The sequence below is a fragment of the Acartia tonsa genome, chromosome 10 (assembly GCF_053477335.1).
Source record: "Acartia tonsa isolate MP-2025a chromosome 10, ASM5347733v1, whole genome shotgun sequence".
Classification (NCBI taxonomy): Eukaryota; Metazoa; Arthropoda; class Copepoda; order Calanoida; family Acartiidae; genus Acartia; species Acartia tonsa.
In genome coordinates, this window is record NC_137269.1 from 46,753,936 (window position 1) to 46,898,114 (window position 144,179).

Below are 144,179 nucleotides of genomic sequence, written 5' to 3' on the forward strand. Positions count from 1 at the left end.
GAAGCTTAAGATCTCAGTAACCGCTGAACCGATTGGGCTCTACTTTTCAGGGATTATACCTACTGGTCCTGTGATGGTTTTAAGCAATTTTCCTGGGGGGGTGGGACACCCCCAACCCCCCCAAAAACTAAAAAAACAACCTCCCCCCCCCCCAAAAAAAAAGTTCTTTCTAAACCTAAAATTAAAATAGTGGGGTGACTACCCCCCCCCCCCCAAAAAAAAAAAAATTTCCCCCCCCAAATTTTTTTTTTAAATTTTTCTTTTAATTCTAAAATACGAAAAATTGGTTTGATTAAACCTCTTGGGGAAAAGCCCCTAGAGGCTAGGGGCGAAGCCGCTAGTATATTTATATTTAGCAAGTAACTCTACATTTTGTATTCGACTAAGCATATGCTTTACAAACTAAAGTAAATTGGCTTAAAAATGTGGTTTCTCGAAAATTTACAAGGAAAATAAGAAATTATATTGATTTAGGTAACTTTAAAAAAAAATTTAATAACAATTCTTTGTCTAAAGGTTTATTCATTCATTTATTAAAAAAATTAAAGAAAATTTTAAGTCCAACTATTTTATTTAAAAAATCATCAATTTTATATCCTTAAGTGACGTCATATTGGAATTGAATTTGATAATCAATATTGTAGGAATCTATTCAGAGATTAAGTATCAACGCATGTGTTGGTGTATTCCAGGAATAAAGTAATAAGTGATTCTGTACTAGTTAGCCAAAGTTTGATCCCCATAAATCTTCGAAAAAAGTTATCTGATGAAAAATGTCTCCCTAGGTGTTAAATTAAAAAAAAACATATCAATCAATCAAAAGATTCCTAATTTTAGGAGAAACTTTATTTTAATTCTTCTGGCCCTTATATACTAGAGCCGCAGCAAATCTATGTTATATTCTTTAAAAATATTTAGATAAAATTAATTCTAATTATTAATTTTTATATCCTATATACTCTGATGGAAACTTATAATCAATATATATCTATTTAAATCTTCAATAGAAGAGAAAATAGGTTTCCAAAGAATGTATCAAGAGAAAATTTTAATAAAGAGGGAATACTTAAATCTTTTTAATGAAGTATTATAAGAAAAAAATTGCTTATGACAGAAGCTATTTTTCTATTACCCAATCTTAATTTTAGTAAAGAACAATAAGAAAAAGTTACTAAATTACAGTTCTCTAAACTCTTTTTTTTAATGCCTAAAAATGCCCAAATTTTTTATTAAACAAATGTGTAGGTAGATAGATAAATATACTCCCTAGATCTTAAATTTAACTAATAAACAGAATTCCAAACTTTCAACTTACATATATGAGATGTAAAGAGCTAGGAAAGAGGAATTTGTGTTTAAATTCCATTACATTTGAGAAGTGAGTATGGTTTAAGCATCAATACTATGTTCTATGTATACTCTGAAAATTCAATTAGAATCTCTCAATTTATAGATGTGAGTGAACATGTTATCCAGCTAGTTTAATGTACTTTAAATGCCAGTAGAGATACAAAAAGAATAAAATTGCTAAATTCTAGATTCATTGATCTTAATTAAACTTAAATTTTGTTTAATTTCAAAGTCCTATCCACATAATATTTAACATACTAGAAATCAATATGTTTAATTAAAATTTTATTTTAATGCTAAATAAATAAATTTTCAAATAGCCGTCTCATTAAAAAGATATATATCCTGATTCAATCTACCATAAACATAATTTTGCATTTATCAATTTCACTGCCAAATGATTTGTAAGTTTAAAAATCTATGAACTATTTTAACATGCTATTTACTTTGATGTCTTTAAAGAAAATCTATGCGACAGACTTTAGAGTAATCAATGAGCAGAGCATTCAACATTAATCACAACACATATTAATATTTGTCCGCTGACCGCGGCATTATTTTGAATAATGTCGTCTTTAACTTTGTATTGGTGAAGTTTATAACTAATAACTGATTAATACTTTACAGTTCATCTTTCGTCCTGGAAATCTTCATTGCTGCCCTTAGCAAGTAGATAGTATAGCCAGTAGGCCAGGTTGAAGATAGCAAATAACAAGGGGAATATAAACCGGGAGATGACGTCAATTCGCTTGGCGCGACTGGCGAACTTTGACAGAATTGATTTGGACCTGAAAAAATTAAATAATAGTTATTTATCGCATCATATAAAAAACAGCTTTCCACAGATATAAAAAACTGATTTAAATCTTATGGTTGTACATTTTCATATTTGTAGAAAACTGGATATGATATGATGCTATACATAATTTTTCAGAATGGTTGAGAACTGGTTTCAAAGCGATACTGGAATAAATATTTATAAACATTTTTTTTTGTATTTTTGCTAGTCAGTTTATTTTTTTGATAAACTCTGCAAATTTAGCTTTACCTTGTGCATCCAAAGCCACCCCTGTTGTTTGTGAGATGAACCTCACATGGTCTCTCCATAAGGTATCCCCCCTGGCTGCTGGGTCCATGCGGGTACCCGGAGGGGTAGCTGCTACGTAGTGATACCCGCGGTGTAGACTCACCATTCTGAATAAAAAAAATCAATTATTTAATGGGTTTAGAATTGGTATATGGATAGTTTTGATCACAAATTATTATGTTCCATTATCTGTACGGTGCTTTCGCTGAATTCTAATTTTAAACTACTCAAAACCACATTACCATTATTTGCAATTATAAAAAAAAAACATATTAATAGCCATCGCGGCGACCACAACCCAACAGGACTTTTTAAATCTAACCAACATGAAATAAACAACAAGGTATTTATCAATAAATAATTTGAATAACTTTTTATTAATTTCATTAGTACTCAAAATTGAGAATAATATTTAAAATTTAGTCAGTTTGAACTTAGAAAAGTGTTTAATAGAAATATTATTAGTCATTCTGAACTAGGTTATAGTTAAAGGTAATATAAAACAAAGACCAAATTGTGTAAAAATGATCCATGTGACGTCATAAAAGTGAGGGAGGTGAGAGGAGAAGTGGCATAGAAAACCCCTAAAAAAGAGGTGGATAATCCCTCATTTTTATGACGTCACATAGATCATTTTTGACACAATTTGGTCTTTGTCGTAATATTGTTAAAATTATTTCACAGTACTTTATAACAGGGTTTTAAAGAGGGATCAGTAATATTTGACATAATATCACTTCACATAAATTCATTTCACATAAAACATTTCACATAAAGTATCATTTGACATAAACTCATTTGACATAAAGGTACATTTGACATAAAAACGTTTCACATAAACTCATTTGGCATAAAAGTACATTTGGCATAAAGGTACATTTCACATAAAGGTACACTTGACATAAAAGTACATTTCACATAAAGGTACATTTGGCATAAAGGTACATTTGGCATAAAGGTACATTTCACATAAAGGTACACTTGACATAAAGGTACATTTCACATAAAGGTACCCCGAGCATGGCAACCGGTGAACAGAATCTCAGTTCTGCACCACAAGCCTCGCACGACTGAAGTTCCCATGTCTATACAGTCATATTTATATGAAAATATTTTTAGAAGATTTTTGATTTTTTTTTGAAGATTTTCTTTTAATAATAAATAAAAATTTCTAAAATCTTTTTAAAAAAATGGAAAATCTTCAAAAAAAAATTCAAAAATCTTCTAAAAATATTTTCATATAAATATGACTGTATAGACATGGGAACTTCAGTCGTGCGAGGCTTGTGGTGCAGAACTGAGATTCTGTTCACCGGTTGCCATGCTCGGGGAAAAAAATGACAACCTCGGGTAGACTTTAAAATGTATCTTTATGTGAAACGTTTTATGCCAAGTGTACCTTTATGTCAAATGTACCTTTATGCCAAGTGTACCTTTATGTCAAATGTACCTTTATGTCAAATGTACCTTTATGTTAAATGTACCTTTATGTCAAATGTATCTTTATGTGAAACGTTTTTATGTGAAGTGTACCTTTATAGCAAATGTACCTTTATGGCAAATGTTTTTATGTCAAATGTACCTTTATGTGAAGTGATTTTATGCCAAATGTTTTATGTGAAATGAATTTATGTCAAATGATATTATGTCAAATATTACTGATCCTTTAAAGAGATATGACAACGGTCGATAAATTGATGTACATCTCAAATGATGATACACAAAATTACCCGTTATGTAAATTACAATTATTTGTTAAAAATTTGGACACCCAAATTAATGAACCAACCAATCAAAATACATTACATTCTATTTCCAATAAATTAAGGGAACATATGACTTGAAAAGATGCCTAAAATTGCAAGAAACTAGTGAAAATGAAAAGGGATAAAATTGATGCAAATTTTCTCAACTTTTCTCTATTATCATCATACTTAAATCAAAGCATATTCAAAATTCAAAAATAAATTTCTATTCAAATTTTTATGGACATAGTGTGTGTGTGGGGATATTTGAAGAAACTTAAATCATAAGTATCAGAAAACAAATAGTATTTTTAAAATCAAATACTACCACGTTAAAACTGTTTTTTTTTAAACAATAAAACAGTTTTACTTTCCCACTTCATAGAATTTTATAGAATGAACAATAATGCTAGCAAACTAATATACAAGTTAATTTTTCTGAAATCTATATTAAAACATTGTCCTGTCTAATATTAAACCAAACATCTAGAAACCTATAACTACATATAAATACTTTTTCTAAAGATACTATATCAAAAGTCCTATATACTAATTAAATAACAAAAGATCAAAAGGGTTTCGATTTATTTTTCTTGTTAATTAAATTTTTCATTATCTTTTTTTGTTTATTTCCATATAATTTTCTTTTTTACTTATTAATTAAAAGATTTCTCTAATATAATCTTTAGACAATGGATAGACGATTAACATATCGTAATATTTTTATTCTCACATATAAATACCTTTTATAATATTAAGTACTTGATAATATTGATATGAATGGTATTTAGATAATATTAACCTATTCAATACATCAACCAAAAATTAATATATTTCTTATACAGGTTCATACATATGCATTTATACCAAAACAAGGATGACAACATACATAAAAAGGAAGCTATGAAAAAGTAGGACAAACGGAAGTTAACACCTGTATAGGACTGAATAATCAATATATAAATGTATAAAAGTCATAACATTATTTTAGGTAAACTTGTTGAAAAAGTGCGCTATTACAGGATAATGTTCAAGGACATAATGACATTTTTAGGACTCAATTATAGAGATACTTCGCTTAAAATATTGTACTTTGTTGTCCTAGGAATCAGTATTCCATAAATATATTTTAAGTTAACAAAAAAATAAAGAAATTTGTTCAAATTACAATAAAGCCATAAGGCTATGATTATAGATTAGCTGCTGAACTAAAAATATCTGCATAGAGAAAAAAGATAATTCCTTGTGTTATACTTGTAGGGATCTAAAGGGATAAGACAATGGCCGATAAATTAATGTACAACCAAATGATGATACACAAAATTACACCTTATGTAATTACAATTAGTTGTAAAAACTTTTGGACATTTAAAGTATTGAACCAAGCTATCGAAATTCATTAACAGTCCCAAAAGCTGTTAGGGCAACAAATAAGAAAAGGTTATTATAAACTTTGGGGACTAGTGTAATGAATAGCCCAATGTCCACTCCCTGCCTGAATACTTGTTCCCTATAATACAGTTATTTGCCTATTACTCATCCTCTAGACACATATGTATAATATTTACTACACGTTTTTAGCTTTACAGATTGACATTCATAATATATATTATTTTATTGGTAACTTGCGGCTACGCCCCTAGAACCTCTAGAATCACTTAAGGTGGGCAGGGGCAAAGTCTACCCCCCCCCCCTTCCCCTCATTTTTTAAATCAAAATTATTTTTTGGTGAGGAGAGTCATCCTTTATTGTTTATAGAGTGTTGATACCCTCCCAAAAAATAGTTAAAAACCTTCCAGAACCATACCAAGACTTATTCATAAAATATCCTAAAACTATCAAAGGATCTATAAGAAGCTTCATTGTAAAGGATAACCATATATGTTGAGAGGTTAACGAGATCCTTCGCTACAGACATTAAATGCTTACTATTTTATATAATAGGAATAAGAAATAGGATATTTGTAATCAAATTATGTTCTTATGTCCAACAATCATCATTTATATTTAAGTCATAAATCCTCCAAAAATATTAATTTGTATTGATAATTTGAAGATTTGTCTGTAAAGCCCAATCATAAAAGGCCCTGTGCTTTAAAAAAATAATCCATTTCTTTAAAACAGTTTAATTTTATGAAAAATATTAGGAATAAAGGCCTTTAAACGTTTATACGTATTTATTTTTAGATCTAGTATAAATTCCAAGTACTATAAATGTACACACAGGGTAAGGCACGTAAATTGTACAACTGAAAAAAAATTCTATGATTAGCAGCGTCTAAAGCCTGCAGGGGTCTACTTAATCTTCCTAAACTAAATAGCTTGTTTGAAAAATGGCTGCTCAAAGGTATTATGGCCACTGAAAGCTTTTGCTGTAGAAATCTTCTTAAAAATTTGTATAATTAAATACATTTTATCTATGAAAATTATACTTTTAAAAAAACGTAGTAAAAAAATGCCAACTAAGGGGCCACACCTTGTAAATATAATTGTTTCTATAATGTAATTTATTTCTACTTCTCCCTTGAGTCATATAATCATTTTCTTACTCAATACTAGCCAGACAAATTATTGTAAATAAAAATATTCATATCACTATTATTGTATCTTTTGTACTTGTTATTACACTACTGACACCGCCCTTATTGGATGATTTTTTTTAGGGTTGGGGTGGGTGGGGGGTATTTCTTTGCAGGGAGGGAGTGGACAGTGGGCTGTTTATTACACCAGTCTTATAATAACGTTTTCTTATTTGTTGGTTTAACAACCTTTGGGGCTTTTATTAAATTTCGATTGGTTGGTTCATTTAAGTAGAGTGTCCAAACGTTTCATTTTAATCTACAGAAGGGGTAATATTGTTATCATCATTGAGAGTTTACATTAATTTATCGTTCATTGTCTTATCCTTTTAGATCCCTGGGTTCTTTGGGTTTCCCAAATTTATTCTTTATGAGATGGGGGATGATTACACTTACCCATCAACCCCCCTAAATTACACAATTTTTAAAAAAATGACAGTAAATTTTTGATTTGTTTTGATAAAGCAATTTTACTTCTTTTTGGAAATTTTTCAAAATAATTAACAAAATAAATACATTTGAAATATCTTACCATAGTGAGTAAGGTTGTGTCTTGAGCATTGATTGTATTATTTGAGGTATGGTTGGTTGTCGGCTTCATCTAAACATAATTGTATTATTTGAGGTATGGTTAGCTGTCGGCTTCATCTAAACATGATTATATTATTTGAGGTATGGTTTGCTGTCGGCTTCATCTAAACATGATTGTATTATTTGAGGTATGGTTGGCTGTCGGCTTCATCTAAACATGATTGTATTATTTGAGGTATGGTTGGCTGTCGGCTTCATCTAAACATGATTATATTATTTGAGGTATGGTTGGCTGTCGGTTTCATCTAAACATGATTATATTATTTGAGGTATGGTTGGCTGTCGGCTTCATCTAAACATGATTATATTATTTGAGGTATGGTTGGCTGTCGGCTTCATCTAAACATGATTGTATTATTTGAGGTATGGTTGGCTGTCGGCTTCATCTAAACATGATTATATTATTTGAGGTATGGTTGGATGTCGGCTTCATCTAAACATGATTGTATTATTTGAGGTATGGTTGGCTGTCGGCTTCATCAAAACATGATTATATTATTTGAGGTATGGTTGGTTGTCGGCTTCATCTAAACATGATTATATTATTTGAGGTATGGTTGGCTGTCGGCTTCATCTAAACATGATTGTATTATTTGAGGTATGGTTGGCTGTCGGCTTCATCTAAACATGATTATATTATTTGAGGTATGGTTGGATGTCGGCTTCATCTAAACATGATTGTATTATTTGAGGTATGGTTGGCTGTCGGCTTCATCAAAACATGATTATATTATTTGAGGTATGGTTGGTTGTCGGCTTCATCTAAACATGATTATATTATTTGAGGTATGGTTGGCTGTCGGCTTCATCTAAACATGATTATATTATTTGAGGTATGGTTGGCTGTCGGCTTCATCTAAACATGATTATATTATTTGAGGTATGGTTGGCTGTCGGCTTCATCTAAATAAGATTGTATTATTTGAGGTATGGTTGGCTGTCGGCTTTATCTAAACATAATTGTATTATTTGAGGTATGACTGGCTGTCGGCTTTATCTAAACATAATTGTATTATTTGAGGTATGGTTGGCTGTCGGCTTCATCTAAACATGATTATATTATTTGAGGTATGGTTGGCTGTCGGCTTCATCTAAACATGATTATATTATTTGAGGTATGGTTGGCTGTCGGCTTCATCTAAACATGATTATATTATTTGAGGTATGGTTGGATGTCGGCTTCATCTAAACATGATTGTATTATTTGAGGTATGGTTGGCTGTCGGCTTCATCAAAACATGATTATATTATTTGAGGTATGGTTGGTTGTCGGCTTCATCTAAACATGATTATATTATTTGAGGTATGGTTGGCTGTCGGCTTCATCTAAACATGATTGTATTATTTGAGGTATGGTTGGCTGTCGGCTTCATCTAAACATGATTATATTATTTGAGGTATGGTTGGATGTCGGCTTCATCTAAACATGATTGTATTATTTGAGGTATGGTTGGCTGTCGGCTTCATCAAAACATGATTATATTATTTGAGGTATGGTTGGTTGTCGGCTTCATCTAAACATGATTATATTATTTGAGGTATGGTTGGCTGTCGGCTTCATCTAAACATGATTATATTATTTGAGGTATGGTTGGCTGTCGGCTTCATCTAAACATGATTATATTATTTGAGGTATGGTTGGCTGTCGGCTACATCTAAACATGATTGTACTATTTGAGGTATGACTGGCTGTCGGCTTCATCTAAACATGATTGTATTATTTGAGGTATGACTGGCTGTCGGCTTCATCTAAATAAGATTGTATTATTTGAGGTATGGTTAGCTGTCGGCTTTATCTAAACATAATTGTATTATTTGAGGTATGACTGGCTGTCGGCTTTATCTAAACATAATTGTATTATTTGAGGTATGGTTGGCTGTCGGCTTCATCTAAACATGATTGTATTATTTGAGGTATGGTTAGCTGTCGGCTTCATCTAAACATGATTGTATTATTTGAGGTATGACTGGCTGTCGGCTTTATCTAAATAAGATTGTATTATTTGAGGTATGGTTGGCTGTCGGCTTCATCTAAACATAATTATATTATTTGAGGTATGACTGGCTGTCGGCTTCATCTAAATAAGATTGTATTATTTGAGGTATGGTTGGCTGTCGGCTTCATCTAAACATAATTATATTATTTGAGGTATGACTGGCTGTCGGCTTCATCTAAATAAGATTGTATTATTTGAGGTATGGTTAGCTGTCGGCTTCATCTAAACATAATTATATGCAAATGAATATAATAAAATGTTAGATATAAAATATTTTATAAATATATTTAAAAAATAACATAATATAAGTTTTAAGTTTTTTGTTTGAGTGTTTTAATCATTTTATTAAATTTTTCCCCCCTCCCCACATACAAGATGCTAGGGGTGCAACCGTTAGTATAAATTGTAGAGTTACTGCAACTTTTGAACGAAAATTTTAATCTATAATATAAGATAAATATAATTTTTTCTTTTAAAAGAAGTTATTTTCCAGGAAATTTTTGACCTGGCAAAACAGCTGTTATTGAGATATGTATATACGAACACATATGCTTGGACAAATTTTAAGTTTTCTTGAAACTACATGTTTATTAAATATCTTTGTATGAAAGGAGAGATTTCAAGCTACAGTCAAAATCCTATTTTATCTGGTCTTGGTATAAGGTCATAGGCCAGTTCTCATTAGATATTCTGGTACTGCAAGACCCCTGAGGGTTACCGAAGGCTAACACGTAAAACAAGCTACGAAAATTAGTTCCAACATTTGTACATCATTATCATACAAAGTAGAATGATGTCTGTCCGTTTATCTATCTGAAGGTTAAGATCTTGGTAACCGCTGAACCGATTGGATTCTACTCTTCACTACAGTGGTCCTGTGGTTTAAGGTTATTTTCTAGAGGAATGAGACACCCTAAAACCCCACCAAAAATAAAAAAATCCCTCCCGCCCCCAATTTTTTTTTTATTTTCAAAAATTTCTTTTAAGTTATGTCATTTTTTTGGGATAGATAATTCTTTTTAGGTAGGTAATTTTTTTAGTAATCAATGTATTTACAAAAACTTCTTTAAAATGTAACTTAATTTCTTACAAAGAAACTTATCAAACCCGGTTTATTACCCCCTGGAAGCCCCTAAGGCTAGGGGCAAAGCATCTAATATAACATAAAGCAGTAAGTTTTTTTTTATGTGTGTGGAGCTTACAATAGCTTCTGAACCGATTGAGTTATCTTATTTAGGTTAGCTTCATATTGCTCTGTGATGTTTTTCAGTGACATACTATTTTCAGTTTTAAGTTATTTTTTTAGTCTCTCTTTGCCTTTATATACAGGGCCTTGGATGCCGTTTAGTAATGAATATTTAGTTGTAAAATTAAAATAAATGTTCACCGATGATGTACAAAATAAGTAAACAATTCTTTTTGTTCCAGTAAAGTATGTAATGCAAGTAAGAAAACATATATATGTATTACTGATACTTTAACATTATTTATCCCAAAAATAGATAGCTTGTATTAGAACTAATCAAGTACCTGTTTATTTTACACATCTATATCTATAATACAAAGTACATATGTCAGAAGCTTAAGATCTCGGTAACCGATGAACCGACTGGGCTCTATTCTGCAGTGAATATAGATACTTGTCTTGTGGTGGGTTTAGGCTATTTTTTTTGAGGATGTGTCACTCTCAACTCTAAGTATAAGAAAAAAAGGACCCATCCAAAGTTTTAAAAAAAGTTCTTTTTGCTTTCATAGTGCGAAGCCAAAAGGAACCAGTGGCGAAACCACTAGAATCACTGAAAACAAATCTTTCCTACTTTATGGTCGTCAAAACACCCGTTTAGTTTTATTAATTACATTCTCCTATATTTAATGCATTTGTATAGGTAGTTCGCTTGTCTCACTGTCTAATTTATTGAGCTGTTATTTATCTTACTTTTTATAAAGTTAAACTATGAACATGTTTAGTCTAAATTAACTCTATTATCCATTCTTATTTTCCAGATACAAGGTGTGAGAAACAAATAAGCTTATGGTTCAGTATTCATACCACAGAATCAATTATTACCTATCTCAAAGTTTTGTCTACATTCAATGGTTCTTAGAAAACAAGAGATGATGTGAGAGGTAGCATTTGTTCATTGATACCCAATTTCAAATTTAGTTTGAAAAAAGAAATTAACAAAAAACTATTGAGGGGGAGGTTCCTTTTTTTTCTAGGGACAATTTCTCTTGGAAGGTAGGTGTTACCATTCCCGTATAAACCTTCCCAGGACCTAAAAGAAGCTATACCATGAAGGAGAACCATAACGATTCGGCGGTTAGCACACAGACATACACAGATCTTGTTAAGTAGTGTAAACAAATATGATTATATTTTATACACGCGTTTTAATATTCAATTCAATACTAAACAACATTCTTTATTTTTCCAAATAAGCTAATACAAAACCAGTTTGATAGCAGGGATCTAAAGGGACAATGAATGATAAATTTGATGTACATCTCCATTGATGATTAAAAAAATTAACCCTTCTGTAGATTAAAATTACTGGTTATATCGTTTAAACACTCAACTGTTTGAATCTAAATATCAAAAGTCCACAAAGTTGTTAAGTCAACTTATAAGAAACATTAATATAAAACATTGGGGACTAGTGTAATAAACAGACCATTGTCCCCTATCTCTCTGGATTGCTAGACTGTCTCTCTTAAAGTTTTACTTGGCTTGAAGACTTTAGTATAGAGTAGCTGCACTACAAAAAAGGTAAAAGGTTTGATGACATATAATGTTTATAAATGATTGAGGCCCACAAGATGTAGGTCAATTGAATTTGAATTGCCGAATGTGTACACAGGTTTCTCGGTGTTTCCTTATTCTATCTCAATATTTACTACTAGCTAAAAAAAGCTTCAAACTTCCAAAAAACTTTTGATTTGAAAAATTTAAATTTTAAATGTATAATGTATACATCGTTGATTCATTCAAATTTTGATTTTTTTGAAGTTTGAAGTTTTTTAGCTAGTATTAAATATTGAGATAGGATGAGGAAACACCGAGGTGTACACATTCGGCAATTCAAATTCAACTGACCAAGATGTAAATATACTAGCGGTGAACGATCACTTTCACTATAATTCAATTGAATATAATTAGACTTAGATAAAATGAATATAAACAAGGATAACAACATCTATAAGTAGCGAAGCTCAAAAGTTATGGATAAACATCTGGAAAAAAGTTAACTGTAAGGCAGTGTATAAAAAATAAACATTAAACTTATCACAAAAAATCACGAAACCTTTTAAAACTATATAGAAATGTGAAAATCTTGCACCCCAACCAATAAGCAAGTTTCAAAGAAACTTGGTGGAAATATGTAGATTGTGAACTTATTCAAATCCTGAAAATTTCATCTGTTTATCTTGAATAGAAGCCGAGAAAATTATGTTTCTCCCACAGCGTTATATGCGGACAAAAAGACAACGTGAATTATAGAGTAACTTCACTATTAAAAAGATTATTGAAAATTGCAAACTTTAAAAATCAAATGATTAATAATAGGAAAAATATAATTAAAAAGCTTTGATATAATATAAGCCAAAAACAAACCATATAACCACAAAAATAAGCATATATCATTATATCTTTTTTTATGATTGCCCTTTTTAATGATTTGAAGTTTAAAACGTGTCGAATCTAAAACTTAATATTAAGATAATTGGGAAAAATAGATCATGTGGCTCTCTGATTTAAAAACACAAGAAAATAAACATACAAGAATAGTGACACATTACAAACTTTCCCGATTTTGTATTATTTTTGAGGAACATGATTCCAGTTACGTCATATTTTTCTTTCCCGAAAAAGGGAAGGGGGGAAGAAAATCTCTTCAAAAGAGATGGGGAAAACCCCCTTTTCTCCCATCTCTTTTTTCTTCCCCCTTCCCTTTTTTTCTTTCCCCTTCCCTTTTTCGGGAAAGAAAAATATGACGTAACTGGAATCATGTTCCTCAAAAGTAATACAAAATCGGGAAAGTTTGTAATTTGTCAAGAATAGTTCTCATCAAATTGAGAATTTTAAATTTATGTTTTGCTTAATGTAAGTTACTTGACCCTCAATCTTTAGTTATTCAAATACTTTTTATAAAAATTATTCCTTTTCGTGATCAATAATGTTTTATGTATAATGATAATACATATTGCAGTTCTTCTTATTCCAGAAGTGATAATTTCTTAATCGTCTCTTACAAGTATTGTATTGAATCCATACATCCTTTGCAGCATATTTCCTCGTTTATAAGGGTACTCCCGCTTGTTTGTATGTAAGTAATTAACTAGCGATCTTGTAAAATGACAATTTCAGAGATTTTTACTCTTCTCGTTCAAAAACAAACACACGCCTTTACAGATTACTACAACTTTAGACACTTAAATTAATTGTACTAGTTTTAGAAAACATTTTCATTACCTATACATTTCAGTTTATTTTTATCTGTAGATAGCTAATTTTGATGGATACCGTTTTTCTTGTTGTCATTAATTTTAGTATTAATGTCACGTAGCATTGTGACTGTCCGTCTGTCTTATATTAAATGGTCTGAGGCGTAAAAACGCGCAATTAGACAAGAGTTCTAAAATATGTTTTTTATATAATTTTATCTAATCGTTTAAAGAAGTATTTAATCTGTACGTCCTTGCACCCTAAACGAACATCGCTCGATACATAAAGCATACTAGAATTGTCAGATTTTTCATGCAGCATGAGGATTCCTGCAATAAAAAGGTTTAAGCGTAGCTACTTTGTAATTTATCACAAAGCCTGTATGTCAATTTTAAATTTATGATTAGATTAGTAGATGATAAAATAATCACCGTGTACTTTAAAATGATGATTCCTAGGACGAAAAAACGCCATAATAACTTCCACATATTATTTAAGTTGACTTACTTCAAATTAAACCAATTATGTTTCATGTTCTCTTTTTTATTTTTTCTGTTGTCATCCTTGTTTAATAAATGTTTTCTCCTGTTTATGTGAAATAAGGAAATATAAATGTTAATATGTTAAATTTCTTTTATTGATATACTTATCCCTACTTTTTAGGCGGAAAATGAAAGTCGAGTAACTTCTGACAATGATTATGCTCTTTAGCTATCTGCTGTTTATGCTATACACGAATTACATAATAAATAAATTGATAATGTGTCTGACAAATTGATAATTCTTCTTTCTTTTATCTAAATATAATTGCAATATAACAGCGCATTTAGACCACAAAAAATATTAATTAAAAGCCATTGCTTTTGACAACTATATCATACCAATAAAATTGCGAGAAAAGGCCTTAAAAATTAAAGACCAACACGTAAAATTTGTTAAGAAGCTTGTAAAATAACATATTGGTGCTGTCATACAGAGTACCTTTATAAGCACTGATACCCCCCACCTACACGAAGCTTTAAAATAAAGGGAGGTGGGGCAGTTTTATTTATTTATTTTTTGTTTGTTTACTACAGTAGGTTATGCTAGGTTATACTGATACTGAGAAGTCCCTTAGGGTTATAACACCGCAGGCATAAGAAAACCTAACCCCAATCCTTACTTTAAATCAATCTAAAAAATAAGGGGGGTCATCAGTGCTCAATCATCCACTTGTGGGAAAGCATCAAATAATTTACCTGCGAGTCATTATTTTCTAACTCCCATTGTCTGAAAAACAAAAAAATCATTAATAACATTCATGATTAAAAAGATAAAAAAAATCCAAAAGTATTTTTTAAAAATAGAAATAACAAAGTATTAAATCATTGACGAAGTTATGATTTGGTTGTTGGGCAGGTTTTTGACTGTTTTGGAGGCTTATTAATGTGTTTTAACCCTAAATATAAAGGAGAATGGTTTACGGTTTATGTAATTATTTAAGAAAATATTTAATTTTGAAATTTAAGAGGTAGCTACGACACTTTTAAATTATGTCAGAGCTTCTTCATTTACTGTAGACAAAATTTTATATTAGGATGGAAATTAAAGTCTTTACACTTTATTGTTGAACATAAAACAGGCAAAATATTCATCATTAAAGTTAATTTACTCTCTTAGTTTTTGGGTTACAGGGATAGATCCATGTAATATAAAAATATTTTTATTCTTGTATAATTTGTAAATGTAAAAGATTTAGTCATAGGGAGAGTGGAGTTCCAAGACAAACGCAGGAGTCCCAAACGTCGGAGTGGACAAACGCAGGAGTGTTAATATATTAATTTGATTAAGTATTTCTTTACAGTTTAGGTAAGGTTAAGATATAAATATACAAATAAGCCCCCCGCAGGGGTTAGGCATTTAAAAAACCTATACTATGGTCTAAAATAGGTTAGATTAGGTTAAGTGTCCACTCCGACGTTTAAGACTCTTGTGTTTGTACTAGCTTGCTTAATATGATATAGTTGGATGTAAATTTAAATTTATATCAACTTTATTTCTTAATCTTTGATTCATTACTAGTTTAAATAAACATGTCAATAACACGAAAGGAATTATATTTCATTAAAATTCAAATCTGGAATAATTTTAATGAAATAAATGTACTTCCATTGCTTTGAATTTCTTCTTTAGATTTAGTCATCAGGGGCATTTTTTTCGTAGCAAAAATGAAATGTGATGCTGTCTAAAATGGTGCAAAAATTGGGGACAAATTTCAAATTGTTTTGGCGTGCGACGTCATACCCCCATCTCTTTTCTAGGGGATTTCTTTCCTCCTTCCCTTTTCTTTCCCCTCACTTGTGACGTAAATAAACAGCCCCGTCAAATCAATTTGAAATTTGTCCCCATTTTTTGCACCATTTTAGACAGCATCATGAAATGTACGTCCGTCTGTCAGAAACGGAATTGAAGAAAAATGAGTTACCTTCTAGCTCGTTCTATCCTCTCCCTCGCTCTTTCTCTCTGCATGTCTGATCTAAATATTAAATAATTGTTTATCAAAGTATAAAAGTCAAGGAGATAAAGGGACAATACATACATACCAAATGTAGATGCAAAAAATCACCCCTTATGTACATTACAATTAGTTTGGATAATCAACTTAATAAACGGCCAATTAAAATTAAATTAAAGTCCCCAAAGTTGTTAAGCCAACGAACAAGAATAGTTATTTCTTACATCGTATTATAAACCGCTTTCCGCGGATATAGAATGTACAATTATTAGATTAAAACCAGTTTAGCCCCGAGGTGCCGAAGGAACGGGCTAAAAAAATGGTTTTAATCTTATGATTGTACATTTCTATATTCGTAGAAAGCGGTTTACAATACGATGCTAGACATAGTTTTTTCGTATTGATGAGAACCGGTTCCTGTCCACCAGATTCGAATGAATACAAGAAAACGTTATTATTACACTTTGGGAACTAGTGTCTTTACCAGCCCAATGTTCCCTCCCTCCCTGGTCCCTGGGTGCACCCATAGGATATATATAATATACATATATGTTATGTTGTAGTGGGTTATCCGCAGGGTTACGGAACTGCAGGTATAGGCCTCGCAAGATCAGTGCCTCCCAAGGGGTTAGGTATAGGGAAAAAACTTCTTCCCGTTATTTTCAATCTTTTTTTTTAAATAAGGGGAGATGGTCATTATGCTGAACCAAAAGCTATTTACGTTGTTAATGCTAAACAAATTCAATTCAAGTGGAAACGTATTAGATATATATTTTTATTCTAAATTTTTAATTAAATGAAGCAGCCTAATAAAATGCCGTCTTACAATACAAATGTATAATGGTCTATCATTGGTCATTATTTATTGTATGACGTCATTTTTTAGGCAATATAAGCTGCTTCAATTAAATCAATTTAGCAGAGGTACTCCATAGAACAATCAGATACTAACCTGTAGAATACACATGTATTAGTTATTACTGAACATTAATCATACAATATAAATATAATGAAGGGGGATTAGACCAGCTAATCGTATGCTAATCCCGGGGGATAATTTAGTTTTATACATTTCACTTTTGCAACTTAATTTATTTCAACTTGCGTTTTATTGGCAGCTGTATAACAAGGACAATTTTGATTGGTTTCAGACCTAGCTTTAGTAGCATTAAAGGTATCGTTATCCTATATGAAAATAAGGGACATCAACTTAATTTAGAAATAAAATAACCTAAAACCAGCCTACGTGAAGATTCCTTTTAATGGAAAATGGAGAACTTAATCGGCTCAATGGATAGTTGACTAATAACAATAGCTTGTTTTATCGACTGTTTTCTGCAGATAGTAAAATAAAAAAATAAAGTTTTGTTATTACCGAGGTGCAAATGCCTGGGGTAATAAAACTGGAATTATTCTTTTTTCGTAAAAAAATGTCTAATATACAATACAACACATGATTTTTCAGTATGTATAACACTGGTTCTAATCCAGCGGATATTAAAAGGTTTCTAAGCCATACTGGAAAATATATTAGAATAATTATAAATTTGTCGTTATTTTTATATTGTAACGAATCTGCTCTTAAATAATAGTTTCTTTCTTTCTAAAAGGCAAAACTAGCTTCTTCTTGGTTATTATGATTTCTAAAAAATCTACTATAAATTGAAATGACAGAATTGTTGGTACTTTAAGTAAATTATTGAAAAACTTGTACATGTGACTAAACCTGTCAATAGTTGCAATTCCAATTTAGATAAGATAAGATAAGATTTATTTTCCTCATAAAGGTACAACATATTTTCATTTTAAATAATTTATAATAGTTACTATGTAGTTTGATGCATTGGTGTCTTGATATGCTTTGGTTTGTGTGTTTTTACATAGTAGCAGGTTGATATAGTACCTTGCACGGGATTGAACACATCTCCACCTAGTTCATTTAATAGCAATACAAATATATATTTTATTTTATTATTGAATCCCATGCGACATTGCACCAGTTGGATGGCGTAACCCTCTCAGGGTTGTTGAGCCTCTGGTAAACTTTGGCGCTTGCCAAGCCAGTGCAATGTCCGATAGACATAATGACATAATAAGGAATATAAATGATAAAAATGACAAATTATATTCTACTGTGTGCAGCTATCCTCCTACCATTGGTCGCGACTTCTCCAAGTGTAAGTTTGGAACAATTAAGGGAACCAAAGCCTTCCTAAGAAGTCACTATTCCCGTCGTGATCCTTGGCAACCCTACTAGACACATTTCCTTTTAAACATCTATTTTAAAATCTAGTGTGAAAAACTCCCATTGTAAATGGGGTGTATTCACACCTGACCCCAAGATAACGGCGCGTATTTCGGATAAAACCGGCCAAAAGCTCAGGAGCCATAGTATAAAACAAAGTATATTGCTGAAAAAAAACGCAAAAAATTTGGGGAGATTTTTGGAAATATCAGTATAAATGGTATGTATGATGTGAGCGATATATAAAATAGGGGGTATGAACAAGGAGTTGGTGTGTAGGTTCGATTCCTACGGAATCTGATTTTGGTTTTTTGAGTAAGGGTATAATTCCCAGTATATATGGGTTCGATTCCTCCGGAATCTGATTTTGTTTTTTGAGGCTGGGATATAGGTCCCAGTATATATATATATATGGGTTCGATTCCTCCGGAATCTGATTTTAATGTTTTGAGTACTTTTCGTTGCAATCGTATTGCATACGTAATTACAGACATACAGTTTTTTGCAATGTGCAGAGGAGAGACAATCATAGATAGCGTACGAGAATAAATAGAATATTAGGTAATTATTAAGTGAGAAAATTTAAAGTAGGAGACTGCATTGACAAGGTTAGGTTTGAGAGACGTTTTCAAAAATAGAAGGTAAAAAGAGAGGGAAAAAGAGAGGGAAAGAAGAGGAGGGAAAAGAGAGAGGGAGGAAATTGGGTTAAGAGGATTTGACTTCATTGATGCGATTGGATAATATATGATTTTTAATTATTGTAAAAATTTTTGTAATATTTAAATAAGTAAGTTTTAATATAAGCTAAATTTATAAAGTAGACAACCGCTTAAATGAAGAATAAATATTGGCAGAGTAAATTGATTATTTGTAATAAACGGTAAGAGGTTAAAATACTAATTTAGTTTCTTACGTAATTCTTTAATTCTTTAATTAGGCGCTAATTTCTGGTTGCTTATGGAGAGAAGGAGAGCGGGGGAGAGGGGGGAAACGGGGGAGCTGGGGGAGATAGGGGAAATCGTCTGTTGATGCTTAGGAATTTCGCGCGTTTCCGTTGCGGAAGGATTTAACAAGTGATGAATAAAAAAGGGGGGGGTGGTTGTTTTGATGCACAGTTAAGGGGGATGGTTTGATTTCTTAGGACATATGAGAGATATGATTGGGGGATTAATTATTAATCTTAAAATGGTTTATAAAACACTTGAATATGACACAATCGGGGTATAAATAGGGGGTTGTTTGACTTGAAATTCAATTGTTTTAAAAATGTCCGACCAAGAAGAAGTTCAAGTTATACCAGTTGAAGCGCCGGCAGTTCCAGCAGAAGAGGTGGAGGAAGTCCAAGGCGGCGGAGGTGCTGGTGCCCCAGAACCTCCTGTTATAGATTTACTGTCCAGCAGCGACGAGAACGAGAGCGACGAGAACGACGACGAGAACGACGAGAACGACGACCCCGTCATGCCCGCCGTCCAGGCCGCTTTAAATCGTGCCGCCATTCCTGACTTGGTCCCTCACCCCAGCGTTGATTTACGCGTTGTGGACCTCTGGTTCGCCCAGAGGCGCCGGGTGTTGGACCTGCTTCACGATGGGGACCTCATTATGTTCCGGAGGATCCGCCACGCTGTGTGCGACGAGGAAGTTCTCAGAAACGTTCGTCGCAACTATGAGATTGTTGCTGCCTTGATTAGAGCGCTTCCCGTCATTACTAGGTCGTTTCAACGGAACATGGACATCCTGGCGCGGGTCAACCAACAGGTTATTGCCCAGAGGGAGATAATCGACGAGCTCCAGGCACGAGAACCGATCTATGGACAATATGGGGTCTGGAGCGCTGATGAAATGGATTAAAGAGATTGAAATTTTGAAAATTATAGAGCTGTCCAGTTGTCACAATAGTCATTTTTATTATTTTGATGTAAATAAATAATAATAAATGTTGTCCTAAGAAATAAGAAGTTTTTTATTATATTAGATAGTTCTTTAAAAATTATATAAAAAATTTATGATCAAATATGAAAATTATGTCGAGTAAAAGGAAAGATTAAATTCTAAGTTATTCGTGCGTTAAAAATATTTTAAAAAAAATTAAAAAAACATGAAGGGGAAAAAATTTGATTTTTAAACTGTTCGTGCGTTAAGACAATTATGGGCGGGGGGGGGGGGGGGGTGTAAACATTGTATGATTAGTTATAAGTGCAGGTCCTACTTAAATTATCATTGAGACAGAGTTCACAAAGGTTAAAGGTTAATGTTAAGGCTAAGGCTACTCTACACTTTGGTTTGTGAATGCGGTTCCTACGGGACCTATGCCTGTTAATATCAAATTTAAATTGCCCAAAAGAATATTGCAATAGTTTTTAAAAAATACAAGAAACTTAATATAAGTATAAGTATCCTTTGATTTTTCATAGTTGCATAATATCTTAACCAAATTAGTTTTTTTATGAAAACTTACGCATTTTTGAGATGAAAAAAAGACATAAAGTCCCATAGAAAGTCTACAAATTATTTACTGTGCTTTTGTTAAAATCTAAATACATTATATTTTTACTAGCGGCTAGCCCCCTCCTCATTTTTAATTTCAGTTTTTTAAAAAAATATAAACTTTTTCTAGGGGTTATTTAGGTGGTGATAACCTCCCACAAAATTTTATAAAGCTTTCTAAGACCTATTAGAAGCTACCCTGTAAAGGGAAACCATATCGATTCAGCAGTTGGACGGTACAAACAGACAAACAGAAATACGTTACTTTATGAGAATATTTGTATAATTGACAGACTTACCAACATTGTATTTGTAGGGTAGTGTTGACGTTTGTAATTAATTTGAAGTTAAATTTTATTTTGCAGTCAGACTTGCTATCATGCAAATTCAAAACAATTCAATGGTAAAATAAAAGAGATAAGGGTATTGGGAAAAATATTTATGTTCAAGAATATTTCAGTTTTGCATTAATATATGATTGCATGGATTATTAAAAAAATATTACCTACTGATTAATAGTAATAAGAATTGATAATACGATGATTATTTCAAATTTATTTATCAAAAAAGAATAAAAGCAATTTTTGACATTTTACTTTTCATTTTATCTTGAAAAAAAAACAGGATAATAAAATGTAAATTACAATGTTATTCTTTTAAACTTTTCTTTATTACCGAAGTGAAGATTTATATCCGCATTAAAGGATTAGACTTTTGCAAACTAGTGAGTTTAAGGATCAATCTTCTAAATTTAGGTTAAGTGTCAAAGAGTTATAAAAGTAACAGGATTCCTGTGAGTATGTCTGTACCAAAGGATCTCACTAGAAGTTGAACCTATACGCTTCTCCTTTACAATGTAGCATCTCAAAAGTAAAAAATATTTATACGTCACAAATTTTTGGCCTCAAATCAAAGATATTGATCTATTTTCTCTAAACCTATTTTTAAAAGACTTTATCTATAATACAAAGTAGCTTGATGTCTGTCCGGCCGTCCGTCTGTCTGTCCGTCCCTTAAGATCTTGGAAACCACTGAACCGATTGGATGCTGCTTTTCAGGGAATATACCAAATGGTCCTGTGGTGGTTTAGGCTGTTTTCTTGGGGGAGAGGGGACGGCACCCACAACACCCAAAAACAAGGGGCGAAGCCGCTAGTACAATATGTAGGTTTACATTGTTTATTGAAATGAATTGCACTTTATTTGTATTATAAGGATGCCTGATCAATTATTGCTTAATCTTCAAGGTAGTATTATAGAGTATGTATAAATAGATAGTATGCTGCCTTTATCAGGAATAACGGGAATGTAGGCATGTGATTATAAAAATGATTTTTTTAAAAAGTAAGGACAAACTATTTATATCTCATGTACTAAAGCAGCTGTATGTATGTGTGTGTGTTCAGTAAGATCTTCGCAACGGCTAAAATCGATTTAACTACAATTTGAAATTTTTTTGTATTAATCAAAGCCAGGTTTTATGTTATTTAGTGAGGGAGATTGGTCAACTACCATGTAAATACGATCCACCAACTATATAAAAAAACCTCCCAAACAATTTAAGTGGGAACGACTCTCCACCCTTAGTGGATAACTATTTAGTTCCATAGGACTATCCCTAAATTGTTGAGGAAAAAGGGAATACACCTTCCTCTCTCTCTCACACTGTGTCTTACAAATTATATTAAGTAGGAAGTACATTTAATCTACATACAAGAACATGTACCTAACCTAAACTACATACACATTAGAAAGATGATAATAGAGGATTTTAATAAAAAAGTATTAGAAATGTTCTATACAATTGTAACACTAGACATTTTGATTGTCAGTATTTATTTCTTGTTTGTCCGTAATATCTATAATACAAAGTAGCTTGATGTCTGTCTGTCCGTCAATCCGTCTCTCTGTCCCTTAAGATCTCGGTAACCACTGAACCGATCGGATTCTACTCTTCAGGCTATTTTTATTGGGTTGTGGGACAACCCCAACCCCCCCCCCCCCAAAAAAAAAAAACAAAAAATCCCCATCAATTAAAAAAAAAATATGTTCGAAATTAGTGGTTGCATCTCCATTTGTTTGGCAAAGCCCCTAGAGTCTTGGGGCGAAGCCGCTAGTCTTATATATGCAATTTGTATTTATAAAGTATAGGCTTTTATAAAACAAAATTTTTTACAAACAATAAAATATTTAATAATATCTTTATTTAATCAATATTACACCTTACTTTTACTATTATTTTTCATATAATTTAATAGAGTTTTAAAGTTTAATAATATTTAAATTTTATATATAAAAATTGCAAAGTTCCTCTATAAACAATAACTCTAATAGCGGAAAAGTAACTCGTAAATAAATCACTTACATTCATTTACATAAAAGTTTTCCTTTACAACAAAATATAAAAATGTACATAAAGTACATAAATATAATATTTATATCAAATAAGCAAAGGAATAATTCAAACACAAAGAAAAAGACAAAAACAAATATTAAGTTAAAAAAAGATATTATATGCCTTAGTCTAAAGATAGACACAACATATTCTGATGCACAGATAGGCCATCTAGAATAGGTTGTACAATCAAATGGTTGATTGTATAGTCGGAATTAATACAGTCTTTGTAACTACTAAAAAGATCTTGTTAATCCAATCATACCTCGAGTTATTATCTATGTGTTGTATATTATTTTATTGTTTTAAATGCTATTTTGAAGTCAAACTGCTCTTAATTAATTATTTGAATTCTTATACAGAATCCCACATATATACAGAGTTGAAATACTGACTAAAAATACTTTTAGGAAAAGTAGACAGGTTCGTAGTGATCCATTTATGGTTACTCATGCAGGCAGAACTGATTAGGATTTATGTTGGTTATTGTTAAAGTAATTCAAATTTAAATGCTATCTTTATCTACTATTTTTGATTTGATGACTTTTTATGAATTATAATGCACAAATGAATATATTTATATATGGTTCATTAAGAAAAATTCGCAATTTTCGTTGAATTAATCTTGTTTGATTAAATTTGCCTACAATTTGTTTTATCTGGAAGCTCTCCCCTGTGTCATCCAAGCCCTAACCCAATCATGAAGATCAAGGGAATGTCCCATGAATTAATAATAATTTTTGATTACAAAAACCTTACCTGCTGGCATAGTTGACGAGAGCAAATTCTAGCAGAGCACAGAAAACGAAGCCCTGACAAGCCCCAGTCCATACATCAATGGCCTGAAAAAACAGTAGAAAAGTTTACAAGTCTACCATATACAAAATATGTTTGTGTATGTCTAGAGTATATCGAGTAAATCTGTAGAACGGTTAATAATAGAACAAGCACAATGTTTGAAAAGCAGTGCCACTTACATAGATTTTAAAGAAAAAACGGTATGGGGGTTGGGGGGGGGGGGGGTATTTTAGAGACTTGAATTTATATGATTTCATTGCTTCAAATAAATTAGGTAATTAAGGGAATAAATCTTCCTTTTAATGTCTTTGTGTTGAAACTATGAATTTGTAGTTGCTTGCATATTTTTGGACGATAAAAGGGTTGTAAATTAATTGAACCTGCATTATTCCCTTATACTTCTATTATCAAAATCTTTAGATAACAAATAAAATCTTCCCTATTTATACTACATTTTTTAAGAAACTCAAGTGGCTCTAATTCTGCGGTGTCATATAACCTCTGCGGGGCTTACCAAATACTTGCCCTAAACAACCTAATCTAACATAAGCTTCAAAGTTATTTTTATAACAATAAGTTATAGCAATATTGTTATTGCGTATTATGTTTGGTTGGAATAAAAATATATTATAAATTCTTTCTATAAAAATAATATTTTCTTTTAGAATCCAGAGCTATCCATCTTCATTTCAACAAAACTTCTGGCCCAAAAGAAACTTGAAGAAAAAGTAAAATAAAGAAATCCTTTTGTGTAATAGATTCCAATATTTACCAGAATGTTCTACTTCCCCCTCATAACTGGAAAAGATTTTTAGGAATTAGCTGAATTTGTTTTTAAATAAAAAAAAAACATGTATATATTGACTTAAAGAGTAACAATTTGAATCATAATAAATGAAATTTTAGAATATAATTTTAACAACTGGCTATATGAAAAAAAGCACAAATTTTGATAAATAGAGTGATTTTAATTTAATTTAATTTAATAATAACTAAGTAGGGAGAGTAAATTGTGCTGTAAATTACCCTGGCATCCTACTTTTATCAACACTTTCTCTCATTCGCTTTAAGCTCCTTGTAAAATATAACGAAATTACAGAGAGCAAGAGGACAATGGGCTGTTTATTATACTAGTCCCCAAAGTTTTTCAATAACGTTTTCTTATTCGTTAGCTTTACACCTTTGGGGACTTTAGTGAATTTTGATTTTTTGATCATAAAGTTGGGTGTTCAACCACAGGAGAAATTTTGTGTAACATCATTAGGGATGTACATCAATTTATCGTCCATTGTCTTATCCCTTTAGATCCCTGAGAAATTCTGAAATTGTTGAGATTTAAAGGTATTTTTAAGAGTGTTTGAAATTGTAACATTTAGAGAAACATTTCCGTGGTAATTTGTAACGACACGTTTATCTTGGTCAGGCGGGGAAATATTTTCTGAAATCAAAATCTCCATATTTTTGCTTATGTTAGGATTAAATAAGAGTTAGGTTGAGTTAAGTAGGAGTTAGAAGAGCATATGACAGAATAACATAAGCTTGTTTTACAATTGTAAGAAAAAGACTTTGGAAGCAGATTTAACAAAAAATATTTCTGTCCTACATCCTAGAACCTGGATGTGGATATTTCCAGTAAGATTTGGTAAACAGCTCAAACGATAAATCAATAACCATATCAAAAAATTAATTTAGTGCTAATTTGTTCAGTCTAGAGGCTGTGTCCCTAGCATCTAAGGGCTCTCTCTACAAAGGGGTAAGTAAGAAGTGGGGAAAATAGTCTAAAACTATCCTCAGGCTCGAATCTAAAAATTATATATAGTCTAAAACTATCCCGAGATCTAGGTGAAACTTCCCAGAAAAATAAGAACTTGATCAGTCCATTAGTTATCGAAATTTAAGCTACAAAAAAACCTTACTACTTTATATAATAGAATATGCCTGTCGATGGGTATGTCCTTGCAGGGGGCGATTTAATGATTAATGAATCATTCTAATTCTTATTCTTACTAGGTTATATTAATTGTTTTCATAAAAATTAGTCCTTATTTTATTTGTGTATAAGAATAGTAAACAATAGTATACATAGGTTAAACATAATATCAAGTCCCTAAGGAATTATTTGTTCTAGAATTGGAGGTTGCCCTTCATACTTATTTAATTTTGTATGGGATAAAATAAAGGTGTTTACAGAAATTTGTTAGAGGGTAACATTATATTCAGATTTAGATTTAGATGGAATTGACTTTCAGGTTTATACAGCACACTAAGAAAAAGTTATTTGCCTCCAATTGAAAATTTAACATGATGATTTGCAAAACATTATTGGATTTCTGTTATTCCATAATATATTGTTTTTAAAGGTTATTTTTTATTGCTGTTTTAAAATCACTTTTAGCAATTTCATGAGTGTAAATTCAGTTTCCTCAGTTTTTAAAAGCTTTTTCTTTAATTTTTATAGTTATTCTTATCTTAACATAAAATCACATACAATAGTAAAGTTCTTGGGCTGTAGCGTATAAATTGTATATTTAATTTTCCAAAAGTTTTTAATCTCATTTTTCTTTTCCTCAAATTTGTTTTGAAATTTTACCCTTGTTACAAAAATTCTTAGAAACAGAGATGAAAGTTTCATTTCATTATGTTTTAGCTTCATTTAGTAATAATATTTTATCATGAAATTTTAGTTTTCAAAATATAAACCTTAGCTAATAAGTTATTTTTGTTGGTGCTTTTTTTTTCAGTTTATTGTAGGTTAGTTAAGGTTATATTGAGTCAAGCAGGGGCGTCTAAGCTTTTTTTTGGGAGGGGGTAAAATTTTTTTAATGGAGGGGGGGGGGGTAATTCTTTTTTTTTACCACGGGTGTAAAATTTGCTTATTACCCCCATGAAATCTGTTGGCAGGGGTAAATTTTTTTTACCCCCCCCAAAAAAAAAATTTACCCCCGAAGTAAAATTTTTTTGGGGGGATGATTCAAATTTTATTAAATATTTGGTATTAAAAATGCGCACGAAGCGCGCAAATTAGGCTTTTCGCCAGAAAAAGGAAAATAACTAGGCCCCTTTATTTTTGAAAAATGTTAGGGGGTAGGTTTCTGTGCTTGCAAGGCACTTTTAGGGAAAGTATCAGTAACTCTTTATTTATCTCAGGAAGGGAGGCGACATTAGGGTGTTTATTAGTCTAGTCACTAAAGTTTTATAAAAAACGTTTTCTTATTCTTTGGCTAAACAACCTTGGGGATTTTCATTGAATATTGATTATTTAGTTAATTAGTTGATTGCCATACATTTCAGCCACTAATAGTAATGTACATGAGAGTTAATTTTATGTATCAACATTTGGAATGTACATCAATATATCAGCCATTTTCTTATACCTTTATTTCCCTGTTAATAAGGTCTACCTTTGTGTATGAAACAGGGGGAAGTTGAGCTGAAATTCCACTGGTTTGTGTCGACATTGTCAACAGGGTAGTTACTCCCAGAGATACTCTAAATATAATAATAATTTAGTTAATAATTTTAACAGGGTAGTTACTCCTAGAGATACTCTATATATAATAATAATATAATTAATAATTTTAACAGGGTATTTATTTACAGAGATATATACTCTAAATATAATACTTTTATGATAAATATTAAATGTTATTTCAATCATAATTGACCTACTTTTTAGTTAAAACTGCATTAAATCAAAAAAATATATATATTGAGGGAATTTCAACAGGTTTTCTATATCTATAATCAACAAAAACATTTCTGCACCAAAAACCAATATTTAACCTCTAACTTCAAGTTGTTCTTTGATTCCCTTGATTATTAGGTAGCACATTAGCCTTTGGACCTTAATATAACCATGAAATATACTGTAATCAAACAGGCAGAGACTGTGGATGGAAGCCTCCCCTAAATGAACCAGATTGATGAAGAATCCAATTAATTTTTTGCCAATTTGGTTGGTGCAAAGTTTTGTGCTAATTATTTGCAAATAAATGTTTGCAATCATCTGAGGGTTCCAGGGATAAGTAGTTGGTAAAAATTTCGATTTATAGCAAAATATTTGAAAAGATAGTAGTAACTTAAGTGTTATGATAAATAACACTAGCGGCTACGCCCTTAGCATCTAAGGGCTCTATATTCGAAGGGCACAAAAATAGCCTAAAACTATACCCAGACTTATTTGAAAAAAATTAAATGGCCTAAAACCCTCTCTGAGCCTCTAAGACTTCACTGTAAAGAAGAACCATGTCGGTTCAGCGGTTAGCGAGATCCTTCGCTACAGACAAAAAAGCTTATTACTTTATATTAGAGGATAAAAAATCGATTTATTTTATATTAAGTTAAAATATAATTTAAATGAGAAATGTTGAATATATAAATAAAATTTTCATTGCGACATTATTTTTTTCTCATGTTATTCATTATTAGATTCTAAGTAGACATTAAATTTAATCTTGATTATATAAAAATATTTGGATACTGGTTAATTAGAACAATCTTTGTTTTTCTTTGTTCTTGTTAAAACAAAAAGTTTTTAATTGTAATTGTTTTTTCTTTCTGTCTTGATTGCATTTTATAATTGTGTTTACGTTAACAAGTCTATTAAGTAAATTGTCTACCATACAAGAATTATAACATCCATAGCTGAAGAATATGAACAACTCTTTCCACAGAGAGAGAGAGGACAATGGGCTGTTTATTACACTAGTTTCCAAAGTTTTTTTATTCGTTGGCTCAACAACTTTGGGGACTTTGGAGTATTTTCAATTTATCATCAATTGTCTTACCCCTTCAGATTACTGGACAAAAGTCATGTCTTAGTTACGTGATGATAAAACGTTTTTTTTTTACCTGGCAGGTATGGCGTTCTGGTCCAACCAGAAGCTGACCCAGGACACAATGACCAGCATACAGCAGGGAACATAGATGGTAATCAGGTAGTAGGAAAATTCTCTCTTGAATATCAACTCTACTTTTAAGCAGCTGTACTCACCTAGCATTAAAACAAAGTTAAATTAAAGCTTAGTTTCGGGATTTTGCGCAATTTTGGAGGCGACTCTTAGTAGTGATGGCGACCTTTTTATCTGCCTCCCAAATAATAGTTTAGCTTTATTTCACTTCTTGGCTATTCCTTATTTCTCAGTTAATTATCATCAAAACATGGACTGTAATGTCCATAAGCCCAGCAACAATAAGCTAACAATGGATTTAAGAAAAGGACAGAATACTGTTATAGAATAAAAATAAAATCACTGTAAGTATACATAGTGTAGGCTTTATTATTCTAAACCAACCAAAACTCAAAGAAACTGTTATTACTCCTATAAGATTTTTATTCATCTTTCTATTTGCGGAAAACTGTCTATAATGCAATATTATATTACAGAGCAATGATAATCAAAAAATTATATTAGTAAACTTTATATGTTTCTGTAACAAACTCAATAATATTTACAGACTTATAGAGTAGATATAGAGTTGAGCCAGCCTTTTTAACCATTTACAACACTTGATTCTTATAGAGCAGTTTCGCAACCAATAATAAACTTACCAGTATTAGTAATTACATTACAGTAGGCACTTTTGTATTGTTCCAGAGTAAATCTTGGCAAATGTAATCCTAAAATATAATAAATTTACAGTATGGCTTCGAAACTGATTAATATCCGGTATATAAGAACCGGTTCTCAGCCACACTGAAAAATCATGTATCGTATCGTATTATACGAATATTAAAATGTACAGTTGTAAAATCAAAACCGGTTTTGTCAGACCATGCCTTAATTTTAATCTTATAATTGTACATTTTAACATCTGCGGAAAGCTGTTTATAATACGCTGCGATAAATAACTATTTTACTAATTTAAGTCTGAATTATCCTAAATACCAAAGTAATAGGTTGCATGCGTGTGTGTGTGACCAGTTAGGACATTTTAGGTTATGATTGGTAATGTTATTTCTTTTAACTAAAAGAACAACAAAAATAATGGCCCCAAGGTACTAGGAATTATTCATCTCAAGATAAACATTCCACCACAACTTTGCGCCATTTTTTCTCCATTCAAAATTTGAAATAATTAAGATATATTTATTGATTTTCAGCATATTATCGTAAAATAGCATGTTTTTATTAGGTACCAATAAAGTAAATTATGAATTAATCAATAGAAACTGTTATATTTGACTGACGATAATTGTAGTACAATATTTTTTTCTTTTGAAAAAACACAACTCATGTCCCTAACCTCTCACCTCTAGCCCCCCCCCCTCTAGATTTCTAAATTTTGATATATTTACCTGGGACAATTTGAACAGGGTCTATTTCTTTCCACTGATATATTAGATCATCTGTAGCCCAACCATCTAAATAGTAGATTAGTAGATCGAAATCATAGTTTGTTTATTAGATCATATATAGCACAGCAATCTAAATAGTAGATTAATACATATAATTAAGATCTATTAGATCAGCCCTAGTCCCACTCTCTAAATAGTAGATTAGTAGATCAATATGTTTAGATAAAGATATATTTATTAGATCATCTGCAGCTCAACCATGTAAATAATAGATTAGTAGATCAATATGTTTAGAATAAGATCTAATTATTACATCATATGTAACCCAACCATCTAAATAGTGGATTAGTAGATCAAAAACATAGTCTATTTATTAGATCATAAATAGCAAAGCAATCTAAATAGTAGATTAATACATAGAAATAAGATCTATTAGATCATTTGTAGCCCATCCATCTAAATAGTAGATTAGTAGATTAATATGTTTAGATTAAGATCTATTTATTAGATCATCTGTAGCACAACCATTTAAATAGCAGATTAGTAGATTAATATGTTTATAATAACATCTATTTATTAGATCATACGTAGACCAAGAATCTAATTATTTGATATTAGAAAGGTCTTTTTTTCTTATATAAATGCAAAAGTATAATTGAAATGTAGTTACACACAAGAAATAAATCAAATATATTTTCTTTCTTAAAAAAAGAAAATAATAGGTAAAGAATTGAAAATCCTGAGAGATTTTCAATGGTTTTATAAACAAATTATCGAATAAAATTACAGTATCTATGATAACTGGAATGTTTTATGTAACTTAAGTGTGATTAGTTTTAAAAATTTGGATTGAAACCCGTCTTTAGTTGCACATCTGGCATTTGCTAGCCCCAGGATAAACAATGCACGGTTAGACCCTCAGATGTCAAAACTTTATTTTAGTGTTTGGCCAAAATGACTTAGCAATTGTATCTGTAAGTACGTCTAATAACACCCTTTGCTATTTTTAAAATCCTAGAAAATTTTTTTTGCAAGAAAATTGCATAAATTCGCAACCTTTTTTAGAGCCACTACATAACTCGAGTTTTAAAACTTTTTATATAAAATCCTTTTTACAAAAAATATCAATAATTACTTAAAATTAAACCTGAAAGAAAAAAAATCTTATTACACGTGTTAATTTGCATGTTTTAGGTCTTTTTTTGAGGAAAGTATAACTTCCACATTTTTGACAATAATATATTTTTTTAACATTTCAAAGTAAAATATAATAAAACTTAAACGATTTTTCTTGAATTATCAGTTGAAAATTTCATCAAACATGCAATTTAAGTGATGAAAATTTAATAAAATCATTTTTTGAATGTTTAGATTTACCAATTTTCTACATTTAAAACAAAATGTTAACAAAATTTAAAAACATTCTAATATATAACTTTAAAAATCAATAACATTTTATAAAATGATGTTTTAAAAAATAAATCATTAAAAGGTATTAAAATGCATTTTAAGTTGCTTAAAATAAAACGAGAATATCTTTTTACACTTTATTCTTTGTAATAGAGATTAATCGTCATTTGCTGAAAATGAAACATTTAATAAACTAATTGAATCTTTTTGTGACCATGTTTAAACTTTTTAATTTTTACACTAAGGTGTTTTTTAATGAAAATCTTTGTTGAATTCTCTTTTGCGACAAAAAAAGAAAGGGATTTTTTACTATTTCTAGGTTATCTTATGTAATTTAAACTATATAATATGAAATAATTTTTAATTGTCTTTCTTTTGAGCAACAAAACACTGTAAAATGTAACATATATGCAAAAATAACAATTTTTTTAATGAATATTATAATATCCTTATATGACATTGCGTCAGAGCTTATTCTTTAGATCATATGTTCATGAAAAGTAGTCATAAACTTGGAGGGTTGCGCTATTTATTAGAATATTAAATAAACTTGAATGGTAAAAATATTAGCATAGCCTTTGTCAATTCAAATGCTTTAGGTATATTATTCGGAAAGTTAGTTAAAAAAGAGAGAATTTGCTGTGTATACTGTTGAAAGACTTTCAAAAATGTAAATTACAAAGCAATCCTAAAAGATCGGGTCGTAGGCGAGTCTTAGTCGGGGGTTTTCTGATAGCAAATATTGCGTTATTGGTATACAATGTAAAAAAAAAACATTTTAAAGAAATTCTTTAAATAAAACCCAACGTGTATTGACAGTACAAACATCTTAATGCTAGCAGACATATGTTTATCAACATTTGCAGAAAACTATTTCCACAAGAAAAATTATTCAGGTTTCTACTTCACAATTTTAAATATTTCTTTCTGATAAAATGTTTGACATATATCGTATAATCATTTACCAAAAAAAATATTTTGATAATTTAGATTTCAGAGAAGATTAATCCTTTCAAAAAACTAAGACGACATTTTGCACCTTCTGTCATGACATTTTAGAAAAAATATAAAAAACCAAAATTTAGTATGAAAACTATTTTCATCGATTTTTCTGAAGGTATTATCGTATTCTGTGGCTTTGTTATTATCATTTACTTTAATCGAAAGTGCCAAACATTGTACCCTAACTTATTCATTTAATAAAAAACCAAGCGTGAATGGAATAATCCATACAAAACAGCATTGAACAATAAAATCTAAAAAGATCGCAATTTTAAAGACTAATTCATTATCATTTACTAACAAATAAAATTAAACATTTTGAGTCTAAAAAAACGCAGCTGCATAGAGCTATACTAAACAAACAAAAACAAAACTCTCTGGTAGATTATATATTTCGCTTTATTCAAGCCTTCTCGATTCTAATCGTTTAAAAGTCTTTGATAATTTTTACTTTATCTTTTTTTTTACTTTTTGAAAAGAGTGAATTGAATGAAGTATAATTAATACACCAAAGAAATGCCTTTAAGAAAAAGTATCATGAATATAAAGGCATAATTTTTATTACAAAATATTTAGCCCTCAGATTCGAAAAATAACAGAATAAAGCAAACGTTTAGCAGTTTTATAGGGAAGTCTTTTATAAATATAGTTTTCACTTCTTTTCCATATTTCGCAAACAATTCCCGACCCCCCCTCCCCCATTCCTCTCACCTTTACCCGTCTATATTGCCTTAAATATATTTTTATTTTATTTTCTACTTTTTGCCCTCTCATACTCTTCCCCTCTCTTATTTGCAACCCTCTCCCGCCAAATTTATTCTATATATAAACAGGGAGGGAAAAGACATTGGGCTGTTTGTTACACTATACCTCCTAAGTTTATAACAACGTTTTCTTATTCGTTGGCTCAACAACAATGGAGACCTTATTACATTTTGATTGGTTGGTCAATTAAGTTGAGTGTACAAACGTTTTAACAACTAATTGTAACATACAGAGAAGGTTAATTTTTAGGTATGTACAATGTACATTAATTTATTTGCCATAATCTTATCCCTTTAGATCCCTGATATTTAAAGGAATCTGTTTACATAAACAAAAAGGGAAATCTTGTTTAGCACAAATGGTGCCCTGTCGTCCAGAGTTGCCAACTTAATTTCATCTAATTCTACAATTTTGCAGAATATTACAATGCATTTGATGACATGTTTTTAAATGCTTGAGATAATCTAAAAAACTATTTTCTCTTCCATTAGAGATAGCTATTCATAGTTAATAGCACCATTAGACATATATAATTACTTAATGATTTCCAGTAATAAAAAAAACAAAATCCATTTAATTAACATGCATAGACACTTCAAACTTTAAGAAATGTTTTCAATTTTTTCATTGGTGTAAAAATAATCTGTAAAATAAATAAAAACCCTTGAACTGCTTTTTAAAGTCCTTCTCTTATCCGAAAAATAAACAATTTGTAGTGTGAAGAAAGTTTGTTTAGTCCCCTGGTTGAGGACTTGTGAAGGATAAATTTGATGGATATGTCTAATCTCACCAACAGAGCCATGCACTGATATGGTACATCTACAAAGCTGCTCATACTTTAAGATGAAGATAGTATCAGACAGGAGGGGACATTGAGCTGTTTATTACACTAGTCCCCAAAGTCCTATAATATTCGTTGGCTTAACAACCTTAAGGACTTTAACCACTAATTTTAATCTACATAATGGGTAATTTTATATATCAAAATTTGGAATGTACATTAATTTATCAGCCATTGTCTTATCCCTTTAGATATTTTATGATTACAGCTGATTTGATTTTTTTGTTGGTTTTAAAACAACCACTAGATAAGAATAGAATTTTGTTTACTCAATCTCGGGTTGCAACGTGTAAAGTCTGTAAAAGAACAGCAAAGAAAGAATTCTCGAAACCAAGTTTATACCCAAATTTATAATTATTACATCCATATAGGCGATGCTCTAAAACGGTTGGACAAACTAACATAAACTCTTGAATAAGTTTAGAAAAAATTGTACATAAATTTGTTGCCAAATTCTTAAAAATACAGAATACTGTTCAAGGACATACTTACATTTTTAGAACTTGATTATAAAGATGCTTCGATTATTATATCGTACCTTGTTGTCATAGGAATCAGTAGAAAAATCGGATCAATAGGATAATAATATCTTTTAAAAATGTTGTCAAAAAGTTAAAAACCAACTGTAATGGGAATCATCATAAAAGTTTAAAATCGATGGGATAATTCAAAAATGTCTAAATTACGGAAAGAGCTAACTTTTAATGACGTACGGACCAACCCTAATTATGGAAAAGCTTCGCTTTAAAAAAGGAACTTGGAACAAAAGGTACAAGAAGAAAAAAAAACAAGTTATGATCAGAGACTCAATTTATAAATATCTAGTTGTAATGTAAGGTCACTCCGTGTCAGACTCACACACTCTTCAACATAAACAAAACAAAAAGTCTATGAGATTTTTTCCCAAATTAACACATACACAAAATAACTTGACTTGAGAAGAGCATTTGACACCAGCCTACAAGAAAATATACTTATCAAATTAGCTCTTGCTCAAGCTATTTATACTTAAAAGTTTGATAATAAAAAAAAATATTCTTATTTCATAAGTTTTGCAACAACAATAAGTTTAAATTATTAAAATATATATCTAAATATTTATTGATTAATTAGCCATAGTTACTTAGGGTCTGGACCTAAGTAGTCATGGAGTAGGCTGAGACACTTTTGTTTAGCCACTGAAGCTATCAAGCTCCACGTTCATGTACATTATGACATAACCTGCTATCTCATGATCTTTCTGCTATAAGCATATTTGTGTATTAAAGAGAATAGAGTAAAGTATAGAGTAACTGCGTAGAAACTATACAATTCAAAAAGATTCGATAGTCAACATCATTTGATTGACTGACCGTCATGGGACGTACACGCATACTCTTTACAGAAGCAGATCATTTAATGCTCTATAGATCATACTAGAAAAACTTAGGGGTGTTTTCTCCTGGTAGGGAGGAGTTACCCTCACCCAAAACCTTCCCATTAACTAAAAAAATACGCACTGTAAAGTATAGTATTAGTCAGTGATGTAGTTTTTGTACAGACAGACGACTATTATATTACTATTAATCATATAAGCAGCTTATGTGCCTAAAAAAGGGCCTCATAAAATACAAATGACCAATAAAAAGTCTGTAAACATTTTAATTCACCAATGGTAAAAAATATACTAGCCTATCATTGATTATTTGCATTGTATGGCGTCATTTTTTTAAAGGCACTATAAGCTGTTTCTTAATCATATTATTTTCTAACCTTATTCTTGGTTATCCTATCTTAGGACAGAGTTATTTAGTGTGATATGTTATATTTTGTAATTATGGTTATCTGTCATCAGCTCCTACGTCATACAATGTTATGATAGCCTAATAGAGTTAATCTAGAGACATTTATTATTTAACTATTCTTATTCGATTTCAAGTGATCATCTAGAGAACCCAATGGCATAATCCGCTTGTAATGGGATGCAATACTTTTACGCCCAATGGTGGATATTAAGTTAAATAACATCCAACAGATAAACAACCCTTTCATTGCACGACCTTTGTCTGAAAAGTCCTAGCTGTTCATGGTAATGAGATGCGCCTGTTTATAGGCCAAGGCATTCCTCGTTCTCTAACTATTTATGTCGCGCACCTGACAAAGCAGCAATAGGAACCATTTTTAACGTCTTTAGTTATGACGCAGTGTCAGTCCGAGATTCAGACCTATCACCTAAATCAGCAAAGAGGATGACTGTGAACATTTTACAGATTTTGGTACGTATTGTCGCATATTTTAGGATAAAGCTTTTCTTGGGTAAATCATTTCGTGTAAAAATGTCTTCCTCCATATAATGTGAAGCATATGAAAAACCACATGATAGGTTTAGTTTTGAATGGTTAAATTTCTTAGGATACAGTCAGCTTTCTCAAAATATTATCATTGAAAATTTTCGTCAATATTTTATCACTCGTATCTCATATATAACAAAAATAAACAAAGGATATTGTCTGCTAAATATTCTTTTTAAGAATGAAGAAAATGGACCATCTAGATATATTATATCTATTGATAGCTTGTTTTTTTTTTACTTTACTCTTAAAAATCTATATTAGGAATATTATATACTGAAAACGAATAGAAAGTAGTGTATATTAGAAAAAATTAAACACAGAAATGTTATTTAAGCTACCGAGATTATTTCCTCACATAAATCAATTCTATCAATGTTAACAATGGTTAAAGATTAAATATTTGATGGCCAGTTTAAGCATCTTATACTTTAAAAGCAGCCTAAAATCACACAAATTATTCCAATACCAACTATAATGTTACCAACTAACTGACAGCCAATAACAGCTTAAGAATTTCAGCAATCTATCATTAATGGTAGCAGATAAGTAAACTTACATAACTTACGGACAGACGACTATGCATTTTGAATTATTATAGAGTAGCTCCGCTGCTACAAAATAAATAACTTACAGCTGGCAATTTGAAGAACACAGACTTGTCTATCAAGCGGATATAGTCTCAGGTCCATTGGACATGCAAGGGTTAACGATATTCTGAAATAAAAAATAAAATGATATTTTTAGTGATACTGATTTTTTAAATTGATTTCCATCAGAGCTCAGATTTGGTTCAACTTCCATGGACAAAGAGAGATGTAGAAAGGTGAATTTGCCCAAGAAAACGTAAATAAAAGTTAGCAAATAATAATAGCTTAATATGATAATTATACCCTAACATTCAACAAATAGGTATTTATCAAATTGTATTATAAATACTAGACAGTAACAATAAAAAATACAATATTAATTCCATTTTTTAGGCCAAGAGGGTTGTTTTTTACACTAATCAAAATCTAAAACTTTTACACAATTAGTTTTGAAATCTTTAGGTAAGCTCTAGCTAGATGATTCATAACAGGTTTTAGTCCATTTTCTAAATATATTTAGGTTTTCTTATCTTTACTGGCTAGCGCGAATCTATATAAGATTATATAGTTTTAAAAGCTATTGATCTATCTCAACCCAAGGCTACTTTATCAAACTAACATCTTCGTACAGGCCAAATATATATTTCAAAAACTAAGTTTTTCAGATAATATATAATATATATATAATTTTTAAAATCTATTTATATTACTTATAAATTATAAAAATTTTCATAATTAAAGTTTCATAAACATTTGTCATTAAAATATTGAAATAAATTTGATATTAAAATTATTTGATGTGACATTTACAATTAGAATTAAAATAGATTTATGTTTAGGACATAAATTTTAATAAATGTCATCATGTAATTATTTAAAGTAATAATATTTGAAATATTGTTTTGTTTTCATTATCATAGTATCGCAACTGCTTTATAAATACAACTAGCAGCGGTTACCGAGATCTTAAGGGACAGACAGACAGAGGGACGGACAAACATCATTCTACTTTGTATTATAGATACTAACGGGTTTGCCCCCTGCGTCAAGGGCAAGAAAAATAGCCTAAAACCATACCAAGTTTTAAATCTAAAAATAAAATAGCATAAAAACTACACAGGATCAATTTAGAGAATCCATTCTGTTCAGTATTCATTGAGATCTTAAGCTTCAGACAATAAAACCTTACTACTTAATAATATACATATAATTCCCATATATTTGGAAGTAAAGCTGATCTATAACTCGTAATTTACTCTGTCTGTCTATCCACAATGCTCAATAATGATATTTAATATCTAAAAAACGTCATTGCTCGACTTCTTATATTCGTTATTTTCTATATTTTGAAAAGTATCATACAGTATAAAATTTATATTTATGATACATCTGAATTCTAGTTCAATAAGGCTTTAATTTCCAGTTTGATTCATATATTAGGAAGTTATATGATTGGTATATTGCAGTAAGGGAGGGAATATTAGTCTGTAAATTACACTGGTACCCAAAGTTTGATCATAAATGTTATCAAATCTTGGTTGGTTTAAACTTACATTGATAATATTAATCTGGAGAAGGGGTTGTGTTGTTTATCATCATGTACATCAATTTATCATCCATTCATTGTCTTATCCCTTTATATCCCTGACTTTTCCACATATCAATACAAGTAGATAATCATTACAAGATGTACTGTACATACCATATGTACTGCCTGCGGGTTGGCAAACAAAAAAATAAGGACGCTTAGGTTTAAAGTTATTTTCTAGTATTTTAATTATAGGTATAATATGTATAATATTATTGTAATTCTTTTGGGCAATCTAGTTACTACTGAAATAAACAGTTAAAAGAATTGAGGGTATTTATGCATTTTCTTAAAAATAGATGCTCTAATAGTTAATTATTGCATCGTTTTATATACGGCTCTTCGCGGATAGTAAAATGAAAATTAATAAGATTAATTCTAGTTAGTTGGCTCGGGCTGAACTGTTTTTTATTTAGGACTTTTATTTCTTATTCGTGGAAAATTGACTATAATACAAAAGGATACATTATATTTCAGCAAGCTCAGAACCGGTTTAATTCCAGCTGATATTAATTTGTTTGGAATCTATACTGAAAATTATATTTCTAAATGATGTTTTTGGAATCTTTGTAAAATATAAATATGATAGTGAAGCCAGAACCCACACACACACATCAATGCATGTTTTTGATTTGTATTTGAATTTATTTGAACATGTTTACTGACATGACTGTTTGTTTGTTACTAATAGATATATCATTACTTGGATGTTGCACCAGATTTTCACGTACTCTGATAAAGCGCGGCTCGCAGCTTGCTACAATGACGAAGCCCCCTATCTACCGCCTTTGCCCTATTCCCTCCCCTACTTCTGAATGAACGAACTGACCAATAAATGAGGTATATATTTGCCAGTTAAATTGACGACAAATTTTCCCCTGTCAATATATCCACGTATATCCTATATCGTATTTGTTACATTATGTTTGTCAAAATACAGTTTAGTGGTTGAAAAATTTATGTTTTCTTAGAAAATCAAAAAAGGTTATTAGTATACCCTAACTATCTTGAATGAAAATCTAAAACTGGTGGATTATGAGATAAAAACGTAGCACATTGACTTGTTTTAAGGTAGTTAGGGGATTCGAATCAAAGTAAAACCTGCGTCAAAATTTAGACTTTTAAATATGAGCAGGGTGAATGCCATGACAAAAATTAAGCACATAGATTACTTTAAGTTTGTATGTCTTTAAGAAAAAAGTAGCACAGCTCTTTTCTTTAGTCAAAAAAATTTAAATGTTATTCTTAGAGAAAAAATAGATGAAAATAATTTTAAACCTAATCTAAATTTAAAATGATTTATTGTAATGTAAATGTTAAATAATTTAAAACTTCCTCTTTATAAAATATCATTTAGAATCATGAAATATCAAAACTAAAATTTCTTTAATTTTGAAAGAGTAATTGTAGGTAATTGCCTTCCCCTAAATTTATCTGTGAAAAGGAGTTTGACTTTTTTTCTCATCCTATTTCTAAGTATCAATTTGCACCAGTTTTTCTTACTGTGTTACATATGAACCAAATTGTTGAGAAAAAGAACTAAAATATAAGGCGAGAGGGAAAAAATTAACCCTCCAATTGGCAAAGCCTCTATAGGCTAGGGTCGAAACCAGCGTTGCAGAGCCGTTTGATTTTGGTGCGGCTCCGGCTCCGCGAAGCCGTCTGTGATGATGGCGGCTCCGGCTCCGACCTAAAATCAAGAAAAAACTCGACATATTTTTTTCCCACGTCTATTTTTGACTTTTGAAGATTTTGAAGGTTAAATTTTTGAAAAAAAATGGACTTGAAAAACTTAATAGGGGCATTTGCACATGACAAAACAGAGTTACCAAATTATAATTTATAATAAATCTCTTTATTTTTCTAGTCCGGAGCCGGAGCCGTTCTTTAACGAAAATTACGGCTCCGGCTCCAGCAAAATATGGCGGCTCAATGGCTCCCGGCTCCGGCTCCGCAACACTGGTCGAAACCATAAGATTATTATACAAAAGTGTCTAACATTTGGTAGAAGTGTAAGCTCTCCTCATTACCTATTCTCTTTCAAGGACAGGTAAGACAATAATCACATAAAGCCAGCTAGTAGTAGCTGGGAAAAAGGAATATCAAAATAATTATTAATTATCCCATAATATAAAGTAGTGAGATTCTTTGTTTTAGGTATGTGAAGCTTTATGAATGTCTTGGGGTGGTTTTATGCTATTTTCCTGACCTTCTTTTCCCTTCGAGCAGCTAGATTTCATATAAATCTGTAACTCATATTTCAGAGATAATTATTGATTGATCTTAATTAAGGCCTTTTTAAGAACTTATCGCCAAAAGGGAAGGCTAATTTTAGACCACCCTCAACCATTGGGTTTTGCATTATCAATACTTTATTATAGGAGTGGAATAAATATCACTATTATTGGATCGAGGATCTAGATTGCTATAGATGTCTTCTACTCAATTTGATTACATATACCTTTATCCCCAAAGCCATGACATGACATAATATATAATGATACTCTTTTACGGATACTAAGGATATTTCATTCCAACTAAAAATTCATTTTTCGCCATTCTAATAATCATGCTCTAGCTGGAACATCTGATTGTATAAAAATACGTGAATGGTTATTTATCGTATTGTTTTATAAACAGCCTTCCGCGGATACAAAAATATACAATTTTAAGATTAAAACTAGTTTTTTTGAACCGAGATGGAAAAGGCACGGGCTATTTTTTTTTATATTCGCAGAAAACTGGATATAATAAAATGCTATATCAGTATGGCTGAGAATCGGTTTTAATCCACTGCACCGGATATTAATCGGTTTCGAAGCAGCAATCTTATTTTAATTGTGATCTTTTCAGATCATAATTTTTTTACATGCAATAAACCCTATATTCCCTCCTTCTTTATGGTTTTTTTAATTATGTATTAATTGTATTATATTCTATAATTGGTAAAGGAAAAGCAATAATTAATGAAGCTTTGTCACAGTTTTTTTTACCTTTTTTCTATAAAAATTAATTATTAAACTTTAAATTATACAATATCTAAAGTAATATCTGCCTAAATATTGTATATAAATATTAAATAATATTCCAATATAAAGATGTTGGAAATAATGTTATAAATATGCTTAAGCTGAAGTAAATAAGTCCTGCACTGTAAAAATAATATAGTAAAAAAATCCAATGTGATGGATTCGAAACCGTGTCTTCTGCCCGTCTGGTTTTATAATTTTTCATTTTAATATTCACGGAGAACTGACTATAATACTATAATTAACTAATAAAAGTAATGTAATAATTTTTCATTCAGGTTTGCTACAAAATGTTTGATATTTAAAAAAAAACATTATACTAAACTCTAAGTGGTATTTTTTTTATATTTTTAAGTATATGATGTTTAACATGTTATAATAATAATATTTATGTATAGGAAAACCTAATTTCCTCTCCTATTTATCCACATATCATCCTATGTATTAGTTTTCAGTAACGTAGCTACTCTACAAGTATTATATATCACACAGGCGAATTGTCGTTCTATTATTTACAAAAACATTTGCATAAAGATGGCCTTAAACCATACCAATACTTAATTTAGAAATACAAATAGCTTAAAACCATCTCGGGAAGTAAGTGAAGCATTCCTAAAATGGACAAACCAATCGGTTCAGTTGTTAGAGAGATCTTAATTGGTCATACTTGAGTAAAAACGAACTTGCTTGGGTTAAAAATAATAGTCTTCTCTAATAAATTCGTAGAACTTTTTCTCCTATGTTGGATACAATTGTCTTTGTTAATTATAATTAATAATAAAAAGAGAGCTTTATGTTATAGAACAATTATGCAACTTTGTACCTCATTCAAAATAATAAAGCACAATTTTTTGTTCTTTGAAGATCAATCATATTTTACAAGATAGATTACTATTTGGTAACTTTAACATTATGACAACAAAAATCTTATAAAATTTGATTTAATCATGTTATTTTAAACTTGATTGTCTGGTCAAATTGCTATACTTTGCTATCGCTATGACTTCAAAAAGATTGAAGAAATAAATAGTAAAAATGAACTAAAGATAAGGCTATATTAAAAAGCTTAAACCATCTACACATGTAAATAATCGTAGAAAACCAACCCTTTTAATGCAAGACTCATTCTAAATCTGCATGTTAATAAGTTGCGCTTTTTTCGCCTTTTCACTAACTCTGACTGGTAATTTAGCCTTCTGACATAGCTTTGGCAATATCCTATCGTGTAAGTAGTATAAATTTCGGGTATAGTCCTTTCCATGACATCGCTCCATATGGGGCGATGATTTTAATTGATCGCCTCTTATGACAAGGGGCGATGTATTGGCTCCTTGAAAGGAGCGATTTAATAGCCCCTTATAACAAGAGGCGATGTTATGACTCCTTGAAAGGAGCGATTTGATAGCCCCTTGCCCTAAGAGGCGATTAAATGATCCTTTATCGCTCCATAATCGCTCCTTCTGAAGAGGAGATGATATGTCCTATTTAATTAAATATCGCCTCTTCATGGCCCCTTCACTATTATATATATCTTAGTCCCTTGATGGCCCCTACATCGCTCCTACATTACCCCTTCATCGCTCCTCCATAGCTCCTTCTCCAAATTTATATTACATTGTACTTTGATGGCCCCTACATCGCCCCTCCATCGCTCCTACATCGCCCCTTCATCGCTCCTTCTCCAAATTTATATTACATTGTACTTTGATGGCCCCTACATCGCTCCTCCATCGCCCCTTCATCGCTCCTACATCGCTCCTTCATCTCTCCTTCTTGAAATTTTTATTACATGGTACTTTGATGGCCCCTACATCGCTCCTCCATCGCTCCTCCATCGCCCCTTCATCGCTCCTACATCGCTCCTTCATCTCTCTTTCTTGAAATTTACATTACATTGTACTTTGATGGCCCCTACATCGCTCCTCCATCGCCCCTTCATCGCTCCTCCATCGCCCCTACATCGCTCCTTCATCTCTCCTTCTTGAAATTTACATTACATTGTACTTTGATGGCCCCTACATCGCTCCTCCATCGCCCCTTCATCGCTCCTCCATCGCCCCTACATCGCTCCTCCATCGCCCCGTACATCGCTCCTTCATCGCCCCTTCATCGCTCCTACATCGCTCCTTCATCTCTCCTTCTTGAAATTTATATTACATTGTACTTTGATGGCCCCTACATCGCTCCTCCATCGCCCCTTCATCGCTCCTACATCGCCCCTACATCGCTCCTTCATCTCTCCTTCTTGAAATTTATATTACATTGTACTTTGATGACCCCTACATCGCTCCTCCATCGCCCCTACATCGCTCCTACATCGCCCCTACATCGCTCCTTCATCTCTCCTTCTTGAAATTTATATTACATTGTACTTTGATGGCCCCTACATCGCTCCTCCATCGCCCCTTCATCGCTCCTACATCGCCCCTACATCGCTCCTTCATCTCTCCTTCTTGAAATTTATATTACATTGTACTTTGATGGCCCCTACATCGCTCCTCCATCGCCCCTTCATCGCTCCTCCATCGCCCCTACATCGCTCCTTCATCTCTCCTTCTTGAAATTTATATTACATTGTACTTTGATGACCCCTACATCGCTCCTCCATCGCCCCTACATCGCTCCTACATCCCCTTAATAGCCCCTTACCTTAATTTATATAACATAGCCCTACATAGCCTCTCCATCGCCCCTTAATAGCCCCTTACCTTAATTTATATAGCATAGCCCCTACATAGCCTCTCCATCGCCCCTTAATAGCCTCTTACCTTAATTTATATAATCCTTACCTTAATATATATAACATAGCCCCTACATAGCCTCTCCATCGCCCCTAAATAGCCCCTTACCATAATTTATATAACATAGCCCCTACATAGCCTCTCCATCGCCCCTTAATAGCTCCTTACCTTAATTTATATAACATAGCCCCTACATAGCCTCTCCATTGCCCCTTAATAGCCCCTTACCTTAATTTATATAACATAGCCTCTACATAGCCTCTCCATCGCCCCTTAATAGCCCCTTACCTTAATTTATATAACATAGCCCTACATAGCCTCTCCATCGCCCCTTAATAGCCCCTTACCTTAATTTATATAGCATAGCCCCTACATAGCCTCTCCATCGCCCCTTAATAGCCTCTTACCTTAATTTATATAATCCTTACCTTAATATATATAACATAGCCCCTACATAGCCTCTCCATCGCCCCTAAATAGCCCCTTACCCTAATTTATATAACATAGCCCCTACATAGCCTCTCCATCGCCCCTTAATAGCCCCTTACCTTAATTTATATAACATAGCCTCTACATAGCCTCTCCATCGCCCCTTAATAGCCCCTTACCTTAATTTATATAACATAGCCCTACATAGCCTCTCCATCGCCCCTTAATAGCCCCTTACCTTAATTTATATAGCATAGCCCCTACATAGCCTCTCCATCGCCCCTTAATAGCCTCTTACCTTAATTTATATAATCCTTACCTTAATATATATAACATAGCCCCTACATAGCCTCTCCATCGCCCCTTAATAGCCCCTTACCTTAATTTATATAACATAGCCTCTACATAGCCTCTCCATCGCCCCTTAATAGTCCTTTACCTTAATTTATATAAAATAGCCCCTATATAGCCTCTCCATCGCCCCTTAATAGCAAATTTATATAACATAGCCCCTACATAGCCTCTCCATCGCCCCTTAATAGCCTCTTACCTTAATTTATATAATCCTTACCTTAATATATATAACATAGCCCCTACATAGCCTCTCCATCGCCCCCAAATAGCCCCTTACCATAATTTATATAACATAGCCCCTACATAGCCTCTCCATCGCCCCTTAATAGCTCCTTACCTTAATTTATATAACATAGCCCCTACATAGCCTCTCCATTGCCCCTTAATAGCCCCTTACCTTAATTTATATAACATAGCCCTACATAGCCTCTCCATCGCCCCTTAATAGCCCCTTACCTTAATTTATATAGCATAGCCCCTACATAGCCTCTCCATCGCCCCTTAATAGCCTCTTACCTTAATTTATATAATCCTTACCTTAATATATATAACATAGCCCCTACATAGCCTCTCCATCGCCCCTAAATAGCCCCTTACCCTAATTTATATAACATAGCCCCTACATAGCCTCTCCATCGCCCCTTAATAGCCCCTTACCTTAATTTATATAACATAGCCTCTACATAGCCTCTCCATCGCCCCTTAATAGCCCCTTACCTTAATTTATATAACATAGCCCTACATAGCCTCTCCATCGCCCCTTAATAGCCCCTTACCTTAATTTATATAGCATAGCCCCTACATAGCCTCTCCATCGCCCCTTAATAGCCTCTTACCTTAATTTATATAATCCTTACCTTAATATATATAACATAGTCCCTACATAGCCTCTCCATCGCCCCTAAATAGCCCCTTACCCTAATTTATATAACATAGCCCCTACATAGCCTCTCCATCGCCCCTTAATAGCTCCTTACCTTAATTTATATAACATAGCCCCTACATAGCCTCTCCATCGCCCCTTAATAGCCCCTTACCTTAATTTATATAACATAGCCTCTACATAGCCTCTCCATCGCCCCTTAATAGCCCCTTACCTTAATTTACATAACATAGCCCTACATAGCCTCTCCATCGCCCCTTAATAGCCCCTTACCTTAATTTATATAGCATAGCCCCTACATAGCCTCTCCATCGCCCCTTAATAGCCTCTTACCTTAATTTATATAATCCTTACCTTAATATATATAACATAGTCCCTACATAGCCTCTCCATCGCCCCTAAATAGCCCCTTACCCTAATTTATATAACATAGCCCCTACATAGCCTCTCCATCGCCCCTTAATAGCTCCTTACCTTAATTTATATAACATAGCCCCTACATAGCCTCTCCATCGCCCCTTAATAGCCCCTTACCTTAATTTATATAACATAGCCTCTACATAGCCTCTCCATCGCCCCTTAATAGCCCCTTACCTTAATTTACATAACATAGCCCTACATAGCCTCTCCATCGCCCCTTAATAGCCCCTTACCTTAATTTATATAGCATAGCCCCTACATAGCCTCTCCATCGCCCCTTAATAGCCTCTTACCTTAATTTATATAATCCTTACCTTAATATATATAACATAGCCCCTACATAGCCTCTCCATCGCCCCTAAATAGCCTCTTACCTTAATTTATATAACATAGCCCCTATATAGCCTCTCCATCGCCCCTTAATAGCCCCTTACCCTAATCTATATAACATAGCCCCTACAAAGCCTCTCCATCGCCCCTTAATAGCCCCTTACCTTAATCTATATAACAAAGCTCCTACATAGCCTCTCCATCGCCCCATAATAGCCTCTTACCTTAATTATGTAACATAGCCTCTACATAGCCTCTCCATCGCCCCTTAATATCCCCTTACCTTAATTATATAACATAGCTCCTACATAGCCTCCCCATCGCCCCTTAATAGCCCCTTACCCGAATTTATATAACATAGCCCCTAAATAGCCTCTCCATCGCCCCTTAATAGCCCCTTACCTTAATTTATATAACATAGCCCCTACATAGCCTCTCCATCGCCCCTTAATAGTCCTTTACCTTAATTTATATAAAATAGCCCCTATATAGCCTCTCCATCGCCCCTTAATAGCAAATTTATATAACATAGCCGCTACATAGCCTCTCCATCGCCCCTTAATAGCTCCTTACCTTAATTTATATAACATAGCCTCTCCATCGCCCCTTAATAGCCCTCCATCGCCACTTAAAAGCCCCTTACCTTAATTTATATAACATAGCCTCTACATAGCCTCTCCATCGCCCCTTAATAGCCCCTTATATCCTCCTTCAAAACAGTTATACACCTTCCCAGGATCTATTGGAAGCTACCCTATAAAGGAGAACCATATCGGTTCTGCAGTTAGCGATCTTCTTTGATACATACAGACAATGATCCTGTTACTTTTTATAAGGATTAAAAATAAAATGGCCTAAAGCCATCTCATTACCCATAGGAAGCTTCACTGTAAAGGAGAACCATGTCGGTTTAGTGGTTAGCAAGGTACAGACAGACATACATACAGACAAAGATCCTGTTACTTTATTATAAGGATTAAAATAAAATAGTTATTAACCTCCCCAGGACCTATGAGAAGCTACCCTATTAAGGAGAACGATCTCAGGACCTATAGGAATCTTCACTGTAAAGGAGAACCATATTGGTTCAGCGGTTAGCAAGATCCTTCGGTACAGATAGACATTCATACATACAGACAAAGATTCTGTTAATTTATTTTAAGAAATACAGATAAAATTGTTATAAACCTTTCCAGGCCTAAAACCATCTCAGGACCTAATTTCTGCCGTTGACAACTCGAGTTAAGTTACTATATTATTTTTACAATGTTTAACTTATCTGTTATTATTGGCTGACGAAAAGTTTGGGCAAAAAAAAAGATTTATTCTTCAATGAAATATCTCTCCAGTATAATTTTGGCAAGTGCTAATTTATTAAGAATAAAGTTTGCCACAAATTTACCAAAAAATCTCATTGTCATTTCGCCAGGGAGGATTAGGATAGTTCCCAAAGTGTTATAAGTTGGCTTATCCAAGAGTGCTGTCTAGTCTCCAAAGTTTTATAATACCGTTTTCTTATTCGTTAGATTAACAACCTTGGGGACTTTTTATTGTTTTGTGATTGTTTAGTTCATTAAGTTGAGTGTCTAAATGTTTTAACCACTAATTCTAAACTAAAGAAGGGGTAATTTTGTGAATCATCAATGGGAATAATTAATATATAAACATACATATATATACAGTGTTTTTTTTTATGAGAGCATTTTTGAAAGCAATTTTACCCTACTTATAGTTATCAGAATTTAATGAGTAATGGCTTATTCTCTTCGTTTTTTATAACCATTAACAGAAAAGCAAAAAAATATTTCAGTTTTTATTTAAAAAGTACAGTAAATTCAAAATTTCAAAACATGGGTGTCAACATCTAAAATAGTTATTTCTCGCATAGTATTATAAACGGCTTTCCGCGGATATAGAAAGTACAATTATGAGATTAAAACTAGTTTTTTTAGCCCCGAGGTGCCGAAGGCACCGGCTAAAAAAACTGGGTTTAATCTTATGATTGTACATATCTATATTCGTAGAAAGCTGGATATAATACGATGCTAGACATAGTTTTTTCGTATGGATGAGAACCGGTTCCTATCCACCGGATTCAAATGAATACGAGAAATGGTTTTAGCGCATTTTTCTTATGCTCAAATCTTCTACCCTTTCCAAGAATGGAGGGAGTACATTGGGGGGCCAGTATTCCCTCCCTGGTTGAGATATGGCCTTCAAATTTCAAAATGTTCTAGTACATGTCACAAATAGTATCTATATAAATTTTTAGCTCTATATCTCAACTTTGAAGCGTTTTGCAGCCATTCTTGCAAAGGTAGATTATAAGAAAGATGCACTAAAACCATTTTTAGATGTTGACACCTAAGTTTTAAATTTTTTAATTTACTGTACTTTTTGAATAAAAACTGAAATATTTTTTGCTTTTCTATTAAAGGTTATAAAAAAGAAGAGAATAAGCCATTAATCATTAAATTCTGATAACTATAAGTAAGGTAAAATTGCTTTCAAAAAAGTTCTCATAAAAAAAACACACTGTATATATGCATATATATCATTTTATCGACAATCGTCTTATCCCTGTAGATCTCTGATTATCAGAGCATTATTGAAATATTTGCTGCTTATTTTTTGGCTGCCTTTGGCAAAATAATTTTTTTTCATAAAAAATGTATACAAAATTATCGTATTAATTTGGTAAATATATCATTGCACTTGAATTATTTTTAAGTCACTAACGGCTAATCCCATAGATGACCCTAGGAGTACTTTAATGAATAGATGTGTTGGAGAGGGGGGGGGAGGGGGAAGGTTAAGAATTTAAGGGAAGTGATACCTTCCGGGGGCTGAAAGTGTTGGTCCCCTCCCCAAAATGAAAACTTTTCCTGCGAGTAAAATAAGCTTCAATGTAAAGGAGAAGCATATCGGTTCAGTTGATACTGATAAACATCCTGTTACGTTAATGTAAATATTAGTTTAAGGATAGTCTGTATAATCTCAGGGATAAAGGAAACATTAGGCAATTTTTACAATAGTCTCCAAAGTTTTATAATGAAGTTTTCTTATTCGTTGGCTCAAAACTTTGGGGACTTTTGTCATATTTTGGTTGTAGTGTTGCAATTTTGTGTATCGTTATTAGGGATGGATAAAAATTTATCGGCCATTGTCTTATTCCTTTAGATCCTTGGTATAATCAACTGAATAACAGTTCCAACAACAAAAATTAAGATATTGCTTCGCTTTTTATGGACAAATATCCTGTTATTTTATTATAAGGAAAAAAAATAAACTATCTTAAAATCATCTCAGGACTCAGCGGTTAGCAAGATCCTACGGTATAGACAGACAGACATACATCATATCGGTTTAGCAGCAAACGAGATCCTTTGCTACAGACAAAAAAAAACTTTGTATATCGACTAGCGGCTACGCCCCCAGCATCTATTGGCTCTGTATTCAAAGGGGAATGAATTAAAGCCTAAAACCTTCCCAGGACTTAAAATAGAATAGCCTAAAACCATCCCTCGACTTAAAATAAAATAGCCTAAAGCCATTACAAGACAAATATTAAGCTTACCTGAAATAGAAAGCCCAATCTGTTTAGTAGTTATTGAGATCTTAAGTTTCAGAACAGAAAGCCTTACTAACGTGGACAAACGCAGGATGTTTCGGACAAATGTCGGAGTGGACATTATATAAGTAAAACGCAGAAGTGTCTATAATATCTTAAAAATTAGGTTTCAACAACATTTGTTTAGTTATTTCTACACAGGTTAGGTTAGGTTAAGATATAAATATACAAATAAGCCCCCTGCAGAGGTTAGGCATATAAAAAAACATATTTGACAGTTGTAAACAATGTGAGAAAAAAATATGTTTTAGTTTAATGAAATGTTCTATCTGTTTCAAACCTTTGCCTTTCGATAGAACTTACCTACTTTGGAAAACTGTTAGACTGATTTTAAAATTTCAGTCTGTGAGAAAAGATATTCAAGATTTTTTTTTTGTTTTGAAAGATTTTTATCTTATAAATAAAATAAAAGACACTCCTGCGTTTTACATAAGCAATGTCCACTCCGACGATTGTCCCATTCCTAGGTTTGTCCACTCCAACGTTTGTTTATGTTTTACTACTTTATATAATAGGATAATATGTATTCTTCTTTTATATTTCTCTTTTCTTATTCACTTGCAGCTGCGCTCTTTTTAATGTAAGGAGGCAGAAAAATAGCCTAAACCAATTAGGGGCTTAAATCTGAAAATGAAAAAGCAAAAAACCATCCCATGACCTATGTGAAGCTTCCCTTAAATGGAGAATTTAGTCAGTTTATGAAATTTTTAAGCTTCAGACCAAAAAAAATACTTTTTTTGTTAAAAGAGAGACTTTTCTACAATTAGGGTTAGTCCTTTCGTCATTGCTCTTCTCATTAAGTTAAGCATGTGGTTTTCTCTGCTATTGTTAAAGATAGACTGTTGAGATTTTTAGTGAATATTCCCATGACATATGTATATCCAGTCTATAAATTATTTTGTCTGTCTCTCAATTATGCTTCAAAAGACTTAGGTTTCGTGATAATCTTTGAGTAATAGCATATTCTCTTAAAGTCTGCTCTATAACTTACTTTGTCTGTTTGTCCATTATATGATCCTTATTCAATATTCTATTTAACTAAAAAATTTCATTCTCTTAGTTTATTCTTTTTTCTTTATTTCATTATGTTATTATATTATTTATATTTATTTTATTAATTCATTATATTTTCATTATAATTTTCCTTTTTAAATGCGAAACTTTTCTATAGTAAGGATTGGTTTGTCCGTACGTCCAAACGGTTAGACGACATTTTCTTTAATTTAGACATGTTATAAATATCCTATCGATTTCAAACTTTGCAGAATGATTTCTATAACAGTTGGGTACAATACTATATTCATTACTAGAAAGTATGTACGTCCATTTTTTTGTATAATATCATTGTCCCATTCATCTGGGTTTTGGAGTAATGTTTCTTAGGACAACAAGGTTTAGTATTATAATCAAATACTAAAAATAAAATTATGCCCTTTTACTATATTCTATACTAGCAGATTCGCCCCTAGCCTCTAGGGGCTTTGCCCCAAGAGGTGATAAAAAATTTTTTTGGCGAAATTCGTAATAGGACCAAGAAAATCTTCAGCAAAAAAAAAATGGGGGAGGATTTTTTTGTTTTTGGGGGGGTTGGGGGTATCCCACCCCCCAAGAAAATAGCCTAAAACCACCACAGGACCAGTAGGTATATTCCCTGAATAGTAGAATATAATCGGTCCAGTGGTTACCGAGATCTTAAGGACTGACAGACGGACAGACAGACGGACAGACAGACAGATTGATGGACAGACATCATTCTACTTTGTATTATAGATTTACGCTAATTTTAACAAAATTTATGTTTGACCTCCTGATTTTAGAGCTTTGCTTTTGTGAATGTTGTTATCCTTGTTATCTTGCTTTTTTTTCCTTTTTCATAACCTATTATATAAAGTAGTAATCTTTTTTTTGTCTGTAGAAAAGCTAACCGCTGAACCTATATGGTTCTCCTTTACAGTGAAGCTTCTTTTAAGTTCATAGAGGGTTTATAATTATTTCGAGGGAGGGTATCTCCACCCTCCCAGAAAATTCACCCCAAGAAAAATATTACCCCATCCCCTCAAAAAATCTTTTTAACTTTTTAAAAGCAAAGCTTTTCTATATTAAGGATCAGTCCGTACGTCTGTAACGGTTAGCTATTTTCGTTAATTTAGGCATGTGATTCCTGTAGTAGAAAGGTACGATTTAGAAAGTCTATAATCATTATCAGAATATCCGTACGTCCATTTTAAGCATACTAATTATTAACTTACAACAAATTTTTATGTATCAAAATTATCCGATTAATCTGATTTCTGGGATACTGATTCCTAGGACAACAAAATAGAATGTTATAAGCGAATCATATCTATAATCAAGTCCAAAAAATGTGAGTACGTCCTTAAGCATTTTCCTGCATGTAAGCAATTTCTCAATAAATTTACTTACAATTTTGTTTCGAATTTTAAATTTATGTTCTGACTATTCAGTTCTGACACTCTACATTATTAATGTTCATTAAACTTTTTTCTACCGTTTCAGAGCTTTGCTTTTATAAATGTTGTCATCCTTGTCATCCTTTTAAAACTTAAATTTAAAACTGTAGAGGGTCACATTCCTTCCTTACCTTAATGCCCTACCTTCTATAATGAAGGGGCAATACAATTACAGAGGCTGTACAGGAGCCATAAAGGGCCTATGTTATATAAATTAAGGTAAGGGGCGATGAAGAGGCTATGAAGGGGCTATGTTATATAAATTAAGGTAAGAGGCTATTAAGGGGCGATGGAGAGGCTATGTAGGGGCTATGTTATATAATTAAGGTAAGGGGCTATTAAGGGGCGATTGAGATGCTTTGTAGGGCCTATGTTATATAAATTAAGGTAAGAGGCTATTAAGGGGCGATGGAGAGGCTATGTAGGGGCTATGTTATATAAATTAGGGTAAGGGGCTATTTAGGGGCGATGGAGAGGCTATGTAGGGGCTATGTTATATATATTAAGGTAAGGATTACATAAATTAAGGTAAGAGGCTATTAAGGGGCGATGGAGAGGCTATGTAGGGGCTATGCTATATAAATTAAGGTAAGGGGCTATTAAGGGGCGATGGAGAGGCTATGTAGGGCTATGTTATGTAAATTAAGGTAAGGGGCTATTAAGGGGCGATGGAGAGGCTATGTAGAGGCTATGTTATATAAATTAAGGTAAGGGGCTATTAAGGGGCGATGGAGAGGCTATGTAGGGGCTATGTTATATAAATTAAGGTAAGGAGCTATTAAGGGGCGATGGAGAGGCTATGTAGGGGCTATGTTATATAAATTAGGGTAAGGGGCTATTTAGGGGCGATGGAGAGGCTATGTAGGGACTATGTTATATATATTAAGGTAAGGATTATATAAATTAAGGTAAGAGGCTATTAAGGGGCGATGGAGAAGCTATGTAGGGGCTATGCTATATAAATTAAGGTAAGGGGCTATTAAGGGGCGATGGAGAGGCTATGTAGGGCTATGTTATATAAATTAAGGTAAGGGGCTATTAAGGGGCGATGGAGAGGCTATGTAGAGGCTATGTTATATAAATTAAGGTAAGGGGCTATTAAGGGGCGATGGAGAGGCTATGTAGGGGCTATGTTATATAAATTAAGGTAAAGGACTATTAAGGGGCGATGGAGAGGCTATGTAGGGGCTATGTTATATAAATTAAGGTAAGGGGCTATTAAGGGGCGATGGAGAGGCTATTTAGGGGCTATGTTATATAAATTCGGGTAAGGGGCTATTAAGGGGCGATGGGGAGGCTATGTAGGAGCTATGTTATATAATTAAGGTAAGGGGATATTAAGGGGCGATGGAGAGGCTATGTAGGGGCTATGTTATATAAATTAGGGTAAGGGGCTATTTAGGGGCGATGGAGAGGCTATGTAGGGGCTATGTTATATATATTAAGGTAAGGATTATATAAATTAAGGTAAGAGGCTATTAAGGGGCGATGGAGAGGCTATGTAGGGGCTATGCTATATAAATTAAGGTAAGGGGCTATTAAGGGGCGATGGAGAGGCTATGTAGGGCTATGTTATGTAAATTAAGGTAAGGGGCTATTAAGGGGCGATGGAGAGGCTATGTAGAGGCTATGTTATATAAATTAAGGTAAGGGGCTATTAAGGGGCGATGGAGAGGCTATGTAGGGGCTATGTTATATAAATTAAGGTAAGGAGCTATTAAGGGGCGATGGAGAGGCTATGTAGGGGCTATGTTATATAAATTAGGGTAAGGGGCTATTTAGGGGCGATGGAGAGGCTATGTAGGGACTATGTTATATATATTAAGGTAAGGATTATATAAATTAAGGTAAGAGGCTATTAAGGGGCGATGGAGAGGCTATGTAGGGGCTATGCTATATAAATTAAGGTAAGGGGCTATTAAGGGGCGATGGAGAGGCTATGTAGGGCTATGTTATATAAATTAAGGTAAGGGGCTATTAAGGGGCGATGGAGAGGCTATGTAGAGGCTATGTTATATAAATTAAGGTAAGGGGCTATTAAGGGGCGATGGAGAGGCTATGTAGGGGCTATGTTATATAAATTAGGGTAAGGGGCTATTTAGGGGCGATGGAGAGGCTATGTAGGGGCTATGTTATATATATTAAGGTAAGGATTATATAAATTAAGGTAAGAGGCTATTAAGGGGCGATGGAGAGGCTATGTAGGGGCTATGCTATATAAATTAAGGTAAGGGGCTATTAAGGGGCGATGGAGAGGCTATGTAGGGCTATGTTATATAAATTAAGGTAAGGGGCTATTAAGGGGCGATGGAGAGGCTATGTAGAGGCTATGTTATATAAATTAAGGTAAGGGGCTATTAAGGGGCAATGGAGAGGCTATGTAGGGGCTATGTTATATAAATTAAGGTAAGGAGCTATTAAGGGGCGATGGAGAGGCTATGTAGGGGCTATGTTATATAAATTATGGTAAGGGGCTATTTAGGGGCGATGGAGAGGCTATGTAGGGGCTATGTTATATATATTAAGGTAAGGATTATATAAATTAAGGTAAGAGGCTATTAAGGGGCGATGGAGAGGCTATGTAGGGGCTATGCTATATAAATTAAGGTAAGGGGCTATTAAGGGGCGATGGAGAGGCTATGTAGGGCTATGTTATATAAATTAAGGTAAGGGGCTATTAAGGGGATGTAGGAGCGATGTAGGGGCGATGGAGGAGCGATGTAGGGGTCATCAAAGTACAATGTAATATAAATTTCAAGAAGGAGAGATGAAGGAGCGATGTAGGGGCGATGGAGGAGCGATGAAGGGGCGATGGAGGAGCGATGTAGGGGCCATCAAAGTACAATGTAATATAAATTTCAAGAAGGAGAGATGAAGGAGCGATGTAGGGGCGATGTAGGAGCGATGAAGGGGCGATGGAGGAGCGATGTAGGGGCCATCAAAGTACAATGTAATATAAATTTCAAGAAGGAGAGATGAAGGAGCGATGTAGGGGCGATGTAGGAGCGATGTAGGGGCGATGGAGGAGCGATGTAGGGGTCATCAAAGTACAATGTAATATAAATTTCAAGAAGGAGAGATGAAGGAGCGATGTAGGGGCGATGTAGGAGCGATGAAGGGGCGATGGAGGAGCGATGTAGGGGCCATCAAAGTACAATGTAATATAAATTTCAAGAAGGAGAGATGAAGGAGCGATGTAGGAGCGATGAAGGGGCGATGAAGGAGCGATGTACGGGGCGATGGAGGAGCGATGTAGGGGCGATGGAGGAGCGATGAAGGGGCGATGGAGGAGCGATGTAGGGGCCATCAAAGTACAATGTAATGTAAATTTCAAGAAGGAGAGATGAAGGAGCGATGTAGGGGCGATGGAGGAGCGATGAAGGGGCGATGGAGGAGCGATGTAGGGGCCATCAAAGTACAATGTAATGTAAATTTCAAGAAAGAGAGATGAAGGAGCGATGTAGGAGCGATGAAGGGGCGATGGAGGAGCGATGGAGGAGCGATGTAGGGGCCATCAAAGTACCATGTAATAAAAATTTCAAGAAGGAGAGATGAAGGAGCGATGTAGGAGCGATGAAGGGGCGATGGAGGAGCGATGTAGGGGCCATCAAAGTACAATGTAATATAAATTTGGAGAAGGAGCGATGAAGGGGCGATGTAGGAGCGATGGAGGGGCGATGTAGGGGCCATCAAAGTACAATGTAATATAAATTTGGAGAAGGAGAGATGAAGGAGCGATGTAGGGGCGATGAAGGAGCGATGAAGGGGCACTGGAGGTAAAGGACTATGGAGGGGCGATGGAGAGGCTATGAAGGAGCCATCATGGGGCTATAGTATAGCCTCTTATCATAAGAGGCGATATTAACGCCCCTTCAAAGGAGCTATTAAGAGGCCATGAAGGAGCTATAGCATAGCCTCTTATCATAAGAGGCGATATGAACGCTCCTTAAAAGGGGCTATCACATCGCTCCATATGATAAGAGGCTATGCTATAGCTCCTTGAAGGAGCTATAGAAAATCATCGCCCCATATGGAGCGATGTCATGGAAAGGACTATACCCTAAATTTCTTGTATGAAGGTTAAGTTTTTAAAAAACCATTTGATTGATCTAGTTCTTCTTTTTAGGAAGCTTTACATTGGTATCAGAATGGTTTCATGCTATTTCATTTTTAAGACTTGGGTTGGTTTAGGCTATATTTCTGACCCTTTTTTACCCTTTTAATACAGAGTTGCAACCCTTAGTAATTTATAATGTAAGGACGTCCAATCGGGGGAGGGAGTTAAGGGGTGTTAAACTCTAAAAACATTAAACTAATCTTTGAACCCCCACCCCCCCAAAAAAGCTTTGGTGTCCTTTTTCTAATAATTTAGTTATGACGCGGTTTTTGACAAAATTCGAAGACATCTCCTTAATGTCAGCGATCGGAGTTAACTATGTTATACAGTTATAAAAGAAGAAATGAAATAAATGAATGAAAAGATAGATTCAGACATTTGTGACTAAAGAAAATTTGTCTTTATTTCTCAAGGTAATGGTACTTGGTTTGTGTTCCATAGTTTCCACCAAAATGTTTTAACTGCAATTGTTTCATAATAACAAATAATTGGGAGTTGTTCGTTAACTCATGTAAAACACAGAGAAAAACGCACGTTGTGCTGCAGTAAAAGTTATAAGAGATAGAGAACAATGGGCTGTTTTTTACACAAGTCCTTAAAGTTTTATAATAACATTTTCTTATTCGATGGCTTAACAACTTTGGGTAATTGAGTGAATCTAAATTAGTTGGCTCATTAAGTTGAGTGTTTAAACGTTTTAAACAATAATCTTAATTTACAGAAGAGGTTATTTTGTGTATCATCATTCTGGATGTACATCAATTTATCGGCCACTGTCTTATCCCTTTAGATCCCTGGATAAATTTAGTCAATTTGATAAAAACAAGTCCATATGCGGAATTGCTATCACACCTACATTGTTACATACATAATGAATGTTGATTTCCTGTAAATTAGAGACATAATCACCATTCTATATACTTTATTCATGTTACCAGGAATAAATGAATTAAAAAACAGGATGTTCAATTTATCCGTGAAGTAACTTTTTTTCGTTTGTAGCTTAAAATCTCTGAAGATACTTGGCCGAATTGGTAATACTTTTGGAAGCTTTGTAAATATATTTGAGTGGTTTGAGGCTATTTTTCTTAACTCCACTGCCCTCCCCTACAGGCTAGGGGTGAAGCAACTAGTTTAGTTGATTCTATATTCGTGTAATTTCGACTTTAGTAAAGACTTTGACAACAACAATACTTGGGAATTTTAAGTTATAAAATAATGGACAATAATTTTGATGATAAACTAAATTTTCCCTTTTGTGGATTAGAATTATAAAAAGTTTGACCGTAATAGTTTAAACCAACCAATCAATACTAGATAAGAGTGCTTAAATTTTTAGGCCACGATTGAGGTAACACCTTGAAGGCATCGGTATTTATTTAAGCTTTTTAAATTAGCAAAACTACCCTGAAAGTCACTTTTCTCGGTCTGTTAGTCTTCCATGATCAAGACCTTCAATTTTTATGATGACTCGTCCCCATTGAACCAAAACCTATTTGAATGGAGGGGGGGGGGGGTGATATTAACCAATTTTTAAGGGAAAGGGGGAAGTTTATATGGCCATCTGTGTTATATTAAAATCTAAAATAGATAACAATAAAAAATCAGATACAAAGTTATTCAGTATTTGTATAGCCTCTTTTGCTTTGCTACTAATGTTTATAGTTATCCTAGTTTGATTAGTGTATATTTTATATTGGTGGGTGTAGTTGTAATATATAAAGATTAGAGGGTCTCTCAAAAAAATTCTTAAAATTCTGGATTGACCCTTTTTGTAGATATAATATAACACTAGAGTTGGCTCGATATAATTATCTCCCTATTGGCTAGTTTTCTATATGCATATCTATTTCTCAATAAATCTATTTTCCTCACCCGGCATTACTATCTAAAAGAAAGTAAATATTTAATAATCTAAATGATTTTAAAAAGATTTTTTAAATTATATTTTTTTCTTTACATTACCATCACCAAAGGGTTAATGATGATGATTACAATTTTAGTTTAATATTTGAACACACAAAGTGTCGCCACAATCGAATTCTTTTAAAACAGAGTTTTCTTAAATTTATTATATTATAAATCTAAATTTTCTTTTTTATGATTAGAAATTAAATACATTGATATAAGGTAAATAGCAACATGAAATTTAAAAAAGGAATTTATTTTTAATAAAGTAAAATAATGGGTCTTATCGTTCTGGGCAATGAGAGTTTATTATGGATTATTGGAGCACTATGAGTTTTAAACAAATATTCCTTGGAAAACTTGAGCTCGTTTATAGACATTTATTTCCTATATAGATCTTGAAGCAATTAAGCAGGCCGTTTTGTACATGTTAAAAATTGGAAGATTTCATTAAATAAAAGTTATCGCAAATATACTTAGTAAATAAAAGTTCCAATTTGATTTGTAAATGGAACGAATTATATCTTTTTAAAACTATTCCTAATAAAATTCAGAATATAAAATACTACTCAATAAATCAGATAATAAAAAAGATAAATGGGTTTTAAATGCTGAAAAGGGTAAAAGAATGATAAGAACAGCGAGCAGTGAAATTGGCTTTATTAAAAAAGTGGATTTTTAAACCCTCTAAAATAGATGTATGTTCCGCTATAATATATCATCAGGAAGGAAGAGGGGGTTATTATAGCGTATATGTCATTGGTTGGGTAAAAACTGAATTGATCTCAATTAAGACATCAAAGTTCCAGCAATATACTTCATAAGGGGCAAGTTGGTTTATCATCAATGCAATGGATGTCATATTGACTTTTGTAATTGTCTTATCCCTTAAGATCCGTGGACATGTAGCTGGCACAGACGGAAAAGGGTTAATTAATTAATTATTTACCCAGAGTGGCTGACTGGGGTTAATATAACATCTACTAGATTAATGGACAGGTAACTGGGATAAACAAAATAATGTTAGTAGCACAGCTACTTCATAGTTTGGGCATGGATGTTCCCCTGTATGTCACTTATTAGAAGAAGTTCATGAACAAAAAAGCGCGGTAAAGAAGTATTTAGAAAATATTAAAGATGATCAAAGTCCCTCAACAGATTATGACGTCATACGATAAAATAACCAATGAGAGGCCAGCATAAATTTTACCATCGGACAATTACAGTGGCTATTCTATCGTATGACGTCATAATCTGTTGAGGGACTTTAATCATCTTCGAAAATATTAGATTATCTAAATATGGTGCTATTTAACTATGTTATTTAACTTTTATTACAACTAACACAAACGCTCCAAGAGGCTTTTAGGGACACTTAAGGTGGGGAGTGTGGGGAATTTAACCTCCCCGTTTAAATTTCAGTTTTAAAAATAAGAGTAAAAAATTGTTTTGGGTGTAGTCATTATTTTCTAAGGGTCTTTATCTTGAGATGTTTGTTATGCCCTGGAAAAAAAATTGCGATGAGAAGCTACACTGCAAAGGAGAACCATATTGGTTCAATTGTTAGCGCTACACACACAACAGTCATTCAGACATTCTGTTATTTTGTATAATTATTTATAAAATCTATTCCAAATTTTAAAGCTTTTGTTATAAAAAATTTTTTTCATCCACGACAATAATTATAAACATTTTTACTTTACTTTAATTCCATGTACACACACATCCTATTATATAAAGTAGTAAGCGTTTTTTGTTTGTCCCGAAGGATCTCGCTAACCGCTGAACCGATATTGTTCTCCTTTACAGTGAAGTTTCTTGTAAATCCTGGGAAGGCTTTAAACTATTTTTGAAGAGGGTGTCTTCACTTCATCCCCCCCCCCCCAAAAAAAAAAATATTTTTTAAAACTCTTTTGAAACTCAAATTTAAAAAGGGATGAGGTCGAATTTCCCCCCCCCCCCCTACCATGGTCCCCTTGAGGCTTCTAGGGGAGTAGCCGCTAGTGTTATATATAGAGAAACATTGGTTGAGTAGTAATAATGTTATTATTAATATGGGATTAAGTTGTTTTTTTCCTTTCTTTCACCTTCATAAAAAGTAATCATATAGAAATATAAATAATTTATATGTAATATGTATGTATTAGTCTGGCTGTCTGTATATAAAAGTAAAAATAAATGTATATAAGAAATCTTTGCAAAATGACCTATGGTAATTTTTAAAATGAAAAAGGCGTTCAAAATTTATTGGTATGTATGTAAGTAGAGTATATCTTTGTTTTTCGTTTTTTTTTCTCATCTTTTTGATTTGTTTTACCACTTTCACGTCTTTTTTTAATAATTTGAAACCTTTATTAGTGACCATAATGATAGTATTACTATAAGTAATCATTAATAATCTAAAAATTTACTATTCTTTTTACATAGATACTTGATTGGGTAAGGTAATCCTATAATATAAAGTAGTAAGGTTTTATCTTTTCTAAAACTAAAGATATAACTGTTGGTCGAAATTTATTGTATTTTTTAAAGGAAGCTTTATAAAAGTCTTTTGGTGATGTAATGTACATGGTTTTTAAGTTCATATTCGCGTGTTTTTTGCCGTTTAAGATTCTAATTTAAGTAAGAAAATGTGTTTTTTTTAAGCCACATTGGACAAACATATAGAGCTATGGAGTAGCTAATTAAAAATGAATTTACCTGATACTATAAAGAATATCTCCATTAGGATATATTCTAACATAAACATTTGGTACTATTATTTCATGCTTTTTAGCCTCTTTTTCATTCCTAAAAAAATAAAATGATTATCTTTTAGACCTCCTCTGCTCTTAATAAAAAGAACAGCATATTATTATACACGAAAGATAGTTGTAAATTTAGGCTATATATACATATCAGTTTCCCTTCCTTTTATTGGGGGGAGGAGGTGGGATTGGTAACAACAAGTGTCATGTGTGACGTCATATCTCAGCGGAAAATCATAAAACATTTATTTAATTATAAATAAATTGTAGGAATAGGCATTGTTAATAATTAACTTTTAAGACGTAAATTCGCTAAAATATTAGCAAAATTCCATCAATAATTAAAGTATTTTCTACACTATATACGACGTATTGCGTGACAAGATTTTTAATGGTTTTGGAAATTATTTGTAATTGAAAATAAATTACAATATAGGTGTGTGTAAATAAATCAAATTGTTGTTTTCACACTTTTATATTTATTCATCAAGGATTCTGTACAAAATAAAACTATTTATAGTGCCTGTAAAAGTGACATCATACAATACAAATGACCAATGACAGGCCAATACACAGATTAAATTACCAATGGCAGGCCAGTATACACTTTAATTGACCAATTGTATGCCAGTATGACGTTATGTTTTTTTTAAATACACTATGCTTTTTTATGTTTCAAGTAAAAATAATAATGAGATTGGAAAGATAGAAAAATGGATAGATAGAAAGTTGGATAGATAGAAAGATGGATAGAAATATGGATAGAAAGATGGATAGAAATATGATAGAAAGATAGAAAGCTATGCTACCTGAAGAAAGTATCAGGCATCCAAACTTTGGTTGGGTCTGTCAGAGTTAGATAATTCAACTTTCCTGAAATTATAATTTTAACTTATACATATACATCAAATATATTTGATCGGGATAAAAATTATGATAAAACGAAAAAAATGTATTTTATTTAGCTAAACAAAATCTGCCAGTAAATTAAAAAACCTGTTTTTGGGGTGTTTTTAAAGAAAAATGTCTGAAATTGTAAGTGAAGATTTCCTTGGACATTAACATTTTCTCTAAAACTATGTCTGTTTGTTTCTTGTTTGTTTTGATTTTTATAGACTACACTTTCGCAAAGGAGTGAGGGGACATTGGGCTCTTTTTTACACCAGTCATAGAGTAGGTATGTATCAATTTATCGGCCATTGTCTTATCCCTTTAGATTCCTGATACTTAGCATCTTAGCACCTTTACTTAGCCTAACCTATCTTACAATAAGAATCAAAAAGATTTGTAAAAAGTTTGGCTGTGGTCCAAATGCGATATGAGGGTCTCCTAGAATAGTTATTTATCTCGTCAAACAGCATTCTGCAGATATAAAAATATACAATTAGACGTTTAAACCCAGTTCATTTTTAGCCCCGAGATGCCGAAGGCAAGGGTTTCTACATGTTTTGTATTCATAGGAAACTTGATATGATACAATGATATACATAATTTTTCAGTACTGCCGAGAACCGGTTCTAATCCATCGGATATTAATTGGGTTCATACTGGAAAATAATTTAGAATCTTTATCTCATTTCTGTCTATAGATATAATATAGCATAATATGAAAACAGACATTGTGCTGTTTAACTTTCTACAGTTCATACTTTACTTTATCAGGGAGAATTCAATGGCAGATAAATCAAATTTAATTATGAACATGAAAGGAAGCAAGACGCATGTAAGATTAGGTATAAATAAGGGATCTCTGTCTGTGTGTATCGATAGATCTCGCTAACCGCTGAACCGATATGGTTCTACTTTAAGCTTTCGATTTTCTCTCTCAAAAAAATAAAAAAAAACAATACACGCCTTTTTTTCTTTTTCAAACTGATATATTAATTCAACACCCCCCCCCCCCCCCCCAATCACGTCAAGTGCTCCTAAAGGCCTCTAGGGGCGTATCCGCTAGTAACTATTAAAAGTAAAAGGTCCAGGACAGGTTATCTGTATTGAGTTATAAACTCACCATCTGTATTATCAATATAACCCAATCTTTCATCATTCCACTGCTCACGGAAAGTTACTTGTACACTATACTCCTAAAAATATAAAAAGTATTAATAAAATGATAAATTTTCCTAAAAAAAGCATTTATACAACAATTTAAAAATAATGGGGGCCATGGAATGAAAATGTATCGTGTTTCGTCGTGTTTTCTCAGTAGCTTTTCTCCTATTTCTAGCCCCTGCGGGGCCAATTTTCTGACCCTACCTAACCTAACCTAACATCAAAACATAATATAGAAATACGAAGAAACCCGCTACTTTATTTTCTTTCCATGATCCCATATTTTTTTCATGAAACTTGTCTTCTTAATGCACTCTTATTAACGAAACATAAAACAAACTACAGAACATGCTATACAAAACGAAATTAACTCTAATATATGTACATTAATATATTTTTATCTTAACAAGGATGACAACATCCATAAAAGCGAAGCACTGAAACGGTAGGACAAACGGACACCTGTATAGAATCAGAATATAAAAGTATAAGAGTCGACGCAAAATTGTATGTAAATTTGTTGAAAAACTGCTTGATACAGGATAATGTTTATGGACATACTTACATTTTTAGGACTTGATTATAGAGTTGCTTTGCTTATAATATTGTTCTTTGTTGTCACAGGAATCAATTTACCAAAAATCAGATCAAACGGATAATTAGTTCACATAAAAATTTGCTTTTAAAAAAGTAGAAAAATCAACATGTTTAAAATGGACGTAAGGACATTCTGGTAATGATTATAGAGTTGCTACGCTTTCTAAATCGTACCTAACTACTACAGGAATCATCATGCAAAGTTTGAAATCGATAGGACAATTTTAACATGCCTAAATTAACGAATAAAAGCTATCTATCTCGGACGGACGGACGTACGGACGGACGGACGTACGGACCGACCCTAATTATAGAAAAGCTTCACTTTTAAAAATTATTTTATATTCATTAAAATAAAGATAGCAATGTAGCAATTTAGTAAGAGAGCAGGATAGCAAGATAGTGTGACAACAAGATAACAAGATATCAAAATACCAAAATAGCAGGATAAAAGATAGCCAGATAGAAAATTAGATAGATATCAAGAAACAATGGTATATTAAAAAAAGAGGTCTTGGGAAAGAATGATCAATTTTGCGAAGGATAGACTGACAGAGAAACTTTGTTTTAAATTATTGTATATTATAATTTTTTTAAGAGTGTATATTCTATTCCAATATTGCTTTAAAACCGCTGGATCAGAACCGGTTCTCAGCAATACTGAAAAATCATGTATTGCATCGTATTACAGACAATTTTCCATGAATATTAAAACAAAAAATCATGAAATAAATACCCATTTTGTTAACTCGGGACTTCCGCCCCACAAGTTTAACAAAACTGGTTTTAATCTAATAATTTTGTAATATCCGCGGAAAGCTGTCTATAATACGATGCGATAAATAACTATTCTATACCTACTCCATGCATGAAAACCAATTTGTTAACAAAAGATTTAAAATTGAATACATGAATACATGTATAGGCAGCATGCTATTAATTTTACACATAAATCATGTGCAAAATATCTTTTCACATTTTTTTTTATAGCGAAGCTTTTCTACATATAGGGTATGTTTAACTGTAAGTTCGTCAATAATTTACTGCTAGTCCTATCTATTTCAGGCTTTGCATGAAAACTTTAAGGTATTTTCTCAAGAGCGTTGAAACTAGATGGCCAACAAAGATTCACGCCTATGCTTTACAAATCAGGTCAATTTTAAAAATATATTATTACACAATAATTTAAGCTTTTACATTACCTCCCCCCCCTCCAAAAAAAATTGATGAATCATCACCTGGATTGAAATTGTTTAATCAAATCTCACAAAAATAGTACCTGCAAAATCCCAAACAAATTTTTTTTTTTTAAATATGCTGCTTTATCTGGTACTAGCGGCTACGACCCTAGATGCCTCTAGAGTATAGGGAAGTAACTTTGGGGGGGGGGGGGTAATTTTTCTAGGGGCGATTTCTCTTGGGAGGGTGGTTGAGATCTCCCAAAAATAGTTATATACATTCCCAGGACCTATGAGAAGCTACCCTGCAAAGGAGAACCCGATCGGTTCAGCGGTTACCGAGATCCTTTAGCACAAACGGACAGACAAACCGACACACAGATAAACAGACAGACATTCTGTTACTTTATTATAAGGATAGAAGTGTTACAAGGAAAACTTGAAGTAGAAATTGCAGTCAATGAAATCTATCACTCAGTGTTTTGATCACTTTCTTGGCAAAACTGTTGGTCAGCACACAAAAAAATGAATTATAGTGTGAAATAAAAAGGATAAAGAAATAGAACAATAAGCGATGGAAGTACAAAGTTTATCAATTACTAGCGGCTGCAATCCTAGCATTTAGGAACTCTGTATTAGAAGTAGTAAGTAGGAAAATTCCCTTAAACCAAACTTATATATAAAAAATAATTGGCTTAAAACCACTAAGGAACCTAAAAAAAGCTTCGGTAAAATGGAGAACTCAATCGGTACTGTCTATCAAATCCTTAAGCTAGAGACAGAAAAATACTTATTTATTAAATAGGATTGTAATTTTTGCCTTTTTCGTCATTTTACTTTTCTTTGCTCAATAAAATATTCATAATAAAAAAGTTATCAAATGCTTTTGTCAAGTCTAAGCTACAAATATTGTTATACATGTCTTTGTTTCTAGTATTAACATAATATTCCCTCTTTAAAAATATTTTGATAATATTTCTAGATAATATGTACTGTTTTACTGTTATTTTGCTGGTCCAATTATCCCTCTAAGTCTAATAGGTTTAAATTATTATTTCAAGAGTTGGAGAAATGTGTACTGTATAACATTTTTATATAGAATGAGTTGTTTTTCTTTCATTTATATTAAATCTATTTCATGAAGCGATGCTCAACAACTCAAATAGGCAGACAAACTAACATTAATTATACAATTAAAAAAATAACATAAAAATACACTTATTTGGAAGTCTTTCAAAATTCTTATCTCTTTATGTTTTCTATTCTAACACAATTCTATTCATTTAAAGTCATCCCCTATGGTCGGACTTCTATATAAAGTAGTAAGGTTTTTTTTGTCTGTAGCTAAATATCTCGGAAATGGCTGGCTAATTCTTTTTAGGGTAGGTTTGGGATGGTTTTAGGCTATTTTACTGACAAACTGTCCTAATCTAAGGGTTAGGGTCGCAGCAACTAATATGAAATATGAAATAATTAAACAAATAAAATGATCTCTACTCTTGATTGCTATTTTTATAGTAAAATAATGTTTTTTCGCCTTAACAAAAACAAAATCAAAGGAATTCTTTATAAAGAGACAGACTTACCAGAAACACAAAAAATGCCAAACTTCGCACCAGTAATAAATGAGAAAAGGCAATAAGAAGATTATTGGCACTGATTTGAACTTGACTTGTAGACCTTTGTCTATTATTACACTGTCGAATATACTTTTTGTTTTCTCAAGCTACTTCTAAGAACAATCTGTCATAGTGTGATCACAGCAAAGAAGCATGTAACATACTCCTAACATACTGTAATTATTACATTTTAGAACCCAGATTTGTTATTGAAAAGAATATCTTATGTAAATTTCTATGTAACAATTCATTACTGATTCAACCAAACAAAGACTTATGGATAGGTAAATAGGTTTGGAAATTAAAAACTTAAAACATTGCTTTATTTTTTAAAAATTGCTTTCTAATACATGTACAAATATGATATATTTTAAAAGAAATTTCGAACAAAACTCTATATTTATAAAGTCCTTTAAAAAATCTTCATCAATCGATGAAGTTTAATTTTATTTTAAATAACTATTAGATATTTCATGTGTGGCGAACGGCATTACTTTGCTAATGTGGGCTAATGAAAAACATTATTTTCTAGAAATTTGCCCATACCTACGTGTTAAATAAAATCTGTAGTTATATAAATAAAAGTACAAACAAACAAACAAAATTAATGAAAATAAAAAGAGAATTTCTTTCTGCCAACAGGGGAATAGAAATTGGATAATTCTAGGACTTTTTTACTGTGTTTTTATTTATTTTTTTTATCTCATAAGTGTATGATGTAAAGTTATAAGAATTTGTAAATAATTGCTCTTAAATCATTTAAGTTCAAGACTAAATTTTAATGCTATTTCTCATCCACACGAAAAAACTATGTCTAGCATCGTATTATATCCAGCTTTCTACGAAAATAAAAATATACAATTATAAGCTGTTTATAATACGATGCGAGAAATAACTATTCCAGTATGGCCTCGAAACCGTTGAATATCCGCTAGATTAGAACCCGTTTTTAGCCATACTGATTATAGATAGTTTTCCACAAATAATGAAAGAAAATCATAGAATTAATACCAATTTTGTTGGTCAGGGCCTTGGACCTCCAGGGGCCAATTAAACTGGAAATTATCTCATAATTTTACTATCCTCGGAATGCTGTCAATAATGCGATGCGATAAATAGATGTTGTACCTGAAAAACCTTTAGAGGATGGGATACACTTTAGGACACTCTTATTTTGGTGTATCTTTGAACCAAATCTTGCTTGTCCATTTCATGATTGCGCGGCAAAACATCCAAACAGACAAACAACACTTTGATTGCACGACCTTTGTCTGAGAGTCCTAACTGTGCACGGTAATAAGCTGTTCCTGTTTTAGTGAAAGACACCCCCCCCCCCTAATCTAACGAATAATCTAGCGCATCTAACATTGCAGTTATGGCACTATTAACCACAAGTTAATCTTGATAAAAGTTATTTCCTCATAAAACACTAAATAACAAAATATATCATGTTTTATGAGGCCAAATAATCTGTAATTGTCTTGAGATAGAATCTGATATAATCTCGATTAGACCTGAAAATATACAACCTCTGACCACATTAACATCATACAGAAATAGAGGAATAATTAATGGTTCCATAAAAAAGTTTAGTTCAAGGAGAAACAATAATATTATTCCTGTCAAATTTACAAACAATTTTAGATTATGGAAGAAAACGAAGTTGCGGATTTTGTCGTAATTTGTATTTTAACAGTAGCATTTCTTCTATTAAAATTTACCTAAGCGAAAATAACCTATCATAAGCTACTATGAGAATACGACGAAACCAGCTACTTCCATGATCCACAATTTTAAATCTAATGTTACAGTTATGTGCATATATTTTTAATATTAGGCTTTTAGAAACCTCAATAACCTTTTAAAATAATACCTATGATTCTAATTTAAGTTAACTTTTCCTTGATTTTAGATGTATATATGTATGTTGTGTGAAGGTTTCCTAGGCCTAATCTAATCACTATAGTAATAATTGATATCATGTCCAGGAAGGGATGGATAATGAAAGATTTTTATCTTGTTATGTTTGTTTTGAAATCGATTTTAGTATAAGTGCTTGACATATTTCACCATTTTTAAAAGCGAAACTTTTCTATAATTAGTGTCGGTCCGTACGTCCGTCACAGAGAGATAGCTTGTTTCATTAACCCATTAGTGCCGAGCGCCACTTTTATGGGCCGATCGAGCTGTAAGTTTCAGGGAAGCTTTATAATGGTCAAAACGGAATTCGTATTTTTTTGTTTTGCTCTAGTGGCGTGCACAGGAAAGTTGCAAAAAAACCCGGTTCGGCTTGGCCATAAATACCAACCAGGCATTAACACCCGTTTTTGGTGCTTTCCCCCAGTTTTAAAACCCGGTTGACCTGTATAAACCCGGTTATTTTGACCAAAAATCGAAAAATGTAATTTTTGAACGCCAAAAGTGAGATGAACACTTTTTAGAACTTTGATACGATCCGTAATTGAAAACTACACAACCTCATGTAATCTAAAGAGCTACAAGTATAATACGAAGCGATTTATTTCAAATTTCGTGTTTAGCCGGCGATTTCGGGTAAAAAAACCCTGTTTTGTTGTTGTTGTCAAAAAAGATCTATTAGTGAAACCGGGTAAAAAAAATTTCAGACTCAAAATGGAAATGCCGAACCGGGCCTATATAGGGCGTAAAAAAACGATAAAAAAATCATATAAGAAATAATAATTTAAATAAAACGAATTCACAAATAGATGTACTTGTCAATAAACTTTAGATTTAACGAAAAAAATCAGCGACTTTACTATAAAAACAAAAAAGTTAGATGGGGTATTTTGAATTTTCATGATTTTCAAACTTTGTTGATCTATACCGGCAAACGGAAGTAAGCAAAACTACCTGCTCCAGGGGGAAATGAAAGCCAGGGTAGTAGAGGGGGGATTCATACTGAGAATGATGCAATTATGAAGCCGAAAACTGGTTTTTTTTACATTTTCTGGCACCGGGTTTTAAAACCCGGTTCGGCACTAATGGGTTAATTAAGGCATGGTAAAATTGTCCTATCGATTTCAAACTTTGCATGGTGATTCCTTTAGTAATTAGGTACGATTTAGAAAGCGTAGCAACTCTAAAATCATTACAAGAATCTCCGTACGTCCATTATAAACATGTTGACTTTTTTTAACAACAAATTTCTATGTGATCTAATCGTCCGATTGATCTGATTTTTGGTATGTTGATTCCTGGGACAACAAAGTATAATGTTATAAGCGAAGCAACTCTATAAGCAAGTCCTAAAAATGTAAGTATGTCCATAACATTATCCTATATCAACAAATTTACTTACAATTTTGCTTTGACTCTTATACATTTATATTCTGATTATTCAGTTCTGACATTATATAAGTGTTAATGTCCGTTTGTCCTACCGTCCTACCTACATGGGCATACTAGAGACTTAAAAGATGTACCCACTGCTGCTGTGTCAAGCACGTGACTTCTATAGTAATAGCAGGGGGAATGCCTCTGCCTATTAAACAGGTGCAACTCATTACCATGCACAGGTAGAACTTCTAGACAAAGGTCGTGCATTCAAAAGTTGGTTGTCTATTGGGCGAATAGACGCTTTATACCGCATTTAGTTAGACGCAGAGTACGTTTCAAGGTGCGTGGAGAGGTCTAGAACCCGAAGCAAACTTTACATGATTGAAATACCTGAATAGAAGTTCATAATGCTTGTTTTAGGCAAAGTATACATACATGAGGCTGTTTCTATATTTTTTTTCTGAGATTACTATACAATTTTAACTTAATGTTTACTGTGATAGTTGTGTAATACTACTTAATTAAAAGGCTATAAACATGTTACCTTATAATCAGAAAGAGAGGAGACAATGAGCTGTTTATTACTCTTGTCCCTAAAGTTTTATAATAACGATTTCTCATATGTTGGCTTAACAACTTGGGGATTAGTTGATTCATTTGGTTAAGTGTTCAAACGTTTCAACCACTAATCTTAGTCTACATAAGGGGTAATTTTGTAGGGTTTTACATAAATTTAACGGCCATTGTCTAATCCCTTTAGACCCCTGAGAAATTGTGAAATTATATAATAATATCTTTAATATTAGGCCTAGATAGATAGAGAAATTAGCTTTATATATTCATAGAAACCTATAATTGAACCCACAAGGGATTGCACCCATTTAATCTAATACCTTTTAATTAGTGAGAAATGGTTAGATTAGTTAATAATAGTTTCTTTGCGTTGCTTGACCCATAACCTTCAAGAAAAGGGGCAGAAGGGCCGTAGATGCAAAAATATGTTAATCATTTTTTTTTTATTTTTTAGGGGGTTGGGGGTGTCCCACGCCCCAAGAAAATAGCCCAAAACCACCACAGGACCAGTAGGTATATTCCCTGAAGAGTAGAATCCGATCGGTTGGTTCAGTGGTTACCGAGATCTTAAGGGACAGACAGGCGGACGGACAGACAGACATCGTTCTACTTTGTATTATAGATGAATTAAAACAAAAACTTACATATTATTTGTTTCAATTATAAAATATTTCTCCAAAGAATTCTAAAAAAGCTTTTGTTATTAAATCGGGATAAGTTATTCAGATGAGGTTATTGTATTCTTTTGGTATTGTCTTTATCTAAAACTGTGGGCACTTTGTTATATAAATCTTACAATCAAACATACAGTTATAGGTAAAATAGTAAACATTTTCTGATTCTATGATGTTTAAAGTAGAAATTGTCTGTCTGTTCGTCCGTCTATTCATGAAGATTTATTTTAGTATTGATTTAAATCTATACTGTCCTCTAGATATAATCTACACCCATAAAAATCTTTCAATTTCAAATCTAATATCATTCTTCTTTTTTTCATTTTTTTACTTTAGGTCAAGTTTGCATAGATTATATTGGGTATTGGGTATTGGGTACTGCGTATAGCCCGTAGTTTTAGGGCATTGCAGGGGTTGGGCCCAGCTTATACCAACAATGAAATTATTTCGGGAAAAAATCACGAAACCTGTACGTGTTTTTCAGCTGTCGTTGGGGAGCAACACATCGTAAAATTGACGACCTCTCCATTTGCCCCCATATTATTTTATATTTATTTCGCTTGTTGGTTATACCTTATACCTGGGTTTGGCCAGGTAAATACCCTCCCTTATTTTCAATTGAAATGGGTGAAATGGTCCTTAGTGTTAAAGAACCAAAGTTTCATATATGAAGAATTCCCACTCATTGTTTTATCATCCATAGACCTTTCTCTTAATCTCTAATATTCCCCTATAAAATTATCAGATGAATGTTGCAATCAATAGGCATAATTGGAATCAATTTTATCTTATTGTTATTACTCTTCTTATACTTGCATATATCAAATATCTATTATTGAAACATATACATACATGTTGGTATGTTGGTTTTGTTCTTATATTATTAGCATATATATTTTTGCTTTTTAATAGCAAAGTTTTTCTATTATTAGGGTCAGTCCGTCCGTCCATAACAGTTAAGTAACGGTTAGCTATCGACTACAAACTTTGCATGATAATTCCTATAGCTGTTAGGTATGATTTAGAAGCGTAGCAACTTTATATTCGTTACCAGAGTATCCGTACGTTCATTTAAATCATGCTAAAATTTCACTTTTTAGACAGCAATTTTTTATGTGATATAATTATCCTAGATCACACTTTTGAAATTCTGATTCCTAGGACAACGAATTACAATATTAGAAAGGAAGCATCTCTATAATCAAGTCGTAAGAATGTAAGTATGTCCTTTTAGCAGTATCCTGAATTTAACAGTTTTGCAACAAATTTACATAAAATTTTGTCAAACCTAAAAATACATTTACATTTTGCTTATTTAGTTCTGACACTCTACTCTAATGTTCCGTTGTCCTAGCTTCGATTGCCAACCTTGTTTATAGATAACTATGCCCTTGTTGATAAAAGTAGTATTTAAGTTGTAAAACCATAAAAAAAATATTTCTAAAAGACTATTTCTAATCAAGTGCACAAAAAAAATACAGCCAGACATGTGATTACATAGATCTATTCTATTCAATAGATGTAATTGGGATGACAAAAGCTCTTTTCATACAATGCATAGTTCATCGAGTACGGTGCCAAAAACATGAGTGACACTCCATATGACTTTTATTTTATATGTACTTACAATACTTTGATTGTCATTAACAAGTAATAGAGCTACTCAAAATTTCAAGGATATGAGAGTTTAGACAATGGCCGTTAAACTGAAGCACATTGCACAATTCCAGTGATGATAAACAAAATTACCCCTTATTAATTTAAAAGATTGGACACTGTTAATTTGGAGTAAAGCATTTAAATTCAATAAAAGTACCTAAAGTTTGTCAGCAAACGATCAAGATAACGTGGTTATAAAACTTTGGGTACCAGTGTAATTAACAGTCTTATGTCCCCTCCCTGCCTGATGGAATCAGTTTTTAAAAGGGTACTTTTCTAGTTGCGGAGTTTATTTTACTTTTAAAAATTACAATTTATATCAAAAAATCAAAGACATATTAAGAAATGTGTCTAACAGTAAGAAAATAAGTGAACACTAGAGTGAAGAATGTTTACTTTGTCTGTGAGGCAGTCTTGTACAATAATATTATTGCTTTTGTTTGTAAATTAGATAGGTATACATGCTATACACAAGATATTCAATTGTGTTATTGCTACCAGCAAATACTCTGGATAAATAAACTACATCCTTACAAAATAATCAATGAATATTGTTATGAATGTTTGTTAAAGTAGAAGAAAAAGATTTTTTTTAAATAGTAACAAACATACAAAAGAAAACTATATATTAATGATCAGCTAAACCAATTAAAAAGCTCAAAAAGCATGCAAAAATTTAAAAGTTGCTATATCATTGAATTTGATTAAAATTATAAATATATAGCACCTTTTATGGAAAATAAAATAAACAAAAAATAAGAATTGATTGAATACTGGTCTTGGTAGTAGAATATTTGTTCTCAAGATAGTTCAGTTATTACAACATTACAAGCTTAGTACAACACAAAAAGAAGAAAAGTACAATATGCAGTACATTAGTCCCATTAGTGAATTCTAGTCAAGAACTCATTAAAATTTAAAGAAATAATTGTACCCTCTAAATTCAACTTTAATTTTAATCATTATTTGAAAAGTTTACATAGAAAACTCCCTATTGTTAAAACCATTCACAACAGAAAAATTTACATTAAATTGTGTAATTAGCAAGTAGAATATTTACAATATTGACAACTCACCATCTTATAGTCGTCTATCTTTGATATTGATCTTATCATGGAGTTTACAATAATCAGGGTAGGCCCATCACCAACCACTAAAATCATCAAAATCGAATAATATTAAATTCTTTTATTTAAAATTTTCCCTTGCAAGCATTAAAATCCCCAAAATGATTATCGGTTATCCTAATCTTTATTAAAAATAAAATAATCGCGCAGTTTAATTCAAAAACATTAAATAAATGCTTGAATAATACTTTTGCAAAATTCTGTATAAATATGAGGTTATATTTTCATAAAAAAGAATAGTTTTTTTAAAGTTATTTTTCAAAACAAAATCAATATTTGGGAAGTAAAAGATAAGAGTACAAAAAAGGAAAAACTTCTTTTTGACTTGAAATGGAAAAAAAGAGAATAACTTTTCTGTAATTCAATGCATTTAAAGATAACAAACATGTTTACTATTTCTTTTATATCTTATGCACTTGGAATATTGTTTAATATTCTGCATAACATTGTCTGCTTCAACTTTATATAAACTTCACCTTTGTTCCACACAAATATTATTTAGAAAAAAAAATATAATTCAAACTTTCCCACCCTGAGATGAAAAAACACAGTGTGCCAGGCTCCATACAGAATTCAATTCTTAGTTTTTCTTTATAAACAACTGAAAATAAACAACATGACAATAAAAATACAAAAACCAAAAATATGACATGTGATTGAAAATTTGTATCTATTCTACTTTATATAGATTTTCTCTTTTTTAATGAGCAGGATCAAATTTAATACTTTCTTCTTGTTTATTTTAGTTTTATAATATAATTTTTCCATCTATTATTTTTTGTTCAAAAACAAATTTTTTTTAATTTTTCTTCAATATTCAATAAATTCTCTATATGATTAAGACAAGTCTCTGTTTGTTGACAATACATCATAATTAATTAAGAGTTGAAGAAATTGTCTTTATTACAATTTGAAAACCTATGAAACAAAGATTATGTGACAAATTTGTTGAATTTACTCATAGTTTATTTTTATTTTTTAAAGTTTAAAATATGATAAAAGCAAGAGACAGACAGGTCTATAAATGAACCTTAAATTTATTATAGTTATATAATCTATAAAATTTTGAAATTAAATGTCTGGCTGTGATGGAAAAGGAAAATGGAAAATCTTTGAAAGAATAGTTTGAAATGTCTTGATTGAAAGTTCTCTCTTATTTCTTTGATTTCAAAATCATGATTATAAATTGAACTGAGTTCAATCTAAAAGAAAACATTAAAGAACCATTATACAGGTTATTTTTATAATTCGTATCAATACTCATTCCATTGCAAAAAACGCGATATTCAGTTTGTTTAAATATTCAATTAATTAGGTTTTTTCAAGAATTTCATGTGTGTGAAAATTTTTTGAGCGTGGGAACCATTTAATTTTCATTTAAATGATACATATGTTTTTCATTTAATTTCATTTTTAGGACCCGTGGGAACTTTTTTTTAGTGTGGGAACCATTTAATTTTCATTGAATTTCATTTTTTGCAAGTGTGGGAAAAAACGGGAGAAAGAATATGTTTTAGTATAAAGAAATGTTCTATCAGTTTCAAACCTTTTCCATTCGATAGATCATACTGACTTTGGAAAAACTGTCAGACCGATTTTTGAAATTCAATCTGTGAAAAAAGATATTCAAGTTTTAATTTTTTGTTTTGAAAATATTATTTTACATGTATTGACGCCATCTTGGATTATGATAATTTTTTTTGTTAGAAGATTTTTTTTCTAAAATATTTTTAAAAAATTAACTTTTTACAATAAAAAAATCTTTGAACTTAAATTGACCAATAATTCAAAGATTTTTTCTCTTTGATTTGGAAGATTTTTTATGATTTTTATTTTTAATGTCAAATAAAAACACAACAGTGAAAAAAATGAAAATTAAATGAAAAAACGTTTTATGATTTTATTCAAGAAATTATTTGCTAACATCACCTTTTTGTTGCAATAGAATGTTATTTAAGCAAACAAAATTTAGCATAAATGGATATTTAAATCCCTCGGTATTAAATGATGAGCTAACGCTCGATCATTTAATACCTTGGGATTTAAATATCCATTTATGCTAAATTTTGTTTGCTTAAATAACTCATTGTAATCTAACTTTTTTAAAAAAAATATGCCATAACCTAACTTATAACATAAGTGTTATTATAATATTTGTTTCAGAGAATTAATTTTTTTATTTAAAACAGAATTTTATATCTCAGGGTAAATTATATTATGTATAAAATTTGTATTTTCACTTTTCTAATTTAAACAGTTGAGTTTGCATGTACTTTTTTTAACATGTTACAAAACGAATAGTATTATAAAATCTCATTTCTCATTCCACTTGTTTCTTTTTAAAAGCTAATTGGATTTTAAAAGTTGAAAGCTCAGCAGATTTTTATTTTTTATTTAGTTTAGCAAAAAGTTTATTGTTCATTACAAACATCTTTTTCATTAATTAAGATATCAAATATTTTTTAAACAAAAGTTTAGTTTTAGGATGTAAACACCTTCTTTTGGAAGAATTTAAAAATGAATATATGCTAGAAACCTTTCTTGGTAAGTTTTATTTCTCTCATATCTTTACATGCACACACTTTAACAAAAATTTATATTTTCATTATTTTTTTAAAACAAAGTTTTGGTTTTTATATCTATATATCAATTTTATTGGGTTAGGACAAACAAGTTAAAAACAAAACAATTCTTACCAATATAAACCATTAACACTCCCATTTTCATAAACATTGTGAGGATTGGGCATAATGATTTATAAGGGATCAAATTTTAGGATTCTGCAGGGGTTTATTGATTATTCATCTATTCTAGGTGACTATAATGTGGTTAAATTTGGGGCTAGACCCTCCAACCATTTTAGGGATGAACTGTTTTAATTAATGCATGATTTAATCTAAACTTGGAAATGAAAAACTATTATGTTTTATTTTGGTTCTTGTGAATAAGAAAAATAATAGAAAAACATATTTTTTTGATAAAACATTAAGATTTTTAGTTTTAGTGAAAAGATAATTTCAGTTCATCCCTGCGTGCCACCACTCCCCCCACTCCCCCTCTTACCATCTTGACGTCATCAATGCGGGAAATTGTCCGCAGGTAAATGTTCACCTCAATAACAGCTGGCCCATCTGATTTAGAAAAATATCAAGGCCTTTATCAGGTCTTTGTTAGAAACTCATATATTTTATTTAAGTTAAATACTTGGTAATTTATCAAATATTCATATTTTTAAACATAAATTTCCCCATAAAATCAATGCCAAGAATATTATCTTATAACTTAACTAAGAAACAAATTGCTAAGAATTCTGTTATATCAACAGACTGAATAAATTAAGATAGTTTGTGTTTTTAAAGTTTTTCATTGTTATTTAAATTAATTGTTGCTTACATTTACATATTATCTAACTTAAAATAAACTTATATAATCCAAATCCCTGAAAGATAAAGACAAATTACTTTCTCATATTCATTCGAATCCGGTGGATAGGAACCGGTTCTCATCCATACGAAAAAACTATGTCTAGCACCGAATTATATCCAGCTTTTTACGAATATAAAAATGTACAATCATAAGTTTTAAACTAGTTTTAATCTTATAATTGTACATTCTATATCCGCGGAAAGCTGTTTATAATACGATGCGAGAAATAACTATTACCGTACATAGACATCTATTAGTTCCTTTTAAAAGCTACTTAAAACTTTTCAAGTTTAAAGTTGGGATCAAGCAATTTTCATCTTTTATCTTCAAAGAAAACTTTTTCGAAGAATATTATTTTGGATTAAACTGCGCAATTATTGTTCATAAAAGCAGAAAATTATGAGACATAATATTATCAGTAATTATTCTCCCTTGAAATATTTATTTAGATAATCAGAGTCTAATTAAAATTTATGTAATCAAACATTTAATTCAAATTTGGGGTCAAGTCACGAAAAACTGTCCCTGGTAACGAATATCTTTAAAAATCTATGAATTTTAAAGGCTGCTAGCTGCCAAACGGCTGAACATACATATCATGCCCACACACCGTTTTAAACGGCATAGGTAGGTCTACAAATATTCTCGAATGGTAAGATCCAATGATTCATTGCACAAGGAAAGTCTTTTTTGTGCATTTATGTGCACTGCGAGATAACTGTGAAATATTGATTAATGACTTGTCCAGATTATTTGTAGGTCTTCTTTTGTCGGTTTTATGCTTTTGTGCAAGCTCAATCTGTACGTTCCACCGTTTGGCCGTTAGAATCTTTTAAAGTTCATAGATTTTTGGAGATATTCGTCGTTAGCAGGAACATTTTTACCGTTAACTATCATAAGATATTAGAAAAATCTATGTAAATTGATTTTAAAAAAATTTAATTAGACTTTGGATTCTATAGTGCATGGATACTAAATGCAGGGTGGCCATCAAAATTAGATTTTAAGTTAATCTCCTTTACACATTTAAAAATAACAAAATTGATGGATATCAATTATAATTTTTAAAAAAATAAATTAAGTTTTGTATATTAAAGTTTTGACTGAAAAGGAATAATATTTGATAAGTTTATGTAGTTAAATTCTAATTTGATGGACACCCTGTGTATGACTAGGCGGTGAACATGTATATTCTATCTTACCTGTAAAGTTTTTACCAGATGGTCGAATCCGTTTATCATATCCTTTACCTAAACAAAAATATAATGTATTAAAAGTTGCGTTTTTATCATAAAAAATTATCTGTAGCTTAAGATTTCTATAACTACTGAACCGATGGAAGGTTTTTTATAAGTCTCTGGGTGGTTTTAGGCTATTTTATTTTTATGACTAAGTTTTTAAGCTATATTCAAACTTTCCTACTCCTAGATGCTAGGAGCAACCCACTAGTTTGTAAAAAAAAGTAAAACAAAAAAACAGATTTATTAAGATACAAAAATACATCCATTTTATAAATTTCGGTGCTTGCTTACATGTGAAGACCGGAGCACCGAAAACCCCCCCCCCCGCTTAGTTTTGACAAAAATCAAAAATAAGGGGGGGGTAGTTTTTAATGTCTGGAAAACGGCAAGGAGGAAAAAAGCACCGCAAGGCAAAGAATTAACCCCCCCCTTAATTTTGAAGAAAATCAAAAATAAGGGGGGGGTAGTTTTTTCACGCCAGAAAGTTGAGTGAGGTAAATCAAGAAAATCCAGTATACAGAGGGGAAACCTTATTACAGGGATATTCATGTTTTGGGGCATAATTTCCTTATTTATTGACTTTGGCCAGTAAAAGGTTTTAATTTTGCGCAAAATTAAAACCTTTTACTGGCCAAAGTCAATAAATAAGGAAATTACGCCCCAAAACATGAATATCTCGTAATAAGGTTTCCCCTCTGGTATACTGGATTTACTTGATTTACCTCACTCAACTTTCTGGCGTGTTGTACAGTGAAAAAACTACCCCCCCCTTATTTTTGATTTTCTTCAAAATTAAGGGGGGGGGGTAATTCTTTGCCTTGCGGTGCTTTTTGCCTCCTTGCCGTTTTCCAGACATTAAAAAACTACCCCCCCCCTTATTTTTGATTTTTGTCAAAACTAAGCGGGGGGGGGGGGTTTTCGGTGCTCCAGTCTACCACATGTAAGCAAGTACCTAAATTTCTATAAATAGAAGAAAATAAAAACGTAGAAAAGGGTGTAAAGAAAAACATTTAACTTGGCAAATTTTATTGATAACAAGAATTGTATACAAAACAGTGCAGCTAATAAGTTCTAATATGAAGTAGCTGAACTTTCAAATCAAAATTAGATTAAAATGTGTTTTTTTTTCAAAATAAATCTATAATAAATAAAGTGCAAAAACGATATTTATATGAAAGAATAGTTATTTATCGCATTGTATTATAAATAGATTTCCGCGGATATAGAAATGTACAATTATAAAATTAAAACCAGAAAACTTGATATAATACGATACGATACATGATTTTTCAGTGTGGCTGAGACCCATTTCTTATCCACCGGATATTAATCAGTTTAGAAGCCATACTGGTAACATATTTACTGATGTACAGACCCAACTTAAGATAAAGCTTAGCTTTGAAAAAAATAAAATTTGATAATAAAGTTGTGGGCTGACTGATTACCTAGAATATCGTCTAGAATTTGTTTTTCTCTTTGTCTGTAGTTGATTTTACCTCTCCGACCTCCAGTTCTGAAATATAACACATACTTAGATAGATAGATAGATAGATAGATAGATAGATAGATAGATAGATAGATAGATAGATAGATAGATAGATATATAGATAGATAGATAGATAGATAGATAGATAGATAGATAGATAGATAGATAGATAGATAGATAGATAGATAGATAGATAGATAGATAGATAGATAGATAGATAGATAGATAGATAGATAGATAGATAGATAGATAGATAGATAGATAGATAGATAGATAGATAGATAGATAGATAGATAGATAGATAGATAGATATATAGATAGATAGATAGATAGATAGATAGATAGATAGATAGATAGATAGATAGATAGATAGATAGATAGATAGATAGATAGATAGATAGATAGATAGATAGATAGATAGATAGATAGATAGATAGATAGATAGATAGATAGATAGATAGATAGATAGATAGATAGATAGATAGATAGATAGATAGATAGATAGATAGATAGATAGATAGATAGATAGATAGATAGATAGATAGATAGATAGATAGATAGATATATAGATAGATAGATAGATAGATAGATAGATAGATAGATAGATAGCAACTTTTGGCATTAAATATTATTTAAATTTTGAATAATTTACTGGTGTATTAAAAAGTTATTTTTCTACTGTCACATCTCAATTATTCATCTACAGGGTGTTTTTTTTAATAGGACAAAAGTATTGCTTAATATAACCCACCTACCATTGACAGAAATTAATTATCTATATCTTAATTTCTTTATTGGGTTGGGGCAATTTGTATAAGAAAAAAATATTTAGCGATTTTCAAAAAATTATGCCTCAAAAACCGGATTTTCCAAAGTAACCAGTTTTGGAAGATTTTTGGATCATGACCAATTTAAAGAGTGTTGAAATATCATATTTATGCTATTTCTAGTATAGAAGCTACGTTGGAAAATGTGAAAAAGGTTGAAAAGTTTTAAGTAAGTTGGTGCATTTTACCATGTATCTCCTAAACTATACGTAGCACAGGAATATTTCTTAAACACCCAAAAACTAGAGTTTATGACGATTCTAACGATATGCAAAACATTTTTCTACTATTAACACAAGCCTCGCAATTCAAATTTAAAAAATATACGCATTTTTGCACACTCTTTAAATTGGTCATGATCCAAAAATCTTCCAAAGATGGTTACTTTAGAAAAACCAGTTTTTAAGGCATAATTTGTTGAAAATCGCCAAGTATTTTTTTCTTATGCAAATTGCCCCAATCCAATAAAGAAATTAATATATAGATTATTAATTTCTGTCAATGGCAAGTGACTTATATTAAGCAATACTTTGTATTAAAAAACCACCCTGTATTTATTATTCAACATAACAGAGAAGAAAACAAAAGATAAAAATATGAAAACAAATTTAAACAAGGTCAATTTTGGGGGAGCAAAATATCTGCACTAAAACACTTCTTAAATATTGTTAGTAACGATGCTGCTGAATGATCCAAAATGTCCATCTAGCCGTCTGTGTTTCGATCTTTTTAAGGTGGAAATTTAGTTTGCTCTGCTTTTATTGAAAGTTGGTGTCTTAATTTTGATTTTGAAGATTTTTATTATGAATTAATAATTTGCTTTGTCCTTTCTGAACAAATAAAAGTACCAAATATACAATATTTTTTAAAGGAAAAGAAACTTAAAAAAATGTTTATCTTACTTTTTTTTTATTTACTTTGGTAAACATATTAACAAAAAAGAAGTTTTAGAAACTTATATTTTTACTTGCGGAATAATTAGAGGCACAACAGTTTTTTTTTTAAGCGAAGCTTTTCTATAATTAGGGTCGGATCGTCCGTACGTCCGTCCGTCAGAAATAGATAGCTTTTATTCGTTAATTTAGGCATGTTAGAATTGTTCTATCGATTTCAAACTTTGCATGATGATTCCTGTAGTAGTTAGGTACGATTTAGAAAGCGTAGCAACTCTATAATCATTACCAGAATGTCCGTACGTTCATTTTAAACATGTCGATATTTCTACTTTTTTAACAACAAATTTTTATGTGATTTAAATATCCGTTTGATCTGATTTTTGGTATATTGATTCCTGGACAACAAAGAACAATATTATAAGCGAAGCAACTCTATAACCAAGTCCTAAATGGTCCATAAACATTATCTTGCATCAAGCAGTTTTTCAACAAATTAACAAATTTACTTACAATTCTGCTTCGACTCTTATAGATTTATATTCTGATTATTCAGTTTAGGCACTATACAAGTAGTAATGTCCGTTTGTCCTACCGTTTCAGTGCGTCGCTTTTATGGATGTTGTCATCCGTGTTATGAATTATCTCTTAGACATGGTAAGAAATAAATTTGAAAGTAATATAGTTCTCCCTAACCTTGCTATATACAAACACGCACACACACGCACACACACGCACACACACGCACACACACACCCACACACACACACACTCACACACACACACACCCACACACACACACACACACATCAACTTTTTATTAGATTTGGCTTTAATCCTTCTCCAATTTAGAGCAAACTGGGATGTTGTTATTTGTAGATAGCTAGTTAATTTGTTATGAAAGATAAACATATACTTTTAGATATACATATATAAATATGGCTTTAAAAGGGAAATTTATTTATGTTTTATTTAAATCTTAAACTGGCGAATAGATTAGTTAAAGTAGCTTCGCTACTAAAAAAATGTTATGAGAAAAGTTTACAAAATCCGGGAAATATTTTTTGTTGAGTTTGAGCTTAGTTGGCTGGAGTATTTGGTCCAATATAGGTAAAGACAGGGAGAATTATTCATTAATTGGGTTGGATTCTTTTTATTTATATTCTATAGATAATAACTAGCTTATTTTTCATTTTTTTTACAAAAAAATATTAGGGTATAATCTCTTTCGTGACATCGTCTCTTAAGGGGCGTTTCGTCATATCTTCACAGTAGCTTTTTAGAATAGGTTAGGTTAGGTGATTGCCCCGCAGGGTTATATCCCTACGCAGGGGCTAGAAATAGTAGAAAAGCTACTGTAAAAATACGACAAAACGCCCTTTAAGAGGCTATGTCACGAAAGGGACTATATCCAAAATATTCTTTTAATCATAATGGATTTCTCTTTTATTTTATAGCGGCCTAGCTTCTAGCCTTTAGGGGATTCGCTCAATGAGGCAAGGGGAAGTCAACACCCTTTTTAGAATTTGTATGTGGTAATCCGAGCCGCAGTAGTTACCTACCTAAAAAAAAAATTTACCTGTTTTTAAAAATGGTGGGGATTTTTTTTTGGAGGGGGGGGGGGTATACCACCCCCCAAAAAATAGCCTTAAACCACCAGAAGACCAGTAGGTATTATATTCCCTGAAAAGTAGAATCCACTCGGCTCAGTGGTTACCAAGATCTTAAGGGACGGACGGACAGACATAAAGACATCAAACTGCTTTGTATTATAGGTAATGTGAGACTTGATATGATCAAATACATCATAAAATTGTATAGAAAAATAGGTGACAACAAGTTTTCTGTGTAATCTTTTGAAATAAATGAACATTTATCTTTATCCATGAATACAGGGAGAGAAATAACCGATACACATATGTATAACAGGAGGGGTGATGCAATGTAATTTTAAATAAGTGGGTGTTTTTGATAAGGCAAATTAAAGTCATTTAGCTAAATCTTGTAAAATTTGTTGTATAATGTTTTATAGAATTTGTACCTAATTCTAGCTCGATTTATTAAAAAAAAACACCTTTTGTAATTAGGTTATGTAAGACTTGCATAATAAGTCTATGTAGCACCAACTCTCCGTGATTATATATCCAATATTATTGAACCAGTCTATGTAGCACCAACTCTCCGTGATTATATATCCAATATTATTGGTCCAGTCTTTGTAGCACCAACTCTCAGTGATTATATAATATCCAATATTATTGGTCAAGTATTTGTAGCACCACCTCTCTCTGATGAAATATCCAACATTATTGGTCCAGTCTATGTAGCACCAACTCTCCGTGATTATATATCCAATATTATTGGTCCAGTCTATGTAGCATTAACTCTCCGTGATTATATATCCAATATTATTGGTCCAGTCTATGTAGCACCAACTCTCAGTGATTATAGAATATCCAATATTATTGGTCAAGTATTTGTAGCACCACCTCTCTCTGATGAAATATCCAACATTATTGGTCTAGTCTTTGTAGCACCACCCCTCTCTGATAAATATTCAATATCATTGGTCCAGTCTTTGTAGCACCACCCCTCTCTGATGAAATATCCAATATTATTGGTCCAGTCTCTGGCTGTCCTACCCTGATATCCCAGATTAGCAACTAGACCGATAATCAGTTCTCAAAATTGTTACACTTTTTATTGAGGAAAAGTTGAGTAAAAGATTTCAGATCAAGGCCATGCATGTGATCAAATTTAAATATGAGAAGATGTTGGCCCAAAATTTCATCGTATTTAAACTTTAACAAGAATGATAACGTTTAAGAGAGTAGCTTTTCGAAATCTGTAAATCTGTTCTAAAATTCCTAATATACTGAATGCATTTTGAGACAATTATAGCCTGTCTCGTCGTTCTGGAAATTACCAATCCAAAGATCAAGGAAATAGGCTAATCATATTATGGATTATAAAGGATTGCAGAGTTTTTTATGCTTCCAAAATTGTACCCAACTAATACAGGAATCACAAAGCTATGTTTGAAATCAATACAATAATTATAACATGCCTAAATTAACTTTTAGAGCAAATTTTATCAGACGGACCGATTATGTTCTTAAAATAGGTTCTAGTGTATATTTTGTACCAAAATATTTGTAAATGTAAAAAAAAACTAAAGAAGATTAGACCTGATCTAATTATCTTTCAGAGTCTATCTATTCTATTTATCCTCTTGTACAAGGACACAAATATTTACTAAATATAAACTAATACTGTCTCAGACAAATAAAAGTATATTTTTCCATTTCATATAAGCTTAATTACTTTCTTAAAACAGGTGATTTGTTTTATAAATTGCATAGATTTTTTATATACTCTTAAAAAATCTTGAAACATATAAACATTTTTTTCAAATTAATGGAAGACTTTCAGTTTTATGTTTTATATTTTGGCAATGAAACATATTTTATAAGAGCAGAAGGCATACATATCAACAATCTAGCTCCATTTTAGGGAAGCTTCACTTAGGTCTTTGCATGGTTTTAAGCTATTTAATTTAAGTCTTAGGATGTGTTTTGGTATTTTCTTTCTTTTCCTATTTCATTGAAAATAGAAAACATATACGCTTTGGGAGCAGCTGCTAGTTGTTGATAAAGTATACTGCATATATTCGTACTGAAACTGGAAACCTACCTTACCTCATACGGGCGAGGATGCTGTCCTGACACTCCAGCGTCAGGTCCAACAACCCAATATATCTAAGGGGAGCCAAATATCTCCTTTTTAATTAGTTGTGCCTGTTTCGGGCCAAGGTATTCCCACTACTCTACCTATTAATGTTGCGCACCTGACTGTAGCAGCAGACTGCAGTGACAACCATTTTTAACGTCTTTAGTTATAACGCGGTGCTATCCTAGATTCGAACCTAACACCTCCCCGACGACTCGCGTATGCGCTACGTTTTAAGCCACGGTCGCGGAAACTTAAATACATATTATATAGTATATATTACCATGTAATATGAAACTATTGCACTTACTGTTTGAATGCTAGAATATGACAGAATATGATGAGATACAGATACCAAGGTCCTCCTCCACTCCACACCATTCTCTACATGTAAAAAAATGAAATGACGATTCCTGAGACGATATGGCAAAACGTTATATACGTAGCATATGTAAAATAAGTATGTATGTACTACATTAAAAGCAATTAACATGAAAATTTGGTTAATATTTTTAAAAATATTCTGGTTTTCTTTTTCAATATAGTCACCATTTAACGTTTGGTTCGTCTGCCTGATTTTTTAAACCTAGCTTTAATTAAGTTTAGTTCATTAATATGCAAATATTATAAGATCTTAAATTGGCTAGAGATGATATTCAATAACAAGTAATCTTTGTTTAAAAAGGAAAACGGCAGAAAATTACAGAGCTTAAAATGTTACGAGATTACTTTGCGCTTACTTACAAACAAAAATCTGTTTTAAAAATTTGTGCTGCTAAATTGCTTAATAATTTCTTTCTTAAAATGATTTGTTACTAAAGGCTTACCTTTGCTTAAAAGAGCCAGTTGTACTTCAAACAACAATACTTTCTGAATGTCCCTAAAAGAATTAAATTTAAAGATATGCATTGTCGAAAAACACAAGATTTTAATTACTTTTTTAATTTTAAAATTCATTGTGTAATAGTATGCTAAAATTAGTTTCTACTAAAGTAGATATTATGAAATTATAGGGACCTTTTATATTTGGCAAAAAATGCCGTATTGTTATATTTTTGATACATTATCACATTCCCCATTTATTTATTAGATAAATCGTCAAATGCTTTGCTAAGTTCAACTGCTCTAAACTAACATAAATTTAATTTTTTTTAAAGCTAAGTTTTTTTTTACATTTTTGGTTGATGGATGACTCTAATCGTTGATTATTTGTGTTATATTTGTCCTAACGATTTCAAACTTTGCGTAATTATTCCTGTAATAGTTAAGTATAATTCAGAAAGCATAGCAACTCCATAACTTTTACTAATAGAATCGTTCAATTTTAACGAGATGATTTAAACTTTTTTGTTTGATCCAAACATATAGGTAATATATCAAAATTTGTAATTATTCAGAATTACCGAATGATAAATGATAAAATAAAGGATGAAAATTTCAATGCATAAAAATGATCAAGTAGTAAAAAACAAGGATAACATCACATCCATAAGTAGCGAAGCACACAAATCATGGATGGACTAACAGTCAAAGTAAGTTAGAGAGTAAATCTACAGTGAATTGATTATTCACAAAAGCAGCCAATAAAGTTCTTGAATATAGGACTTTCCCTCTATTAGAGTAAAACGATAGAGGGGGAAGGAGTTAAATAAGTGTATGTATGTCTACATCCCGAGGACCCTGTGCCGACCTTCAATTGGGTCTTTAAAAATCAATCAATAGTGCCGGGAATATTAAAACAGCCAAGTCGCTACAAAATAACAGAAAGCAGTTTGCTAGCAAATGAAATAAGTCCCCAAGAGGGGATCCAGGTTGTTATATGGTTTTACATCTATATTTATAGATTTTTTCCCCTCCTATTACAGACTTGATCCTATAAAACTATACCTTTGTATTCTGCTCAGCTGATGTAATGATGGGGTCTCATATTCTGCTCCTCATAATCAACTCATTTCACATTTATCATTTTCACACATTCAAATTCAATATTTAGTAGATTTACCCTCTCTCAATATTTAGCCCCTTCTCTCTTTAATCACTTACGCAAGAGAGAGAGAGATAGGTAGATAGAGAGAAAGAGAGAAAGAAAGAGTGGTTTGAATTTCTCTCTCTCACTTTATATATAAGAGTGTGTGTGTGTATGTATATTTTATATCTGAAATGGAAAATCATTGTTGAATTATTGACAGAATTATTCACAATTTTTATGAGGAAGTTTGGTTCATATATATAAGCTGTTGCAGTGTGTGTGTATGTGTGTGTGTGTGTGTGATAGTGTGTTACTAAAGTTTTATCGTTTTCCCCTAATGTGGAATCATATATTTTTGAAACAAGAACAACTTAATGATAAGTAGAGCAGCTGTAACAAGACAATAACATATATACACAATACTGATTTAAATAAAAAAAGCAATATAAATGGCAAATGATATTTAAAAGTACAAATACAACTAGTTAAAAATATACCAAATTTATACATTATTATATTATAAACACAGTTTATTTTTTTAACTTTTTATTGATGGAATACATATGTTTCTCTATAAAAATAGATTATCAGTTCCAATTAAGATGTATAAAATAAGAGTTAAAAAAATATATGTCCTTGCATTTTGAATCCTTTTATACATTAGGCATTTGTTATAAATAAATCATCAAATATTACATTTTCTTTGGTGAACTTATTGGATTAAACGGAGCTCATATTTCTTCATTTTATTAATGCCTCGATATGCAAGGAAAATGAAGTTAGTAAGTAATATCATTCAGAGAGAGAGAGAGGGGACAATGGACAGTTTATTACACTAGTCCCCAAAGTTTTCTAATTCTTTAGCTTTATAACTGGGGACTTATAAATTTTGAATTGGATGGTTTATTAAGTTAAGCGTCCAAACGTTTCAACTACTAATTGTAATCTACAGAAAGGCTAATTTTGTGTATTAACAATGGGTATGTATCTCAATTTATCGGCCATTGTTTTATCCCTTTAGATTCCTAAATAATAAAATCATTGCACTTAAATCAACTGTAAAACTCACGGACCAACACACAGAAATACCCTCGATTTATATAGTAGCTGCGCTTTTATTAATGATAGAGAGCACTCTTGTATAACGTCAAACTTAGCTTTAAAAAATAACTGATGAAAAGAAGAGGACAAAAATGCTTTCATCTAAAATTTGAATTAATTACTTCCCTAGTGGGTTTATAATAAAAGTTTTTCTATTCTGTTTCTACCAATAGGAGCTAGATTAATTAATTCAAATCCACCACCAATTCAGGAATCTTAAGGGATAAAACAATGGCCTATAAATTGATGTACATTCCCAATGATGATACTCAAAATTTTCCCCTTGATTAGAATTAGTGGTTGAAACGTTTTCACACTCAACTTAAAAAAATACCAACAAACAAACATTTGATAAAAGTCCCCAAAAGTGTTAAGCCAACGAAATTAAAAACGTTACTAACTTTAAGAGTGTAATAAACAGCCCAATGTACGTTCCCTCCTCCCTGCCGCCAACCCCTTCACTATTAATTCCTCCGTCCTTCAATAAATGAAAGGAAACATAAATCATTCATTTCTTAATAAAATCTTTATTATTTGTGGTATTTAATTTTTTTGTAGAAGATGTTTGGAAAAAGAGTCTATAAAGTTCGTGTAATATTTTTTTTTGCGGGGGGGCTAGTTTCAATAGGGAAAAAATTTCTTTGGGGCATATCTTTATTTTATTGATTCAAATGTCCTTATTTACATTTTATTGCTCTTAAAAAGATTCATAAATATACCCAGGTACATTGACGGTATATTGACATTTTCGTTCAAAGTTGGCTATGGCCTCCGGAATTGGTTAAAGGCATAATGAAAAATTCCGCCTCCTCCTATTTGTACTTTCAAATTATTTCATAAAAATTTACTTATCCCTGTGTTCAATTCCCACGGCCAAATTTTATGTGTATCTATTGAAATATATAACTTAACAAATAGTTCCATCACCACTGCGACAAATTTTATAAAAAGTCAATTTATTTTATCCACATGCAAGCCAGCTGTAGGCAAGCTGCGAGGGATTAAAGTCAACAAAAAGTCAGCAAATTCTTTGATAATAATTGAAAAATCATTGCCAATAGAGATTATAATATTTGAGAGTGGTGCATTTCTATCAAAGTTATATACAAGGTTTCATCTTTATTTTGATCCACTTGCGTTGAAATTTCAAAGAAAAGAAAAATCATAGTTATATACATTAAAAGTATTAATTGATTTGATTTAGGTTGATGTATGTGGATATATTGATAAGGGAATTTTATCGTCAATTCATGGACCTCATTTGTTGGTCTGTTTGTTCAACTAGTATAGGACAGGGTAAAGATGGTGAATGGAGGATATTGTTATTTTAGCCAGCTGCAAGCTTAACTTTCTCATGGAAATTTAGTGCAACTATTGGTCATTAATTGTTATGAGTTATTTTAACTTAATTGAATAAAATTATAAAAGTAAAGTTTGTTTACTTTTTGGGTAGGTTTTATCATGAACTCTATATTATGAGTCTAAAGATTGTGTGGCACATAACAGGGATATAAGATAATAGTAAAATGGCCATTAAGTGGATGTTCATCCAAAATTATTATACACAAAATTGCCCCATCTGTAGTTTACAATTAATAGTTGAAACATTTGGAAGCTCAACTTATTAAACAAACCAATTAAAATTTACTAAAAGTTCCCAAAGTTATAAAGCTAACGATTAAGAAAATGTTATTATAAAATTTTTGGGACTAGTGTAATTAGCAGCCAATCATCTCTTCCTCCCTGGGTACATAAATTTGCATGTCAGGGTGAATGTTTACTCAGGATGGAAATAAAAAGCTCAATACTTATGGCACGAAATATTTGACAGTTGAGGTTAATATAAATACATATTTATATTGGCTTTACTTCATTTTTTTTTTGTTTTTTTTTACTGGAATTTTTTGTTAGTAATTTTTTTTATAAATAAAGAAAGAATATTAATGTAACTAATATTTAAAGACATCATTAAATAAAATTTACAAAAGCAGTAAACCTCTCTACTGTTGATTTGTGCAAATATTTGTCAATAATTCTATCAAAACCCTGCATAAAATAAACTGCATAAATTGAATTTGTTTTTTTACACTTGACAATTTAATTGCTAATGTCTTTGCATTGTATTTTATTTGAAAACAAATTCTGATTTAAAATTTTTGTAGCTATATATTTTACAGTGGCAGAAGTCATACTCAGAATATTTCAATGGATTGTACTTCAATGTGTACCTCTATTAAAGTTAATTTGAATAACTTTTATATCATATGGACATTAGGGCGGGTCGATTTTGGAATTTCACATTAGTAGACATTTGCAAGGGTTACTGGGCCAATATAAAACCCTGTGAAACTTGAAAGAGGTTTTTTAATCCAAAAACAACGGGCGCGCGGGGGGTTATAAAATGTGCCCGCCCCCTTATAAAACCAAAAATTGAAATTCCTTCAAACACAGGCATGTTGCATATCAAAATGACTGCATTGAAAAGCTGATTACAGATCTGAAAACCGTTTTGAAAAATATTGATTTAGTCTGAAATAATTTTCAAATAACCTACCAAAATGAACAATTTTGACTAAATCAGCTGTTTTTAGATACTTAATGAGATCTTATTCGAACTAGGAGCAATATTTTTCAAAACGGTTTTCAGATTCGTAATCAGCATTTCAATGCGGTCATTTTGATATGCAACATGCCTGTGTTTGAAGGAATTTAAATTTTTGGTTTTATAAGGGGGTGGGCACTTTTTATACCCCCCGCGCGCCGGCAGCCATAAGAGTCAAGTCACTTTTGAAACTTGAATGGGGCTTATCATACATATATATGACTTCCACAACTTATGATAACAGTAAAATCTAAAAAAAGGGGGAAATGGGCCCACCCTAATGGACATTAAAGTCTCTTTTATCATCAATGTTTAATAACCTTTTAACATGATTAAAAGACACACATACAGATTTTACACTTTTTTACATCATTGTACTTGGATTTCTTTTATATATTTCACAGGCTGTCCTCTGTTTAAACTTTCCCATTTTTATTGACATATTCTACATAAAAATACACTGAATTTTACTGAAATGCAAAATTTTCTTTTTCAGAAATAATATTGAACAGCTTTGAAATATTTGGGAATTCAAATTTCAAATCCAACATTATTGAAAGCATAAAAAGACAGAGTGTGGGTAGTAAAGTTAAAAAGCTGAGATTCACATTGTAGTTTTTCATTTTCCATTGTTACATTGCAAATAGTACATCTTTGTTGAAAAAGAATTTTCACAATATTTTATATTTAGAGTAAGTTATTCAATTTATTTAAAAACAATACCTGTCAAACATAATTTTTTTATTAATAATATTAGTATTATGTAGGAATCTTAAAATTTTAAACCTACAAAATTTTCTCCATTTTAGAGAGAGTTAAGGTTTACTGTTAAGAAGTAGCAGGTTTAGCTATTACTAAGTTTTACTATAATTGTAGGGGGTATGATAGTTATTCATCACATTGTGGATAGTAAAATACATAATTAATTCCAGAAACTGGTATTGATATTCTAGTTTATTTAAATTATTCATAGATTATCATCTACATATTAAGAGATATAAGTTTTCCGGAATTTTAATGTAGGGAGTAGATTTGAAATCTGCATCAAATTTTAAGGATTTTTTATAAAATTCGTTTTTTGTAAAATTCTTTATCTAAAAGCGAAAATACATTTTAAGTTAATTAATTTTGACCAATAGGATAGGTGGATTTTAAACTACCTGCGCTCTAATTGGTTGAATAATGTACGACATCCAATCAGAGTGCAGATTTTTTAAATCCACCAATCACAGATGCCAAAATTAATTAACTTAATTTGTATTTCTGCTTTTAGATAAAGAATTATACAAAACACGAATTTTATTAAAAATCCTTAAAATTTGAAGCAGATTTCAAATCTACTCCCTACATTACAATTCCGGAAAACTTATATCTCTTACTACATATGTGATATGATGCATGTTGCATGTTTTTTTCAGTATGGCTCAGCACAAGTTTTAAACCATGGAATAATAATTTGTTTTGAAGTCATACTGGAAAATGTGTTCTGCTAACCTTAACCAACACAAAGTCAATCAAATCTATAATGATTATATATTACTTCAATGCAAATCTGCTAAACCTGGTTGATATTCCTGTGATTTTGCATACCCTTTAGGTTGGCAGTTTTCATACAAAAATTACTAATTTGTTTACATCATTGCATTTAGGTAAAAGTTAAAACCAAGATATTTGAGAATTTCTCTTATTGGCTGTTTAGGTTTTAATTGGTAAGTTTGAAACAAAACAAAAAAAATTTGTCATGGTTTAAATTTTTGAATTTTTTACACTTACAGATTGGAAAAACACTCTATTATGCTGACCATGAATCTGTGCCCTACTGGCAAAACTCACCAGGAAAAACATGGTTGTCAAAACTGAGAAAAGAATCTAAGCAAAATATATTTATAATTGAAATTTGTTTTGAATAGAATAATTGTTGCAAAGTTAGAAAATTCTGGCATCCATGATACTTACTTTTTATTAGGATTCTCTTTAAAATTAATTTCTCCTTGTTCAAAACTAAAATGCCTTTTCAGCGGTAAGGGAGGGAACATTGGGATATTTATTTCAATGTCCTGAAAGTTATAGAATAGCGTTTTTTCATTCGTTGGCTTATATAGATTTTTGATTGGTTGGGTTATTAAGTTGAGTATTCAAACAATTCAACCACCAATTGCAATTACAAAAGAGGTAATTTTTTTTATCAACATTGGAAAAGTTCATCGATTTATCGGCCATTGTCTTATCCCTTAAGATCCCTGCATTTTAGTATCCCTTATATGTTGTGTCAAAATATGTTATGATGACAATAACTGACAAAGGATAAAGGAAATTAAATTTCTACAAATATTCTAGGCCAGGAAGCATGGAACAAACAATGAATAACAAGAACAATAAAGTCATTTCCAGTATCGCTCCAAAACTGATTTATATCCGGTGGATTAGAACCGGTTGTCAGTCATACTGAAGAATTATTTATAGCATCGTATTTTATTCAGTTTTCTACGAATATAAAAATATCATCAGATTAAAACCAGTTTTTTGCCCTTGACTTGTCATTTCGGGGTTAAGAAAACTGTTTTTTTTTATTATAACTTTACATTTTTATATCCGCGGAATGCTGTATATAATACGATGCAATAACTAACAATTATTAAGGTGAATAGCAACTTCAATCTATATGAACAAATAGAATACATTTAACTGTATCTGCAAGTAAAAATCTTAGCTATTGCTGGCTCAGTAAGGTTATGTTTTCAGGGAATTTTGATGTATGTTTGGATTTAAGCTTCCAGACAATAGGCTAATTTTACTTTTTTTAATAAAAAGAATTAAGAAATAAAATATATTTTAAATAAGTTGTTCTTTTTAGTAGAGATTTATAAAGGAAAGGGCTTAGCTTTAGTTTAATCAACATTTATCTTTTGCGAAGAAGCTTGCATGGAGATGCATGTAAATCAAAGAAATTAATTATGTTAATAGATATTCAACTTCTAGATAGTACAATGCTTCTTTATAAAAAGAATAAAAAGTAATAACCAAAAGTATAAAGATAAAACTTTTGTTATATAATACTTAACGTCATAAAAGTCCTAACTCTTTCTACCCTTGAAAGAAATAACCACAAATATGATTGAAAATACCGAGTAGAGTAAAAACTTTTGGCAAAATAGAAAGTTATATTGATAGTCATGGTTGTCTATAACTATTGTACATATTTTACTATCTTGCAGAAAAAAATATACTAGCAGTCAGAACACAGTAATAGTGTCTGACTAATTATGACGTAACAAAAAAAATTAGCCAATGAGGGGCCACTATAAATTTTACCATTGGTCAATAACGGCCTCTCATTGGCTAATTTTTTTTGTTACGTCATAATCAGTCAGACACTATTACTGTGTTCCTAGCAGTCAGTATTAGGTATCATATGTCATAATACAATTGGATTCTAGTATTTTTATTTTTAGATAAATTTTGTCTCATTTAAAAAGAGTTCTTACAATTAACGGTAGGAGACAAACGAACATTAACATTTGAAGAATTATAGGAGTAAGATATAAATTTTTAACTCGAAAACAAATTGCCTAAAAATTATTTCAAATTAGCATTTTGGAATTGACTAACAGATTTTATGTTAACGATTCTAGAATTATTACGCTTTCTAAATTTAATCTAACTGTTATAGAAATCATCATGCAAAGTTTGAAATCGTTGGTACAATTCCAAGCTCGGACATACGAAAACTATATATTTAACTTATACATATTTTTATTAAATGCTTTGTTTATTTCATGAAGTTAAACTTTTGTTTAGTTTTAGTAAAATAGAGTGATAGAATAGGATGCTTGTATAACTACTTTGCATTCTAAAATGTAAACCATTGTTTATGCCTGTTTTATAAAGATAAAAATTGTGCACAGGCCTAATCTAAGAATAAAAGTCCTTATGCATACTGGAATCTACGTCCTTTAGTGGTAAAAGATTATAATAGCAAAGTATATATATTAGGAGATTTTAATATTGATATTCTACAATATAAAAATCATAGAAAAACTCAAGAATTTATTGATAACATGTTTGCCTCTGGTTTTTTACAAATTATAAATCACCCTACAAGAATTTCGAGCCATGCTAATAGTAGTAGCGCAACGTTAATAGATCATATCTGGACAAACAGTTTAAATGACTTTTATTCATCAGGGATAATAACTACACATATTTCAGATCACTATGCACCTTTTCATTTTTTGAATAATTCTAAAGTTGTAAATAGGCCCAAATTTATAAAAACCAGAAATTTTTCTAATGAAAATATAAATTCCTTTAAGACTCTTTTAGAACAGGCTAACTTTCAAAGTACGTTTAACGAGCAACAAAACCCACAAATAGCTTATGACAAATTTCATGAGATTTTTTTCACCCTTTTTGATGCCCATTTTGAAGAAAAAACTGTTCGCTTTAATATAAACATACATAAAATAGAACCTTGGATGTCAAAGGGTCTTTTAAAATCCAGGCGAACAAAAATAGAACTCTATTCAATTTATTCTAAACACCGTTCAGTTGAAAATAAACAAATTTTTGATAAATATAAAAATCTTTATAATAAACTACTTAGAGCAATGAAGAAACTTCACTATAGTAAGCTACTTATTTCACATCAAGGCAATCTTAAAAAATCTTGGGAAATTATCAAAGAGGCATGTAATACGAGTGGGAGGGCTAAAAATTCTTCACCCAAATCTTTGAATATAAATGGTAATATTATAAATCAAACTGAACTAATTGTTGAAAATTTTAATAGACACTTCACAAGTGTAACTACTAATATTCAGCAGTCAATTCCACCAACCGATCGCCCCCCTGACAGTTATTTAGATGAGGTCCAAGCAAATTTTATTTTCAATTTAACTTCCCCTGAACAAATCATGCAAATTTTTAGCCATCTTGAAAGCAAATCTAGCACAGATTTTACTGGTCTATCCACTAAATTTGTAAAAATAATTTTGCCGCTAATTGCTAAGCCACTAGCACATATTTTTAATTTATCTCTTAGGCATGGTTTGGTCCCCTCTCAATTTAAGATTGCTAAAGTTTCTGCAGTTTTTAAAAAGGGTGGAAATCCTGAAAACCTTAATGATTACAGGTCAATTAATCTATTGTTGGTTTTTAGCAAAATCTTGGAAAAATTAGTTTCAATTCAATTGAAAGAATATTTAAGTGAGCATGACATTATTCACCCTAATCAGTTTGGTTTTCAGGAAGGCAATTCTACAATTCATCCTATGATTCACATGCTTAACAAAATTTCAACTGCAATGAATAATAATGAATATACAATTGGTATTTTTTGCGACCTAACCAAAGCCTTTGATATGGTTCCTGTAGACATAATGTGTAAAAAATTGGAAAAGATAGGAATTAGGGGGTCCACTCTAAATTGGTTTAGAAACTATTTGACAGATAGACAACAATTTGTTTGTATTGATTCAATAAGTTCAACACTAAGTGAAATTACTCTAGGTTTACCACAAGGATCGATACTTGGCCCAATTCTGTTTATAATTTTCATAAATGATTTACCAAAGTCCACTTTATTATATTCTTTACTTTTTTGTGATGACACTACCCTTCTTGCCTCTGGGCCGAATTTAGCAGATTTGGTCACATTTGTAAATTCAGAGTTGCAAAAAGTCTCTACTTGGTTTCGCACTAACAAAATGTCTCTACATCCTTTAAAAACTAAGTTTACTATTTTTCATCCCTCCCCTCATCTAATTCCATGGAATGAAATAAATATCTACATTAATGAAAATAATATTGACTGCCCTTCCCCTAATGATCGACTCATTAGAAAATTAGAATTTGTCAACCATGAATCAGAAATACCTGCTATAAAATTTCTAGGGGTTTATTTTGATCCAGCCCTCAATTTTAGGTACCATATTAAACAATTAAATGCAAAACTTTCAAAATCATTGTTTGTTTTACGCAGATGTCAAAAAATATTATATCCTGAAGCAATGCGATCCTTATATTATTCAACTTTTCATTGTCACTTAATCTATGGAATTATAGCATATTCTTCAACATATGATAGCCTTATTAATGACATCTTTAAGCAACAAAAGAAAGCTATTCGATGTATTTCCAATGCCAAATATAATTCTCACACAGGAATCTTATTTAAAAAGTTGGGTATTTTGCCATTTCCAGCACTTGTGGATTATTTTAAATTAAATTTTATGTATCTCTATATAAAGGATTTGCAGCCTAAATCATTTAGAATAAGCAATTATTGGACTTTGAATCAAGATAGAAATATTCCTTATGCTTTGAGAACTCATGCTGACTTTGCTATACCATTTTCCAGACTTGCACTAATTTCTAGATTGCCTTTTATTTCTTTACCAAAAACATGGAATAAATATGAAGAAATTTTAAAAGATCTAAAAAATAGGCCAAATTATAATTTATTTAAAAAACACTTGAAAAAAACATTGATTGAAAATATTGATACAAACTGCAACAGACTTCTTTGTCATATTTGCCATTTAAATGCAATTTAAACTTATTGGTTAGAATATTACCTTAACTTATTTCTTGTCATTTTATTATTCTGTGATCAAAATTGTTTTAATTAGAAAGCAAAATTTGCTAGGTCTTAAACGTACTACATCGCCGTCAACTTCTTTTTTATGCTTTGTTGTAATCTTTAAAACTTTTTAACATTTAACCTTAAACCTTATTCTTTTGCTCCTGAGTTTTATAAAAAAAAGCACTAAATTTTTAATTTTTCCATTCACTTAAGTACATCTGTATATTTTATATTTAGTTTTTTGTATAGGGCTTGATCCTTTCACCGCATGTTCCTAGGGTTACTAATTAAAAATTGTTGACTTTATAACTTTAGCTTGCACTCTATGTTTGCGTTAGATCCTGCCTCTAGCAACATATTCTTATGTTTATTATTTAGTATCAATGATTTATATAAACTTCTGCTATATGTAAATATTCTTAATCTGTCATTATCACTGTATTTTAATATGTTGACTGAAATAAATATTTGATGTTGATGTTGATGAAAAGCATGGTTATATAACCTCAAAATATGAAATAATACAACATGTAAAATACCTTATACATCTATAAAAAGTGTATCTTTAAAGTGTAGGGATTTTCTTAAATTGATTAATTCTTACTGTCTACTAAAGTCTTGCTTTTACTTGGTTATTTTTCAGATTTTCTACTGATTCCTTTTTGCATTTTACACCCTTGCCTACGTCATACATGCATACATACACACACACACACCCACACATACACATATCAATGTTTAAAATATTTAACATGGGTAATAGAAGTAGAAAATAACAATAAAGCATTATGAATACTGTAAACATAGTTAACAAATTAATAGATAAAATAACTGTTAATATTTTCCAATTCCGGTTTTTGTTATAATGGACTTTTTTTTTATTAAAAATAAGGTAGGTTTGATGGAAAAAAATAGGTTTTAGTGTAAGTGCCTATTTTTTTATATCTTATGCTGCTTATTTATTGTTCTAAGCTAATACTTTTTTTCTACATTATCCATTTCATTTGTAAGATTACTTGACTGTTTATCTCAGTTGTAAAGCAGGGATCTTAAGGGATAAGACAATGACTGATGAATTGATGAATATCCCCAATGATGCTACTCAAAATTACCCCTTCTGTTCATTAAAATAAGTGGTTGAAATGTTTATAGATCAACCAATCAAAATGTACTAAAGTCCCTAATGTTGTTACGCCAATGAATAAGAAACCGTTATCATAAAACTTTGGGGACTAGAGTTATAATCAGCCCATTGTCCCCTCTCTCTCTGGTTGTAAAGACTGCGCTATAGATAGACCATAGTTAAGTGTTTGAACAACTAATGAACAAATTTCCTGTTGGATCTATTATTATGCCTCACTTCCAGGGGCGTGTAATGTCATTTTAATAAATGGGCGTCTTAAGCACCCAATAAAATTCCCTAATTTTAGATGTTTACTAAAAATTTCAGAAAAAATTAATCTCAAGCTGAAAATATGAACAAAATATGAAATTTATAATAACATGGGGCAAAAAGATAATAAATATAATTTTTTTTATGCAAAATCAAAGAAGATTATCATTCAAATAATGTCATAGTTCACGAGGAAGTTAAAAAAAGAACATATAAAGAGTTTTTAGACTTATTTTGTTGAGAAATGCGTAGAGCTTTCACTTAAAAACCTAATTACCTGATCTGTTAAACTCCCAACCCCCTTTTTATTTTTAAAAGGGGGTGGGGGGGGGGGGGAAGATAACAAATATGCAGCCGCTGCAGAGGCTCTTTCCCTTCGGGGTATACGGATCTTTACTTAACAAGATCAATGAGAAAACCTTTTTTTATTCAAAAAATTCGTTGTAGTCCAAATGCGACATTAGGGAAACTACTGAAAACATTTATCACACAAACAGAAATACCTACATACATAGTGAGGGAAGCTAATACTTCAGAACATGTATTTCATCATTACAAAAGGTGGAACATACTATCTATTAATAAAAAGTCAAACAAAAGAATAACTTATTAAATATATACAAAAATTTGTCTATGAATAATGTCAAAAACTTTCACTAATTTTTCAATAAAGACTTGGGGTAGGGATCGTCAGCTGAAGTCAAATTAATATTGCCACTGAAAAGACGAAGAAGGACAATCATTATTTCAAAAATCCGATAAATAAGATAATTATTTCATATAAAAAGTTGTTTTAAAAAATTCAGCATGATTTAACTAAACTTTCTGGTAACGATTATATAGAAGCTATTCTTCCTAAATGTCTAACAGCTATAGGAATCATCATGCAAAGTTTGAAATCGATAGGACAATTTTAACACATTAGAATTAACAAAACGAGGTTTTCGTTACGGACGTATAGACAAACCTTAATTGTAGAAAAGCCTCGCTTTTAAAAAGGCACAGGAGCTTAATGAAGATTCAACGTAAGGTCGAATGACACACGGACAACAAACTTTTGTCACACAAAAATAAACTGACGATCCTTAACATAGGGGAAAAGTGAAAAATTATTAAAAGTTTTGCATATTTTGTACATACAGACACAAATAAGTATAATTTGTCAGGCTAAAATTTATATTTCGCATGAAATATAACAATAATTTGTTCACGGTGTCAATGGTGGATTAAAAACAAGGACAACCAAATTCAAATTCAAAGATCTTTTTTAGTAAACAATAACATTTTTATAGGCATTAGAAAGTTTTAGCGATTCCCATGAAGATTAGGTTTTCAATGTACTTTTTTGAATGTTTTTCAATCAAAAACATTGAAAGAAAAAAATCTATGAACTGAAAAAAATCTTCCAATGAAAACATCCAATAATGTCAAGCTAAACCGTGTAAAAATGTATTGTTTTCCCACTTCTTTTGAACATTATTACCCTTGTACGAAAATTTATTTACGCAAAAGTAAAATAAATTCAATGTTATTGTATAAACCTAAATATTGCAAAAATAATTTCTCAGAAATTTGTTTGAAAACAATGCAGAAGTCAAATTTAATTAATTTTTTTATTACAGTTTCATAAATAATTACATTTATTATTTAAATATAAATTATAAACTTTTCTCGTATTCATTCAAATCCGGTGGATAGGAACCGGTTCTCATTCATACGAAAAAAACTATATCTAGCATCGTATTATATCCAGTTTTCTACGAATATAAAAATGTACAATCATAGGATAATGTATATTTTAAATTGAATAAATTTTTTTTTAACTTTTTTGTTTCAATATTTTTTATCATGTTCACATCATGAAGAACAAAAAAATGAAGAAATTTCATTCTTAAAAGATTAGGAGGATTTTTTTTCTTATATGTATATAAAAATGTACTTATAAAAATAAAATATGTTTTTAATTATTACTGTATAAAACTAAAACCAAACGCTCATTTAAAAATTATGTTTACTCAAGCTTTGTTTGTTAAAAAAACTTTCATAAAATAAACAAAAGTATTCTAGAAAAATGAAAAAAAGCATAACAACATTTTTAAAAAGCAGAGCTAAAATAAATCAAATAATAAGACAGCTACTTTTAGGAGAAATAAAAGTTCAAAAATAATTCCATTTTAATTGACTGTAAGATTGTTTGAAATCCAAGATGAATAATATGGATTTACTTAACCTTGAAATTTGGAATATATGCCGAATTCATAAAGATTATGAAGTTACTACGCTTTCGAAAATATTCCTTAATTCATTTTTATCTTCATATCGAAAGTTTGAAACTTGAAGGACAATTCTATGACGTCGTTCTGGCCAGTGTCTAAATTTCTAAATGTTTTAGTCCCATAAAGTGCATCACTGATTGACAGACCAACTTTGCCTGTTTAGATTAATTGTTTTTAATACTTTATTATTTTATGTTAAAACAGTGTAAATGAAGAAATAAGCTTTCCTAAACTCGATAAATAACTCTACTCACAGTGGTTCCACTAATTATGTTTTGTTTTTATAGATTTTTGGATGTCATAATAAACTTATATAACTGCTTTTATTCATATTTATAAGTTTTTTTGCTTCTAATTATAATGTTTCTATTTAAAAGATTGTGTACATTTGTACACTTATATTTTTTTAACCTTTTTTTTAGAGATTTTAAGATATTTTATTTCTAGATAGGGTAGATTGTTTAAGGAATTACTTAAATTATAGAGAATCTACGCCACTAGTAAAAATAAAACATCTATCTCATCAAAAGAAGTTTCAAACAAACATTGTGTTTTTGAAAGGTATATAAATTGAAATTTGTGTCGCTTTGAACTTAATAAAGCATTTGATTCAATATTTTATGGCGGTATCCCTCAAAGTGCTATATTGATCATAACATACAACACCTTCCACTAATAATTCCTACTCCAGTTTAGGTGTTTTACTTTAGGTTAGGTCTTATAGAGGATTATTTGGCCCCATAGGGTTAGGGGACTTCGAGAGAAAGCATCACTTTTATCTATAGCTTTTATGCTGTGCCTCTATGAACAAGGACAAACGTACACCCAAAAAATGTCCAAACTTTAGTCAATTCTCACAAATTATGTGGAGGAGAAATTTGCTCATATGAGAACTTTAGAGAAAAATAAAAGTTTAAAAACTAATTTACATTTAAATTTAAGCCACATTCATTAGGACATATTCTTCCAGCTAACAAAAAGGAAAGGTTTTGAGTATGTAGAAGTATAACGAAGGAAATAAAAAAAATTATATTTACACATAATGTTTTTTTTTTTCATTTTAGGGAAGATTTATATAACTCCTGATATGGTATTTGGCTATTTTTATAAGCGAAGCTTTTCTATAGTTAGGGTCGGTCCGTCCGTCCGTAACGGATAGCTTTTTTCATTAATTTAGGCATGTTAGAACTTTCCTATCGACTTCAAACTTTGCATGATGATTTCTGTAGTAGTTAGGTACGATTTAGAAAGCAAAGCAACTCTACAATCGTTACTGTAATGACAGTACGTCCATTTTAAACATGTTAATTGTTTAACTTTATTAACAACAATTTTTTATGGGATATAATAATCCGATTGATCTGATTTTTGGAGAACTGATTCCTATTACAATACGGTACAATATTATAAGCAAAGCATCCCTATAAACAAGTCCTAAAAATGTCAGTATGTCCTTAAACAGAATTCCGTGTTTAAGAAGTTTAGCAACAAATTTACGCATAATTTTGTCAAAACATATGTTTTTATATTTTGTATATTCAGTTCTGACACTTCACAAGAGTTAATGTTCGTCTGTCATACCGTTTCAGAGCTTGACTTTTATGGATGTTGTCATCCTTGTTATAAGGTAAAATTATGTAAATAATCCAATGTTTTAAAATACAATTGATAAGAGAACATGTATAAAAATGTTTGGGTGCTATTATAAATTACATCTTAAGCTTTTTAGAACACTTTTTACTGGAAAAGAATTAGAATAGACATTTATTCTATTAAAGTCTTGCAAATTTTGCTTATATGATGATCCCAAGTGATTACGAATTGTCTAACACTCCCCCCCTCCCCACACGCTTTTTGTACAGTTTCGAAAATTTGGCGGCAGAAATGCTATGCTTACTAAAACTAAAACTCTGCAGTTAAAAGTTTACAACAAATTGTTAGTCAAAATAAAAATAAAAGTTAAAACATAAACTTGACTGTTGTATCCAACTGAATCCAGCCATTATTTACATTACAATTCAAAAATTTTATAGATAAGCCACTTTGTAAAATGAAACATGAATTTGGATTTTTTTTTTACAGAATTACATAAAATTTATGAATACCTAATCAATTAGTAAAACCAAAGTATTAAATTAATGACCCGGCTCTTCAGCCAAAATCATCAGAAAAAGCAAAAAACCACCGCAGCTTCCAGATCAACCATTGGCAAAATCTGCTCAGCCGAGCCGCCGAGCAGCTGTGCGATGGTCACTGGTCAATATTTGTAGCCAAAGAGCCCTCTGTAGATTCGCTATACTATGTGAGTCTTTCGAGCCCTAGTGGACAGGCCTAAATGTATTTATTCTATTATATAAAGTAGTAAGTTTTTTTTGTCTTTGGCTTAAGATTTCAATAACTAATGAGTCTATTGAGTTATCCATTTTATTGAAGCTTTTTATAGGTCCCTTGGGGGTTTTTAATTGAAATATGTTAGTTTGGTTTTAGGCTTTTTCTACTATTTCGATTATAGAGCTCCTTGATGCTAGGGGTACAGAACAAATTAATTCTAAGAGACGGATCATTGATTATGTATATCTAACAATGAATAAAACCAATTGACGCAATTCAAACACACGTAATTAAAAGACTATTTGGCCAGTAAATTTTAGCACAACAAACTGTGCAACATAGTTTGCACTATTTATTTTATTTTTATTGAACATGGCAGTAAATTTATTGAGTATATTAATTACGTTGTGTATACACTTGACATTATTTATCGTATGAAATATGATAATGTGAAATTTATTGTTTGGAAAATTGTGTTGCCATTTGCTTTTTCATATGAAAAACGATAAAGTGGACTTTAAGTATGGAAAAGGTGTGCTGAACATGCTTTATCTTATTAAACACAATAATGTTGACTTTATTCCTTTGAAAAAGTTACTTCGTCTATATCAAACTATAAAAAGTATTAAGAAAAGCTTAGAAGAGTCAAATAGATGTAAGAATAATATAAGCAGTATTTTAGGATAAAAATAAACCCTAATTGTATGCGGCAAAAATCAAGCCATACAATATAAGTATATAAATTAGCTAATTGTTTTATTATGTTTACTTGGGACAAAATTAATTGTTGTTTGTTTTATAGTTCATATTATAGACCTAGGCAAACATTATTGTTTTAATGTTATTTATGTTTATTTTTATCATTATTGCATATGGACGTCATGGTGTAAATTCATTTATGTAGTTCAAATGTATGATTGTTGCTATCTGCTGATTAGTTTCAGTTTTATTTTAAGATCTTAAAGGAACAGACAATTAAGATTAATGTAACCACGAATTATGATGAATAGGATAACCCTTAATGTTCATGAGAATTGGTGGAAGAGTTTGGACAAACTTTAAAGTCTAATGCTCCCTTCCATTGTCCAATGACCACTGAACATTTGCCTGATAGTTCACTTTCTCCATGACGTTTTTTGTGCTTTGCTGCTTGTGGAAGTTGTCATCCTTGTTCCCATTTCTTTACATTTATTTAAGCATTTTAATAAATTTGGCCTTTAAAGTTACCTTCAGACTCTTCTGACAATTACTAATGTCTCTAATATAAAATTTTTGAACAGAGGCTCAAAGCTGATATCCTCATAAATGGTAAGCATATTAAGCTGTATGTCAATTTCAATAGTCTCTATCCTATTTATTTGAAAATATGTAATTATTGAAATAATTCAAACATAGTTTTGCGATTCAGAACAAATTGGTATTTATTTCTAAAGAGAAAAGTTTTCTTATGCAAAAAAAAACTTTAGATAGAACTTCCCTTTTTACGTTGCTTTTTCTCTTTTATTGAATAACTTTTTGATATTGTTTGCAAAAATATACCTTTATATTTAAAATATGTCTATGGCAGATCTACGTATTCGCAGTAAATTTATATTGTAAAATTGTAGGCCTGAAATTCGAATCTATTGATTAAAAAAAAATATAGAACATGAAAGTCTTTTTGATTTGTATTGCAAAATAAAAGCTGAAACGTTGTTTTCAATTAAAATTAAAGAACTTTAAGGTTGGTTATATATAAAGGTCAAGCAAGTTGAAAGAGACACTGTTATATAAAATCTTTGGGGGATTAAATTTTACCAGTTAGTCAAATTCCCATAAAAACTTTTAGATTGATCGCTTAACTTTTCTTCAAAGAGACTTTCACAAAGATTTTAATATCCTTTCTCGTATTCATTCGAATCCGGTGGATAGGAACCGGTTCTCATCCATACGAAGGACTATGTCTAGCATCGTATTATATCCAGCTTATATCCACGGAATGCCGTTTATAATACGATGCGAGAAATAACTATTCCGGTATGGCTTCAAAACCGATTAAATATCCGGTGGATTAGAACCAGTTCTCAGCCATACTGAAAAGTCGTGTATAACATTAGGTTATAACAAAACTGGTTTTAGTTATATAACTTTTTATTTTAACATCCGCGGAAAGCTGTTTACAATACGATGTGATAGATAAGGTCAGGATTAGTGGCTTTATTTTTAGTTTGTTGGCTTTTTATTAGTAAAGCTATTCTGTAATTTCTTAAGGTTAAATAAATTTGATGCTGTAGGATTTATACGATCACATTTATCTTACTAATACATGGAAAGCAGTAATGAAAAGCAAGTTATTCACTGTGTTTGAAATGACTAACTAAACAATTCTTTTGGTCTTGATTTCTTATTTACCTTTTTAGCAATGCTTTCATTTGTTTGCATGCATATCCTTGTTAATTTATGATAAACAACTTTCAACTGCTCAGAATTGTCAATTAAAACTTTAAGAAAGCGTGGAAATTATTTACTAAGTATATTTGCGATAACTTTTATTTAATAGATTCTTCCAATTTTTTACATTTACAAAACAGCCTGCTTTATTGCTTCAAGATCCATGTCAGATTTATATAGGAAATAAATGTCTATAAATAAGCTCAAGTTTTCCAAGGAATAAATGTTCAAAACTCATAGTGCTCCAATAATCCATAATAAACTCTCATTGCCCAGAACGATAAAACCCAATATTTTACTTTATTAAGAATAAATTCATTTTTTTTATTTCATCTTGCTATTTAAAAATAATATTGAAGTATTTAATTACTATCCATAAAACAGAAAATTTAAATTTATAATATGGTAAATAAAAGAAAACTTAGTTTTAAAATAATTTGATACTAGCGATACGTGCGTAATGTGGTCAGATATTAAACTAAAATATAACAGTTAACTATACAATTTAACCCTTTTAGGACGATAATTTAAAATGAAAAATATTAAGATCCTAAAATAGTTTAAAGAAAGAAATCGCCTGGGAGAAGATTATGGAAGAATAGGGTAATAGTCAGAATTCAGACAACCAAAAGAAAGTAAATAAAACATTGAATAAACCTAGCCAATAGCGAGATAATTACATCGAGCCCAACTCTAGTATAACCAATACCAGAATGTTCGTATGTTTTCAAACATTATCTTGAAAAATAGCATCTGAGGACAAGGGCGTCCAAGCTTTTTTACTTTATATCATACTAGCGGTTTCACCCCTAGCCTCTAGGGGCTTTGCCTCAAGAGGTTTAATCAAACCAATTTTTCGTATTTTAGATTTAAAAGAAAAATAAAAAAATTCTTTGGGGGGGGGGAATTTTTTCTTGGGGGGGGGGGTTAGTCGACCCCACTACCTTAATTTTAGTTTTAAAAAGAAAAAATTGTTTTTTTTAGGGGGGGGGGGGGTATTTTTCATTTTTTGGGGAGGTTGGGTGTGTCTCACTCCCCAAGAAAATAGTTATAAACCTTCCCGGGACCCATGAGAAGCTACCCTCTAAAGGAGAACCCGATCGGTTCAGCGATTAGCGAGATCCTTCGATACAAACAAACAAACAGACAGACGAACAAACAAACATCGTTCTAATTTGTATTATAGATAGGCAAGGACGTCCAAGCTTTTTAAAATTATTTTGGGGGAGGGGGTAAAAATTCAATTTTCAAAATAAAATTGCTTTTAAAAATATACGAAATATATACATTAATCACAAGGATTAATTTCTAATAAACATTAAAATTTGTGGAAATACTAATCCTTTTCATTAATTTAGAAATATGATATATTTCGTTAGAAGTCAAAATAAAAAGATCAAATAATTAATATTTTTTTCGTCTTTAAAAGATTATTTGCTTTTCATTTATTTTATATATTATTATGTAAATGTTGTAAACTTTAAAACAAACATCGCCTATTCCTTAAAACATTTCATATCATTAACAGAAAGATTCTACTGTAAAAAAAAACTTTTAATAAATATAATAATTTGTAGATGCGAAGCTTTTCTATAATTAGGGTTGGTCCGTACGTCCGCATTTAACGGTTAGCCTTTTCGTTAATTTAGGCATGTTTAAATTGCCCTATCGATTCCAAACTTTGCATGATGATTCCTGTAATAGTTAGGTACGATTTAGAAAGCGTAAAGACTCTATAATCCATACCAGAATGTCCGTACAACCATTTAAAGTATGCTGATATTTTAGCATTTTTACAATATTTTTTGTATGATATGACTATCCTATTCATCTGATTTTTGTAATAATGATTCTTAGAACAACAAGGTAAAGTATTATTAGCTTGGCAACTCTAGAATCAAATCATAAATATGAAAGTATTTCCGTTTAATGTATCTTATATTTACGCAATTTTGCAATACATTTGTGTACAACTTTGCAACAAATTTGCGTACAATTTCGTTAAGACTTAGAGATTACTGTTCTGCTTTTCTGACACTCTACTAAATATAAATCTTAATTTGTGGATTCATGAATAAATTTGAACTATAGCTCTAGAATGAGAAATTACCCGTGTGTGTCAAAAATAATTAAATTAATGAGATTAAGTTGTTAGAGAATATAATATAAATTACATCAGGCTTTATTAGACCATTTAAAATGCAACAGAGTTTCAAAGAAAGACAGCAACTCTGTAAAGTAGTATGCTCATTGCTAGGCCAGGGGGGTGCGCGATGGGTGTAATACAAACAACATGAGGTGTGTATTTTTATTGTGACGAGGATGATACACCCCCCTATATAATCAACGTACTCAAAATTTAAAAAAGGGATTGGTAAATTATTGCGCGAAGCATGCAAAATATTTTTACACCCACATAAGCAGTGTTAGAGATTGAGTCTGGCTGTTATCATCCTTGTTTTTTTCAATAATTAGAGAGTGGGTAGTTTTTTCCTAAGTCTAACCTCGAGAAGGAGAATCCTACAGGGCTACCCAATATAACTTAACCTAACCAAACTTACAGTAATAAATAAATAAAAGCAAAACCACCCTACCAATTTGTTTCAATTTATCTAAAAAAAAGTACTGAGGGAAAATACCAAAACTTTAAACTAGCAATTGTAGTTTGAATATAAAATAACCTATTTTCGGCACTCTAGTATATGAAACCTATTATAACATTGTGTTTAGATACGCAAATTGCCCATCTAAAATAAAATAGGTGCATATATGTATGTATGAAATATATATACAGCTGTAAAAGAAATTTTAATTGAAAAAAAAGTTATGAAAAAAATTGTTGAAAAAAAGAATAAGTGATAGGTTTAAATAAATTTTGAAAGCGAAGAACTAATTTTACTTTATATCATTTTAATTAATCAAAAATAGGGGGGGGGGTATCTACTACCACCATCAAAAAAGAATGGGTGTGGGGTCTGAATGGCTGTTTCACTCTTAGTACCTAGCCATAGTCTCCCTCGTAGTAGACCCCCCCCCCCCTTATTTTTAAATAAAGTGAAAAAGAAAGGGGTGGAGAGGGGTGACGAGTTTTTCGTTAGTTTGTTTTTCAATTTATGTCAGGTTAGGGTAGGTTATATTAGGTACTGGGTATCTCTGGGTGGATAAGCTCCCAGCAGGGTTAAGTTCTCTGCAGAGGTTAGGCGTGAGGGAAAGAATTAACTCCATATAATTTCAAATTAAAACAAGAGTGGGGGGGGGGGGTTTACTCGCAAGGTACTTTTCGGATTTAAAACTAATAAGTATATTCCCAGAAAAAAAATTGGTGCCAGTTAGGTTTTGATAAACGAAAAGAAATTTATTTATGCTTTTTATATTAATATATGCTATATGAATCATTTTAAAAACCAATAAAAAAAATAACGAATAAAAATAATGTAACAAGTTGAATAGCGCCTAAGTTTCTGTGAAAAATCAATATAAAGATGATATTGTAAGAATTGTAAAAATTTTAAATCTTAAATCATGGATTTAGTAGTTGATAAATCATATTTTTTTCAATCGGGTATTGTCGTTTTTGTGACATCGCCTCTTAAGAGGCGCTTCGACGTATTTTCACTGTAACTTTTGATAGGTTAGGTAACAGTTAACTGAGAAATAGAAGGAAAGCTACTATGAAAATACGACATGCATTAATTTACGATTAAAACTAATAGATTTTCTTTAGATTGTATGAGGGCCACTGAGGAATTTTGCAACAACAAAAAACCAAGTAATTTTAATGCTTATTTAAGATTTAGCAACGGTTAGAAGAGTCCCTCTGGCATTACAGGGATAGGGCTCTACAAAGTTTTAAAGATAGGTCTGAGTCGCTGAAACCACCAAACTACCCATAAACCACAACTTTCAACTGCGCGTCAAAAGTAAAAAATATTTTGCTTACTTTTACTTACACTTTTATCTCTGTTAAAATTTGATTCAATTTGCTTCATTCAATTTATAAACTGGGCGCCAACATTTTCTAAAGAATTCATTTTTTCTTTTTTCAAAAATATAAACTAAACAAATAAAACATTTTTAAGAATGGCGAAACCGATTAATATTAGAACCGATTCTCAGCCATACAGAAAAATGTATAGCATCGTATATGATAATACACAAAGATACCTTTTCAGTAGATTACAATTAGTGGTTGAAATGTTTAGACACTCAAATTAATGAACCAACCGATAAAAATTCAGTAAGGGTGCCCAAAGTTGTGAAGCCAACGAATAACAAATGTTATTATAAACTTTGGGGACTAGTGTTACTATCATCCTAATTTCCCTTCTCTCCCTGACAATTTTGATTGTCGACAATACATTATTGTCCAATGTTGTCCATGACTGACTTGATAATGACATGACGTTTTTCTTTTTCCAATGCAATAGTATCCTCAAAATTAAATTGTAAAATATAGTGGTATTAGATAAAATGCGCAACTAAAAAGGAAAATTGATATGAAAATCAGAGAGGGAGGGAAGAGACATTGGACTATAAATAAAACTGATACCTAAAGTTTTATTATAAAAATCAGAAATTATCTCATTTGTTCGCTTAAAAACTTTAAATACTCTCTTTAAATCTTGATTGGTTGGTTCAAACTAGCTGTGTTCAAACTTATCCATCAATAATTGAAGTCTACATAAAATGTTTTTATGTTTAACATCATTGGGGAAGTAAATCAATTTATCATCCATGTCTTATACCTTCAGATCCCTGTATGCAAATATAGTTTTGCCTTACATTGATTTAATTTCACATGCATAACTAATACCCCCAGCCTTTTAACATATTAAATCATCACAAAGACCCTTTATCAGGGAGGGAGGGGACATTGGTCTGTTTATTACACTAGTCCCCAAAGTTTTATAATAACGTTTTCTTATTCGTTGGCCTAACGACTTTCAGGACTTTATTGAATTATAATTGGTTGGTTTATTTTGTTGAGTGTTCAAACGTTTCAACCACTAATTGTAATCTACAGAAGGGATAATTTTTTGTATCATCATTAGGGATTTATTTCGATTTCTTGTCCATTGTCTTATCCCTTTAGATCCCTGGCCTTAATACAGAAGTGCAGCTACTTTAAAACTTGGCTGTATCCGCCTTTTCTTCTGCAACTCTACATAAGTTGAAGTTACATGCCAATATTACCGTCTCGGTGGTTACTAAGAAGATTAGGAATAATTAAGCGTATTATTACTTATCATAAAAAAAACATTTAAGTACTTAATTTTTTTATTGGCTAAATAGTATAACTGACATTTCTTTCCATGATTTATGTTGACTAAATAGTGGTCAAGACATAGTGTCAAAACTTAAAATTAATTAGCAGCATATTTAGTTAGCTACCTTACTGACAATCTATAGTTAATAGATTCATAAAGTTAAAGTTAAAGTGGACGCCTACCAAATATCCCTTCACCCAACAAGGACGGAAATAATCAAAACATCAATGGGAGTCTACAAAAAAAAATTAAATATCCTATCCAAAGATCTTGAAAATTGATTGTTCTCTTTAGGGAAGCTATATAAATATATTTGGGTGGCTTTAGGCTATTTCTCGTATTCATTCGAATCCGGTGGAAAGGAACCGGTTCTCATCCATACGAAAAAACTATGTCTAGCATCGTATTATATCCAGCTTTCTACGAAAATAGAAATGTACAATCATAAGAGCAACAACAAGAATATGTAAATTTAAATTATGTAATAACAAATTTCTATGTCATTAAAAATCTTAAATGGTTATTTATGTACATTTCGTATAAAAAAAATGAGTCTTCATGTATTGCATTGTAGGACTTGAGTCAAATAATGAGTTTTTTTGCTAGGGGAAAAATATTTTGATAACAATCTATAGTTATGTATGGCATAAATGACACGGCTTAAATATGATATTGACACTGTGGAATATGATTGCGTGTGTGTGTGTGTGTGTGTGTGTGTGTGTGTGTGTGTGCAAATGCATTATGTTAATCCAGATTTATGGATCAATTCATCTTATTCATTTTCAAAAGAGCTCTTTGAAACTAACTAAATCTTTAGCTTGGGCTTTTTTTGAATTATTTCACAAATTACAAAATAAATAAAAAATTCTAACATAAAATACAGTGAGGGAGGGGACATTGGGCTGTTTATTACACTGGTCCCCAAAGTTTTATAACAACGTTCTTATTTGTTGGCTCAACAACTTTGGGGACTGAAGTGAATTTTGATTAGTTGGATCATTAAGTCGAGTGTTCAAACGTTTCAACCACTAAATGTAATGTACAGAATGGGTAATTTTGTGTATGATCATTGTGGATTTACATCGATTTAATTAATATTGGCCATTTTCTTATCCCTTTAGATCCCTGCAGAAAATATATATTTAAATACTTTTATGGAGGTACAAAATAAGGTTAAACAAAAAATATATTTACTGTTTTACATTAACGTGTTTTTTTCCTATTATCATAGTATTTATATCAATAATGAGATAATTCTTTTTTTAATACCAAAATCTTAAAAGTTTATATGTTTATTTAAATTTTCCTAAAAGAAATGGCGCCTGTAATTAAATATCATCAAATTTTTACTAATATTAGGAATCTACTTTACACTTAGTTTAATGGGTGTATAGCATTTAGACTGCTAACATGGAAGTCGTGTATTGGTCAGTTCGTTCATCCACCAGGTGGGGAGGGGAGGGGATGGGGTAAAGGAGGTGAAAGGAGAGAATTGTTATTTTGGCCTGCTGCAAGTTTTACTTTGTTAGAGAACATGAAGATCCAAGTCATAATATATCCATTCTAGTTTACAATTTGTGAAATTTTTGCTCTTTTTTTAGGGATATTATCATCCTTGTTTATCTAGATGCATTTTTTCAACACATAAACGAGAGTGTTAACCTCAAATTAGGGAATAAACATAGTCCTAAAATATTTCCACATATTTTAACTTTGTAAAAAAAAACAAGACAGCAAAGGGTCATGGATTAAATAAAAAACAGAAATAATTTTTGTAAGGAATTAATAATAAGAAATATTGTATATTTTTCCAAGAAAATGATAATAAATCATAAAATTTAGATTAAAGTTCCAAGCTTTTACTAAATATTAAAGTTTCTTTACAACACAATTTTTAACGTTTTAAATAAAATTTTATATATGATTATATCATAATCAACTAGCTATTCTTAATCTATAGTTAATAGCGAGTTTTCATAGATGTTTACTTAAACAATATTTTGAATTATATAAATTTCCAAATTACCCTCCTTAAAATCCTAAATAGATGAATATTATGAAACATATTAATTCGTTAAGAGAATTTAATATTAAGAGTAATTTGATGATTTCAGAGAATAAAAAATTATATTTTTTTTTACATTCATTATAGAAAAGTTTTTCGAAAGAAGAGATAGGATTTGCATTTAAGGGAAAGCTTTATATTGGTTATTGGTAGGTTTTTATTCATTTTTAGAGAAACATAGAAGCATTTAATTGAAACAATGTAAGTAAAATGGATTAAGTATAATGATTAGATAAATCTATCTAGCTAAAACAGTAACTATTTTGTAGCTCCTAGCAGTATTTTGATAGGTTAGTATACCTTTTTGTATGATTACAACTATAAGGGACTTATCACAGGGATGTAATGAGACAATGGCCGATAAATGGATGTACATCCCCAATGATGATACACAAAAGTATTCCTTCTATAGATTCAAATTAGTGGTTGAAACGTTTAAATACTTAACATAATGAACCAAACATACAAAATTCACTAAAGTCATCAAAGTTGTTAGGCCAACGAATAAGAGAACACTATTATAGGACATTGGGGACTAGTGTAATAAACAGCCCATTGTCCCCTCTCTCCCTAGACTTATCATCTAGTTTTTTATATAACAAAATTGTTAAACTAATAAAGACTTAGCTGCAGAATTTCTATAAAAACCATAGATTTGATATTTGAAAACACCTGAGCTATTATTTTACTTTATAAACACTTGTGCCCCTCCCCCCACCCCCCTTTTTTAATTACCCCCACACTGTTGCTCTTGGAGGGGGGTGGGGGAGGGTTATATGAGGGTGTTATGGTTGAATATGACATGCACGGTAAAGGTAGGAGAATCTAACTAAATTCCAAGATGAGAATAACACTTAGAGAATACGGATTATCCTCCGACAGAGAACACCAGAGCAACCGAGAAATAGATAGATAGATAGATAATAAAGAGAGAGAGAGAGAGAGAGAGAAAGAGTCGAAGTTTTGCTTTTGTAACTCCGTCACTCTTACTATATTCTCTCTCGCTCTTTAAACCATTCTTCTCCCTTTCTCTTTCAAATTTTTCGTCACACTTCTCTTTCATTCAACTAACACTGGAACACTTTTCAAATCTCTCTTTTTAGCCAAGGCTTTTTGGCTTACCTTACCTTCTCCAAATATTTTTGTGGCCATAGAATTTGAATGTCTACTTTTTCTCTTTCTGTCTCTGTTTAATTGTTTATTTTTCATTTATCTATCTAATTAAAATTGATTTATATTTTCATTTTATAATCAGTTGATTTGGTTTGAAATAAATGATTTTTACCGTTTAAATAAGAGAAAATATATACCTGTCTCGAATAAGACCTCACAAACTGTCATGGACAGAATTTTTTATATTTATTTTGGTCAATAAAAACATAAGGATTTCTTAAACTTTTGTCAGCAAAGGTTAACTATTCTTAAGTGTGTTTTTCCGTCCGCAGGAAAAAATTGCCATAATAAGCTCCAATCTTACAAGAGGGTTCCTTTACCCCTGAGAATAAACCATGAAAGTGTAGTAACCCTTAAATCATTAGCTTAGCATTTTTACGTTTATTGGATTTGAAAACATTTGAGACTAAACTAATTTTCTTATTGATTGCCTTTAAAAGTTTGGGTACTTTGATTGAATTTTGATTGGTTGGTAACAATCTAATATTGTCCAAAATATTCAGCCAATAATTATAATCTACAGAAGAGATAACTTTGTTAATCATCATTTGTTACGTACATAAACGTATTGTTCATTGTCTTATGCCTAAAGATCCTTGGTGATTGCAAGAATGGTTAGGCAATATTGTCAGTTACTGACTGTATGATTTGTTAAAAGTGCTCTTATGGATGTTGTCATCCTTGTTTATTTTGTTTTTACTTATACAACTAAATCATACATATTTAAATATAATAAACAATTTATGTAATTTACATATTTATTCTAAACTGGAAAAAAAGAAGGATGGCAACATTCATTAATTAAATCTTACGGATAGACTGAACTGTACTTAATCATTACATGAATCATCACATTTTGAACATGTCAAATTAACAGTTTGAGCTATCAAGATATTAAGACCGAGCCAATATATAGAAAAGCTTTGCTTTTTAAACATATTTTGAGCCTCGAGATTTTGTTGATGAAATATTAATAACTTTGGTTTATCAACAAAAGATAAAGGGAAAATAAAAAATAATCCTAGGTTTATAAAAAAAAACTTCCATGGCTCGGCAGCCGCGACTAAGCCTCAAATTTACACCAATTTGGATGTTTTAAAACTTTTTTAATAGGGGGATTGCCATATTTGGGTCAGGTTTAGTCTTCCAGCTGATTTTTAAAATTGTAAAAGGTTGATTTTCTTTAGGCTTACAGGCGGCTGCCAAGCCCATGAAATTTCTTTACCAAAGAAAAGGAACAGAAACTGCCGAACAAGAGTTTAAACGCGTCCACGGTGACAGATACACAGGGGTTTGAGAGTGTACGCAAGTTTAAAAGTACAATGACAAATAAACTAAAATAAAGTTAAATTATTTGGTTTTAAAAATCTCGTTGGTTGGTTTATTTTGGTAAATAAACCGTTTTTAAAATATCTTGAAAACCCATACTAAATCAGACTATGCACTAATTCAGTTAGGCCTTTAAGTCAAAGTAAGTAAAATTAAGCATAGTTTTAGTGGCATATGAATACATTATAAGATTTTGTAAAGTTTTAAGTTCAATTACTTTTATAAACCTTTTTTTGAATTAGCTTTTTTTAAAGTTATAATTTTATTTTAAAAGTCGAATTATCTCTTTTAAAATCTCAATTAAACTAAAGACCAACAGACAATATAAATTAGGTTATTCATAGAAAAGCTTTACAACTTTATAAAATGAACCTTTCTACCAATCTCAATAAAATTATCTTTTTATTCTCAAAATTTGTATTGATTCTATAATTCTTTATTGAATAACTGATACCACGTCAAAACTTCTTGGAACTGGACACTCAAACGAATCTGAAATCTAAATATTTAACAAGAAAATTATGAATATTCTATTCACCTTTTTGCTATAGTACACTGAAAACCTCCCTCCGTTCTTATTTTTTAAGTACATTTAAATTTTGTTGGGGGGTGGGGTTGTATTTTTTTCCTTATCCCAAAAATATGGAGTCTGCCTTAATGTTGCTAATGTTGTATTGGTGAATTGCACCTGGACTGAACAGTCAACTTGTCAACTCAAGTCCAGACTCTTGGTCCTCCACCTCATACCCATGATGCAGTACATTACAGACAACCAACCTTTTGTTTGCACGATCTTTGTCTGGAGATCCTAGAGGGGGCCTTAACCCTGTAAGGCCTTATCCTCAAAGGACTAACCATACAGGGTTACCCAGATCCCAATATAATAAAATAAAATTCTGTCTTATTTTACTATTATATTCAAAAGATTCCAAGGCAGGGCTAAACTTTTTAAAGTTGGAAGAGTGGAAAATGTTGCTTCTGATAAATATATTTCCAGAAGGAAGAGGGGTTTTGCCCTTGCCGATTTACATTTTTTCAACAAGGTCAAGCAGCTGCCCCCAAATCATCTAGAGGCTCTATATTAAAAGAGGAAGAAAAAAACCTAAAACAATCCCAAACCTTATATCTCAAACTAAAATAGCCTAAAGCCATCTCTAGGCCTATATGAAAATTCCCTAAAAATAAGACCTAATTCATGTCAGTACCGTGAAATCTTAAGATTCAGACAGAAAACAAGGATGACAACATCCATAAGTAGCGAAGCACAAAAAATCGTGGATGGAAATACGTAAAAGTAGATTTAAAGTGTTTGAAAATTGGACCAAAACACTAAATATATGGGGAAATATGTAAAACATTTAAAAATAGCCAAAAACCTGATAAAAGGCAATCTGACAGCCATGGTTGTTTTCTTTTAACAACGGGAAATTTAATTTTGATATCTATAACTGAAAAAATTTTGAAAATCGGACCATAAACACTGAAGATATGGAGAATAATGTGATAAATACAAAAATAGCCAAAAACCTGCAAAAAGGCAGTCTGGCCGTCATGGATGTTTTCTTTACACGACGGGAAATTTAATTCTCATATCTATAACTGAAAAAATTTTGAAAATTGGACCATAAACACTGAAGATATGGTGGAAATGTGAAAAATACAAAAATAGCCTAAAACCTGCAAAATGGCAGTGTAGCCGTCATAGTTGTTTTCTGTAAACGACAGGAAATTTAATTTTGATATCAATAACTGAAAAATTTTGAAAATCGGACCATAAACACTGAAGATATAGAGAAAAATGTGAAACATACAAAAATAGCCTAAAACCTGCCAAAAAGGGTTCCGACCGCCCTTGATGTTTTATAGTTAATTGTGCTCCTTAATAATGGGAATGTTGTCAAAAAATTTCAGCTGTCTATCTTTAACAGGAGCCGAGAAAATCACGTTTCCCCTATTCTGTCGGACAGACGGACGGACAGACGGACGGACAGACGGACGGACAGACGGACGGACAGACGGACGGACAGACGGACGGACAGACGGACGGACAGACGGACGGACGGACGGACGGACATTTCGAATTATAGAGTAGCTTCGCTACTAAAAACATGGGATGGGAAGCAATATTTCGAAACAGTAAATGCCCTTCCCCCCTCTCATATAAAATTTCAGGGCAAAAAATCTTGTTCTGATCACTACATCCATTTATAAGATCTTACAGGAAACTAAGACATACATACATGTTTTTTTTTGTTTGTAGCTAAGATCTCGGAAACAGGAAGTCCAAGCTCTGTCTTTTGGTGGTTTTAAGCTATTACTTATCCACTACATCCTCTCCTAGAATCTAGGGACAAGACAACCAGTAGGATATATAATCTTGGAGTACCAATAAAACAAGCCAACTACCAAACAATTAATATTCATTTCGAGTTGATGTGTTTTGATTTTGCATTTTTGGCCATTTACAAAAAAAATTCTCTGCCAAGAAATTTAAATCTTTTCAGGCAAAGAAAAATATTTTCAGCCCCCGAACTGTTTTTGTGACCATTGAAGCGAATAAGAAAATTGTAGGAAATTGATATTACAGAACCATCATTTGGAAACACAATTTACCAGATTTTCTGGTATAAAAGGGAATGCAAATTTTTCTCTCCTATTGGCTGATAATATAATTTCTAAAAAAACAAGATAATTTTTTTACCTATCACATCCCTAACTTTTGGATTTTACAACTTTTAAAAAATTTAGGAGGGAAATTACCTCCTCCGTCCTGTCATGCACGTCTTTCCCCATCTATCAATATACAAATCAAACTAGAATTACAGCCTATTGATGTTTGGTGCCCTCCCCCCCCCAAAAAAAAAAAAATCACACAAATTTTTCAAATCCGATTAATGTCGTTGCTGACTCTATGCAAAACTTAAAAATCATGTATCGTTTAATAATACAGAAAACTCTCCATGTATAAATATTAGAATTAATCCTATTACTTTTACTATCAGTAGGAAACTGTCAATAAAACTATTAAATCAACAAATTAGATTAAAGATTTAACCAGTATAAATCCCATAAAGTAAACTAAAATTAACCAATTGTATGAAAACTAAACGTTCCACTGGACACCAAATTTACATATTCTTTATCCCAATCAGATTTAATAGATTTTGCATAAAAGGTTAGATAAATGCAGATTAAATACGATAGGGATATCAGCACCATAGATAGATAGATAGATAGATAGATGGATAGATAGATAGATAGATAGATAGATAGATAGATAGATAGATAGATAGATAGATAGATAGATAGATAGATAGATAGATAGATAGATAGATAGATAGATAGATAGATAGTATTATATAAGTAAATGAATAGTTAGATAGAAAGTTTTTAAAGAAAAATAAGAAATATTTTATTAAACTTACATTTATATAAAAGTATTTTTTTTAGAGTCAAGAGAGACAAACTTATTTTGGGATAAAATTTGTTATTCTTAAGAAAATGATGCTCATATAAAAGTAAATGGATGTCTTTCTGTATGTCTGTGAGTTTGAGCACTTGCTGGACTAATATGTGTGGTAATAATCATCCTTGTAGACCTCCAGCAAAATTCCCAGTTCCAAGCTAGCCCTCACTCTCAGTTATTGTTTGATTCTTGACACCGACGGACCTGTCCAGCAAGGATATCTGCAGCCACGTATTTGTATGGTGGCTGCCCCTTAACTCTACCAAGTATTGTACTTCAGTAGTATCATACTCCAAGTGTCATAGCTCTGCAACATTATCTAAACCTAAATATTTATTTGTGTTTTCTTATTTGTTGTATAAATACATTTTTTAAAAACCCAAACATAGTGCATTTATATTTGCTATAAAAGTATAACTATTCTAGAACTTAAGTCTGTCCGTTCAAGTGGCGTTAAACGACATGTAGTTCTCCTTTACAATTTATAAACGAAACTAAAATGTTTATGGTCCCCCCCCCCCCTCCCTTCCCTATAGTTTCCCTAGAGGCCTCAAGGGGCGTTGCAGCTTGAAGTAAATAAACTCTCGTCTAAATATAATAAACACGTTTTACAAGTTTTGCCTATTTAGCATCTAATTCTACTATGTTTCGCCTATTACTTATTGGAATCTTTTTTATTTTTACATCTAAAAGTACACGTGTTTTGTAAGAAAAAATATGTTTTAAATATTTATGTAGCAATAATGTTATTGAAGATTGTTTCCTAATACATATTTAGTAGCCTGCCTACACTATCTGTCTATTTGTCGTACTATAAAGTTACATGAAATCTTCATTTTCAACCAACATCTAAGGAGATTTACTGTAATTGGGATCTTTCTGCACATACAATCACTCGCAAACACAAAACCCTTTTTATATAAGGACCATTTGAAAGTCAAACACTTTTATAAAGTCAAAGGCACTTTAATTATACAATATATTATGTAAAACACTTTATTAAGAAATGGGTAAATTTATATAAAAGATCAATAAAAAAGAATAGAAAATCAACACAGGACAATAATTATATATTTTATTTTATCAAACACTTATATAAAGTCAAAAGTACATTAATTACATACAGTAAATCAAAAGAAATTAAGTTTGAATTTTTAGTGAATCCTATTTTATTTTTTTGGTTAACCAATTATGTGTATAGTTACCATTACCATTACCTCGTAAGGCCGGGATTCTCCTTCGATTTTTAGGTGATCATCTAGAGAATCCAGAGCATCATCCGCGTGTAATGGGATGTGATACTCTAACACCCAAGGATATTAGGTTTAGTAACATCCATCAGACAACCAACCCTTTGATTGCACGACCTTTGTCTGAGAAATCCTAACTGTGCATGGTAATGAGTTGCTCCTGTTTTGGGCCAAGGCATTCCCTTACTCTAACTATTACTGTCGTGCATGTGACATAGTAGCAGTAGGAATCCTTCTTAACGTTTTCAGTTATGACGCGGCGTCTGGTTGAGATTCGAACCTATCATCTTCCCAAAAACGAACGGTTGCGATACGTGTTGAGCTACGGTCGCTAGTATATTTATAGTTACTTGTAGAGTAGATTTTCGTCAAATTTGTAATATAGAAATTCAGGTACAAATTTTTATGAAGAAAATAAGCTCAATTTTGTATTCAATTTAAAACCTTTAATATGTCTTACTTTTAATGTGGTTCATGAGAGGGAGAGGGAGAGAAGAGAAAGAGAGGGAGAGAGGGAGTATTTGAGAAAGAGAGAGAGAGAGATAGAGAGCATAAAGGGGTTACAAGAAAACAATTTATTTTCCAAGATCATTTATCTTTAATGTTTTTTTAGAAAGAAATTTTCCAACAAATTCATGTGTTGGGGGGTGTGTGTTTGTGTGTGTGTGTTTGTTTCAGTGTATTTATGCATGTGTTTAAGAATAGGAATAAAAATCATATCAAACTCAGCAACTAGGGCAAGGCTACTATATCTTTAGTTTTGAGTATTTTCATAAGCTCTTTATAGTGCATATAAAAAATGACGTCATTCAATACAAATGACCAATGTAAGCCAATACACAGACTATATTACCAATGGCAAGCATGTATACATTTTAATTGACCAATAGTAGGCCAGTATGACATTTTTTTATAGAAACTATTAAAAGCTTCCTATTTTCACAAGCTTGCTTACATATGTTTGTATTCATAAAAGTAAACTACAACTAAGTTTACCCTACAGAAAGGGTAATTTTGTGAATTTTAATTGAGGAAGTACAATAAGTTATCGGCCATTGTCGTATTTTTTTAGATCCCTGTTAATTTTTTAATTAGTAACCATGGTAATCTATAATACAAATGTCAAATAAAGAATTATAATCCATTTAAACAAACGAAAACTACAATTGTATAAATTATTTGATGCTATTGGAATTTATTTTCCTTGTTAAAGTACTTTTGTTCCGTGATAAATTATTTTTTTTAATCACAAAATAATGCTGTTGTACCTTCAACACCAATTTTTCTATACTGTGTTTCCTATTCAACAAAAGATCTTTTATGATTGCAAACAAAAAAGGTTTTATTTCTGATCTTTTCCTTGTTCTGGGTGTTTTCATGACGTTAGTTATGAGTGCATTATTTGTTTAGAGCACCTAAAACAAATTCTAAATGAATTGGTCTTTTTAATTTAAAGTCGGACTTTTCTATTTTGGAGTTGGTCAGACAAAATCATCCCATCACTCTCAAACATATATTGTCATCTTAGTTCTCTAACAAATGCCTCTCATTGTACATAATGCGGCATAAAAAAATCGTCCAACGTACTTATAAATCTTACTTTGATAAACCAAGTGTTGCATCTTATTTACAATGTTAATTTACCATGATATTGTTAATCTGATATGGTAATTAACTTTTTACATTTGAAAAAAACAAGGGTGATAAATGTATTAAAATAACAATTGTAATAATAGTTATTTCTCTCATCGTATTATAAACGGCTTTCCGCGGATATAGAATGTACATTAAAAGATTAAAACTAGTTTTTTTAGCCCCGAGGTGCAATCTTTTGATTGTACATTTTTATATTCGTAGAAAGCTGGATATAATACGATGCTAGACATAGTTTTTTCGTATATTTAAGAACTGGTTCCTATCCACCGGATTCGAATGAATACGAGAAATGTAATTATAGACCCTCCCTTGACCTAAAGCTTTATTGTGAAGTAGAACCATATCGGTTCGCTGGTTTAGCAAAAAATGTAACCTAAGGGGCTTTGCAAATTTTGTTTAACTCAATGCAAGTTTAAGAGGCTCAGGCTTCAATAAAAGTTTTAGGATAAAAATATTTTTATTTTTTGAAAATGCAAGGTCTGAAGATATTTTTTCAATCGCTGTAAGTTTGTGATTTAAAAAAAAATGTCTCAGAAAGGTAGGACAAGCAAATCATTGAACACCTCCAGAAATATGAATAATGAAAAAATAAAAGTTGCAAAAAATTAATGGGTGTTAAACTAGAATTATTGCTTTAAAAAAAAAGTTTGAGCAGCAAAGCTACTCTTACAGTCTTGTTATCTATTAAAAATTCATTTGTGAAAACATAAATTGTTTTACTTAAGAAAAATGTTGATAAAACTCTTAGAATTAAATATCATATTTTAAATAAAACAAGATAATAACTAACTCTAAATGATATTTTTAGTTATGTATTTTTAAATATTTTAAAATTAAACAACCCCACTTGATTAATGAAGAAAGCAAAATTTGATTTTGAAAATTTTAAGCTTCGGTGGTTGAAAGATAGATTATTATCAACAGGGATTGATATTCAAAGATTTTAATTGATTTAGATCATGAATGTTTTTTTTCTTGAATTATTGATAGACGAATTAAATCGTGGCATTCGTAACGCTAATGTGAAACGTGAAATGATGGGTCATGAGATCGCCTCGGTACCTGAGTACACAAGGCGAGCCATGTTTACCGTGACCATGATCACCAAGCAGCTGAAGGAGGGTGTGTGCCTAGTGGACGCCACCGACGGGCTCACGGGATCGGCCAGCGTCCAGTTGCCCCAATATGATGAGTCGGAGCCAATGGAGATTGGCGCCTTGGCTCCGGGTCTCCACCAGATGGGGAAGGTCGCCCCAGATGACAAGATTCCAGGCCGCTGCTATCGCTGCCATGGGAAGGGCCACCGAGTCAGAGACTGTCCTACACCTATGGAGGTCAGCCTAGAAGAGAGACGCACCCAGCCACGCCGTGACCGTCCTGCCAAATGTGAACGTTGCCATTACGCAGGCCATACGGCAGCCGAGTGCAAGGCTGACTGGGACCAGGTAGCCGGCCGGAGACGCGTCGCTGACAAGGGCGCTCCCTCAGGAAAGCCCAGCAGAGTAGCCAACATGGAAGGGAGCGCGCCACCAGCAACACTCCAGCAAGCAGCCGCCCCCAACGCAACGGGCCGAGCCAAAGGAATGCCGCAGTTTGGAACCATCCCAGCTAGGATCAACGTGCTGGGAGGAGCGGCTGAACCCAATCGGGTTGGCCTGGGCTTCAGCCTCAACCACTTGGGACCGGAGTTCGTGCAGCCCACCAACATTGCAGAGCCAGAAGTCCTGAGGCCTCAACCCTTCAGCCTCAACATGATGGGGCCTGCCAGACCGAGTCTACCCAGCAAGAGTGGAGGGGCGCTACCCAGCGCCACCGAGACAGTGTACGGGGAGGCCCTGGCGGCCGCTGAGCGAGAGAGGCAAGAGGCGCTAGCCAGCGCATCGGAGTCGATGTATGGGGCGCCATCCGGCGCCGCCACCTGGGAAGGACGAGAGGTGCGCCCCCGCACCCCCAAGCTGATGTCTGGGGCGGCAACCGCTGCCGCCACCTGCGATGACTGGGGGGTGCTATCCAGCGCCCCCACCCTGGTGCCTGGGGCGACAACCGTCGCCGCCACCGAGATACCTGGATCCTGGAACAAGCCAGCAGCCCCAGAGGGAGGGGTGACTTCCGTCACCCCCAGTCAGCCAGCGCCACCAGCCAGCAGGGAGGGTCCAGCTATCCATCAGCCAGCGCCACCAGCCAGCAGGGAGAGCCCAGCCATACACCATCCAGCGCCCCCTGCCAGCAGAGGGAACCCAGCTGTCCACCATTCTCAACTGAGGCAGGATAAGTTAAATTTGGCAAATGTATTGTATCCCAAGTATTGTAACCCTCCAGCCTTGCCTGTGCCTCCCGCACCAGAGGCTGGGGAGATTGAGATTTGGGATTATAAGGACTTGCCTGTGCCACATGCACCTGAGTTCCTAGGGCAGGGGAGGGATGTAATACAGGGCGAGCCTGTGCCACACGCACTCCAGCCCCATGCCACTGGGCATGCCATGGACAAGGGAAGGGACCCCTTGGGGCTAGGGGAGCCGACACCCAGGCAGGCGCCAGTCGCCTGTCAGTCTGTCATTGGGGAGGGTATCGGGATGCCCCGGGCACCCAAAGATAACGCTCAATGGAAATTTATATCTAGCCAGGAGCAGCCTAGCAGTGTCCAGCCCCAAGAAGCAGCCGTGGCCCAAGCCGAGGATCCCCAGATGCGTGCGCGAGGTCGATGGCTGTCTGGTAGATTCTCACACTGGTGGATGGTCCTGTGGGGCCTACTGCTCGCAGCTGTGTGGCCTACAACTAGCTATGTCCTGGTAGGGTGGGACTGTGCCAACCCCACCCATGTCACCGCCTACAACAAGGAGCAGATGTGTAGCAAGGAGCCGCTACACCAGGAGGTGCCCTTGGGCCATGAGATACATGTCCTGCAGCAAGTCAAGATTAGGGAAACCACGGGATATAGCTGTCAACTCACAGTGTCCCAGTGGACATTTAGGTGTGGAGTATGGGGCCACCTCAAGGTGACCTCGGTCCCCACCCTCATGCGGCCAACCAAGATTGATCCAGAAACGTGCCGAGACCTGGCCAGGAACCGAGTCTACACTCTGCCAGGCAAGACCCAGCCATTGACGTTTCAGCTGAACCATCCCCTGTTCTTCACCCTCGATATGGTGGGCGCCTTGGTCAACAGCCCTGAGGGGGTGGGTTGTGAAGGGGAGGACGTCCATTTTGAGGGCCAGCTGTACCGCAATGAATTAGTGCTCCAGGAGCGACGGCTGCTGGTCAAGGAAGAGACCTATGTAGTCGAGAATGGACGGGTGGAGTCCCAGTCTGATTACCTGACCCTTGAGTGTCCCCATTCTGAGCTGTCCTGCATCACTGGAGAGGCCACCTACGTGTGGGACCACCTGGGGAGAGATTGCCCCTTGAGGCTGATCCGCAGCCTCCAGCCCAGCCTGGTGATGGATGCGTTTCTGGTTGACCATCAAGCCCAATTCTTCATCAACATGACTACCCCCACCTCAATAGTGAACTGCGACTTTGAGGCCCATGCCACCAACCACCCAGCATTGTTCGTGGCAGCCAACCCGGCCGCGGCAGCGCTGTCCAGAGTATCGGCCAGGGACGTGGATGTCCCCCTGCAGGCCCAGATACATGCAGGTACATCGGATTTACCCTGGAAACGCGAATGAGAAGCACCGCAGCAGAAGAAGTAGCGGCCAATTGCTGGAAGCTCCAGCAGCTAGACCCGGCCCATCCGGTGCGTGTCCAGGGGAGCACGTTCTCTGTGTTGAGGGGAGATGTATTGCTCCAGCTTACCTGCCAACGTAATAAGTATGTGGTCAGGGAGAGCAATGAATGTTGGGACAAGGTGCCGGTGGAGCCCACAGGATTTGTAGATGCCGTGACAAAGGTGTATAGCGGCCACGCCACCAAAATTCCCTGCTCCTCCACCTACCCCCTAACTGTACACGCTGAGGAAGGATGGATAGAGCTAACCCCCGCACCTAAGAAGAGGCCGCCCCCGCTGGATACACCCAAGCAGCTGCTGACCGAGCCCTTGGATGACTTCAGTTTGGGAGGCTTGTATTCACAGGCTGAGCTGAACGACTGGCAGCAGCTGCTAGCGTTCCCAGCGTATAAGGCCGCCATGCTGACCGGCCTGTTGTATGGCTCATGCGTCCAGCAAGGTAGCTGTTCAGCCACCGGAGACCATGGGATCGTGTCCTACGATATTGACCGACTGGCGGAGGAAGGAGAAGCAACCCTGGATGTCTGGGCTGGGTTCAGACAGGCTATTCACGAGTGGGAAGATGGCGCAGCCATACTGTGTCTGCTGTTGTTGATCCTCAAGCTGCTGGGAGACTTAACCATCATTTCCCTGGCAGCCGCACAAGGAGGTGTACGGGCCGCCATGAACGCGATGTCACAAGTATTCCTGTACCACCCAACCTTGTATCGCAAGGCCTTGGCCAGAGCCAGGCTCACCCATGCCAAGTCCCGGGACTTTTCAGTAGACTGGGATGCCAGTCCTATCGGCCGGGAAGCAGCCGAGGAAATGGTATCCATGCAATCAGCCGATAGTGGGAATGACCGCCCAGGCAGGCCTGGGCCACACTCTGGAAAGCCCCGCGGCCCCTCGGGAGGCCAGGCTGTCGCCCAGACAGTCAACCTGGTAGCCAGTGCCCCAGCCGCTGCCAACAACAACCAGAATGCCCCGTTACTGACCGGCCCCGCAGCGGCTGTGCCCCACGCCAACCTGACACCTGCTGGCGCCGAGCTACGTGTCCAACAAAAGCCAGCCTCTACCTTCTATCCCACGTTGGGGGCCCATCAGCCCTGAAAATCACCACTAGGATTCCATTGAATCGTTATCGCTTGTATATAAATTAGCCCTAAGGAGCGGGCCGAAGGCCTCAACCACTGTCGGAAGTCTGGCAGGGAAACCCCCTTCCAGCCTTCCGAGGGGAGAGTTGTGGTATTCGGCAACCGTGAGCCATGCCTATGGCAACCCTGACCTGGGTTCGGGGAAGGGCCGAGGGCCCTCCCCCGAGTCCTGGGGAAGGGGTCTGCCGACCCCCTCCCTATACCTAAAATTAATGATAGATTCTGACAACCTTATTATGGTTAAGCTGTATTGTTAATTCCCCCCACCCTTTCCAGGGATGGGGGATCATTATTGCCCAAACTGACTATTGTATATGTATTATATTGATTCTGTTTATGATTACTTATTCCTATCTGTGTATTTATTGTTTGTTGTATATAACTTTAGTAAACCTTAGACCCTGAATAAAGGAACAACTGAATAGACTCTGTTTATTATTTAGTGATTGCTAGAGAAGCGTAGCTTCTCTATAATATATGTGTCCACGTCTGTTCGCACTGCCGTAGTCATTTGAACTCTGGTGTCTGCCATTTAACCTAGGCGGATACCACATTACGTGTGCTATTAAATATTGTACCTGTTTATGCATATACCTAAAATTAATAAGTTTTATTGTGTCTTACAATATATATTGCAAAAAAAGTTTTAAAATGTTTGAGCGTGTAAATGCTGTAAGATATCTCTAGCTATGAAAAGATTTAATATAATAGATAATTCTCTCTACCTCAATAATATACTTTTTTCCTTTTCAGATTATTTTTATCAAAGGCCTATAGATCTCTGTTAAAACGGTTCTACTCTATATATCTTTTTTTTGTGATTTTAATACCAGAAAAGCAGTTTACGATATATAACTTACTGAACATACAAATATAATAACAACTTTTGACTGACGCTAAGTATCTTGTAAATTAGTGTTTCGAATTGGTTGTAGTTTTCAGGGAAGCTTTATAAATGTTCTGATTTTGCTTTAGGCCATTTTGCCTATATCCTTGCCCATCTGTAAAGGCTAGGTGCTAAGCAACTATATACTGTAAATAGGATTTATAATAGAAAGGCAAATTTTTAAATCATCCATAAGTATTTTCCAGAACTCGGTAGTCACGTGACAGCCGACTGTAAGCCCCAGGAAAAATAACCTTTTACAATTTTGAAAATCAGCTGGAAATATAATTAATTCAGATCCAAATATTTGAAAGTATCAAAACTGGTTAAATTTGATGCTTAGTCGCGGCGCGTCTTCTTGGTATTTTCTATAAACACACATATTTTCTATAGTAATTTTGGCTCAATTTCAACACTGGATGCTGTGAGTATTGGTGCAAAAAATAGGACGTAACAAAAAAAAATTAGCCAATGAGAGGCCGTTATTGACTAATAACAGCAATGGTACTGGACTCTTATTGGCTAATTTTTTTTGTTACGTCATATTTTTTGCACCAATACTCACAGCATCTCAACACTGGATATGGATATTAATGTTCTAGTTTTGTTTGTACTTTAAAAGTTATTATTTATTACCACATACGTGTCGAAATAAATAATTGTTTTCCTAGGACCACGCTATATAGTGTAAAAGAAATAATTATTTCATTCTTTTTTGGAGGGAGAGGTCATTGGGCTGTTTTTTACATCAATCACCATCGTTTTAATTAAAGTTTCTAATTCGTTGGCTTAACAAATTTTGAGACTTCTATCAAATTTTGATTGGTCGATTCAAACGTTTCAACCACTAATTGTAATCTATATTGTAATATTGTGTATCATTATTGGGTATGTACACCAATTTATCGGCTTTGTCTTATCCCTTTAGATCCCCGTAATTCTAAAATCTATCATTTTGAGAATATACAATCAGAAGATTTTTTTAAAAGTTTATTTGAGAGCTATATGAAGCTTCCCTAAAAAGAACAACTCAATCGATTGATTGATTAGCGAGATCCTAATGTACAAACAAACAAAATTATTTACTTCTTTATGTAATAGTATAGCATATTTAATTTAAATACAAATGCAAAAAAAAGAGGGAGGCATTTTCAAATAAAGGATTTTGTAAATCAAGGATAATGGAAATTGCACCTGACGAAAAAAATATTTTATTTTTCGTTTTAAGGATATGCTTGTAAAGCAGGGGTCTAAAGGAATAAGACAAAGGCCGATAAATTGATGTACAATCAAATGATAATAAACCAAATTACCCCTTCTGTAGATTAAAATTGATGGTTGAAACACTCTACTAAATGAACAAACCAATTAAAATCAAAGCCCCCAAAGTTGTTAAGACAACAAATAAGAAAACATTATTATAAAACTTGTAGGATTAGTGTAATAAACAGCCCATTTTACCCTATCTATCTCTCTCTCTCTCTCTCTCTCTCTCTCTCTCTCTCTCTCTCTCTCTCTCTCTCTCTCTCTCTTCTCTCTCTCTCTCTCTCTTGTAAAGTGACTCCATCAAAGCCCTAGTCTTTAAGATGTCAAAAAGAAACCTTTACTTACAAGAACATGATAAAATGTTAGATCAAAACATCAATATGTAGTAAAACAAGGATGACAACATCCAGAAAAGCGAAGCTCTGAAATGGAAGGACAAACGAACATTAACACTTGTAGATTGTCAGAACTGAATTAGCAGAATATTAATGCATCAGTACAAACAATATTTTAAGAAAATTTGTTGCAAAACTGCATAAATAGATGATACTGTTTAAGGACATACTTACATATTTGGGAATTGTTTATAGAGATGCTTCGCTTATAACATTGTACCTTGTTGTAATAGGAATCAGTTTTCAAAAAATCAGAAGAATCGGATAATTTTAACATACAAAAATTTGTTGTCAAAAAAGTTTAAAATCGACATGTTTAAAATGGACGTACGGACATTCTGGTATTGTTTATTGAGTTACTATGCTTTCTAAATTGTACCTAACTACTATAGGAATCATCATGCAAAGTTTGGAATCGATAGGACAATTCTAACCTGTTTAAATTAACGAAAAGAGCTAACTCTCCGTGACGGACGGATGGACGGACCGACCCTAATTATAGAAAAGCTTCGGTTTTAAAAGTATGGCTTAAAAGAAATCCTAAAACAAGGGAGAGCCAAATATGCGCTCGCATTTAAACAATAAATCTCTATTATCGCCTTTGTTGGGACCCCTTTCGTCTGCTAGCAAATTGCTTTCTTCTCTTTTGTTACGACTTGGCTGTGTTAGTATTCCCGATCCTATTTGATTTTCAAAGACCCAATTGGAAGTCGGTACAAGATCCTCGGGAAGGGGACATACATTTATTTAACCCCTTATCCCTCTATTGTTTTAACTCTAATATTTATATTTTGCCCTTATATCCTTGAAAGCCTTGCTAAAAAGCTAAAAGAAAATACAATATGTAAAATCTGTATGTAATCCTTTTACAATTTCTTCTCTAATACAGATTCAATATGTTATATATACGAATTTTCAATATTTAAGTAATTTCTTTCTACATTTACAGAACATATATTTAAGTAAAAAAAGTATGGTTTTTATAACTCATTTCATTCTTATTTAAAATAATTAATATCTTTTTTCAAAAATTAGTAATTTAATTAAAGGCTAAATGATAATTTGGATATTTTATGCATTTTTAAAAAAGGTTGCGTGATTAATTATTAAAATTTTACACATCAAGATACAAATAGTAAAAAGTAAAAAGATTCCGTAAGAATGTCCAAGATAAAGGGGTGTTTAACCTCCCCCCCTCCCCCTCCCCCACCCCAAACAGATTTAAGGGTACAGTATGCACCCCCACAATTTTTCAAAAGCTTTGATTTATTTTTTTGATGGGGGTTGGTTGCAGAAAGTTAGCATTTAATCCCATATCCCATGTGCCAATCCCCCCTCCATATTTTGTACCCTCCCAAAAATAAAAAGCTTGTACGTCCTTGTCGCTACTTAAAGCTAAACAAACAAATTTTAAAGATTTTTGATGATATATTTTGATTTTATAAAATACTAGAGTTGGGCTCGATATAATTATCTCGCTATTGGCTAGGTTTATTCAATGTTTTATTTACTTTCTTTTGATTATCTCAATTCTGACTATTAACCCTATTCTTCCATTATCTTCTCCCAGGCGATTTCTTTCTTTAAACTATTTTAGGATCTTAATTTTTTTTTAGTTCAAATTATCGCCCTGAAAGGGTTAAAATGTTTAGTTAAGTGTTAAATTTTAGTTCAATATCTGACCACATTACGCATGTATCGCTAGTATCAAATTATTTTAAAACTAAGTTTTCTTTTATTTACTATATTATTAATTTAAATTTTCTGTTTTATGGATAGAAATTTAATACTTCAATATAATTCAAATAGCAACATGAAATAAAAAAATGAATTTATTCTTCATACAGTAAAATAATGGGTATTATCGTTCTGGTCAATGAGAATTTATTACGGATTATTGGAGCACTATGAGTTTTAAACATTTATCTCTTGGAAGACTTGAGCTCATATATAGACATTTATTTCCTATATGTATCTGTCATGGATCTTGATGCAATAAAGCAGGCTGTTTTGTAAATGTTAAAAATTGGAAGATTTCATTAAACATAAGTTCCCGCAAATATAAGTATTAAATGAATAAAAGTTTATTTTTGTTTTGGTCTAGTGAAAACTAGTGGCTTTTCCCCTTGCATCTAGTAGCTCTCTATTTATAAGGGAAGACATTTAGTAACAGAAAAGACTAAAACTTTCCCAGATTTAATGTGAAGCTTCCCTAAAATTAGAAAACTACATTGATTCATTGGTTAGCGAGATCTTAACGGACATACAATAAAACTTATTCTTTTGCATAACAGTATAGTAGATATAAGATTGTGTTTCTATAATTGTGTTTCAGAAAAAAACATCATAATAGCAAATATTTTACAAATGATTCAAGAAGGGTTATGCCGTGGTTAATTATATCTAAGTAAATTTCATACATAGTTTCATGGCTTAATGAAGTAACATGTTAAAAATAATATTTGTTCGAGTAGGGAATTAATGTAAATACCGTCTTTATTTCTACGTCAAAGTACAGGAAATGCTTATAAAAAAAACAACGATCGTGCACTTAAAGACTTTTAAGCAAATATTTTGGTTGAATTAGACAATATTCGCAACTTCTCAATATTAGGTAATAATAATTTTCATTCTTTGTACAAATGTATGAACGCCATCTTTATTTTGAGTGTAAGTTTTACGGCAGTTTATCTTCATATCTGACAAACTTTCTAATAACTGGGGAGTGAGAATATCCTAGCGGTTACTGACAATAGTCCACCTGACAAAATTTACCTATTTGAAGAATATCTCATACGGTTTGCTGGTTCAAAGATCTCCTGTCATGCAAAAGTCTACCTGACCTAATTTTTGCTAAATTTAACTAAAACAACATAAATTAACAGTCACCTTTCAAAATATACCTCTTTGTAGTCAATGAATCCAGCGATTTTAAGGGATATGACAATGGCCGATAAATCGATGTACATTGTACATCCCCAAAGATGATTTACAAAAATATACCTTATATAAATTTAAATTAGTGGTTGAAATGTATGAACATTCATCTTATTTATCAACCAATAAAAATTCACTACAGTCACCAAAGTTGTTAAGCCAACGAATATAAAAACGTTATCATGACACTTTGGTGAACAGTGTAATAATCAGCTCATTGTCCCTCTCTCTCTCTCTCTCTCTCTCTCTCTCTGTAACTAAGTCATCTTTCAAAAGTAACTCGTCAAAAGTTCATCATCATAATTATGATAAAAATACTTTATGTTAAACTAGAAGCTGCGCCCCTATCATATAAGGAACATGTATTTAAAGATGAAAGAAGGCAGCAGAAAAAAATATAAAGCCATACCAAGGCTCAAATCTAAAAATAAAATAGCTGAAACAATCCTGGAACCTATTTGAAGTTTTCCTAAAAAATGAGAACTTATTCAGTTCAGTAATTATTGAAATCTAAAGCTTCAACCAAAAATCTTTACTACTTTATATAATAGGATATATAATTCACAAAAAATATATATGAATCTAGTTTAACATTTGCTTGTGGATGTATTTCTAGTCCCCCAGGTGGTAAAATTGTACTACAATGTTCCTGATATATATATTATGCACTAACTCAAACTTTACCAGATAACAATTTATGGACATTTTTCCTATTAAAGTAAATTTTCTCATTTAATTAGTTTTTTTTTATTTTACTAAAATACCTTATTTACTGGTTGTTTTATAAGCGAAAGATTTTCTATTATTAGGGTCGGTACGTACGTTCGTCCGTAACGGTTAGCTATTTTCGTTAACTTGTCCTATAGATTGAAACTTTGCATGATTCCTATAACGGTAAGGTACGAATTAGAAAGCGTAGCAACTCTATGATCGTCAAGTACGTCTATTTTTTATATAATATTATTATTAAAATAGACATGTTGGAATTATCCTAACGATTTCAAACTTTGCATAATAATTCCTATGATAGTTAGGTACAATTTAGAAAGCATAGCAACTCGCTATTGTGAAAGTGAATGTTGTCATCCTTGTTTAGTTAACCATAATTGATGTTTTATTCGTGAAATTCTGAATTGTGTAATACGAGCAAATAAAATGGTAAGGTGTCGGGTTCGAGTTTAGATATTAATAGGCCAGATATCTTACAAATAGTATTTACTGCTGTTATGTCAAACGCGTGATATCAACTTAAATAGTAGGAATGCTTAGGCCCTTAATCAGTCATTTATAGATACATAGAGTAATAAATAAAGGCTTTTACTATATTGAAGAAGAATATACATATAAAGAAATTTATTTTCTTAAATGATATATTCATACTTTTCATATTTTTTTATGTGTGTGTGTTTGTGTATGGGCGGGTGGCCCGTGTGTGTGTGTGTTATTGAGATTATATCAAGATGAAATGGATTTCAGGAATCTAATAGTTAGAACTTTAATTTGGAGTTTAATAGCATAAACTGTTATAAAAATGATTCTATGATATATTTAAAGTTATTTAGAGATCTAGACAGTGTACGATTATTTGTTTATTGTCTGTTTGCATGGTAAGTAATGTAAATCAAATGCCGTAGCTGGACAAAGTGTCTCAAAGATCAGCCATGTGACGTGATAAAAATGAGGGAGATGAGAGGAGAAGTGGGAAAGAAAACCCCTAAAAAAGAGATGGATAATCCCTTTTCTTTTATGACGTCACATGGCTGATTTTTTTACACACTTTTTTTTACTATAGCACTATTATGTAAAAAAAAACTCATGTATATAATAATAAATCTATAGTATAACCATAGTATAGTATAATCTATAGTATATTCGTCTGCTACCAAATTACTTTCTTATCTTTTGTGGCGACTTTGCTGTGTTTATATTCCCGACTCTATTGGTTTTTTTTTTCAAAGACCCAATTAAAAGTCGGCACAGGTTCCTCAGAAAGGGGACATACATTTATTTAACCCCTTCTCCCTCTATTGTTTTAATCTAACTAAAGAATGGCAAAAACTTAAGCTAAAATTAGAATGGTTTCCCGGAAATCTAAATCTATTCTAGAAACTTATAATAATTTTTAAATTTTTCTTTTCATTCCTAGCAGGTATGCTACTCTTCAAGATATTCATGTCAGTCAGTTCTGATAGCCTCTTTGTATGTCTTTTGTATGTTTTCTTTCTGTTTTTCTGTCTCTCTGTCTTTCTGTCTTCCTTTATATTTTTCTGTCTGTCTATCTTTCTATCTTTCTTTCTGTATGTCTGTCTTTCTGTCTATCTTTCTATATGTCTGTCTTTCTGTCTGTCTGTCTATCTATCTGTCTTATTGTTAGTCTCTCTCATTTTCTGTCTTTCTGTCTTTCGTTCTGTCTGTCTGTCTTTTTGTCAGTCTTTTTGTCTGTCTTTCTGTCTGTCTTTCTGTCTGTCTTTCTGTCTGTCTTTCTGTCTGTCTTTCTGTCTGTCTTTCTGTCTGTCTTTCTGTCTGTCTTTCTGTCTGTCTTTCTGTCTGTCTTTCTGTCTGTCTTTCTGTCTGTCTTTCTGTCTGTCTTTCTGTATGTCTGTATGTCTGTCTGTATGTCTGTCTTTCTTACTGTCTTTCTTACTGTCTTTCTTTCTGTCTGTCTTTCTGTCTGTCTTTCTGTCTGTCTTTCTGTCTGTCTTTCTGTCTGTCTTTCTGTTTGTCTATCTTTCTGTCTGTCTTTTTGTCTGTCTTTCTGTCTGTCTTTCTGTCTGTCTGTCTGTCTTTCTGTCTGTCTGTCAATCTTCCTGTCCGTATGTCTATCTTTCTGTCTGTCTTTTTGTCTGTCTTTCTGTCTGTCTTTCTGTCTGTCTTTCTGTCTGTCTTTCTGTCTGTCTTTCTGTCTGTCTTTCTGTCTGTCTTTCTGTCTGTCTTTCTGTTTGTCTTTCTGTCTGTCTTTCTGTATGTCTGTATGTCTATCTTTCTGTCTGTCTTTCTGACTGTCTGTCTGTCTGTATGTCTGTCTTTCTTACTGTCTTTCTTCCTGTCTTTCTTTCTGTCTGTCTTTCTGTCTGTCTTTCTGTCTGTCTTTCTGTCTGTCTTTCTGTCTATCTTTCTGTCTGTATGTCTGTCTGTCTGTCTGTATGTCTGTCTGTATGTCTGTCTTTCTTTCTGTCTTTCTGTCTGTTCTCCTATCTGGTTTTCTCTCTGTCTGTCTTTCTGTCTGTCTGTCTGACTATCTTTCTGTCATTCTATCTGTTAGTTTCTTATCGCATCGCAATTTGTTATATTACTTGTACTTTCTTATTAAAAACCCAACAAAAAGTGGAAAAATATTTCCTAATTTCCAAAAGGTTTATGGTTGAGAAAACCTACTAAACAGAGATAATAATCTGGGTTTATAATATGTAACAGAGATTACTTTAATAGAGGTTTACACATCCTAGAATCAAGGCCCAAAAGGGCTTCTTTACAGGTATAAGGTAAAAACTGCAAGCAAAATAAATCTAAAATAATATTTGGGGGGCAAATGAAGAGGCCATCAATTTACGGTGTGTTGCCCCCCGACGACAGCTGAAAAACACGAATAAGTTTCGTGATTTTTTTCTGAATTTATTTCGATAATGGTATTAGCTGGCTTCTTTACCCTAAGGAGGAGTTTAGTAACACCCCTTACACCCCCTCCCTCATTAATACAAATTCACTAAATAAATCTCCAACTTTTTAGTTTAACAGAGTAAATCCTCTAAAGTATATTTTAAATAAATTAAAGGTGCTTTGAGCAATACCATCAATGTTGGAATGTCATCAAAATAAAACGGCTCATACATACAAAAAAAAGATTATCATCTTACAATTCTTAGTCCTTATCCCGCTATAACATTTATTCTCATTCATTCGAATCCGGTGGATTGGAACCGGTTCTCATCCATACGAAAAAACTATGTCTAGCATCGTATTGTATCCAGCTTTCTACGAAAATAAGAATGTACAATCAAAAGATTAAAATCAGTTTTTTCAGCCCGTGCCTTCGGCACCTCGGGGCTAAAAAACTGGTTTAAATCTTATAATTGTACAGTATATATCCACGGAGAGCTGTTTATAATACGATGCGAGAAATAACTATTATGCCTCTAAAACAAGGCATCTCTTTATAAGAAGAAGAATAAATTACACAGACCTCTCTATAAATCCAGATAAATTCTTGTAAGAAAAGGATAAAGAATTCTATTAAATCATCTTAGCTTTTCTTAACAAAATCATTTTACATTTTTTTAACAAAAGTATCTAGAATTAGTTTGATAAAATTATCCTAAATCTTTTTGACAAAATCGTCTCAACTTTTTAAAACCATTTTATAAATTTTATGGCTCATGAATATATTTGTCATCAGAGAGAGTGGGGACAATGGGCTGTATATTACACTAGTCCCCAAAGTTTTGTAATAACGTTTTTATTCGTTTGGATTTCTGAAAATATTTTCGACTTCCTAACTGCTGTCTGTACTAAATACATTTATGTCTTTACAACACAAACGAGTACAAAACAACAATAACAAATAAAAATGAAAAAAAGGATGAAAATGTTCCTTGTAACGATAATCCTCAAAAATCTATAAACTTCAAAGAATGCTAGCTACAAAACGGCTGAACGTACAGGGCATGCCCGAACACACTGTTAAGCGCCATGAGAAGGTCTATATATAATCTGGAATAGATAAGTTTCAATTTTGCACAATTCACAAAAGAGAAAATACACAAAATAAGTCTTTCTCGCGCATTAGTGTGCACTGTGCATAACTGAGTAAGGACTAATCCATATTTGTAGGCCTTCTTTTGCTGGTTAAAATTTTGTGCGAGAATAATCTAAACGTTTCACTATTTGGCAGTAGAATTCTGGAGATAATCATTACCAGAAAATTTACCGTGAACTGCAATAGATCCTTTTTATTTTTTAGAAACATACATAAATTTTTTAGAAACATATATAATTGAATGTGATTAGATTGCATAAAAGTTTTTAAATAAAACCTTTAATTAAAGTCACAGAGTTTTTTCTTTGCTAACTTCTAAAATTTATAATTAATGTAGTTTTGTTTCTTATAACATTAATTCAAACAAGGATGCCAACATCAATAAAGGCACAGTTCCACATATCATAACATCAGACAAACGAACATTGACAAGTTTAGAGTATCAATGAATTTAATGAAGACGAAAACAGTCCCTCAATGACGTCATAAAAATAAGGGATGAGGAGAGGAGGAGTAGAAAAGAAACCCCCTAAAAAAGACGTAACATGCTAATTTTTTAGGGACGTTCTTCACCTTTAATTTAATGTTCAACATTATTTAGAAGTATGAACAAAATTCTGTTTTATATACAATTACTGAATATATACATGAAGCTTAATATGGTCATATTTACATTTTTAGACTTATTAAGCTCAAGGATCTCTATAATATAGATTTGCTTCACTTTTAACCCTTTACAGTCGGGCCCCTTGCCGAACCTTAATCGGTCGGGGGTGGGGGGCGTTTAACGCCGTCCCCTCCCCTATTATCTCAGTTCCTGTTAGAGCTAGAGGGCTAATTTTTTTTGTGCAAGTCCCCTGTTTGATAATGAATATCCGCCCTTTTATAAGTCTAAGTCAATTTTCGCTTCATTCACCCTTTTATTTAGCAACCTTTGTTTTTAGGTCTTTTTTTACTTAATAATTTCAAACGGCTGTAATTTTCTTATTTTTGAAGCTAGAAGAACAATTTTTTTCAAAAAATGTTTATCTTTAGGTAAATTTTAAATTAGAAATATCAAAATATAAATTTCAGCGGCCGCAGCTGTACTTGGCAGCTGCCAGCCGCCGCAGTCGGCGGTCAGCGAGAAAACGGCGGCGGATCTTTATGAAATTTTAATACGTTATATAGACATGTCAGAAAAGCTTAAGTTTAAAATTTAAAGTCTCTAAGTCAAAAATTGCGGCAACAGGAGCCTTTTAAAAATTTCTGGAGACCTGGAGGATCAGGACCTGCATAATTATACCTGGAACCTGAAAGTGATTTAAACACCTGTATTTCATATAAGGATGTACTACTAGAGGATATTTTAGTATTTTGGTATGATAAAATGCTTTGTTTTAGTCAAAAAAATATTTTTGCTCTTTACCTGGATGACCCTGCCAGGTTTGCTGGCATACTGTGCCCGCCAGGATTGAGATATTCAAAAAAAAATTCCAACTCTCAGTTATGTGTCATACCCATACTTAGAAAGTCTCGCAGTTTGGGCTCTTTATCTTTCACACACAGAAAATGAGATGGAAAAAACCGGAGGGGGAGCGTTCAACGCCCCCTCCCCCCCGACCGTTAAAGGTTAACTGAAGCCTTCAAGAAATACATTGCTCTAAGTGCTGAAAGACTGCTATAAGTAGAAGAGATACCACAGTACTGAAGACTTCAGCATCGATAAAAAAAAAATTGTAGGCATTTTAAAATGACATTTTATGTAGATGAAAAAATTGAAAATTTTTTATTTGCTCTTAATAGAAATCAAATTACGTCACCTAGTAACAAAATTATAAGCAAAGATTTTGCCAGTAACTATCTAGATTTTTACAATAAAAACACCCATGTTCATAGTCAAAATCATTCAACAAAATTAAGTTTAACTTTGTGTTGTACTGGAAGTACTGTAGTTTGAGAATTCAAGCTTTTAGTAATTCCAGCCAATCCTACCATAATAGGTATGAGTGAAAGCTCCACAATATTATTTTTAAATATGTTTATTATTATTATGTCATTATTCCTATTTCAATAAAGCCATTAATTCATTTCCTCCATAAATATTCCTCTTATAATATTCCTATTATTCCTTTATTTTCTGGGTACTGTTTAAGTCATTCATAAATAGAAAATTATATGTATGCGTGGGTGTTATTACAAGTGCCATAAAATGGCGGTAACAATCGATCTACAATCTAAAGAAGGCTGCTTTGCTGGAGGTAGGGGTAGGCGACAAGCCCCTGATAAAAAATACCAAACATTTATCTAGTTTTCATCACAAATATAACTCTGGTTAGAGGTGGGGAGTATCTTAACCTCCAGTAAAGGGTCCCTAGAGGCTAAGAGTAAAGACACTTTAAATGCTTATGTCGAAATTTAGTAACCCTATCCCAATGTTTAAACAAGTTATATTCGTTATTTTTTAGCATTGAAGGCAAGCTACACTATAACTTGCTTTTCTGTTCACCTGTTTGTCCTTCCTGGGAGGAAAATACTATTTACTCATGTGTTACCAAATAAATAATTCTGACTTTCTTATTTAGATTAGAATGACGTATACTTTAAGTTTTCTAAGCTGCTTTCAAAGATAGATTTCTCATTGTGATTTCTCTGACCACAGAACATCTGCTTTAAAACTCATTTTGTCCGTCTAATTCTAGCCCGGCAGAACTAGATCTTCATTCGTTTGATGGACAGACAGTCTTGTAGAGCAGAGATGCTAACAAGGATGAAACTCTCTTGTTGAAAAAAGTGGTTATTTTCAAAAGGTCATGATAGAACTAAAATACATAATAAAAAAACATCGAAAAATAACATTATTAGATAAATACAACAAATTTGCATGTCATTTTATGTCTATTGTGGGGAGCGTGACAAAAAGCAATAGAAATTGGGTTTACTTTAAAGATAATAAAAGGATTAACCAACTTTCTAGAAGATTATTAAAGTCCCTCCACAGATTTTGACGTCATACGATAGAATAGCCAATGACAGGCCCGTATACACTGTCATTGACCAATGGTAAAATTTAGGCTGGCCTCTCATTGGTTATTTTATCCTATGACGTCATAATCTGTGGATGGACTTTAATCATCTTTAACTTTCCACCATTTCCAAAGTGTGGCTTCTTTTTTATTATCAATAATTCGTTGTCACTAATTCTATACAAACTGAGTATGATAATCAGCATAGGCGGCGCTGATATTACGAGAAAGAGACTGCGCCTTACTACAAAGTTGTTTATTATTTTCAATTGATTAGCTCCTTATGGATGACGCAACTATTTTTACATGTATTTTATGGTGGCGTAATGCTTAAAATTATCAATGAAAAAGGAATCAATGATTAATGTTTTATAAAATAAACTAATACATATAAAAAAAAAAGTACTCTTAAAAGTTCCATTTAGATAGAAAACTTTTAAAACTCAAATTTTCTTTAATTTGAGACCAAAGCTTGTAATAAAAATTCTAATTCAACTAATTGATTTCAAGCTGCTATCTTATTATATCAAGATGTTTTTACAGAAAAAATAACATAAATTTAGGCCATTTTTGCACTTTTATTTAATTCAAATTTAATTAAAATACAAGAACTTTTTAGAGTGTACTTAGTGAATTTTCCTTTTATTATAAGCTTGGGAAATAAATGAATAATCGAATTATGTATAGTTATAATTGATGGCTATGAATAATTGCTTCAAGGATTTAGGGGGTGAAAAAAAAGATTATATCTTAAACTATTGTATATTTAAATAAATATTCTAATGAAGCTATAATTAATTCAAAATCAACAATACGTAAATTCTTATTAGTTTTGTGAAAAAAATTTATTAAAACATCCTAAATAAGTAAAAAGTAAATTAAAGTTTGATAATTGATTATCAATTTGTATTCACCCATTGAAAGCTTATTTCTTTAATTTGAATAATAACCCATCATTACCTTTTCAAATTTTATTTATATTGTATACCTAAGTACTTAGCTCATTTATTTACTGTTCAGTGTTGTACTAACCTCTATCATGTAATAAAGTATTATTAATATCTTATTTAATATATTTTTAAACATGAATTTGAAATGCATATTCAATTATGAAATATCTTTAATTCTTGGAATATAACTCTAATTAATTTCCTTTCATAAGATTTTGAAGACATAAAAATGAAGAAGATTAAAGGGAAATGAAGATCTGTTTCTGATATAAGAAATATCTTAAGGTATTATTATCATTTAAACAGAAAATATCAAGTAATCGAGGGGTCCAAGTTTTTTTAGGGGGGTAAATGGAGGGGTTTCAAATGTTTGAAGAGGGGGGGACCCATTTATCCCCCTTACCTGGACGTCTATGCATGATTGATTCAGCCATAGTTTCTTAGTGTTTGGACCTATGTCTAAATTGAGTTGGGACTTTTGTATAGCCAATAGAGCCAGGACAAGTTCTACGTTGAAGCAATTTATGACTTGACATGCAAGCTCATGAGAGATCTTTACTATCACCTCACCTTTGCTGAGACTACTTGACTAATGGGTATTCAAATTAACTATTTAATTATTCCCCTTCTTTCAAAACCAGGCCCAGTTGCGTGAATGTATTGTAAAATTCGAAATTTGAACTCTTATCACTGTAACTCATGGCATTACCTCTTACCCTGAACAATTTGTTCTTTAACCCTTTATGGTTATTTCTATCTTATTTTCTTTGTGTACAAGATAGAGGGATGTATCTTACTGATATTTTAATTCTGGTGATTTTAAGAGTTGAACTTTTTAAACATATCCATCATGACAAGTGCCATTCAGGTAAAGAGCAAAAATATTTTTTGTCTTAAACAAAGTGTTTTATAGGGCCAAAATAAAAATGAAATGTAGGTCTCTAAGCAAATATCAGGTTCCTGGTGTGATCCTGCAGGTCCTTATCCTTCAACAAACTTAAATTTAAACTTATGCTTATCTTACATGTCAACATAACATATCGGTACAACATTTAAATCCATTGCCGTTTTCCACTGATCACCTCTGGTGGCAGCTTTGCAGATCTTGACGTTTTTGAGAAAAAAAAATACAAAATAAAGGTTGCTTTCAAAAGAAGTGAAGTGAAGGAAGAAAAAGATTACCTAGACTTTTTAACTTAACACGTTCATTTATGTCATTGACCAATCAGAATGTAAATTTGAGCTATACTTTTATATTCATGTTTAATTTTGTATCAAATCTTACAAGACAACTCAATGCAATTTCAATGCTCTGATTATAATATTCAAATGTTCCCTGATAAACTGTATTATTAAAATAGGTGTGGTGTTGTTACATTATGCATCTCTATAACTCTCTATCATGGCTATGGTTGTACTGAAAAATTTCTGTCTAATCCTGCAACAGTAAATGATGAAACTGTACCATTAAATGAATTGCCCCCTCTTCAGTGGTCTATTTGTAAACAGTTTGTAGTAAAGGCTTGTACAGATACTCCTCTTGACAAATATGGAGGTGATGGTGGATTTTATGGTGGTTTCTTTGCTGTATTTGATACTAAATATAATGAGACTGAAACTAAATATGTGTGCAATCATGATATTCAACAAATCCCTAATCATTCTAACACAACATCTTTATTTTGGAATAAACTAACAGAAAGAAGTGAGAATCATAGATTATCTAATTTTATTGCTGAAATTGATATTTGGAATCGATC

General features: G+C 32.1%; 1 protein-coding gene across 1 annotated transcript; it reads right to left on the reverse strand.

Moving 5' to 3' along the window:
* Positions 1–1,830: 1,830 nt before the first annotated feature.
* Positions 1,831–88,555, reverse strand: LOC145330192 (glutamate-gated chloride channel-like). Its single transcript, XM_080174791.1, has 20 exons — positions 88,358–88,555; positions 87,298–87,350; positions 86,781–86,854; positions 80,981–81,048; positions 79,497–79,544; positions 77,932–77,999; positions 64,104–64,176; positions 62,902–62,965; positions 62,046–62,135; positions 37,489–37,571; positions 30,507–30,572; positions 29,760–29,828; positions 29,060–29,201; positions 27,610–27,697; positions 24,170–24,252; positions 16,258–16,308; positions 15,032–15,062; positions 7,294–7,362; positions 2,399–2,544; positions 1,831–2,138 (listed from the first exon to the last, which is right to left on the reverse strand). Exons 3-20 carry the CDS (start codon positions 86,849–86,851, stop codon positions 1,979–1,981), a joined length of 1,470 nt encoding a protein of 489 aa, XP_080030917.1. The 5' UTR covers positions 86,852–86,854; positions 87,298–87,350; positions 88,358–88,555; the 3' UTR covers positions 1,831–1,978.
* Between the last annotated feature and the right edge of the window lie 55,624 nt (positions 88,556–144,179).

Excerpts from the sequence above, each read along its gene's own strand:
- LOC145330192 (XM_080174791.1), bottom strand. The coding sequence starts at position 86,851 with ATGGTGTGGAGTGGAGGAGGACCTTGGTATCTGTATCTCATCATATTC. Across the intron at positions 79,545-80,980 it reads AATTCTAGACGATATTCTAG|GTAAAGGATATGATAAACGG; the intron begins GTAATCAGTCAG and ends ATTTTTGTTTAG. Across the intron at positions 78,000-79,496 it reads ATCTGGTAAAAACTTTACAG|ATGGGCCAGCTGTTATTGAG; the intron begins GTAAGATAGAAT and ends TTTCTAAATCAG.